The sequence below is a fragment of the Hibiscus syriacus genome, unplaced genomic scaffold (genome assembly GCF_006381635.1).
Source record: "Hibiscus syriacus cultivar Baekdansim isolate YM2019G1 unplaced genomic scaffold, ASM638163v2 tig00002193_pilon, whole genome shotgun sequence".
Lineage (NCBI taxonomy): Eukaryota > Viridiplantae > Streptophyta > Magnoliopsida > Malvales > Malvaceae > Hibiscus > Hibiscus syriacus.
In genome coordinates, this window is record NW_024061914.1 from 3,173,875 (window position 1) to 3,318,053 (window position 144,179).

Genomic DNA, 144,179 nt, shown 5'->3' on the forward strand with positions numbered 1-144,179 from the left:
TGCATTCCCCATTAGATGATTTAAATAAGGAGCTTTCAATGTATGAACAAATATTACTGTGGCCTCTTTTTCTGATAAAGGTGGTTGAACTTGGGCAGCTTTATCACGCCATCTCTGGGCATACTGTCTGAATGTTTCATTATTCATTTTCTCCAAATTTTGGAGAGTCCATCTATCAGGGACCATGTCTGTTACGTGGCGGTACTGCTCTAAAAATGCTTTAGCCAAATCTTTCCAGGATCTAATGTTGGCTTTGGTTAATTGAGTATACCATTTTAAAGCCGGTCCTGTCAAACTATCCTGAAAGCAGTGAATTAACAATTTCTCGTCCTTCACATATCCTGCCATTCTGCGACAAAACATAGTAATGTGGGATGAAGGGCATGTAGTACCGTCATATTTATCAAATTCAGGAGCTTTGAACTTGATGGGGAGGATTAAGTCTGGAACCAAACTCAACTCACTAGCATCAAACCCATAGAATGATTCAGTTATTTCCACGGATTTCATTCGTTCTTCTAAGCTCTTGATCTGTCTTGTCAATTCTTCATTTAATTTTTGTTTCTCATTCAGCTCATTCAAATCTGGAATTAAATGCTCAATATTCAGATCCCCTATTTTCACATCTGATATAAGTGGATTTTTGCTTGAAGATGCAGGATCCACTTGTTGATTTTCATGTGGTTTGGTTTCTTGTAATGCAAATGTACGAGCATTGATTTGTATAGGTGTAGTACCAGAATGATAAATTGGTTCTGGTGGAAAACCTAGAGGATACATAGGTTCTTGATCGAAAGATACATGATTTTCATGCATTTTTCCAATGATTGCCTACCTTTTAAACATGTCCTCTATTTTCTGCATCATACTGTCTTGTGAATTTGCAATATTTGCTTCAATTTTCTCCAGCTTCATTCTCATTTCTGCTTGTTCTTTATTATGCTGTTCCTCAATACGCTGTATTTTATCTTCCATAATTCTCTTAGTAGCTTGTCTAGTACCGTAGTGATGTTGTATTTCTCTTTTGGCCAGAATAACTGTGATTGAAAAATCTTTTAATATTATTTTTTTTCCAAATTTTAATTAATGAATTTTATCTTAATAAATAAAATAAAAACAATAAAGTTGTTCATAAAGAAAATTATGAAATGAATGATGAATGTATGCAAAATGTATGTATGCAAAAAGGTATTGATCCCAAAAAGTTAACTGTCATAGAACAACTTTCATCGGCATACAAAAGTTTCTTTATAATAATTCATAACTACAGATAAGGCGTAGCTTTCCTATTAAGCTCTATAATTTCTTTAATTAACCATGACACCTTCTTTCCGCACTTAGAAACTGGATCAACGTGATGCTCAATTATTTTGGCTTCAACAGCTAGTTCCCCAACATATCTAGCAACTTCGCTCATTTGTACCATGGCCTCGAACACCATATTACTTCTTTCTTCACTTCTTTCAACATAGAAATCAGTTAACTTTTGCCATTGTTCATTCGTTCCTTCAAGAGTTTGCTCTAACTCAGTGATTCTGACTTGACAATTATGTAGAATTTTTTCAAGATCTCTAATGCGTCTTCGCAGTGAAGCATTTTCCTCATTACTTTCTTTGAGATCATTAGGTCCTAGACGAACCTTTTCTTGAAATAACGATTCTTCAAGTTGCAAAATGTAAGCATTAAACTCTGAGTTTTTGTTTCTAGACTGATCCAGATATTCTTCAAGTTTTGTTCGTGCTTCTTGCGTTCTTTGATTAAGCTTCTGGATTTGAACATTCTTATTTCTGCATCTTTGCATCCAATTGCTAGCCACTTCATGCTCTACCTCAAGTCTGGTGTTGAAGTTTTTTCTTTCCAGCTCCCATTTTTCTTTTTCAATATTGTATTCTTCCATCTTTTGTCCTCTGACTTCAAGTTCAGCAATTAGCTGGTTCATTTCAGATTCAAATCCCTTGAACATGATATTTTTCTCACCTTCAAATTTATCAAAGATGTCATTCTTCATCTCTTCTAAATCTTTGGCTCGATCCCTTTCTCTTTGCATTTCATTCATGATCTCGCGGTGTTCAGCCTTGCTTTTTATAATTCGCTCTCTTCTGTCAACCTCAAAATCTTTCATTTTTTGCTTTCCTTTCTCAAGGCTTTTGAGTAGACGGCTATTCTTTCCTTTCAGATCTTCAACTCGTATTTTCTCGATGTTCAATTCTCTGGTCATTTGTATTGTTGCCTGGCTTGGTCCTAATGCTTTTCGGGATTTATATAACTCCTGATAATTTTTCTGCAATGCTCTGAATTCATCATCAACTTTTTCTTTATATTTTCTCAACATTGCACATTGTGATGAATGAAAGTCAATGTCAACACCCAATATAGCTTTATCTTGACTCATTTGCTCTAATTCTTTCGACCAGCCTTCTCTTTCTGCTTCAAACTCAGCTCTAAGGATTTCAATCTCTGATGGAACCACCTTAATGCGATCTTCCATAGAAATGTCCTCATTTTGATCTGGTAGAAGAATATTTTCATTTTTTCTGGATGATCTCCATTCTTCATAATCAGGAGTTAACATTTCTTTTGTTGCTTTAGCTCGGATACAAAAAGCTGTTTTCCAAGCTGTAACGACTTCCATGATATTTCTTTTATAATTTTTGCTGTGGAATGCGAACTCAGACGACTGTAATCCAGCAGTGACAGGTACAAATTGACGACCTTCATATTGTCTTATGACCAGAAGTGGTGCATATCCAATTCCTCCCCATAATCCGAGCAGCATTATCCAATTGTAATCTCCACATTTGTAACAGAATTCTCTTTGGATTTGCCATGGGGCTCGCCAAACAATGCCATTGCTTTGCAGATTTCGAAAGGCATTAATCCACATATCTTTCTTAATTTCTTTCGGCCATTCCTGCTCCAGAAATTCTTTTAATGGTGAGTAATCCGTATTAAAGCGTCGGTATGAAACCTTTTCTGTCATCCAGAAATGACTACGGATCCACACATATAACAACTGGGTACACCCTGAGAATCGTCCACCTCCTAGCTTTCTACAAGCATTTAACGATCTGATGGTCTCTGCTAGGATTGCAGAAGCAGGATTAATCTTTTTCGGTAGCTGTTCAAACAAATCTACCACTGCAGCTTCAACATATCCCAATACTTTTGGGAAGATGACAATACCATACATACCCAGAGCAAATAAATCGAATCGTACTTTAACATCTGGATGACTCTGAATAAGTTCTTTAATGTTGGTCCAAGCAATGCCTTCGCTTTCGCCTTTTTGTTTTGTACGGGATGCCACCCATTCTTCTCGTACCCCGGAAATCTTTGCTAATTTAACTCGAAAGGGTTGAGTTTTAATTGACTTTGAATAGATTCGATTCTCCAAAGCCCCATCTATATGTAGCAAAGTTGTGTACTCTTCAATAGTAGGGACCAAATCCTCTTTATTGAGAGTGAAGCAATTGTACCCTGGATTCCAGAATTGAACTAGGGCTCTGAGTAATTCATCATCAACTTCGACATAGAGCAAATATGGGATGTCTCCGTAAGTCTGATAAAACTGCAATTTTTTGTTTGAATCCCAACTTTCCCAAATACTTCGCAAATCTTGCATATCATTTCTTTTTAGCAAAACTGGAGCATAACTGGCCAAATCAGATACATAATCATCCTGCAGACTGTTTCCTTCTCGTCTTTGTAAATCCTCAGCCCACTGTCTTACTTCTGAGTTTAGAATTACTTGGTTTGAACACTTTTTATCCATGGATGAAGGCTTTCCAATGAGACAATTAACACAAGGATCAATGCCATTTATCCTGTATGATGCTATGCAAACAGAAAAATAAAGAACACACAAAAAGAAAATAAATTAGTTTACATAATAAAGAAATTTAATAATAACATTTACATAAATATTTTTATTTAAACATGCTTTTTCTAAATTTAAATAATTTAAATAAACATGTAATTTAATCAGTAAAGAAAATAAATAAATTAACAGGAAAGTCAGAATTCATTTCTCCTGTGTGTACACCTATTTTGGACAAAATTTCGGCATGACTTCAGATCGGAAGAGTTTCTAGGGTTTTTTTATATGTATGGTTTCAGATCTAAGAATAGAGGTACCCAAATTGTCCTTGTTAGTGCCCCCTTGGGTTGCTAACCCTCAATCCTAGTCCATCACAGACTAAAATGGATCGAGTTCAATTCGAGGGGATACATTTCTCTATGCCTGACACGGAGAATAAATTCTCACGAAAACATAAAGTATATGAACCCCGAAAGTTACTTGCTAGGTCTGACACGGAGAATAAATTCTCACGAAGACGTCGCTTTCACTCCCACTTAAAAGGGACAACTCAATTATAGAGCTTTATGTTATGCAATGCAAGTGTTGTGTGTGAGGAGAAATGTTCAAACCTCTGACAGAAAAGTAAATAATAAAATACTTGCAAATAATGAAATATTAATAAGAAAATATATAAATACTATGAAAAATAATAAGTATATAAAAAATTTGAAAAGAAAGAATTATAAATATATGAATTTTTTAATTTATAATTAATAGAGACAATTTATAATTGATTTTAAAAGTTTGACCTGTCCCCAGCGGAGTCGCCAATCTGTCGTAACCGGTTTTTGTCCGGGCACGAAATATTTATTTTTGGCGGGAAAATTTATGTGAATAAATGGTTTTGAAAATAATTTGGTAGTCGCCATCGGCCTTTTGGGTTAGGTAGGTCGAATACCTAAAAATTATTTTTTAAAAGAGTTTTAAGAAAACACAAATAAAAAAATAAACTGATCTGCGTTTATAACCAAAAATTCGTTCTTTTTAATAATAAAGAGGGATTCGTGGTCGGTTACGTTTAGGGAAGGATTAGCACCCCTACAACGCCCAAAATTGGTACTTTTTAATTATGAATTGTCTCTATTATTAAAAATATTAAAAATTCAAAATATATTTAATTTATAATCCTATTATTTCAAAATTATAAAAAAAATATTTAAAAATATCGGAAAAGAACTTCTAGGTGCCTTAAGACAGCTCTTTTCTTTGATATTGATAAATATTAATTTAAATTAAATAATATTTTTTATAATTTTTTAATTTTAAAATATTAGAATAGGACATCCAGTTGTATTAAGACTGTCCTTTTCTTTGATTTTGAAAAATAAATATTAAAATAATTTATTTAAAATAAATATTTATTTATTATATATATATTTATGACTACATAATAAAAATATTTAAAAATATAAACAAGTAAAATAAAAATACCATTAGAGCTATATATTTAAAAGCAATAAAATACTAAAAATATTTAAAGTAAATGACTAATTTATAGTAAAAGTAAAATTAAAAACCTAATTCATAATTAATCAAAATTATAGGGATTAAACATGCTATTTCTTTATTTTATTTATTTAGTGACTAAAATAAAATTATTTAAAATTCGAATATAAGATTAAAAATATAAACTATGGATTAAAATATTATTTATTAAAATTAAGGGATTAAATTTGTTATTTATCCTAAATATATTATTTTAATATAAAGGACTAAAATAAATGAAATTAAAATTAAAGATCTGAATTAAAAGTATTATAAACTCGATTTAGTGACTAGAATGTAAAAATTACAAGTTGGAATGGCTTCAGATGGGGTTTACCCTTTGTGAAATTACAGAAATACCCTCCCCAAAACGACGTCGTTTGGGGAGGGTATTAATACCCCTAACCGGCTGGCCCTACGGGCCATCTTCTCATTATTTCATTTTTGTTCTCTCTCTAACAGAGAGAACAAAATTTCTCTCTACCTTCTCTCTAGCTTCCCTCACCGGAGGGAAGCCGGTCACCGGACGGCAACCGTCTGCCGCCGTGACCCTCACCGCCGGCCACCGCATCCGGTGGCCGGAAAATTTTATTTTTACATTAATGGGTAGATCGGACCATCATAAGGACGGTTCCGGTGTTATTTTCTCCTAAATAGCCCCCGATCAGAGCAAATCTAAAGAAATACCTTCGGTTTTTTGAAGGTTTTGGTGAAGTTTGAAGCGGTCCGGTGGCTTCCTCGGTAAGCTTCTTTCCTTTCTTTTTGTTTCTGTTTTGATTTGGCTGTTGCTTGTGGTTTGTTTCTCTCTATTTTCTGTCTCTCTCCGTGGTTCTCTTGGTCTCTGTTTCTCTCTGTCCTCTTCTTTTTTTGCTTGCAGATGGGGTGATGGCTTTATAGCCATCACCGGTGTGGTCATCGGACCGGTCCCAAAAGGGCTCTTCGGTGAGTCACCGATCTATGTGGTGACTCACTGCTAGAGTAGCAACGTCGGTGGCCATCTGGGTCTTCTGGAGGCTTCGATGGAGGCGTGGCACTGGCAGCAGAGGCGGCTGGAAGCTGGACCGTTGGCTGAGGCGGCTGGAGGCTGAGGCGGTTGGACATGGTGCTAGGGTTAGAAAACCCTAACTAAAACCCTAAATGTTTTGGGTTTCAGTTTGATTTGGGCCGGAAATTTGGCTTGTAATTTTTTATTATTATTTATAATATTTAATGTATTTAATAATAATAATAATAATATTTATAATAATTATAATAATAATAATAATTATAATAATAATAGTAATAAATCAAAATGGGTAAAAAATTAGTATCTTCAATGATATTATAAAAACTTGTAACCCCTAACTAAGACTGAATAACCAAAATAGATGCGTAATGTCCTAACTTATTACAAAAAGAGAACAATCCTTTGTAACATATTATTGTCTATTTTGAGTTGGACCTTTAACAACTACATTCTCATTTTATTTTTGCCCTTATCTTTACATGTGCTTTTCATGTGAGTATTTTTAAACTTGTTATGATTCAACCTTTATTCGTCTTACACACAATGAAAAATGAGCTCATTTAGAGTTCATTTATCCATTTGAGTTGATTAAATTTTATAGGAAACTATATTGAATTCACAAGAACAAGTGATTCTTTAGAAAAACTCGATCTTAAGTATCTTAAGTCTTGAAGCAATATGAAACATATCAATAATGTACTACCTCACATTTCCTTGACCCTTATATTTTATAGACATCAAAGAAATCAAAAGTTATGTCATTTAAACCTTATTATGTTTTATAAAATATTTCTCAAATTCGTCAAGGAATCCATTAGCCTAAGTAATCTTTTTAGATTATGTGCCCCTAAAGGCTTTTAAAATGTTATCCCCCATGACAGGTGAAAATTGTTCTTTCCTTAGTGCAAAGTCTATGTTCATACAACCAAAACCTTATGTAAATGCATTTTTGTATTCCTTGAGATTCGTTTTCTTAAGCATGAGCAGAAAATGTATAATAACATATATTGTAAATAATTAGCTTAATACATAACAAAACATAAATAAAATTGAAGCTCACATCTTAAGTAAACAAATAAATTCAAAATTATGGCTAATTCTCATATCAAGATACCAAACACTACATCAATATCAAGTCTTTGGACAATCAAATTAATAGTAAACGGGACACTTGTTGTAATAATCAAATATTGACAATAAGGTATGTCGAACAAAAAACTAATCTTTGGACTAATTTAATGCTTACATAAAGTACCTTATAATTGTCACATATTATTTTCACATGTGTCACTTGAAATCTGACCAATATTAACTTTTCTTTGGGTCAATTAATAAACGCATGAATCACAAAAAACGTAATCATCTTGATATTTTAAATAAATCAGTCTACACAAAAGAGGTCACTTTGGTGGCATTTTGTTTCAACAAATCTACTAAAATATCAAACCTAGCAAAAATATGAATTAATTTGTTTCAATATATATATATTCTAATAAACAACAACAAAAACTGAAAAATCAAATTGAATATATACATATATTGCATTAACAATATTATAAATATTATCAACCAATCAATTTCTCTTAATTTATCTTTTAATTAAATTAAAATATAACCAAAATAATAATAAATTTGAATACACTTAAACTTTATCTCAAGATATCAGATCCTTCATTAATATTTCATATTTAAACAAAATATTTACCTTAAGTGATATCTTATGCGGTAACAAAACACTGATAATATGAACATGTCAAACAAAAATCTTCTTTTGGGTCAATTTATTACTTACACATCAAACCCAATAATTGTCACATGTTTATTACCAAAGTTGTACATGTAATTATGTCAACTATCAATATTCCTTTGGGTCGATCAATACTAACATATACTAAGTACATGCACATAATCCTTCATATTTTAAAATAAAATATTTTCCATAACTAGGGTTACTCTAACGACTTATTGTTTTAGTCAAGTCATCTCACAATAAATAATAAAATTCAAATTTAATATTTATATAACAATTAAATGTCAAAACTGGAATTTCTGATTCACTACAATATTCGAAATAACACAAAATAAAGTTACATAAATGATGCTATAAAAAAATCGAAAGCTCATGTCTTTGATTGTTTCTAAAGAATTTCTTAAACATGCATTTACATCATAATTTCATAAATCACCAAAAATAAACTAAATTCAAATCAACGGTTAACCAAAAGTCAAGGTTAAAGTATATACTAGTGAATTGAATAGATCAATGTCAAATATATATATATATATATATATATATATATATATATATATATATATATATATATTATAATTCATACTAGTCAAAAGCTAAAATTGAATTTTCTAATCACGTCATAGTTTTCTAAGTAACTCATAATAAGGTTGTCTAAACGACGTTATTAGAAACCGAAAACAACCTAAATCTTTGACTATTTTTCAAAAAATTATTAACTATAGATTCACCGTATTAAACTAAAACACGATACAACATCATGCACCCTAAATTCAATTGCATTAATAATCATGCGATTATTAACAATTATACTACAAAAATCAATTATGAAATTCAAAAACATTAACAAATGCAATAACTTAACACTCATTAACTTTGCAATTCAATTATCCACCGTTAAAATACAATTTCAATATCCATTAATAAATCCGAACGCTACTTTCATAATAATTCTAAGCAATATTAAGGAGAGAAAAATTAAATACTTAAACTGAAGCAACAAATTGAATTTTAATTTTCAAAGTAATTATACAAATGTATATAGGATTATTGAAATTGATGTACACCAAATAATAATAAAAAATGTCCCTCAGTAATCACGCAAGTAACAATAATGGGAATTAAAAATATCAATCGCGTGAAAAAAATAAACTTTATATTCGATAGTAAACAATACGAGGGTTATCATCATATAAATGAACAATTGAGAATTTTAAAATCACCCCAAAATAAACAAATTATATACCCGAGTTCATATAAAATTTAAAAAGAAGCTATTTTTAATAAAAAAAATCAATTAATTCTCAATGATTCAACATGGTAAGACACTGATGCCACTCGTTAGAATCGAATCATAATAAATATGAAAATTAATCAGGATCTAATCATACCAAATTATCAAGAATTAAATACTATACGCAAAAGCATATCTATTGATAGTTTGAAATCTTTGGATATTTATTTCGTTATGATCTTTCAAGAAGATAGAATTCTTTTTAGTATAAACTCTTTGACGGGATAAGAGGAAATATGAGATTGTTTATTTCTTGAGGACCATAACCCTTTTATATAGTTGATTTACGAATAAATTATTGTTTGTATTTATAACTCTGACATTCATCAAATTATAAATACAACTTTAATAGTATCTACGCTTTTATTTCTATCACACTTCTAATACGTTATGATTTTATAATATAATTGGTCACATAATTTATGTTATATTTAGTATAACAATATATATTATAAATATGTGCTCATGGATTTTAATCCAACATGGAGATGTTGGAGTGATCCATCTCTCTATGTCTTTGTCTCAATTATTTATGTTGTTGCTCATCAAACTCGTGCTTGTCGGTATATTTTAAATAATTAATTATTTAAATGAAAATATATAATAAAAAAAATCAAATGAAGAAAACTCATTACTAATAGTGTTTAATTTGATAAGATTTGACAAACATTATCACCAAATTTTTTGATAAAAAGAACATTATTAGTATTTTTTTTTCTCCCCAAAAAATCACTGCAAATCCAGCATGAAATTAGTGATGCCCCTTCCACATGATTTTTTCCCCGTAAAATGGTCCAGTCTACGTCTACAATGTCATCTCTAAGATTAGAACATTGGTAAAAACCAAAGCTATTATTCAATGAATAATAGAGAACGAAGATCAACCTAAGGCCATGGTGCCCTAATCCTGATTGCCATATCGTAATTTCAACGTGACGCGGCATTCCTCTCGATCATCGAAGAACTCTTTTTCGTCACCTTGAACTAGATATGTTTCGTGGCCTCTATCAGCAATCACCTGACAAGAACAGTTGATTAAATTAGCAGGGTCAGGAACTACAGGCAACCCACTCTTGGTGTCGTCGATCAGTATGCATGTTGTTATCTTCTAACGGTTTATTTTGAAAAAAACATAGAAAACTTACATCATATCGCCTGCTTCACCCATTGCAATGGCATTACGTATAGCCACCCGCCTATTCTGATGCACAAAGAGTTGGTGACCATTTGGTAATGGTGCATGGGGAAGAAGCTTCCATAACAACGGCCTGGGACCCATTATGCACCATCTTTGCCATCAACTTCTGAACCGTATTAGCATAAGGGGTAGTCAGTGGTGAATCAAGCTCCAACTTATTGTCCCCATGAATATAGTAATCAATGGTGCCTAGCATCCTAATCCTCTTGGCCAGTGCCTCATACAAACCTTTTATCAAATAAGTGGAGGTCGTTTTACCATTGGTTCTGGTGATGGCAATAACACACATACTCTTTGACGGGTGCCCATAAAAAGTGGCAGCTACTGCAGCCATAACTGAATTAGTATCCTCAACAACGACCAGTGCCTTGTATCCCAGGGTATCATCAACTCCACTCGATTAACTAGCTATAGCAGCAATCCCTCCTCTCTGATGAGCTTCGGTCAGATAAAGGCTTGCATCAAAACTCGATTCAACACAACAAATTAACAAATCCCCAGTGTCGTAACCGGTTTTCGTCCGGGCACGAATTTTTTACTTGGCGGGAAAAGTGATGTGAATAAATGGTTTTTAAAATAATTTGGGAGTCGCCATCGACCTTTTGAGTCAGGTAGGTTGAATACCTAAAAATCATCTTTTAAAAGAGTTTTTAAGAAAACATCAATTAAAAGATAAATTGATATGCGTTTTAACCAAAAATTTGTTTTTTTAATAATAAAAAGGGATTCGTGGTCGGTTACGTTTAGGGAAGGATTAGCACCCATACAACGCCCAAAATTGGTACTTTTTAATTATAAATTGTCTCTATTATTAGAAATTTAAAAATTCAAAATATATTTAATTTATAATCGTATTATTTCAAAATTATAATTATAAAAAATATTTATATATAAAATATAAATAAAATATTTATTTATTTAGAAATATCAGAAAATGACTTCTAGGTGCCTTAAGACAGCTCTTTTCTTTGATATTAAAAAATAAATAAATAATTAAAATATTTTACTAAAAATAATAATAATATATAATTAAAAAAATAGGATATCTATTTATTTAAAAATATCAGAAAATGGACATCCAGTTATTTTAAGACTGCCCTTTCTTAATATTGAAAAATAAATAAATATCAAAATATGATTATTTTTCTTAAAAGTAATTTATATAAAATTAATTTTATAAATAGGATTTTTATTTAATAAACAAATAAAATAAATAAATAAATATTATATATATAAAATAAGCATGAAAATAATAATTTAAACATATATCAAAAGTAATAATAAAATAAAATAATAATAATTAAAATGAAAGAAATTAAAGGAAATAATATTAAAATGAAAAATATATTAAATAAAAAAACAAACTATTCGGGACTAAAATATAAAATATATAAATTAATGGACCTTGTTCAAAGTATTATAAAAATATAATTACTAATAATATAATTAACCTTAATTATTTAAACAACGATTAAAATGAAATTTATCAAAGTTAAAGGCTCTAACTCGAATAAATAAATAAATCTAGTGCTACTAATGTAATTTAGCATTATTTAATTAATTCGGGTTAAAATATAAATTATAAAAACATAAGGGACTAAATATAATATTTATCCTAAAATATATATATACTGATATGGACTGAAATATAATAAAATAAGATTAGAAGACTAAACTAAAATAATCAGAAATCAATTTCAGTGACTAAATTGCAATGATTACAAACTGGGATGACTGCGGAAAGAATTTTTCACGCGCGAAATTACACAGGTACCCCTCATCAAAACGGTCATGAGGGTATTAATACCCAAACAGCCGGCCCTCCTTGGGCTATTATTTCATTTTTCTGGTGTTGCTTCTCTCTCTATAGAGAGAGAAGCTCTCATTTTCCTTCACCAGAGAAGAAAACCGGTCTCCGTTTCTGGCGACGATCGCCGCCGCCGGCCACCGTGAACGGTGGCCAGAAATTACAAAATCCACCCCAAATCGAAGTCCGATTTTCCCTTGTCCTAAATCCAAGCCCCGTTTTTCCTAATAACCCTTTGATAACCCTAGATCTAAAATAAACCGAGGGTTTTTTTACCTTCGATTAAACGGCGGTTTGACGACATTTGGTTTCCGACGCCGCTTGGTAAGTCTCTTCACTATTCTCTCGGTTATTTTTCGTTGCTTTCTGTCTGTGTGTCTTGCTTGTCTCCTCCTTTCTGGTTTCTGTCTCCTCTTTTCCTCTCTGTCTTCTTTTTTTTTATTTTATAGGTGAGTCGAGGCTTTTATAGCCTCGACGAAACGCTCCTCGGACCGGTCACAGAAGGGTTTCTCGGTGAGTCACCATAGAGCTCGACGTGGGGCGATGACGAGGCGCTTCTGGAGGCTTCGATGGGACGTGGCAGAAGCTGTAACGTCGGCTTGGAAATAACAGAGGTGACCGTAGTTCCTTTGGTCCAAGGCGGCGGCTGGAACTTACTGGAAGCGGCGGCTGGGAGCTAGGGTTTGAAAACCCTAGCTGAAACCCCAAAATGATTTGGGCTTCTTGGGCTTGGTTCAAGTTGGTTGTAAACGGGCCAGAGTTGGGCCTCCTCTTGGGCTTGTAATTATTTTTTATTTTTTTAATAATAATAATATATATATAATACATAATAATAATAAAATGAAAAAAATAGATATTTACAGCAGCCCCTCTTTGCTCATTCTTGTGTTAACAAGAATAGAGCAAAGACGAAAAAAAACAATAATTTTTTCATGTGGCTTCTTTTGAATAGGATGGAAATGTTGAAAACATCATGCACTGAAGGGCTTACAGATGGCCCTAAGGCTTTAAAAAAAAAAAAACCCCGAAGGCTTTTTGAAAACATCATGCACTGTAGGACTTACAGATATGGGAAATAGTTTACTAGGTAAGAAACTATAGAAATCGTTTTATACTATTCAACAATTTCATTTTCAGAAAAGATTGATTGAGAAACTATGGAAAATCGTTTTCTCATTGTTTTTCAAAATAACTTGTTGATTGGGTAACATGTCCCATTTCAAAATAAGTCGAAATAACTGTCTCAAGTGAGACAAATCTTTGTTTTATGAAAAACAGTCTCAAGTGAGATAAATTTTTGTTTCAAGTGAAACTGTCTCAAGCGAGACAAAATTTGTTTTAAGAAAAACAATCTCAAGTGAGATAAAGTTCTGTTTCGAATGAAACTGTCTCAAGCGAGACAAATTTTGTTTTAAGAAAAACAATCTCAAGTGAGATAAAGTTCTGTTTCGAGTGAAACTGTCTCAAGCGAGAGAAATTTTGTTTTAACAAAAACAATCTCAAGTGAGATAAAGTTCTGTTTCGAGTGAAACTGTCTCAAGCGAGACAAATTTTGTTTTAAGAAAAGAATCTCAAGTGAGATAAAGTTCTGTGAAAACATCCTGCACTGTAGGTCTTATGGATGTGGGAAATAGTTTACTAAGTAAGATACTATGGAAATCGTTTTCTTACTTTTCAACAATTTCATTTTCAGAAAAGATTGAATGAGAAACTATGAAAATCGTTTTCTCATTATTTTTCAAAATAACATGTTGATTGGGTAACATGCCCCAATCTCAAGATAATGTTGTTGGAAATAGTTTACTAAGTAAAAAAACTAAGAAAATTGTTTTCTTACTTTTCAACAATTTCATTTTCGAAAATATAAAATGAGAAACTATGGAAATCATTTTCTCATTATTTTTCAGAATATCATGTTGATTGGGTAACATGACCAAATCTCAAGATAATGCTCATTCTTGTGGATTACGTCCATATATTCTTCAGATGTTTGCATGATTCTTGTATTTGCGGTTTTGAATTCTACCTTCTTCTTGTAAGGTATTTTCATCATGAATCTTCTTGTTCTTACGAAGATCTGTAAAACTTTATGTTTGAATGCACTCAGATGTATCAATGTAATGCATTATCTATTGTGCAAATGATGTTCTTATGAATGCATTGTTGATGCAATCTTCATTTGACTTCAAAGTGGTTAACTTGGTCTTCCTTCACTTCATTATTTATTGCCAAGGTTAACTCTGTATATCAGTGTAGCAACTTATGCTATCAAGCTTGCATTTCTGTAGAATCATCTGATCAACTTGTATCTTTGCATCTTCTTTGCTTCATGAAAGTCTTAGAGGAAATGTTTCATTTATGGAACTCTTGCCGTAGTCCAAACTATGATCTTGATGCACCATTCTGTCTTTGATAAAACCAACTTTTTTTGCTTGGACTTGTGTAGAAATCCAATAAAGTTTTCATCTTTGAAAAGAGAATCTATCATCTTTAAAAAGAGAATCTATCATCTTTGAAGAGTGTAGATGTAGATATGTCTGACTCAACGGGGATTAATTAGGAGAGTAGAGTCTGTTCTGATTTGACTCTTGAAACAGATCATAAGGAAGATTTATCCTAATTCCTTTCATGTCTCCACATCTAATTGAATCTCGAACAAGGCAACTTGGACCATATCATGTCGATATGCTTAACAACAACCTATCGTTCAAGCATAATTGGCTCCACTAGTTTCTTGTTGTTAACATTTCCGCTTCCCTTCTGTGGAAAGAAATCTTCGTCATATCTCACTTCAAAGCTTGGTGTTGAAGAAGACAAACTTCATCTTGGATTAATAAATGAAAACGCCATATGATCTGTAGAATTGGCTCAGCACCATAATTATTGGTTCGTAAAACATTTGACAACACATGCATCATCTCATGTGGTTTCTGCTCAGATGTAAAACATTTGACAACACATTCATCCTTTTCTGTGGCTTCTTCCAAGATTTCTCAATCATTGAAGCTCATTGCCTATTGTTTAAAGCTTTTGTATGATGTCACAAGACCATTTGAGAACAAAACTCAATGGGAATACAAATGATATGTTGGTGTGACCAAAAAGTTGGTAAAATTCACAAAATGTGCTAGTGCTGAATTGAATAAGAGATACCAACTGATCTTGATATTATCTCGGGCAAGGGCAAGTGTAATACCGATCACGTTTTCTTCTATAACTGAGCGTTATAGAAAGTAGAAACACTTCAGCTATAGGATCCATGTACAGAACGATATCCGTAGAATTCTTGATGCTGAGGATGAAAAAACGCATGATAAAGACAAAATAGATGAAAACTTAGTTCAGCCTAGCTGGCAATGATAACCCCAGTAACAACGGGAAAGAGCAATATACGTAAGCCAAGCCTCTTTGTTCAATGTCATCAAGTAAACAAAAACTGATATGAAAAACAACTTCATGACCTCAATAGTATGGTTGAAACTAACTGTCAGGAATCTCAAAGAAATATTTCCAATCATCACTGACACACAGAATACAAAATTCAAAGTTGAGATCTTGAGGAACTGAACCCTAGATCGAGTAGTCTGCCTGGGGACCATCTTTATCCATGATGTAGTTTAACAAAGAACACACTGTCATGTGATGTAACATCCGCAATACCGGGTTAGTGACTAAATTGAAAAGTTTCAGAATTTGGTGATCAATTTAGGAAAAATTGAAAAGTTTAGGGATTTAAAGTGTAATATTTTGATAGTGGATTAAATGGTAATTATAGAATAATTGAAAGGGTATTATGGTCTTTTTATGTAAAAGATATTTATCTTTTTTTTAAAGAGAGAAGCTTATGGGTGAGGAAGTATCTGGAAAGCTTCATTCTTCTTCTTTCTTCTTCCCGTTGGTTTACTTCATAAGGATGAGTTTAATTTCAGCTTCTTAATTCTTGAATTTATAAATTAGTTTTGATTCTTTGGGTATTAAATAAGCTTAAGGAAAGCTTATATGGGATTTAAACAATAAGATAAAGGAATTAAGAAGGAATTTGTAATATGAGTTTTAAGATGAAATTTTGATATGGTATGGTTGTTGAAGTTTTATAGATGAATTTGACTTGTCATCAATCTAATTAAGAAGTATGAAGTGTTAGAATTGGAATTAGAACACATTGAAAATTTAGTGTGATTCTTGAATGCCATGTAAATGATGGAATTTTGGGGTTAAAGAAGTGATTATGGAATAGAAATGAGTTTAAATATGTGTATGGAAGTTAGGAATATTAAAGGAAGTAAAATATGAAGATTTAAGCTGAAATGAAGTGAATTTCGAGCTCAAAAATATGATTTCTGGGTAAGGGGAATCGGTACCCATTCAAGAGGAACCGATACCCCTTCAAACGAACAAAAATTTCCCGAATGTCATAAGGGAATCGATACCCCCATAGTAGGGAACCGATTCCCCCTAAAGGAAAATTGTAAATATTGGTTTAATAAGTTCGTTTAAGTTGCTAGTATCAAATTACAAGGTGTAGGCATCTAATAATTGTCTTAAAATGTATAATTATGTAGATTCAGAGCCTAAACGAGTTCCGGAATCATTGACAAGTAAGATCGATAAAAAGGGAAGATAGGAGATTGGAATGGACTAGTGAGGCCAGGTGAGTGCATACAAGTTAGTTTATGATGTTTAATGGAAATAAGACTTGCGACAAGTCTATTTCCTATATTAGAATGCATTAATTTATGATCATAGGCATATGTTTGATGTGGGTGTGTGATATATATTACAATATGTGTTAAATGATTGTGTGAATACATGTATTGTGATAAGTATATGAATTAATATGAATGGTCTATATGATTGCATGGGAATGTGAAATAGGTTATATGATAGGTGACCATACATGTTAATAGTATACGTGATCAAGTATAAGAATTAATATAATAGATTTATATGACTACATAAGAAAGGTGATGAGTTAAATAAGATTAGACTATAGAGTAATATGAGAATAATATATTAGTGAAGGGAATTGAGTCTAAATGATGATACCAAACCATAAGATAAGTATTTACTTATAGGATAATATGATATTATATGAATATAATATATAACTTTATGAGGAAGAATTGGGTGATATATGATTTAGGTATGAAAATGATCTATGCGTAAGTATATTACGTGATTATGTGACTATGTGTGAAATAGAGTAAACTAGGTAAGTATAAGATATGTAAATATATGGCTATGGAACAAAGTATGTAATAATACAATGTTATTTGATTTATGATTTTGATATGTGCATGGATACATGAAATGGATATAGGTTATTATATATGTTACATGATTATATGCATGTGTGATATATGCTATGAGACATGCCCAATGTGAAATGGAATAAGCCAAGTGACTATATGAAACATGTGATAATGAATAGGTAGAAAGGAAACAAATGATGATATAAGAATCTATTATAAGATATATGATATGACATCTATGTTTATATGAAACAATGCAAGGTGATATGAGGTATGTGAGATATGAATATAAAATCATATGAGAAGTGAAAAGAATTACATGAAAATAAACTAAGTGATTACATGTATATGTGAAAGAAGCTATGAGCTTATATGAACATGTGATATGATATGGAATACATGGTTACACATACATATGGTATGTGATAGAAGAGAAATGACAAGTAATGTGAAATGTTAAATGGCAATGCCCATGTTATGTGTCATGAGAGCTAGGGGTATAATTGGCATGCCAAGAGTCGAGGGTCTATGTGGTCCTTCGGGACATATATGTATTCTTTGGAACATGTGTGAAGTCTGGTGAGACACATACTTGATCCCTAGTATATGTATATGATTCTTAAGGAATGATATGTGGTCCTTCGGGACATTGTGGTCCTTCGGGACATATATGTATTCTTTGGAATATGTGTGAAGTCTGGTGAGACGCATACTTGATCCCTAGTATATGTATATGATTCTTAAGGAATGATATGTGGTCCTTCGGGACATTGTGGTCCTTCGGGACATATATGTATTCTTTGGAACATGTGTGAAGTCTGGTGAGACACATACTTGATCCTTGGCATATGTATATGATTCTTAAGGAATGATATGTAGTTCTTCGGGACATTGTGGTCCTTCGGGACATATATGTATTCTTTGGAACATGTGTGAAGTCTGGTGAGACGCATACTTGATCCCTAGTATATGTATATGATTCTTAAGGAATGATATGTGGTCCTTATGGACATTATTATATGGCACTACGGTGCAATTCTATGCGGCACTACGGTGCAATTCTATGAGGCACTTCGGTGTATTTATATGAGCTGTTGTGACAACATTAGTGGATAACCTCCATAAACTCACATATCTATAGTTCTCACATATGTACATGGGCTAATCAAGAGATATAAACAAATATATGTTAGTGATATGATAAATGTTATAGAAATGATATGATGTTGTGTATGTATAGTGTTTGATTGAAAAGGCTAAGCATAAAAGTATGTGATTACATGATTAACTGTTAATGATGAGTTATGTGTATGTATGTATTTACTGTAATTAATCTGATATGATTTTATATGATACGAGGAAATCATGTAATTTGGTATAACATGAAAGAACAGAACATGCATGTATTGATATATGTTATAAAGTGCATTATAAGTTTTTATGCCTCACTAAGTCTTCGACTTAGCGTGTGATTGTTTCACACGTAGGTTTCGAGAAGAGTAAAGAGTAATGCGGAGCAAGACAGGTCAGTTCTCCTTACCAAATGTCAGATCAGAAAATATATGTATTGTATATAGAGTGTAGTTGGCATGTAGTCTAAAGATATAAATTGTATGAACTCTGATATATTTTGTAAACGTTTTGAATAAGTTAAATGTTATCAAAGTTTTTAAATTACTCACTATTTTATACGAATAAAGGTTTGAAAAGTCAATGTGACACTTCGGACTCGTATCCGGGTCAGATACGGGTTGAGGGTGTTACATGTGACACATGGTTTAAGAAGATTGGGTATTTGAAACCATAATTACTGAGTAGATATTTGTTCAACAACAAGATTCTAATGCAACTGCCTGATGAATGAAGCAATTATGTATAGTCAGCTCGACTGTCACTGTTTTATCATTTTCATTCTTCATATCTTTCTGTCTCATTGGAAATATTTTCTCAAATCAATGATCTTTAACACATGATGATATGGGCCTTCAGCATGTCCCAAAAATGCATCAACAGTCCTAATTCTGATTGAAATGGGCTTTCAGCATGCCCCGACATTTACTTCTTGTTAATCTGAGCCTTCAAAATGCCCCACATGGATCTGTCTGAAGGAACCTTTAAAATGCCCCAACATTTTGCTGATACAGATGTTAAAAGTGTACTCAACATTACTTCTTGTTGAGATGAGCCTCCAAGAATGCCCAAATATTCATATTGTTGTGAGCCTTCAAAATGCCCCAATATTCTATTTCTAGTTGAAAATAGACCCTCAAGATGTCCCTCTAGATCTGTCTGAATTGGGCTTTCGAGATGCCTCAATTTTTTATTTCTGGTTTACTCTCGACGTCAGTTTGATTGAAATGTCATGATCCCCACGAGGTCCAATTTTGACAATGAACTGTTTTAGGTACTTGTAGCTTTATTCGTGCCCCAAATCTGTTTATCTTGAATACTCTCATTCTGGTGTCACTAAACAGTAGTATCGTCAAGTAACTGGAGAAATTCTCTTTATGTTGTCACAAACTTAAGAAGTACTCAATCATTCTGACAGAAACGTCTGAGATATGTGTCTTCTGAATGAGGTGACCATTTTCTGTATCTGGAGGGATCTAGTCAGACAGAGCAGTAAAAATAGCTTGGTAATCCATTCCAGGCTGACACAGTGGCTTATCATCTTTCAGTGAAGGCCATCTCTAAAATATACTTTTTCGTAGGAGAGAAACCAATTTATGCAAACAGTAATCTGATGCACTGGCAAGACTACATATACAATGGTACATGCTCTTGAAAAATCCACACCCATGCAACATGTTGATTCTGATAACAACTCATCTGATTATGAAGCGATCTTTCAGGATGATTTCACAGATATTGATAGTTCTCTCTGATACCGAGGAAATCCTGAATTCTGATTATGATGAGGAGAATAAACTGTTATTCTTGACGAAAATGGGGTACTCAGAGGTTGAGGCTTCAATAACCATGGAGAGATGTGGTCCAGATTCATCAATTACAGAATTGACAGATTTTATATGTGCTGATCAAATGGCTAAAGTTGCTGACGCATTTCTTCCAGTAGAAGGTAGGAATTCATTATGCAATGACCCCAATTACAAGCAAAGGTGAAACTTGGGCTATGATTTTTGAAAAGGAAGAAGTAGAGGAAGCTTGAAAAGAAGATTCTTAATGAAGACGATCATGCAGTTCATCTTTCAATTCCAATGATTGGTTCTGGGGTTCCTACCGAACCAGATCAGATAACTCAAAGAACACTTCCAGAAGATGCTATTGTGTCTCCTTATTTCTACTATGAGAATGTGGCGCTTGCTCCAGTTGGTGTTTGGACCAAAATGTCACGGTACTTATACGATGTAGAGCCAGACTTTGTAGATTCAAAGTATTTTTGTACTACTACACGGAAAAGGGCTACATTCGTAGTCTGCCAATTGAGAACAGATTTCCTCTTATTCTTCTTTCTCATTGCACCATACATGATGCTTTTCCATTGACAAAGAAATGGTGCCTTCCTGGGATCCAAGAACAAATTTGAACTGTTTACAAACATGTACAGGAAGTGCCAAATTGACATAAAGGAGTTGTAAGGTTCTTGAAGCGTATGACAATGAGCCACCTTCGAGTGTCTAGAAGTATGTTCTTGATGAGTGCTGAAAATGGAATCTGGTATGGGTTGGAAGGAATAAAGTTGCTTCACTTGAACCTGATGAGGTGGAAATGCATCTAGGTTTCCCTAAAAACCATACACGAGGAGGAGGATCTGCTAGAGCCATGTTCCCCAATGGTATCAATGTCCTGTCTCTTTTCTCTAAAATCAGTGATGCAGAGGTTACCTTCTACTGTCTTGGCATACCTTTGAAAACAGATGTGCAAGAACTGAATGATGATCGGTTAGAGCAATTGATGAGTAGATTTGTCGAATTCGACCTTGTTGTCAGTGACATTCCATGTAACAGCCTTTTTCTTGCAATGGCTGCTAAAGTGAATGTCTTTCAGTATCTCCCTTTAGAACAAGGTAATCATTCTTGATAAGTTGCTGATAATGTCACAGGAGAGCATCATAAGTTCAATTCTCCAAACTTTCTGGCTTCTCATACCACTTGATTTCAAGAGTGCTTCATTATTTTGGTCTAACTTATTCTTTCTCTTCAATAGAGGTAGAATAGGTAACAACTTGCTTCAAGGACCTTCCTCATTTGAGACTGTCATGTTTGAAAATGTTTTTTCTCCTCTCTTTTTTTATTGAAGAATGACATAATTTTGTAAAGTATTGTCCTTTACAGGTTCACAATAGAATGAAATCATAAGACATGAAATTAATAAATATCAAATAAATCAACTACTTTTTTAACTCATTCAAAAATCATAGTCCTATGGCAAGTGTCAAAACTATTGACTGATTTAAGGTGTAGGTGGATTCTGGTAAAGTAGGTTCTTTTAAGTTGGTTCAGTATGTCGCTTCGGGCTTCCACTAACTTTAAGAAATGGTTGTTATGCTCATCTTGTAGAGATACTTCTTGATTCCAGAATCTCAGGAACGTCTTTTGGGATGTGCGGTACTTCATTTAAGAGCTTAAAATCATCTCTTATGTCGTTTGTTGCACCATTACATATTCGAGCTACCTTTTTATGTTTTCAACTCGAATCTTCCTTTGGTTTCAAGATGTTATTTAAAAATTTACATCTTGAACCCCCTTTATCATTTTTTCATATCATGCATTAAAGATTTTAAAAACCAATTTTTGCAAATAATAATCAATCTTGAGAGGCGGAATGAAATCTGAAGATATTCTCTTTAGATGCCTTCAATCTTGCTTTGCTTGACTTGGATCTGCCTTGCTGGGGATTTTCCATCATCTGGATCCCTCTAGACTACCAATTTTTTTTCCATTCATATTTTCTCATATCTTCAATATTTCTTGCTCTTCTTGTTGAATATGAATATCTGAATAAATTGTACTTAATCCATCTTGTAACTTGAGGCTCCCTGGAGTCACCCATCTTGATTCAATTTCTCCCATTTTTCTTTTTCCTTTTTTTTCCTTTTTCATCTTTTTTCTTTTTTTCTTTTTTCTTTCTTTACTGGATTTTTCTTTTTTCTTTCTTTGCTGGATTTTTCTTTCTTCTTTCTTTGCTGGATGAGTATAAGACTTCAATTGCTTTGAACACCTATTTTTCCTTTTTGTCCTTTTTTCTTCTTCAAGTATAATATTTCTTGACAGAATCTGAGTTTATTTGGTTTCTAAGAACTTTTCCATCCATTTTTGCCAAGATCAACGCTTCTCGAGAAAAGGCCCCTTTTTTAGAACATAGGTCCCTTCCCAATTAGGCATTCATTTCCCACAGAAATTTTTATGTAAAGGAAATACTAGATCACACAATTAGAACTCTCTCGGATGTACTTTCTGTTCGTGACCTTTCATCATCCATTTGTTATGCATTTGCTCATGGTAAATAGCTTTCAATTGATTCTCATCAATAAGGTTTAATTAATCAAATCGAGCTTGGATACATTCAGTCTTCTCCAATTTTTCCTCCTTTAGGATACAAAATGATGGGATCTCAACTTCAATTGGTAATACTGCTTCCATCCCATAGACTAAACAATAAGGTGTTGCCCCAGTAGATGTTCGCACAGTAATTCAATATGCATATAAGGCAAAAGGTAGCTTATCGTGCCAATCCTTGTAAGCTTCAGTGGTCTTTGTAATGATCCTCTTAAGGTTCTTATTTGCTCCTGCAAATACCCCATTCATCTTTGGACGATATGACACTGAGTTGGCGTGCTTGATCTGTGCGCGAAGTTTAGTCATCTCATACATAGAAGTCCTTGTAAAGAGAGATATCTCCAGGGGGATGAATATTCAAGATTAACTTTACTTACATGAAAAAATGTAATTAATGCATGATATATTTATTTCAATCAATCACTTTTTCCTTCTTCTTGAATATGTCCCAATCACTCGAAATTATCTTCGATAAGTTGGTCCATGATGCCTCATCTCGTCTCTTCTTGTAGTAAGATTTACGGATAATTGAAAGTTTGGTTCTTTTGAGGTCTTTTAGTTTATGATGGTTTTGTGTTCGGAAAGACAAATGTGTGACTTTTGAAGTCATGTATATGGTGGAATATAGTATCATCAATCCACTCTACCCGAAAAGGTAAACATCTGGAGTAGGTGTCTCAAAAACAGGTGGAGACACTTCTTCAGAGTCTTTGTAGTGTCAGGATTTGGTTTTGGTAAGGGTCGAGTAATTGGCGTTGAATGAGATATGGAAGATATAATTTTACCACTTGCCAAAGATCTATAACTCTTGAAAATTTAAAAGAATATTTAATCTACTTGATACTCAATAATCTCAAGATTAAAACTTGATTCTTTGCTCATAACCATAAAACCAACACAAATTTATTTATTGCATAAAAGGTGGAGAAAGGAACAAAAAACAAATTCAAACAAGATGCTGAAAATGAAAGGTACTACAGTGGTAGGTAACACTTCCACTTATTTATCTATCATGCTTCATCATTCCTTAAAGTTCCATGCCCCTGATTTAATTAAATTCTGAACCTTGCGTTTTAATGCCCCACAATTCTCAGTAGTATGCCCCGTACTTCCCTTGTGGTAGATACATATTGCATTAATTTTATACCCTTCAGGAAATGGGGGCTTTTTTGGTTTAGACTGAACTGGAGTCACAAGATTATGCTGAACTAGTAATGGGAGCAGTTCTTCATATGTCATTGGAATTTCATCAATATGAGCTTTCTCTCGAGTCATTCTATAAGATTTGGTCCCATGATTAGTTCAATAAGACCTCACTGTATTGATCTCGGATTTTCTCTCGACGTCAGTACTATCAAATCCTCTTATCCTTCCATTCTTGATAGCTATTTCGATCATTTCTTCACACATGACAATGTCAGAGAAATTATTAGTGGCAGCCCCTATCATGTGATTAATATAGGGAGATTTTAATGTATTGATGAACAAAGTAGTGAATTCCCTTTCCGTCAATGGTGGATGTACTTGAGAAGCAACATCTCTCCATCATTGTGAATATTGTCGAAAGTTCTCGTTGCACTTCATATTCATTTTTTGTAACGTTGTTCGATCAAGGGCCATATCACTCATGTGCTTGTATTGACCCAAAAAGGCTTGAGCTAAGTCTTTCCAAGAACGTATTTGAGTATGTTTTAGCTGATTATACCATTTGGAAGTAGGTCCAGATAAACTGTCTTGAAAACAGTAAATCAACAACTTTTCATTCTTCACATAGCTAGTGATGCGACGACAATACATGGTGATATGAGATGTGGGGCATGTGGTCCCATTATACTTCTCGAAATATGGAACCTTGAACTTTGGTGGGGAATTAGGTCGGGGACCAAACTTAGTTCTTTGGCTTCAAACCCATAAAACGAATCAGTCATCTCTCTAGATTTTATCACCTCTTCTACATTTTTCAATCGTTGGATAAGTTTTTTCTTTTCAATTAATTCATTTGAGTCAGGGACCTCATTACAAAATTTATCTGGCTTCAACTCAGAAGCAATAGGACAATCAGCGGGGAACGAAGCTCCAGCCTGATATTATAGGCCTTTAACAGTGAAGTGAACTGGTGGTTGGATTTCCTGATGTGCAGAAGTGTGCCCCGGAATGTAAAAAGATGTAACACCAAGAGGATATGTGGGGTTTTCAACAAGACTTTTCCAGTGGTCAAATGTTTCCCAATCATTTCTTCCAACTTGTTCAGTAGATTGATCTGAGAATTTGCGATATTAGCTTCAACTTGTACCAACTTGCTCCTCAATTCTTCTTGCGTCTCTTTCTGCTCTATCTCAAATTTGGCTAGCCTATCCTCAGTTTCTTTATACATTTTCCTTGTGTCGTGCTAAGCGTTTTTGCTACAAGTTAGAACCAAGATCACTTCAGTTGAAATCCTTCTTTTAATGAATGAATGATCTCGATTTTAATTTTATAAAACATTTCATAAATTATTTATATGCATATAACAATATTTAAATAAAACTGAAATGTAAATGTGAAAAATGTAAAGAATGGGAATGTAAATTGTGTAATGTAAAAGTATAATTGCAAAATAAAAAATGCAAAGATGCAAAATGCAAATGTATGTATGAAAAGGTGTTACTCAAGAGTGATCATCTTAGAACAGATTTCATTGAACACAAAAGTTTCGGTACATCAAACAAAACTTTACATGTAGGGGGATAGCCTTCACTCCTAACTTCTCTATTTCCCTTAAAAGCCAAATTAACTTCCACTCATGCTCATGTGTGGAGTTATCAATCTGCTTTAATTCTCTTGTGAAGCCAGCTAAGTCCACCAACTTATGAGCCACATTGTTTGCTTGAACAGCAGCTTCCTTCATCATATTGTCCTTTTCCTTCATCTTCCGTGTCAATTCTCGGAGTTGTGAACAATGTTGCTCATTTTTTCTTGTGAGAGAATCTTTATGTTCAAGAAGTTCTCGTACAAGATTCCCATAATCATCTAAACATTTCTTCAATGTCTTGTTCTTAGCTCTAGTGGCTTTTAATTCAGTATCAATATCAAGCTGATTAATATGATATAATGCTTCCATGTTGGTCATAGCACTATTCAACATTTGATTTTTGGCTTGACATTTTCCCAATTCAATGACAGTTGTATTGCGTCTTTCTTCTGCAACTTGTAAATCATGAGAAAACTTCTTGGCTCGTCCTTCATTTATGTTGGAGTTCTTTTTCAGTTTGGTGACCCCTGTTATCCATTCTTCTGGAGTGTTTCCCATGCCCACATTTTGAAAGGCTTGACTGATCTTTTGGAAATCTTCATGCATGGTTTCCATTTTGGTGCTCAATTTCTTGTTTTGATAATTCAAATGATGTATTTGAGCTTCGAACCTCAGCATATATTCTTCCTTCTGGATGCCCCTACTGATACTCTTACCTTTGAAGACTTTTGGTATTAATCTAGCATGTCCCTTGCATATCTGAAATTGCAGGATTATCTTCATTAAGCTTTCTTTCTTTCTGTGCAGGAATCTCTTCTCTTTTGGCCAAAACAGATATTCTATCCATCATCTTGGACATCTGCTCTCTTATTTCTCGTATCTCCTCTTGCTCCTTAATGGACACATGATCTTTAGGTGCATAGCACTCCTCTATCTTCGAAGTTCCCTCAGGATGCCATTCCATTGTTGCGTCATATTTTGTTCGATCATAAAACTTTTTGTCCATTTATGATTTCTTTCCGATTTGATGAACAGTTTTTCAAGTCAACACCTTTTGGTTATGCTATGATCATGCAATGCAAACGAAAGAAATCAATATAAAAATGTTAGAGCAAAACAAAATGTATGAAAAATAACAATGGGAAGGAAAAAAATAAATTGGTTAGTACCAAGAAAGATTCTATCTATCATGGTATATAATGTATCCTAACCTCATGCTTTTTAGTTCCGTGCTTTGTTTGGAAAAATTAACCTAACCGCATGATTTCTAGTTCGCATGCATTTATTCAGGAAAAAGAAAAGGAAATAAAATAAATTAAAAGCTAGAGCTTGTTTCTCCTTTGTGTATACCTACTGACAAAATTTCGGCATGGTTTCAGATCGGGAGAGTTTCTAGAGTTTATTATATGCAGGTTTTCAGTTCTAGGAGTAAAGGTACTCGAACTGTCCTTGTTGATGCCCCCTTGGGCTGTCAACCCTCAATCCTAGTCCATTACAGACTTAAGCGTATCTAGTTCAATTCGAGGGGACACATTTCTCTATGCCTGACACGGAGAATAAATTCTCACGAAGATATAGAGCATATGAACCCCGAAAATTATTTGCTAGGTCTAACAAGGAGAATAAATTCTCACGAAGACGTCGCTTTCACTCCCACAGCTTATGTTATGCAATGCAAGTGTTGTGTGTGAGGAGAAATATTCAAACCTTTGACAAATAATTAAATGAAAAAGTTAATATTAGAAAATAAAGTAAAAATAAAAAATATAAAAAATATTATGAAAATCATAAAAATTTGAAAGAAAAGAATTAAAAATTAAATAAATGAATTTTTAATTTCTAATTAATAGAGACAATTTATAATTAATTTTAAAGTTTGACAGTCCCCAGCGGAGTCGCCAAGCTGTCGTAACCGGTTTTCGTCCGGGCACGAATTTTTTACTTGGCGGGAAAAGTGATGTGAATAAATGGTTTTTAAAATAATTTGGGAGTCACCATCGGCCTTTTGGGTTAGGTAGGTCGAATACCTAAAAATCATCCTTTAAAAGAGTTTTTAAGAAAACATCGATTAAAAGATAAATTGATATGCGTTTTAACCAAAAATTCATTCTTTTTAATAATAAAAAGGGATTCGTGGTCAGTTACGTTTAGGGAAGGATTAGCACCCCTACAACGCCCAAAATTGGTACTTTTTAATTATAAATTGTCTCTATTATTAGAAATTTAAAAATTCAAAATATATTTAATTTATAATCCTATTATTTCAAAATTATAATTATGAAAAAAATATTTATATATAAAATATAAATAAAATATTTATTTGTTTAGAAATATCAGAAAATGACTTCTAGGTGCCTTAAGACAGCTCTTTTCTTTGATATTAAAAAATAAATAAATAATTAAAACATTTTTCTAAAAATAATAATAATATATAATTAAAAAATAGGATATTTATTTATTTAAAAATATCATAAAATGAACATCCAGTTGTTTTAAGACTGTCCTTTCTTAATATTGAAAATAAAATAAATATCAAAATATGATTATTTTTCTTAAAAGTAATTTATATAAAATTAATTTTATAAATAGGATTTTTATTTAATAAAAAAATAAAATAAATAAATAAATATTATATATATAAAATAATCATGAAAATAATAATTTAAACTTATATCAAAAGTAATAATAAAATAAAATAATAATAATTAAATGAAAGAAATTAAAGGAAATAATATTAAAATGCAAAATATATTAAATAAAAAAACAAACTACTAGGGACTAAAATATAAAATATATAAATTAATGGACCTTGTTCAAAGTATTATAAAAATATAATTACTATTAATATAATTAACCTTAATTATTTAAACAATGATTAAAATGAAATTTATCAAAGTTAAAGGCTCTAACTCGAATATATAAATAAATCTAGTGCTACTAATGTAATTTAGCATTATTTAATTAATTTGGGTTAAAATATAAATTATAAAAACATAAGGGACTAATTATAATATTTATCCTAAAATATATATATACTGATATGGACTGAAATATAATAAAATAAGATTAGAAGACTAAACTAAAATAATCAGAAATAAATTTCAGTGACTAAATTGCAATGATTACAAATTGGGATGACTGCGGAAAGGATTTTTCACGCGCGAAATTACACAAGTACCCATCATCAAAACGGCGTCGTTTTGATGAGGGTATTAATACCCAAACAGCCGGCCCTCCTTGGGCTATTATTTCATTTTTCTGGTTTTGCTTCTCCCTCTATAGAGAGAGTAGCTCTCATTTTCCTTCACCGGAGAAGAAAACCGGTCTCCGTTTCCGGCGACGATCGCCGCCGCCGGTCACCGTGTACGGTGGCCGAAAATTACAAAATCCACCCCAAATCGAAGCCCGATTTTCCCTTGTCCTAAATCCAAGACCCGTTTTTCCTAATAACCCTCTGATAACCCTAGATCTAAAATAAACCGAGAGTTTTTTTACCTTCGATTAAACGGCGGTTTGACGACGTTTGGTTTCCGACGCCGCTTGGTAAGTCTCTTCACTCTTCTCTCGGTTATTTTTCGTTCCTTTCTGTCTGTGTGTCTTGCTTGTCTCCTCCTTTCTAGTTTCTGTCTCCTCTCTTCCTCTCTGTCTTCTTTTTTTTTTATTTTGTAGGTGAGTCGAGGCTTTTATAGCCTCGACGAAACACTCCTCGGACCGGTCACAGAAGGGTTTCTCGGTGAGTCACCATAGAGCTCGACGTGGGGCGATGACAAGGCGCTTCTGGAGGCTTCGATGGGACGTGGCAGAAGCAGTAACATCGGCTTGGAAATAACAGAGGCGGCCGTAGTTCCTTTGGTCCAAGGCGGAGGCTGGAACGTCGTTGGGCGGCTGGAACTTACTGGAAGCGGCGGTTGGGAGCTAGGGTTTGAAAACCCTAGCTGAAACCCTAAAATGATTTGGGCTTCTCTGGCCTGGTTCAAGTTGATTGTAAAATGGGCCAGAGTTGGGCCTCTTGGGCTTGTAATTATTTTTTATTTTTTTAATAATAATAATAATATATATATATAATACATAATAATAATGATAATTTTAATAATAATAATAAAATGAAAAAAAATTGATGTTTACACCCAGATTTTACTTCCTTGGAGTCTTGTTGTGTACCTGTTATTTCAACCTCTAAATCACCATAAACCGAAAGTGGATACTTTCGTCTAGAAGCTTGGCTAAACTCATTTTGAAGTTGGGTTCCAAAATTTTGGCTTCGCTCTCCCCATCATAATTCTCCGTTTCCTCCTCCAAGTCTTGTTGTTGTTGGAGTTTTTCATATAGGATGGCTTGACAATGGATTTGCTGATATCTTTTCATGCCGTGAACGTCAAAAGTGTTGACGTAATACTTTCTGTTGGGATTGATGGAAAGAAGCCAACGGTGGCCGTGGGAATGGTGTATTTTTGGAGAAATGACAGTGAAACTTAAAGCCATTGCTGAAAAACATGCAGTTGCAATGAGCGATAAGCTACCATTATTCATGAATGAGCAAAACTCAAATTAATACAAAAAAAAATCAGATGTAAATTTGATTTAAATTAATTTTAATATATTCAAAAATTAAATTTTTATAAATAAACTCAAGTAAATCAAATAATAATCTAAATAGTTTAAATTTTTTAATAATTAATATATTGGTTTTTAAATTTAAGTCCAACCTCTTAGTTATATATTATATATCTATATCATATATAAAATATTTATATTGCATATGGGCAAAATTTTATCGTTGTGTGATAGAGATGTAGCCGCGGATGAACGAATGTTGCTTTTGTTGAAGAATTCAAATTTAGAAATTTCTAGACTTAATTAAGCAACGAGATGGTAAAGAGGATTGAACCATTCGCCCTACTATTTTATTATTTTACCAACGTCCACTAAATCAACTGATAAAAAAAAAGTTTGATGTTTTTGATGTAAGATTTTATATTCAAATGACTGCTTTCCTCCGAGATCTGCAAAAACAGATCTAAATTAAAATATCGCATGTGTTATCAGTCTCAAGCTCGGAGATCGTCTTCTGATATATTGGGTCTTGGGGTATCTTTTTCCACTCGTCTTAGTGGAGTTTCTCACCATACGAATCCACGAAGGGAGGTATCGTTCACCAGAAAATCTCAAAATTGGTTTGGTCTTTCCGTTCAAATCTGCTTTCTGTTCTTTCTAATTTTTATTGCTAATTTTTCTATCATTTTTTTCTTTTTCAATTTTTTAACATTTAATCAGAATTTTTAATTTAGTCTAAATCATTCTCTATACATTTATAAGTTTTAACGTTCGGCTCTCTTTCTGAGGCACCGTTTATGCTCTCTCTGATTTCATTTTGTAGAAAATAATCATTTTTAGTAGTTTATTTTTAATCCTTGTGGTTGTATTCATTGCTCAATTTCTTCCTCTTTTTTTCCCATTTCATTTTCTCTCCGATTACAAGGGTTATATTCTTCTCCGATCGGTGAAAGATAGAGTCAACATCGAATTTCTTGCTTTTTTAAGTTAATTCCTTTTTGATTTCATTTATGAAAGTCCTGTAATTAGTGTTTTAAATTGTGATTTCGTTGTATATTTGGCACTTAGCACATTGATCCGCGCTCTCTTTTATATTATTATTTTTTATATTATCACAAAGAAAACCTGTTATTCGTTGGTTAAATTTCAACAATCATTGTTTCTTCATCTATTTTTCGATCTTTACTGGTCTGTAATTTCAACAAACATTTGTTGTTGCATGCGCCTTATCTTTGTTGCCGACTACATGCTCTTTCATCCGTTATAGATCCATATCAGATTGAAGTTTCATTCTATATCTGAATAGAGTAAAATCAATATTATTCTATTTCCTTCCCTTTTAACACTAGGCTTTTAGCAATAATATTAAAAATAGTATTATATAAATTAAAATCCTTTTAAGTAACCAACTAGGCTTCTTAGTACCCCTCAATTCTCTAGCATTTTATTGGTGCATCTTCAGTCTTCTTTGGATTCCTTTTTCATAGTTCCTCATTGCTTCGGCTATAGATGTCTACTTGAGGTCATGTCATTCTTTTAGATCTGATGGGGCGTATAGGGGCGGGCTAGACAGAGTGGTGCCAAGGAGACTAGGCTTAGAGTTTGTACGTTGAATGTAGGCACATTAAATGCTAGGCTGCTGGAGCTGACCGACGTACTAAGTAATAGGCAAATAGATTTTGCATGTATTCAGGAGACTAGGTGGAAAGGGGCTCGCGCCAGAGAGTGTAACGGGTACAAGTTGTGGTATTCAGGCGTAGATAACGCTAGAAATGGGGTGGGTATCTTGGTATCCTCTAGGCTCAAGGAAAATGTAGTTGAAGTTTGTAGATACGGTGATATGATCATGATGATTAAGGTTATTATAGAAGAAGAAGTGGTGAATATCCTTTCAGTGTACGCCCCACACTTTGGCCTAGGAGAGGGGAGAAATGTTGCTTCTGGGATTCATTAGATGATGTACTTAGGAGCATTCCAGAGGACCAAAGAGTTTTAATAGGGGGAGACTTCAATGGCCATATAGTTAGTGCAATCGACGGGTATGACGGTGTCCATGGGGGTTTCGGTTTTGGTAATAGGAATGAGGAAGGGCGCACGTTGCTTGAATTTTCTATTGCACACGATACGGTGATCACTAACTCCGCCTTTAACAAGAGATATGTGAACTAGATTACATTCCACAGTGGGGGACATTGTACCCAAATCGACTATATCCTGGTTCAAAATCGGGATCAATGGGCTTGCATTGACTGTAAGGTGTTACCTGAAGAGGCATGTGCATCACAACACAGAATGTTGGTTTTGGTGTTCCACGTACACTACGGGAGGAGCACTCATAAGAGGGCTAAACTAGGTAAACCAATGATCCTTTGGAAGAACTTACATGGAGCGATAGCTGATGACTTTAGAAGTAAGGTTTTGTCTCATACAGGTTTTGGAACTACAAATTCAAATAATGCAGATATGTTATGGAAAAATATGGCAAATTCCATCAGAGAGGTGGGCAAAAACACCCTTGGGTTTTCGACAGGGAGGGTCAAGGAACATAAAGAATCGTGGTGGTGGAACGACGATGTCCAAACTAAGGTGAAGACAAAACAAACTTGCTTCAAGGAGTTCCTACAATGCAATGACAACGAAGAAAGATCGAGAGCTAAACAAAGATACAAGGAGGCTAAGAGGGAAGCCAAGAAAAAAGTGGCTAAAGTAAAGGATAAGGCATACGAGGAAATGTACAAGAGATTATACACCAAGGAAGGACAAAACGATATCTTCAAGCTTGCAAAATCCAGGAGAATAGGAAAAAGGATCTATGTAGCATTAGGTTTATTAAGGACAACAATGATGTTCTTTTAGTGAAAGATCATGATATCAAGAGGGTTTGGGGTAGTTACTTTTTCGGATTATTTAATGACGGTGCCTCTCCCTGTAGAGATAGTATCGTTGATGGATCAGCCGACCATCAACCTACGACTAATGACTGTCCTACTAGTAGGATTGGATTGAGGAAGTCAAAATGGCTCTTAGAAAGATGGGGTGGACAAAGCTGTCGGTACAGATCAAATTTCTATCACTGTGGTTGGCCTAGGAGACGATAGAGTTAAGGGTTGACCAACATCATTAATATTATTTTAAGACTTCCAAGATGCCAGAGGAGTGGAGAGAGTCTACGATGATACCAATCTATAAGAATAAAGAGATCTCAACGTTGTGGTAACTATAGAGGTATTAAACTACTCAGTCATACCATAAAGCTATGGGAAAGGGTGATAGAGACTAGGTTAAGACATATTACTAGGGTTTCGGAAAACCAATTTGGCTTTATGCCATGCAGTTCTACTACGGAGGCGATTCATCTACTCTGATGGCTTATGGAGAAATATAGGGAAAAAAATAGAGCTCTTCACATGGAGTTCATTGACCTTGAGAAGGCGTATGATAGCGTTCCCCACGATACGATCTAGAAGACCTTTGAAACGAGACAGATTCCAACTGCTTATATCCGGGCGATTCGTGATATGTACTATAGATCTACTACTTATGTTAGGACTACAGTTACCGACACCAAGGCTTTCTCGGTGGAAATCGGACTCCACTAGGGGTCGGCTCTTAGCTCTTACATCTTCGCCTTAATTATGGACGACATCTATTGTACGACACCAGACGGTGTTCCATGGTGTATGCTTTTCGCTGACGACATTGTCCTAGTTGCTGAAACAAAAACTGAGCTAAATAGTAGACTGGCTACATTGAAGACTGCATTGGAAGAAAAAGGTTTAAGGATCAATATTGAAAAGACATAGTATTTATGTTAAAATTTCAGTGGGAACCAAAACGATGAAGATGGAGAAGTATGCATCGAAGGACACGTTCTACCCTCAAAGGATTATTTCAAGTACCTGGGGTCTATGATACATAAAGATGGGGGTATAGATGATGACGTTACACACCGTATAAAGGTGGGATGGCTAAAGTGAAGGGCTGTAACTGGAGTTTTGTGTGACAAGAAGGTGCCTCTAAAATTTAAGAGAAAATTTTATAGAATAGCAATAAGACCAGTGCTGCTGTATGGATCAGAATGTTGGGCAATCAAGAAGGATCACGTAAGGAGGATGGAGGCTGCAGAAATGAGAATGCTTCGGTGGACATGTGGTAGGAATTTGTGGGACATGACACCAAACTCTGTAATTAGGAAGTCCTTGGGGGTGGTGCCTGTATCCAAAAAATTGAGGGAGGGAAGACTACGGTGGTTTGGGCATGTCCTTAGGTGACAACCGCCGGATATGGTCATAAGGGTAGAGTCGATTACAATCGACGGTGCCAGAAAGATAGGAAGACCAAGAAGGAAGTGGGTAGACTGCTTAAGATCTGATTTGAAGGAATTAGCTCTTACCGAGGACATGACCTCTGATAGGAAAGTATGGAGACTCAAGACCAGGGTACCCGAGTTGTGTAGCATCTCTGTATTCTTTTTAATGCCTTTATAGTAATCTCCATGACTTCTACTTTTTATATGTTTCTGTCATTGGAATTTATGAAGGCTTAGAACTAGGATAACGGAGTAGTGTTGCCTTAGATTAGGATTTAACCCATTTGACTTTATTCCTTCTTGTAGCTTGTTGTCGCTGACTTCTGTGTATCCTTATCTTCCTGTTTCCTCTTTTTAAATTTAATCGTGACTTACATTTCTGTCTATAAGCAGAGATTTTTATGTATGGATTTATTTGCAGGGATTACTTCCCATTACAGACGCGCATATGAAGACTGCATATGAAGACTGTTCAACTGTGTATTTTTTTGATTTATTTATGCATGGATTGTATTTTATCTTTATTTTTAATTATCTTACTACCGGAGGTCTTCCACGGAAACTGCTCTCAATCTGGCGTTGGGGGCAGCCTACTACCCCACCTCCCTTTTACCCCATTGCATATGGGAATAGGGTTTTGTTGTTGTTGTTGTTGTATGGTAAAGAGAATTGACAGAGAGATGTCAATTAGAGTTTGAAGGAATTTAGGGTTGCTAGAAATTGATCAAATAAAATAAAATTAAGATAATAAATATATAATAAGAAAGTAAAAAAAAGTCAAAGAATATAATAGGATAGAGACATTTAGTCAAAATTAGGGTTTTGGTGGTGATGGGAGATAATGGTAATTTGACGAAGATGATGGGATTGTGTAAGATGAAGATAGATGGATAATTATCCTATCGAACCCTCATAGTCATAATGAAAAGAGAAACTTGATAAATAACTCTAACCAACTCTCCTAATCGCAATGAAGAGAAAAAATGGAGTGTGAAGATCTCTCTCGCAAAGAACTTAATGAAAAGAAGCTTCGAAGGCACAAGTAATCAACACTTGCAAAGATAAACTCTCAATGTATTGTATTCAAGAAAAAATATGATTACAAAGTTGAATGAAACCTCATTTATATAGGACGGAGTTCTAAAATCCTAAATAGCTAAAGAATAAAAATAATAATAAACTAAATATTTTCTAATTTTAGTTCCTAATAAATAATAATAAACTAAGAATAATGTTTTAACTCGATTTTAATTCCTAATAAAATAATAAATTAAATCCTAGAAGATAATGCATCATCCTATATTAAATTATATTACAAATAATGAATAAAAATATTAAAAATTCGTAATATTTATAAAATCTCGTATTAATCACATATAGGAATTTATGCATTCGATGCCTTCGTTAAAATGAGTGTATCTTGAGTTTTCGATATCAAATTGATGTGATTTAAGAACCGTTGGAAAGATAAGAGACAACCAATCATATTTTCAGAAGACATGTTTACCAAATAACGTAGATACCTTTCAAAAAGTCATCATAAGTCTGATGTTAGTTTGATCTTCTTTTCCAAGGTTTGATCGTATGGATCAATTGGAAGCGTCTGTCTATCTTCTTTTGATGTGAGTCTTGTGGTGCATGTATCATTGTAGGCAAAATTTTTGAATAATGTGATGGAAAAATATTATCTAAAGTGAGAGGAATTATTTATTTGTATATAATGATTATTATAATGTTGATTGGAAGATGCATAGTATGACATTTTTAGAAAGACATCAAGAAAATAAGACATTTTTTTGCATTATTACTACACGAGTGATTTTTTCAGATAATGCAATTGAGTTTTTTATTTCATAAAATAATGCACTCTTGGAATTATTTCTTCAAATGGGGTGATCGCTACAGTACACCCCAAAGATACATTGCAGTCCATGTGTCTCTCCCCTACCCCGAAGATGCATTGAACTCCATGCGTCTCTCCTCTACCCCCCGAAGACATATTGCACTCTATGCGTATCTCCCCTGCTCCATGACACTGCCCCTGCTTGGCAGTCTGCATGCAGCAATAACAGCTACAATAGTAGCAACATTCTCCCGTTGCCTGCGCCCGTGACACTGCCCCTGCATGGCAGTGTGTGTGCAGCAATAACAACTGCAATCACAAGTTGGTTGGGTTGGGTAATAATGGAGTTGGGTTGTTATTATATAGGGGAGTGTATGGGAGCGAGGGGGCACCAGGGAGAAGAAAGAAAAATAGGAGAATGAAGAAAGAAAGGAAGAAGAAGAAGAGAAAAGAAGAATAAAAAGAAGAAGGGAAGAAAATAATCAAGTAAATTAATTTTTTTGTTGTTGATGTTTTAATCTCTTACTGAGTTCAGATTAAATTAGTTTCATTTATAATACTATTTCTATTAAATTGTTAATGTTATTAAAATTATTTTTTTCTACAGATTCGTTGAAATGGTAGAACAAAATCAACTACTTCATCTCGACGCTCAGCATATTTCTAGCCATTTGGGAGTTATGGTGTTATTATTATTTAATAAAATATTCTTATTTGAGAAAAATATTATTAGTAAATGGTAGAAGTTTATTTTATGTTTAATCATGAATATTATAATTGTAGGAAGGCGAGCAATGAGTACTCTACCATTTGATCAATATTCCTGCTAAGCCACACCCTTTGATTGAAGATCACCTAGAAGAGGCTGGATTTTTTTATGTTACATTTGTTCGGGAGTATAAGTTGGTCCCAGGTTTGATAAGTGTATTGATTGAACGTTGGAGGCTAGAAACACATATATTTCATTTTTCGTGTGGAGTATGCACGATAACCCTAAAAGATGTGGCCTTCAAACTCGAGGTTCCAACAAATGGGATGACGATGGTGATGACAAATGATTACAATACCATGGAAGCACTTTGCAATAAGTTTTTTGGGCAGACGACAATAAGCCTAGATTTAAAAGGGTGGCGTTTGAGGCTGTCGTGGTTGGAGGATAAATTTCAACTCCAAGAAAAATAGTACCCAAAAAGAAATTGTATATGCAACTCGAGCATATATCGTGCAGTTGATTAGGCGAGTTTTTATGCCGAATAAATCCGGTAATATGGTTCACACGCAATATCTCCTGTTTTTAGAAATTTTGAGGATATGTATCAGTACAATTAGGGATTTACGATATTGGCGTTCCTGTACCATTAGACGTACAAGGCGTCAGTAATCATCAATAATATTAATACAACATAAATCGGTGAATGTCTGATGTTGCTACAATCTTGGGCTTGGCACAGACTTCCATTTTTAACACCGATTAGTTGAACAACAATTGACTTTCCTCTTGCCGGAAGGTAATATTTATTTTCTATTTTAATTTAAATTGTTAATTAGAATTTCTTTATTGTGATTAGAAATAAGTAATGAATTTTTTTTTGATTTACAGATGGAGGCATAAAATAGAAAGGACGGGGCTAGTGCATAATAATGTCAAAGAGTTTCGGTTGAAGATCGATATGGAAATCCACATCTATTTGGTTCACATTTCTCTCTAGCATGGAAATCCATACTAGTATGAATACGACTGGACTCAGGTTGACCCTTTGGACTTCTAAGAAGTATTGGATTTGGAAGCCATTTGTCATGATCCTTTTTCGGCCAATATGATTCATTTGGGATCTGTCTGAATGCATAGCTGTAGACATTTAATATCCTATGTAGGTGAAAGCACTCACCAATATAACTATATGCGCTTACACCATGCAACGACTGCATGAACACATGGATATATCCATGCCTGAAAGCGACCACAATCACACCATTTGTGTTGTAAATAAACTCTAAATGTTTGGCATTCTCCTCATTCATTGCGGTGTATGCATGACACAACAAAAGTATGACCAACTCGATCAAAATTATGAACAAGCATTGAGGTTTCCAATCGCTCGTTTGCTTCCATTGCTTCCACCACTGTTGGAACCCAAGTTTGACCTCTATTTATGAGACAATCTCCTTGCCTTTATCGGACCAAATCTTAGCCAACCTAAAATATATCTCCTTTACCACACTCGCTATTGGGAGATGATGTGTACCTTTTAGTACTGAATTAATGGCCTCGACAAGGTTTGTGTTCATGTGTCTGTATCGTCGACCCTCGTCGTATCCTTACGACCATTTTTCTCATGGTATTTTCGAAGCTCACTTCCAAACACGGTGATCATCATAAAATACCTTCAAATTCTCCAATCTCTTGTCAAAATTTGGTCGGCGTAGTTCGTATCCTATTTCATAATATATATATTGTGTTAAAACTCAACTAAAAAAACCACATAAATCAATACACACATGTTGAAAATAAAAGTTACTCATGCTTACTATCTCACTACGAATGCAGGCGTTATGAAACTTATCGATACTATTCTTACCAATATGACGTATACAAAATGTGGGATATGCATGCGGCGGTATCCAACGACTTCCTGATCGTTCAATTGCTGCCAAAATTCTTGTTCCTCAATCGGATATCAAACAAACTCCATCTTTTCAAACGACATATTGACGTAGATTGGTCAAAAATAAATCCCATGCCTCTTTTGTCTCTCCTTCAACAATGGCGAATGCAATTGGTAAGATATTTCGTTCACCATCTTGCGCAACTTTCATCACCAATACATGCTTCTATTGACCATACAACCACGCACCATCCACTTGGACCATACGTTTGGAAAATTGAAATCCTTCTATGCATGACTTGAATGCCCAAAATAGTTTATGAAATATTTTCTTCCCTCTAACAAATTGACTTTCTTCGTCATATGCAAGCATGGTTTGAGACTTCACTATGGTTATCGGGATGAATCATTTCATTTCTTGTAACAAATGTTGTAACACCCATAACCTGTATAATTATACCTATGCAGATTATAGATGTCACTTGAATTTTCTAAAACCATTTCCAATTTCAAATATTATTTAAAATTTTAAAATGGTAAATGATATTATATAAATATTCATATGAATTGTGTTTCATTATAGAAAATTTAAAACAAAATATTTTTTATGAATAGTGAACAATAACAGTGAACAGTGTACCGATGCACTGTTACAGTACGTGAATAGTGTACCGATGTACAAAAACATCGAATTAAAATTGTGTATCGATGCATTGCTACAGTAACTGCTACAGTATTTTTCGGAAACTACATATAAAACTTATAAACATTTAACCTTTCATCACTATAAAATTTACCATTTGGTTTCCAAATTTATTCAACAAAACAAATTGAATATTATTAATTACATGCCACTATCTAAGTAAAATTCCATCATAGGATGTCTTACTGATATTGAAATATACTCCTCGATGCTTGATGTCCCTTTGAACTCTTTATTCCACTACTGGCTTTTTACCTACGTGTGAAAATCATCACACGCTAAGTATAAATTTAGGGAGGCAATTAAATCAACAAACAGTGCAATACAACTCTTGCATGAATTTCATTGTAAAAATCAAAATGCCTTAAAATCATATTACCAGCATATCCAATATTTTATCATGATCAAAAGAATATAACTGAATATAAAAATTCTTTTCCAATATACTTGTCATTTATTCCGTAAACTTGTAAGCTTATTTTCATACTTACCCTTTATTAACTAATAAACCATAAATCATAGACAATAGCCATAAACAATAGACAATAATCCAATATACAACCCTAAGGACTCTGGTACACAAGTCAAATATATGCACCATAATGCAATCCCGAGTATGACACATAAGGTCGTGTCCACCATCTGTACTAGATATCCTTAAGTACAGTCTCGAATATGACACATAAGGTTGTTCCCACCATATACACTAGGTATCCTTTAGTGTATTCCCGAATATGCAACCTGCTGCTGAACTCCATGGCATGCCAACAATACCCTCTCCCTCAATAACTGACTTGGGCATACAGTCTATTTTATTTGATCCATCCATGGAAAAGTATATTATCATAATTTAACATTGGGCAGTTTATACCCGAAATAATATTCATGGTAAAATATCACAATTTCCATAATCAATGTATTATATTTTAAACCTTTGACATATTTAGAATATATCAAATATATGATAAATGATATAATATCATGCTGATATAAACAAGGTCGACTTATCGCAAGTCTTCCCGATGATGTATAAAACATCTATGTATAATGTCATGCATGTATTGCACTCACCTTGACACTTTATAATTTTTTTCCAAATATATGTGCCTCACTATTGTCCACAATAAGTCTTTTTATATTTGATTTACTTCGATTACAAATCAATCACAATCTATATAAATCACAATTCATAACGAGTACATATGTTAGTATTGTACTAACATAAAAACATCCCAAAATAACTCCATAATCGTACTTGAACTATTCACCACCAAATACTTTAACACTTACAGAACAACCCATCAATTTTCCATATTCAGACAACTTGCACTACCTTTAAAGAATCATTATTCTGTATTGATATACACACTGGAATTCAATTTCGTATCTTCCTTTGAAAACTACACTTGAATAAGAATCTATCCATATAAATAACTCCTAATTCATTATGTACAATTTATGGCGAATTTTCAAAGTTGACCAACATAATCTGTTTTGCGGAATCTGCTGTCCGATTTTTTTTTACCTTTCCTTGGTTACAAATTCATATATTTTTGTATACACCTTGAAATTGATGCCCGTTTATTTTAAACAAAACTAGATCGATATACAAACACAATATATAAAAATAACATCCAAATTATTTTTATATAATTTCTGGTGAATTTTCAAACTCATTGCTAATTTCAAAATATAAAATGTTTTCTTTAACCTCATCTTTAAGTTCTTCATCAATTCTTAAAACCAATTCTTTAAAATCACTTAACTCTTCATAACCCATAAAATACAAGAATCAACATCTCCTTCATCATTTCTAGCCCATATATAATTTTTCCATAATTTTTCTCACTCAACAATCAATGGCCGAAATTGAAAGAACAAGTTCTAGAAAGATTAAACATGTTCTAATCATCATACATGCTTGAATATGAATCTACTACCTCTCAAACATCCATATTCATCATCAATTTCGTGATCCCTTATATGAACACCAACCCTTATATTTGAGATCATTGAACACCAACAAGATTATCATGAAATATTGGTACCAAATGATAGCGTTTTTTACATATATCAATTTTCTATTTACAACATACTCAAAATCCTAAGTAAATTGCTTGAAAATTGAGTTGAAGTTTTCTCTCACCTTTGAAGAACACGCACAACATCTTGGAGAAGAAGAAGCTGAAATGTTCCCCCATTATTGTTATTCTAATGTTAATTAGATCTAGTACATGCTTAATATAATATTATAATGGAATTTGTTTATTCCATTCAATAAGAAATTCCATTTTTGCCCTTAATGAATCTTCATATTCACCATAAAACCAAGCCACCTGATACATATCATATTACAAAGTCAAATATGAATTAATTTTGTTGATCAAATATCATCTTGAGATTCATCTTGAAATTCAATTTCTTTTCACTTCAAGTCTACAAAAGACTTTTGTCGATCAAATATCATCTTGAGATTAATTTTACTTTATTCTCAACCTCTTTCAATAAATCTGGGCCAACAAGATTTCGATCTTTTAACTCGAACTCATTCAATGGTTTTCGACATTTTCTCTCATATAAAGCTTCATATTGAGCCATCTTGTTACTCAATTAATAACTGTTATTGTAGGAAAATTCTGCTAAAATCAAATACTTTCTTTTCCCTTGATTCCTTGGAATCAATCACACATACTCTCAGTATGTCTTCTAATATCGAAATAGTACTTTTTGACTTACCATCCGTCTGTGGATGAAAGATCGTACTGAAATTTAATAAAGTACCCAAAACTTTATACAAAGATTTCCAAAATCTTAAAGTGAACTTTGGATCCCTGTCAGATATAATAGATACTGACATTCCATGTAGTCGAACTATCTCCTTAATATACAACTCTATATATTTATCCAATGCATAGTCCATTCACATCGGAATGAAATGTGCCGATTTAGTTAACCGGTCACTATCACCCAAATGAAATTCTTTTTATTTGATATCAAAGGTAATCCATTAACAAAATCCATAGTGATTTTTTTCTACTTCCACTCTGGAATAGAAATCAGTTGCAACAATTATGAAAGCACTTTATGCTCAGCTTTTACTTGTTGACATGTCAAACATATAGCAACAAACTCATTAATATTTCTTTTTATACCATGCCACCAAAATGACTCTTTACATCATGATACATTTTTTCCCACTTGTACGCATACTCAGTAGACTATAATGTTCCTCAGAAAGAATATCTTTCTTCAACTCATCATTATGATAATACAAATTCTTTCTCGATAAAATAAACACCATCAGAATTGACTTCAAAGTCTTTAGTCTCGTATTTTTTTCACAAATGAATATTTTTTTAAGCATCTCTAGATTTTTTCTTTTTCTATTTCCTTTTCTTTTCTTTTTCTGCTTTTTTCTTTTCTTTTTCTCTTTTTTTTATTACATATTTTTTTAGCTCTTATGCCATATGTCGAGACAACATGACTAAGAAAATCAACTTCTGATAGCCAAAACTCACACTTTGACAGTTTAGAATATAACTTTTTATCCTTAAGTATCTCAAGCACAATACAAAGATAAGCATCATGCTCTATCTTTGTATTCGAGTATGCCAGAATATCATCAATATAGACTCCTCAATTTAATCCAAGTAAAATTGAAATACCCAATTCATCAAGTTTATGAATGTTGTTGAAGCATTTTTTTTCAAATCAAACGGCATTACTACGAACTCGTAGTGTTCATACCATATTCTGAAAACTAACTTTGGAACGTCTTCCTCTTTAATATTTAACTGATGATATCCCATTCGAATATCAATTTTAGAGAAAATTGATTCTCCCTTTAAGCTGACCAACAAGTCTTCAATCCTCAAAATAGGATATTTGTTCTTGATAGTTACTCCATTGAACTATCGATAATTTATGTATAATCGCACATATCCATTTTTTTAAACAACACCAGTTCACCCCAATGTGAACTACTCGGTCTAATAAATCCTCAATCTATCAATTCTTGTAATTAGTTCTTTATTCTCTTAGCTCAATCATAACCATTCGATATGAACCCATAGATAAATGATTAATGCCTTGATAACCATTAATATTGAATTCCACCTCTCAATCTGGAGATAACACAAATAATAAATCTAAAAAAGCATATATAAATTCCTGAGTCATGGAAATATCATATGATCTTACTTCAGATACTTAAGTATCTATCACCTTAGCTACAAAAGCTATGCTTCCTTTTTACATCATCTTAATCATAACCATTGTTGGTATCACTTATTGATGATTTCACCTTTTTCATCAATCAATAATTTTGTTTTTTAATTTTTCCACATTTTTCTAAATCAATCGCTTCTTGCGACCATTAACCCAACCTTAATGCAGAGATAACAAACTCATGATCAAAATGATCTTAAACTCGTTAATGATAATCCCATCGGATTCATCAGGAACATAAGCTCCTGAATCTTTATCGAACATTTACTATTTGTCCGACTAACAATTGTATCATGACCCTGACCTATGGGTCTTCCGCTATAATATCACTCGATATCAAGTAGAATTGAATATTTCTACTTTGGAATTCCTTATTTTCATCTTAAGGAAATCTGTATAATTTTTTCCATATCCAAAGATAATATTTTCAAACAGTTGAAACATTTTCCATCTCAACTGAAAGTCTCAATGTTCACATCATTCAATAAGAAAACACGATAATTTTGTAGCAATAACTTCTTAACAGTTAATGCTAAAATAACACTAGTGAACAAATTTACTCCTTTTTCTTATCATTACGAACTTGACACTTTTCAAGTTCTTGAGAATCCATCTCAATCTAAACAATAATTCATTGTAGCATTGTAGGTTAGACAATCCATTCTCGCAAGGTAACTCTATCAAGTTTTATGGACTTGATATCTATTCTCAATCCAACTTAAAACCATTTGATTCACTAATAACTCAATTTTCTTTAAACTTTTAGCGGACAACTTAATACCGCTTATTTATTTCTTCTTACTCAAATCAACAATGATTTAAACAATTTAGTGCTTAGCTTAAATATTTCTCACATATTTAAGCTTACCTGGAGAAACCTCAGAATCATCACTAGATTCAGAAATCTCCTTTGGATCCTCATATGATTCGACTTTTTTTCAACATTTTCAACTTTCTTACCTTTGTCTTTAATTCCATCATCTGAACAGTCAGAATCATCATACATTATTAAAGAGTAACTTTACTCTCAATATGAATCAACACATTATATATACAATTATCAGTAACTTTTACAGTTAGTGGCATGTATACACTTTTTAACTCAAAACAAAATCGGTTTAGTCCTAGAATCAGCTAAACCTGTAGCTCTGATGCTAATAAATGTAACACTCATAACCCGTATAATTATACCTATACATATTATAGATGTCACCCGAATTTTCTAAAACCATTTCCAATTTTAAATATGATTTAAAATTTCTTTCCTTTAAAATGATAAATGATATTATATAAATATCATATCATATGAATTGTGTTTCATTATAGAAAATTTAAAACAAAAGTTTTTTTATGAATAATGAACAGTAGCATTGAACAGTGAACAGTGTGCCGATGCACTGCTACAATAACGTGAATAGTGTACCGATGTACAAAAACATTGAATTAAAATTGTGTATCGATGCAATGCTACAGTAATTTCTGAAAAATGCATATAAAACTCATAAACATTTAACCTTTCATCACTATAAAATTTACCATTTAGTTTCCAAATTTATTCAACAAAACAAATTGAATATTATTAATTACATGCCACTATCTAAGATAAATTTCATCATAGGATGTCTTACTGATATTGAAATATACTCCTCGATGCTTGATGTCCCTTTGAACTCTTTATTTCACTACTGGCTTTTTACCTAAGCGTGAAAATCATCACACGCTAAGTATAAACTTAGTGAGGCAATTAAATCAATAAACAGTGCAATACAACTCTTGTATGAATTTCATTGTAAAAATCAATATGCCTTAAAATCATATTACCAACATATCCAATATTTTACCATGATCAAAAGAATATAACTGAATATAAAAAATCTTTTCCAATATACTTGCCATTTATTCCATAAGCTTGTAAGCTTGTTTGCATACTTACCCTTTATTAACTAATAAACCATAAACCATAGACAATAGCCATAAATAATAGACAATAGCCCAATATACAACCCTAAGGACCCTGGTACACAAGTCAAATATATGCACCATAATGCAATCTCGAGTACGACACATAAGGTCGTGTCCAACAACTGTACAAGGTATCCTTAAGTACAGTCTCGAATATGACACATAAGGTTATGCCCACCATATACACTAGGTATCCTTTAGTGTATTCCCGAATATGCAGCCTGCTGCTGAACTCTATCGCATGCCAACAATACCCTCTCCCTCAATAACTAACTTGGGCGTATAGTCCATTTTATTTGATCCATTCATGGCAATGTATATTATCATAATTTAACATTGGGCAGTTCATACCCGAAATAATATTCATGGTAAAATATCACAATTTCCATAATCAATGTATTATATTTTAAACCTTTGACATATTTAGAATATATCAAATACATGATAAATGATATAATATCATGCTGATATAAACAAGGTCGACTTATCACAAGTATATGTGCCTCACTATTGTCCACAATAAGCCCCTTTATATTTGATTTGCTTCGATTACAAATCAATCACAATCTGTATAAATCATAATTCATAACGATTACATATATTAGTATTTTACTAACATAAACACATCCCAAAATAACTCCATATCATACTTGAACTATTCACCACCAAATACTTTAACACTTACAGAACAACCCATCAATTTTCCATATTTAGAAAACTTGCACTACCTTTAAAGAATCATTATTCTGTATTGATATACACACTGGAATTCAATTTCGTATCTTCCTTTGAAAACTAGATTCGAATAAAAATCTATCCATATAAAGAACTTCTTCTAATTCATTATGTACAATTTATGGCGAATTTTCAAAATTGACCAATATAATCTGTTTTGCAGGATCTGCTGTCCAAATTTTTTCTGACCTTTCATTGGTTACAAATTTATATCTTTTTGTATACACCTTGAAATTGATCTCCGTTTGTTTTAAAAAAAACTATATCGATATATGAACACAAATATACAAAAATAACCTCCAAATTATTTTTATATAATTTATGGTGAATTTTCAAAACCACTGCTAATTTCAAAATATAAATTGTTTTCTTTTACCTCATCTTTAGGTTCTTCATCAATTCTTAAAACCAATTCTTTAAAATCACTTAAATCTTCATAACCCATAAAATACAAGAATCAACATCTCCTTCATCATTTCCAGCCCATATATAATTTTTCTCACTCAACAATCCATGGCCGAAATTCAAAGAACAAGTTCAAGTAAGATTAAACATGTTCTAATCATCATACATGCTTGAATATGAATCTAATAGCTCTCAAACATCCATATTCATCATCAATTTCGTGATCCCTTATATGAACACAAACCGTTAGATTTGGGATCATTGAACACCAACAAGATTACCATGCAATATTGGTACCAAATGATAGCGTTTTTTGCATATATCAATTTTCTATTTACAACATACTCAAAATCCTAAGTAAATTGCTTGAAAATTGAGTTGAAGTTTTCTCTCGTCTTTGAAGAACACCCACGACAGCTTGGAGAAGAAGAAGCTGAAATGTTCCCCCATTATTGTTATTCTAATGTTAATTAGATCTAGTACATGCTTAATATAAATTATAATGGAATTTTTTTATTCCATTCAATAAGAAATTCCATTTTTCCCTTAATGAATCGTCATATTCACCATAAAACCAAGCCACCTGATCCATATCATATTACAAAGTCAAATATAAATTAATTTGACTTTTATTTCCGAAATTCCCCTTGAATTTTCAAAAATTGCGTTTTAGTCACTAAATTCCACTGTTTCGATTAAATATGAAAAATTGCACATTTCCAAACCAAATTTCTCTGATCCAAAATATTAAAATAATATTCCAACCATTTTATAACATCCTTCAAATTTTTGTAAAGTTCCAATTTGATATGAAATTCTCGATTCCTTATCGGCTTTAACCCTTTCTAATTTTTCTTTACTAAAATTTCAAATCCAAACATATGATTTCTATAAAACCCCACTCTCAATAGTAAACTATCTATTTATGGAATAAAATTCCTTTTAGGAAATTATCACTTAATTCCTAAACTTTTTCCCAATTTTCTACTTTTACCATCAAACTTTCCAAATTTTCATTTTGGTCATTGTCTAAATTTTTGGGGTATAACAAATGTGGTAGCTCATTGTACGATGTATCTCAATCTCCATATGTTAGCTTCACTGCCTTCATTTTTGCATTTCAAACCTTATCGTATTTTACTTATTATCCAAATTGGATTCGAATATATGTAACTAACACTGAAAAAGGGATCCTTGGATTCTTCTCAACCAACACCTTCACATATTCGCATATTACATCGGAGTCCAATAGTCAGTTGTCTAGTTCGATTGAGTTTTTCAAACATGTGTGAGGACCATTGTACCTTGTGATGACCTAAGCATTGTGCCTTTGAATTTTGGACACTCTGATCTTCCACTTGTATTCTGGGCCATATTCAACACACTTCGCATAAATGGTTTTTTGGTTGGACTCTGCAACATGGACATCAACATGGCCTTTGATGCAATACTCTTTAATTGCCAACGTAACTTCATCTTTTCCTCTAAATTGCATCCCAACAGAAAATTCACCAGAATTTTGAATAATTGAACCATGTGGTATGGAGGTATGTGTGGCATGTCTGGGAATTCTGGTGCCCTCATCGCATCATAGTCTATCTCGTACATGTGAGGGGTAGGTTGATACGGTGTTGGAACTTCATCAGTGGCCAGGTTAGGTGCACCACCACAGCCAAAATTATCATTATCGACCAAAATGGTTCCTCAGTTTCTTCATCTTCGCTAGAATCATCATGGATTTCTCCCCATCGATTTTCAACATCAACATCAATAGTCAATTATGAGTTATATATGTTTCTCTCCTCGTATTCTACTGCTGCAGATTTTCCATCGACTTTATTTCCACTTTTCAAGAGCGCCAAAAATTGTTTATCGATCTGTATGCCGAGTTCTCAAACTCACTTCTGAAATACATCTGAGATGAATCTCCAGGCACATTTATTGATGACCCAGGAACACCAGATATCTTATGTACATCAACAAATAACTCAATAACTGAAATATTTGTTGACTCATATAATCTAATCATGGTTCCAATATAATCATATTCTTCAAATGGTATTACAACATATCTAACTGGATTGAGACATATCATGAACCTGTACCTTAAACCATCAACTGTAGCTTGGATTTTCCTTTCTATCCTCTGCTTCGTTTCTAAAAATGTGATGTCCTTTTTGAACATCATATTTATAGGTCTTTCAGACTGAAAAACAACTCCGACCTCATTTTTCATAACATGTCTGTTATAAAAGACAATCGTGAAAAACTTGTTGCTCACTTTCTCGACAAATTCAAAATTTGTATTTAGAATATAAAAATTGTGGTACACTATGATCATAAATCGTAAAATTAAAATTATACAATATAAAAATAATATTAACATAACAATAATCGTAAAAATGAAAATATTTTAAAAAATAATATGAACATAATAATCAATGGTCAAATAACTCAATTAAAATTTTGGAATAAAACTAACCAGGTTAAATTTGTCGAATAATATAGCACAAACCGACTTTAACTTTCTTCTCTTATTCTTCTTTCTTTCTCTTTTCTCTTCTTCCTTCCTTCATTTTTTTTCTTCTTCTTCATTTCTTTCTTCTCACCGATGCCCCTTCCCTCCCATACACTCCCCTATATAATAACAACCTAACCCCTTTATTAACCTACCAACATGTCATAACCGTCTTTCGGTTGGGCCCCAAAATTGGGCGTCGACTTGAAAAATGTGGATTGGAGTCGCCATCGACCATTTTAAAACAAATTTAGGTGGGTCGGACATCATCTTACCTGATATGCGTTTTTACCAAAAATGTGTCGGGTTCGGGAGTCGGTTACGGTAAAGGAAGGATTAGCACCCTTGAACCACCCTTTCGGTACCAATTACTTTGTCGGTTGTCTTAGTTGCGAAAATTCAAAATTAAATTAAAATTTAACATACCCGATTCAAATTACTTACAATTGATTGATTTGAATACCCTTAAAAGATAAAAACATTTGACTCGTAGCGGAGTATAAAATCGAATTAGGATAGCAAGTGAGCAAACGTGAGAATAATTAATTAAACAAGAAAAAATGGAAAATAACAAAACACCTAAAAAATAATAAAAAAATAAAAATAAAACAAATGAATAAAATGTTAAAAAAACAAAGACATAGATAAAGGGAAAATATTAATGGAGTAAAAAAATAAAAAAGGTAAAGAAATTAAAAAGGAATAAAAATAATGTGTACATATAAAGTAGTATTTACTAAAACAAATAAAAATAATAAATATATAATACTAAGTAAAACAAATAAAAAATAAAGATATAAATGATATTAAGAAAAATTAATAGAAAAAAATAAAATAAAGTAAAAATATAATATATATATAAATAAATAAATAAAAACAAAAATAGAATATTAAGAAAATATATATATATAACCGTATAAAATATAATATTAAGAAAAAATATATATACAGAGTAAATGGAGAAAAATTAATACATCTATACATATATACATATATATATATATATAATTATATAAGATATATATAATATAATATAAATAATATAATATAAATAAAAAAGGAATATAGTAAATAAATAAAAAATATAATTAAAAATATATATATAGGGGACGAAATTAATATAAAAGTAAAATTAAAGGGTAAATTTCATGGTAAATTAAAGATTAAGATTGACTTAGGGGGAATATTAAATACTTTAAAAAAATGAACTTGCCTCGTGAGTAGATCTATGTTCGAAACTTCGAAACCCCACCCCTTTTTGGTCATCGGCGCAACCCACACTTTGGGTTATTCAAACCAAATCTCAAGAAAAATAACATGCACATGCGAGAAATTAACGAATCAATGTAAAAAAATGTTACCTTTTATTTCCTTTGCGAATCGTTTACTATAGCTTTGCCTTTGTATTTTTTCGTGCTTTCCTCTGTATCTTGTATGTAAATCGGTGTGTTACAAATGGGGAGGATTACATGTATTTATAGTGAAAAAAACTAACTATTTTTAGAATCCTAATGCAACTAGACTCCTTGCTCGGTTGTTGCACGTTTGTTGGTGTGGTTGTTGCTTTAAAAGATATGGTGGTGGAAGAGTCCTCTTAGGAGATGAACTCTTTCTAGTTCTATCTTTTAAAAAAAATGGGAGTCTACAGCTGCCCCTCTTTATCCTTTTTCGTGGAACGAAAAATAAGACAAAGATAAAAAGACATAAATTTTCGTTCAGTGGAGTTGAAGAATAACTCCCTATCGAATTGAGTTGTGGATGGTTCCTCCGTCGCGTAGTCGAGTCCATCTTGAAATGATTTGAATCAGAATGTGGCTTCTCGTTGTAGTCCACTTTGGTATTCTTCTCGGTTTAAAGACGTTGGCTAAAAATTCGACTGAAAAGTAATCCCTTGACTCCACAATGTGGTTGATATGCTCTCGAGCTGAATGAAACTGAACTCTAAAAGTCTTCGTTGATAGATAGCTTTTCTCGACTTAAGCTATGCTGACGGAAAAAAGGCTTCTTGCTACTAAGGTACGGCTAACCCAGATCTTATCTCGGCTTGAAAACCTTGATTGCAGCCAGACAATAGTGTGATTGAGGTGTCATCGAGCTGAATGGAATTGAACTCGATAATTTTCGTTGACAGATAACCCTTCTTGCCTTGAGCTATGCTGTAAATTTGATTTACCTCTGAGTTGAATGTAATCGAACTCGAAGGTCTTTGGTGATAGATAACCCTTCTTTGAGTTGGATATCCTTCGTTATGAAGTTGAAATCCAATCTAGAGATGGATGATGCTTGTGTGCACGATTCCCCTTTGTCGTGAAGTTGAAACTGCGGGTGGCCCCTTTGTGGTGAAGTTGAGCCTGGTAATTGGATATCCTTCATCGTGAAGTTGAAATCCAAGTGGGTAGTATTGTTCCAAGTCCAATATCCTCCGTTGTGAAGTTGGAATTGGCTCTGGAACTGGGAAATTGTTTGTTGATAGCCAGTCGCCCCTTCGCTGTGAAGTTGAGCTTGTATTGTCTCGAGTTCAATATCCTTCGTTTTGAAGTTGAAATTGACTCTGAATGAGACTGAAAAGTTGTTTGTTGACAATCAGTCGCCCCTTCGTTGTGAAGTTAAGCTTGTGTTGTCTTGAGTCCAATATCCCTCGCTGTGAAGTTGAAATTGGCTGTGAAATGGGAAGCCCCTTTGGCGTGAAGTTGAGCCTCAAATGGAACGATATCCTCTATCATGGAGTTGAAATCGTGGATGTGCAGGTACGATATCCTCCGTCGTGAAGTTGAAATCGTCGATGGCTCCTTCGTCGTGAAGTAGAGCCTTGACTTGAATATCCTTCGTCGTGAAGTTGAAATCCAAGTATTGTATGTTGCGGGTGGACACGATTCCCTTCGCCGTGAAGTTGAAACCGTGGATGATCCCTTTATTGTGAAGTTTGACTTCGAGTTAGATATTCTCCATCGTGAAGTTGAAATATACTCTCGAGCAAATTGTGTCGCTTTGAGTTCAATATCCTTTGCCGCGAAGTTGAAATTGACTCTAGCTAAAACCTGAAAAAATTATGCATATATGTGATGCTATGGATGCAAAGCTCTTAGGTGTGCCCAAAATGCATATGCAACATATGTTATCTTGGGGTTCTGGAGAGAAATCTCGATCTCTGGTTGCCTGTCTGGAATCTTGATTCTTGAATCTTCAAGTTCTGATCCATGATCTTGAATTCTTCAAATGTTCAAATCTGATGTGCACATTCTATTTTTGATTTGAGAAATGCTTCTCGACCATCTCAAGTATGTGTCTGAGCTGAGTGTAACGGTTCAGATGATGCTTCAAAAGAAGTTGTCTCGAAAGAGATAGAATTCGTTTCAAGGGAAACGATCTCAAATATATGTTGTTTCATGAAAACAATCTCAAAGGAAACAAAATTTGTTTTAAGGGAAATAAATTTGAAGATTTTGTGTTTCAAGAGAAACTGTCTCAAGGGAGACAAAATTTGTTTTAGGGGAAATAAATTCAAAGATTTTTTCAAGGGAAACTGTCTCGAGAGAGACGGAATTTGTTTCAAGAGAAACTGTCCCAAGAGAGACAAAACTTAGTTCCAAGAGAAACTGTCTCAAGGGAGATGAAATTTGTTTCAAATAAAACATATTCAAATAATTTGTTTCAAGGGAAACTGTCTCAAGAGAGACAAAATTTGTTTCAAGGGAAACTATCTCAAGAGAGATGAAATTTATTTCAAGGCAAATGTTTTCAATGTTTATGTTTCAAGAGAAACTGTCTCAAGGGAGACAAAATTTTGTTTTAAGGGAAACTATCTCAAGAGAGACAAAATTTGTTTCAAGGGAAATGTTTTCAATGTTTATGTTTTAAGAGAAACTGTCTCAAGGGAGATAAAATTTTGTTTCAAGGGAAACTATCTCAAGAGAGACAAAATTCATTTCAAGGGAAATGTTTTCAATGTTTATGTTTCAAGAGAAACTATCTCAAGGGAGACAAAATTTTGTTTCAAGGGAAACTATCTCAAGCGAGATAAAATCTTCTTTTTAAAAACAGTCTTGAGTGAAATGAAATGCCTTCTTTCGAGTGAAACAATCTAAAGTGAGATAAAGTATGTTTTAAGAAAAACAATCTCAAGTGAGATAATCATCTGCATTAAATGAGACTGTCTCAAGCGAGACAAAATTTATATTGGAAATGTTGAATCTGAATATGAATGTAGATCTTTCAATCTGTCGAGTTGGTTGAAGTGTGACTTCTTGCTGCTGAGTTAAGCAACCACCATCGATTTTTACAAACTCTTTTGAATCAAGTATCTTTCGCCTTGAAGTTGAAACTTGACTCTAAAGCTACAAAACTTATGTATGTGAAAAAATGATAAATATGATGCTCTAAAATATATGCATAATGAATGAGTTTTTGTTTTATTCCTTGTACAAAATCTCATTTTTTGTGCTGGTTCCTACATGTGGAGGAAAAGCCTTCGGAAGATCTGATCGTTTGCATCAGGATTTTGAATCCCTGGAGATGCCCCAATATTCAATGTTGAATCTCCAAAAATGCCCTAACATTAAAAGTGCCTCTATTGTTCCTCATTTCTTGCTTCAACATTAATTCTAAGAATGAGATTACTGTCTGAGAGACACATGTCATTTACCAAGATCCACTCTAGAGAGATTGTCTTGTTTGAAAAAATGTTTCTCTTTTATTTTCAAAGTTCTGAAAATATCAATTAAAAAAGTTTTGAAAATATTTCCCCTTTCACGGTTTTACAATTGAAACAAATCATAAAACTAGAGTTCATTGGATATCAAAGAATTAATTAAATTGTTAATCCTTCAATAAATTCTAGTTATTCGACAAGTGTCAAGATCAAATTTATCCTTGGGAAATGGTTAAGTAAGGAAAGGATAAAAAAAGGTCTTAGGTTATTGTATTTGGTCTAAGGTTTGGCATTTTTGTTTATTTGATGCTCAAAGGTTTGATGGGGTAGCTTGTATGCTCGTCTACTGGAAGTGTTCTCTGACTCCCAACTTTCATGGTCATGCTCAGATTGTGCGATGCCTTATCAAGGAATTTGTGCGATCGCCTCAGTTGCCCAATTTTTGTATTCGAGTCGCCTTTTCAGGTTTTCAACTCGAATCCTCCTTTGGTTTCAAGACATCATTCGAAATTTACGTCTTGAACCCCTCTTTGTTATTTTTCTCTATCATGCGTTAATTACACTATTTTTTGCAAATAAAGATTAATCCTGATGGGTGGGATGAAATCTGAAGATAGTCTCTTCTGTTCAGAACTTCATGTATGATTAGAAGGGACTTTTAAGGCACGTAACGTAGGTCATGGTTCATGGTTATGAAAGAAAGGGATAAAAGGCCCAAAAAGTGTTTAAGGGTGATTGAACCAATGATCAATTCATTCTGATGTCTTTAATCATATCTTTCTCAATTTGAATCTGTTTGTATGTGTCTCTCTCTTGATGATCTATGATCTTTGAGTGGAGTGATTCAGAAATGATTGTGCTTGATCAATCTCATTTGATGCTCTATGATCTTCGAGTGAAGTGGTTCAGTGATTCGGCAATGATTGTGCTTGATCAATCTCATAGTTTGAATCTCGATGCGTCATTTGAATCGAGAGAACCTTTGCATATGCATCTTGTTTTCTTTTTTCTTTAATTTTCCTTTTTTTTCTTTTTATTTTTTCTTTTTTTCTCTTTTTATTCTGATTTAATCTTTGCACTTGGAATTTGGTTCACCTTTCGGCATCTCATCTAAATCAATGTCTTCACTCATGCGAGTAGATTTTCTCCACCTTGCCCCCCAATGTGGAGGATGATCCTTGGTTAGGGTTGAATCAGAAGAAAAATACTATAGGCTCAAAAGGGGACACAAGGGATATATATTTTCTCCTGTTATGAAGGGGTAAAGAAAGAAAGCCGTTCATCATTTCATACATAGAAGCTTTCACAGAAGAGGTATCCCCAGGGGGGTAGATTTTCAGGATTAATTTTATTCACATGAAAACAGTGTAATTAATGCATGATAGAATTATTTCGAGTGAATTTTTCTTTCTGCTTTTTGCCCCCAACATGTCTCAATGTTCAGGCTCCTATGAGATGCCCCAAGTTGTGTCTTAGAAGAATGCTCATGTTCAAATGAACAACTCAATGCCTTGGGTTTTGATGGCATAAAAATGTCAATTTTGAGTCTAAAAAGACAATGGTGTGACTTTATCGACTCAAAGAAAGGTATGGTATGAAAAAGTTTTAAAGGGGTGGTAATGTCAAAACTTGGTCTTTTTGGTAATGACCATGAGTTATTTTGGGTAAAGAATCAAGGTATTTTATTTTGGGGTTTGAGATAGGATAAGAAAGGTCTAATCTTGCCATATGTAAAAAATCTATAATTCTTGAAGAATTAAAAGAATCCTTAATTCATTTAATATTCGAAGAATTAAAGATTAAAATTTGTTCAATTGCTCCGCCTTAGAAAGTAGCATAAATTGAATCGTTTAAAAGATTAAGCAAAAGATCAAAGACGTGTTCAAACAAACAACCCTCTAGGTGCAAATGGTATGTGCAATTCCCCCTTTTTCGGCTGTCCATGCCCCTGAATCCATTAGGTTTTGGATCTTGCGCATCAGTTCCTTATAGTTCTCAGAGGAATATTTGGAGCATCCTATGTGGCAACTGCAAACAGCTTCAACATCGTAGCCCTCAGGATATGTGGACTCTTTTCTCATATCATCCTGGAAAGCTTAGTCATATAACCAACTGATCGGACTCCCACTGTATTGATTTCAATTTTTTCTTTTGATGTTACAATCTTGCTTCCATGTGGTGTCATGTGGTTAAAACCACTTCATCGAATCCTCCATGAAGAAATTTCATGTTTATAAAAATGCTTAAAAATGAAATGTAGATGCAAAATGCAAAATGCAAAAATGCATGAAATGTTCGAGGCATTGATTCAAAAACATGTCTGTTATTATAAATAATCTTTATTGGGACAAAAGTGTTCTATGTTTTAAGAGACAATAAACATATTTAAAGGTACATTCGGAATAAATCCCCTAGACCCCGAAACAAGTTGACTAGTCTTCTGCCTTCGTGTGTCACCGGTCGAATACCCTGCCGAACCGCTTGGGCTTCTCTCGCTAAACCGTGCAAGTGACGAGCTGTTTTTTGTACTTGTTCCCAAAAGTATTGAATGACTGCATCTCTGGCTTTCATCCTTTGCTGAATCGGAAACTCCATTGAAATCCTCCATCAAAGGGATTATCCAAAGTTCATTTGCTTGTTTCTTGAAATTGTCGACAATGACTTCCAATTCAGCTATCGTTTTACCATCATGTTTTTGTCGTCTTTGAATAGAATCTCGAGGTTAGTAACCTTTTTTCTCGTCTTTCCCCTGCCACCTTTGTCAACCCATTTTTGAAAAGTTAACTTTTGATGTACTTGATTGTGGGCAACATGTCTTCTTGATCGAATGTGACACATAGTTGTCTTGCAAATTGTCCTCATTTTCTTTCTGAGTCTTTTCTGACCATAGCCGGACCCCTGCGTTTTTCATCTCTTGTATTACAACCCCTTTGTCCATTAATGCAAATTATTTATGGTTAACGAACACGTTTTCTTTGTGGATCAACACCTCTTTTGAATGATGCAGATGATGGAAATAAAATAAAAGAGAGAAAAATTGAAAAGAGTTAGTAAGGTAAAGATAATAATAATGAAAATAAAAGGTCCTACCTCACATGATATCTACCCCACATTCTTTAATTCCTACCCGGACATGATCTCTATCCCGCATGCTAATTCCACACAAATCCTAACCGCATATTTGTCTAGTTTGTATGCTTTGAACAGAAAGTAAAGAATGAAACAAAGCATCCTAGGGTTTGGAATGAGGTTTTGGGGTGGGCTCTAATTCTCCATAGCCTCCCGGTTTAGGTTTTAAAAAACGAGACCTGAGTTCTCCTTGCCGGTGCCCCCTTGGGCTTACCAGACCCTTAGTCCTAAGCCCATTACAAGCTTATGTGGACTAAGTTAAACTTGAGAGGAAACATTCCCTTATGCCCGCACGGTGAATAAATTTACACGAAGACATAAGGTATATGAATCCCGAAGGCTACTTGCTAGGCCCGCACGGTGAATAAATTCACACGAAGGCGTCGCTTTCACCCCCACTTAAAAGGGTTCGGAGCTCGGGTATAGAGCTAGAGATGGAAACTTTTTCAAAAATCTGAAATCATTGAAAAACGTCAGTACAACTATTTACTTGAAAAAATAATCAAAGATAAATAATTGGAATCCAATAAATAAATTAAAATTTAAACTTGTAATTTTCGCTAAAAAAAGACAACCGAAAATTAATTTCGGTCTAACTCACTTACCTGTCCCCAGCGTAGTCGCCAAGCTGTCGTAACCGTCTTTCGGTTGGGCCCCGGAATTGGGTGTGGACTTGAAAAATGTGGATTGGAGTCGCCACCGACCATTTTAAAATGAATTTAGGTGGGTCAGACACCATCTTACCTAATCTGCGTTTTTACTAGAAATGTGTCGGGTTCGGGAGTCGGTTACGGTCAAGGAAGGATTAGCACCCTTGAACCGCCCTTTCGGTACCAATTAATTTGCCGGTTGTCTTAGTTGCAAAAATTCAAAATTTAAATTAGAATTTAACAGACCCGATTCAAATTACTTACAATTGATTGATTTGAATACCCTTAAAAGATAAAAACGTTTGACTCGTAGCGGAGTATAAAATCAAATTAGGATAGCAAGTGTGCAAACGTGAGAATAATAAATAAAACAAGAAAAAATGGAAAATAACAAAACACGTAAAAAATAATAAAAAAATAAAAATAAACAAAATGAATAAAATGTTAAAAAACAAAGATATAGATAAAGGGAAAATATTAATGAAGTAAAAAAATAAAAAAGGTAAAAGAAATTAAAAAGGAATAAAAATAATGTGTACTTATAAAGTAGTATTTACTAAAACAAATAAAAATAATAAATATATAATACTAAGTAAAACAAATAAAAAATAAAGATATACATGATATTAAGAAAAAAAAATAATAGAAAAAAATAAAATAAAGTAAAAATATAATATATATAAATAAATAAAAACAAAAATAGAATATTAAGAAAATATATATAAAAACGTATAAAATATAACATTAAGAAAATATATATATACATAGTAAATGGAGAAATATTAATACATATATATATATATATATATAATGATATAAGATATATATAATAAAAATAATATAATATAAATAAAAAACGAATATAGTAAATAAATAAAAAATATAATTAAAAATATATATATAGTGGACGAAATTAATATAAAAGTAAAATTAAAGGGTAAATTTCAAGGTAAATTAAAGATTAAGATTGACTTAGGGGGAATATTATATACTTTAAAAAATGAACATGCCTCGGGAGTTGATCTAGGTTCGAAACTTCGAAACCCCACCCCTTTTTGGTCATCGTCGCAACCCACGCTTTGGGTTATTCAAACCAAATCTCAAGAAAAACAACATGCACATGCGAGAAATGAACGAATCAATATAAAAAAATGCTACCTTTTATTTCATTTTCGAATCGTTTACAATAGCTTTGCCTTTGTATTTTTTCGTGCTTTCCTCTGTATCTTATATGTAAATCGGTGTGTTACAAATGGGGAGGATTACATGTATTTATAGTGAAAAAAATTAACTATTTTTAGAATCCTATTAACAATAGAATCCTAATGCAACTAAACTCCTTTCTCGGTTGTTGCACGTTTGTTGGTGTGGTTGTTGCTTTAAAAGATATGGTGGTGGAAGAGTCCTCTTAGGAGATGAACTCTTGCTAGTTCTATCTTTTAAGAAAATGGGTGTCTACACAACCCAACCAACTCGTGATTGCAACATTATTGCTGCTATTATTGTAGTTGTTATTGCTGCATGCATGTTGTATGCAGACTGCCATGCAGGCAGGGGCAGTGTCACGGAGGGGTAGAGATGCATGAAGTGCAATGTGTCTTCGGGGTAAGGGAGAGACGTATGGAGTGCAATGTGACTTTGGGAGTACGGAGAGAGACACATGTACTGCAATGCATCTTTGACGTGTACTGTAGCAATCATCTCATTTGAAGAAATAATTCTGAGAGAAAACTCAACTACATTATCTGAAAAAATCACCCATTACTATACTATACTTGGTATTCTGACGGTATGTAACTTAAAAAAAGGGTCTTCTGGAACACTATAACAAATATCTTATTATAAAATAATTTCCTTACCACTCAAAAAGAATTAATCTTTACAATTGGTTATATATATATATATATATATATATCATTTGTTAATTACTAGTGACTAACCTGACGCTTGAACTTCCAAGAAATAAATGTTGGGGTGGGTGCCAGCTCTGATTTCACTCTACTGACCGTTGCAGTGAAAATATTTTTAATATTCAAACACGTTTAAAATACCAAAATTATATAGACAATATGATAAAAAAATATTTGTATCTAATGTAAATGTTACGGTACAAGTAAAAAGAGGTTCGAACGATACGATAACTCTAAAAAGACACACATGTGACTCGGTAATTTTGACAAGACTATAATTATAGGTTTTTATCGTTAAACATTTCTTTACTCTTATTTTAGTTATTAAAATTTAAATAAATTTAATTTATTCATTATTTTTTTATTTAATCTTGTTTTGATCATTCAAGTGTTAAATCATAAATAGAATAATGATATGAATGTTACACATGTTGTAGATTATTTTTTGTTGACATTAAATTTATGAGTTATCCACGTTATTTCTCTTTTTTTCATTTTGTCTTCTTGCTCTAAAGATAAAAATTTTACAATTTCATCCATGTGTCATGTGAACATTACAATTATCATTGTCATACATCTTCGACGATCACCCAAGATATCAAAGTACTCGTCTTATTATCTCCTACTGATATATCATTTTAGCTCTTATATAAATCATTTTAAAACCCATAAAAATCAATCATAAATTCAAAACTCATAAAACGCTAAACCATTTTAATCATAATCTCTATCTTTGATCAGCGTAGAATCAAGATATATAGTTTGCTTCCTCCTTTATCTTCTTACAATTGAGATTTGAAAGAATAAACCTTATTATCGAAAAATCAAATGGAATCCAAAATAAGGGGATTTCAAAAACATAAATAAAAATTTTGGGGACATTTCATAATTTTTAAAGAAAAATGTTCAGTCATTAAGTAACTAGGTATTTAATGACAGAGTTATCCAAGCCGAAAAAATTGAAAGTTTAGTGAGTGGACTAAACTTTTTAAATTTTAATAACCTAAATGATAAAAATTTTTGAATAAAATATTATTTTAATAAAATAATAATTTAAGAGTTTAATATTATTTTAATAAAATGTTATTTTTAATAAAATATTAATTATTAAAATATTTAAAATATATTTATTAATAATATAATATATTTATTTTAATATTATAATTTCAATACGATAACATATGTTCATTTATAATATAATATTATTACTATTATTTTATTATTTTAAGAATAAAATCTTTGTACATCGATCAACTTAGATAAAAAAAAGTGCTAAATAAATTCTACATGCATGATGCATATCCATCGGGCAGCCTGATGGTTGTAACGCCGTTTAATGTATAAAAAGATATTTTTCGTCTTCTAAATAAAGATGAAAACTTTTTTGTCCGAAAAATTATTATTAAGTGTAATTGATGTATTTTTCTAGCTATACATGACTTGATATATCATTTGTTGTCAGTTTGTTAACAAGATTTAACTCATGTGTAACCCGAAAACATTGGAATGAGGTCAAACATATATTTTGTTATTTCAAGGTACAATAAATGTGAGATTTTTTTCCCTAATATATCGGAAGAAAAATTGGTTGGTTTTGCAAATGTATGATACTTATATGATTCTCTTAATGGTCGATTACAAAATGATTATATATTTATATATGATGGTACTATAAGTTCTTGGCGCTATATGAAAAAATATTTACTATCACTTCCTCTAATCATGTTGAGATTTTAATTATCCAAGAGGTTAGACATGAATACATATGGCTAAAATTTGTAACTCATCATATATCAGAAGATTATGGTTTATCCTTTGGAATAATAGATTCGATAGTCTTATATGAAGATAATGTAACATACATTTTACAACATAGGGAAAGATATATAAAAGATGATAGAACAAAACATTTGATCTATAATATATGGACATTAATATTCAAAAAATTTGATCAAGTAAAAATTTGGCATGTTATTTACTATGTTGCTTCTTATTGCTGCATTTGAGAGACTAGTTTTTAACATGGGATTACGTCGCTTCAAAGATCTTGTAACACCATAATTTAAGGGATTCGAGTGTCACACGGAATCATAAAAGTGACTAATTAGTTTTTTCCAAAATCATACTCACTTTGAAAATATTTACATAGAGTATGAAATCATCATAATTTACAAAGCAAGGTTCTAATTTAAAACCCAATAAATAAAATAAATAATTAAAATATTACAAGTTGACCCAATTTCAAATCATAATCTTTAGATGTCCATCAAGTCTTCATTATTGTACTCAGGTACTCTGTCGAGACTCCTCCAATGATATCATTATTCCTTTGTACTCCACGAAACTTGTAACCTATGAACAGGAGCACATTATGAACGTTGAGCTGGCAAGTTCCACGTCACATAATACCTTTACTATACTACATGCATGCATAAGATAAGTATTCCAACGAGTATAGTCAAAGAAATAATACTAGCAATGTCATCAAAGTTATCTAGCCATCTATCCAAAGCTATCAAAATTTTTAGAAATTATTCAAAGTCCATGATACTCCCATGTTAGTACTGATACTACCTGTTGTTTTTCAAAATGTTCAAAGTCCAGTATTCAAAATTGGTACCGATACTCAAGGAGTATTGATACTACTTTACACAGTAGTATCGATGCTATGAAACCTTAGTATTGATATTGGTCAAGCCCAATGGTCAATAACGGCTAGTTTATTTAAATATTAGAAAGGGAGTACTGATGCTTCTAGCCCAAGTACCGATACTCCCTATTTTAGACTATTTTATTTTACATAAAATTAATCCACAACGGCTCCAAAACATCCTCAATGGCTAAAAATGGCTACAAACTCATTCTTACATATAAAACAAGTCTAGGACAATTGAAGAAGGTTACAACATCTATTCAAGCAATCAAGATCAAGAAAAAAGTTTTTTTGTTCTTTACCCTTTCTTTTCTCTTGTATATAGTGTGTTTTGTGAGCTTAAATTTTATAAACATCTACCTTTGTGAGATATTTTTGTTTACTGTTTTTTATCATTTTGTAAAAGGGGAGTGGTCCTAGTTTAGCCATTGAAAAACTAAGAAATTTGTAAATGTTACTCCTTAGACTAGAAAAAGAAAGAAAAAATTAGTGAATTTGTTAGAAAATCCTTAATGTGGAGCTAAGGTAGTGGATGTAGACTTGGTTTAGAAGTTGAACCACTATAAATCATTGTGACATATTTTTCTTTCATTTCTCCTCAATTCCTAAAATTTGAAAAGGTAGATTAATCCCTCTTGAAACCATTTTTTTATTGTTAATAGAGCCTCAAAAATCCCAACAGAACTCCATGCTTTAAGGGATAATTATAGTGAAAAATGGGTGATTATTACGACTTATTGATTCCAGCTAGGGATGATGAGCGATTCAAGAAATGATTTGTCTCATCGTGCGTTGGAATCTAGTTAGAAGAATTGGCTGACGGCAAAAGGTGACAACCAAGACAATATCAGCAGTAGCAGGCGTGGGTAAAGAGTTTTGAAATTAGGGTCGTTAGAGTTTTGATGTTTTTTTAGATTTAATAAAATTTTAAGTTTTTTTATATATTATTTTTTATTTAGCATAACTTTTTAAACTTTTTTAGAAGATTAACATGTATAACTTAAAGGAAAAAGTTAACGGTAAACACCTAGAAGTGAAACGTTAGACACATGTTTTTAACGGAAAAATTCTTTAAAACTTAAAGTTAACTTGGAGTATACTTAGGGCATTTATTTTTACATTAATCCAACATAAAAATAAACTTTCAAAAAACATTATTACATATCAAATGCATTCAAGGTATAACCCCAATGTATTTTAACATATTTCCTCCCTCCCCGGTAAAATGGAAATAATTTAATGGCCCTTACTCTTTTCTATCTTTAACTCTTGAAAGGTACATCTCATCCTCTTTTATTTATTTCAAAGTTAAAGTCTACAGAAACACACATATTGTCCGGTCTACACCTACAATGTCATCCCTATAAGATTGGAGCATTGTTTAGGACAAGTTACATTGCTGAAAACCATAGTATCTTTCAATGGTTAGTAGAGAATGAAGATAAGCCTAATTTCATGGTGTCTAATCCTGCTTGGTATATCAATTTCAATGCAACTTGGCATTCCTCTTGATCATCGAAGAACTCCATTCTGTCACCTTGAATTAGATATGTTTCATGTCCTTCACCAGCAATCACCTACAACGACCATTTAAGTTATATTTCTCTAACAATTGATATCAATTGTTTGTAGTGCTTTATGCATGTGAGTTTTAGTAACTTATTTTTAATTATTGCATAAAGTATGATAGACTTGGATTTATTAAATTTCATGTGTTACTAACATTTTTATTGATTTTCGTTGAAACTTAATATTCTTTAAGTGTTAAAGTTTGTTTTTGTGTGTCAAAACCTTTTCATGAAATACTTTTGTTGAGGGAGAATTTTAAATTTTTTAAATGATTTTATATTAAAATTTTACTTACTCTCCATTATTATTTTGAACCTAAAAGTTCGAATTATTTTTTGTATAACAAAAAGGGAGAGAAGTATAAATTTGAAAAATTCAATTTTAAAAATGAAAAAGGGGAACTTAAATATTTTTCAAAATATTTCTCTTTTTCATTAAATATTTTATTAATGGAGAGTTTTGCCTAAAATCATTTTTCAAATGTTTTGTTATATCAAAAAAAAGGAGAATATTGAACATATTTTGATATAACAATTTAACGACAAACTGTTTTTGGAATTAATTGAATTTGTTAAAAGTTTTCATAAATAATTCAAAGTCCATAAAAATTTGAACACAAAACAGTTTTTATGGATAAGTAGTACTGATATTGTTCTTACAATACCGATATTGCATGAACAATATTGATATTATTCTTGAAGTACTGATGCCAACGGTAAGAGAAGTATCAATACTCTCATGTTAGTTCCGATACTACTTGTTGTTTTCAAAGTGTTGAAAGTCCAGTATGAAAAATTGGTACCATACTCAAGGAGTATCAATACTACTTTACACGGGAGTATCGATACTACTTTACACGGTAGTATCGATACTGTTGAACTCTAGTATTGTTACTGGTCAAGCCCAACGGTCAATAACGTTTAGTTTGTTTAAATATTAAAAGTAAGTATTGATACTTCTAGCCCGAGTACCTATACTCCCTTTTCTATATTGTTTTGTTTTGAATAAAATTAATCCCCAACGACTCCAAAACATTCTCAATGGCTAGAAACAACTACAAACTCATTCCAACATATAAAAACAAGTCTATGACACTTGAAGAAGATTACAACACCTATTCAAGGAATCAAGATCAAGAGAAAATCTTTTTCACTCTTTACTATTTCTTTTCCCTTGTAAATAGTGTGTTTTGTGAGCTTAAATTTTGTAAATATGTACCTTTGTGAGGTATTCATGTTTGCTTCTTTTATCATTTTGTAAAAGAGAATTGATTCTAGTTTATCCATTGAAAAGCTAAAGAATTTATAAAGGTTACTCTTTAGCCAAGAAAAAGAAAGAATAAATTAGTGAATTTGTTAGAAAATCCTTAATGTGGAGCTAAGGTAGTGGATGTAGACTCGGTTTAGAAGTCAAACCACTAAAAATCATTGTGTCGTATTTTTCTTTCCTTTCTCCTAAATTCCCAAAATTTTAAAAGTCCAATTCACCCCCTCTTGAAAACATTTTTGATTGTCAATAGAGCCTAAAAAATCCCAACAGAACCCCATGCTTCAAGTGACAATTGCATTGAAAAATGGGTGATTGCTACGATTTATTTCCGGCTAAGGACGATAATTCCATTGATTTAAGAAATGATTCCTCATGTCGGGCGTTGGAGTCTAGTTAGATGAACTGGTTGACAAGAAAAGGTGAGAACCAAGACAACATCAGCGGCGGCCAGCTTGGGTAAAGAGGTTTGGAACTAGTGTTTTTTTGAGTTTTTGGTTTTTTTAGATTTAAGTTAAAATTAGTTTTTTATAAATAAATTATATTTTTTATTTTAAAATATATATTTAAAAAATTTTAGAAGGTTGACACGTATCACCTAATAGAAAAAGTTGACGACAAACACCTAAAATTCAAACGTTAGACACCAATTTTTAACGAAAATTTATTTGAACACCTAAAGTTAACTTTGAGTATACTTTGGACATTTATTTTTACATTAATCTAACATAAAAAAAAATTTTAAGAACATTATTACATAACAAACGCTTTCAAGGTATAACCCCAATGTATTTTAACCTAGTTACCCCACAAAACTCCATGCTTCAAGTGACAATTGCAACAAAAAATGGGTGATTGCTACGATTTATTGATTCTAGCTAAGGATGATGATTCCAGAGATTCAAGAAATGATTCCTCCCATCGTGCCTTGGAATCCTATTAGATGAACTGGATGATGACAAAAGGTGACAACCAGAACAACATCAAAGACAACCGACGTGGGTAAAGAGGTGGAATTAGGGTTTTTTGAGTTTTAGTGGTTTTTTATATTTAAGAAAAATTTACGTTTTTATAAATAATTTTTTTTAAAATTTTAGAAGGTTGACATGTGTCACTTAACAACAAAAGTTAAAAACAAACACCTAAAAGTGAAACATTACACACCTATTTTTAACAAAAAAAAAAATTAACACCTAAAGTTAACTTTGTGTATATTTGGAACATTTAATTTTACATTAATCCAACGTAAAAATTAAATTTCAAAAAACATTATTACATACCAAACGCATTCAAGGTATAACCCCAATGTATTTTAACATAGTTCCAACACCCCACCACCACCAGTAAAATGGAAATAATTGAATGGCCCTTACTCTGTTCTATCTTTAACTTGAAATGTACATCTCATCCTCTTTTATTTATTTCGAAGTTAAAGTCTAGAGAAACACACAGATTGTCCGGTCTACATCTACAATGTCATCTCTCTAAGATTGGAACATTGTTTAGGACAAGTAAGTTTGCTGAAAACCAAAGTATTTTTCAATGGTTAGTAGAGAATGAAGATGAGCCTAATTTCATGGTGCCTAGTCCTGCTTGGTATATCGTAATTTCAATGCAACTCGGCATTCCTCTCGATCATCGAAGAACTCCTTTTTGTCATCTTGAATTAGATATATTTCATGTCCTTTACCAGTAATCACCTACAATGATAATTATGCATGTTGTTATCTTCTGACGATTTATATTTTAAAAAACATAGAGGCAAGCAAGCCAATTCCAACAAAAAGAAGATCCAAAATTCAGAAAACTTACAGTCATATCGCCTTCTTCACTAATTGCAATGGCATTACGTATAGCCACTCGCCTATTCTGATGCACAAAGAGTTGATGACCATCTGGTAATGGTGGATGGAACTGATGGAAATTAGCCAAAGGTGGCCGTGGGAATGGTGTGATTTTGGAGAAATGACATTGAAAGGAGGAGGAAGAAAGGTACGCAGAGAAGAAGAAAGAAAGCTAAAAGTGAAAGCCATTGATTTTTATAGATCTGTAAATATCAAATCGGTTCCAAAAATTAATTTTTTATTCGATTCTTTAATTAATTTTTTTTGAATTAGTTTAAATTGATTTAAAAAATAAATTTTTAAAACTCGAATAATAACTTGAATAATTTAAAATTCTTAATAATTAATATATTTGTTTTGAAGTTTAAATCTAATCTTTTAAATTTACATTATATATCTATATCATATATGAAAATATATATTGTATATAGGCAATTGACGATAATTTTTTATAGATATTGTGATAAAATAATATCATCTTAGACGAGAAGGGAATTATTTTTTGGTATAAAGTGATTATTCTAATGTCAATTGAAAGACGCATGGACTGTATGGTATTTTTGAAAAATCGTAAAAAAATGTGGTTTGCATTGTTATTTTATTATATTTAAACTGCATGTAGTTTGGGAGAAAATGATGTGTCTTCCGGATGTTTTCCAAAACAATATATCAGACATCTCATTTTAGAAAATAATTACCTCACCACTTCAAACGAACTAATCTTTTTATTCACAATATTATTAAGGAATTTATTCATTGTACATGAGAAAACTGTTTAAATTGGAACCAATAATATGATAATATTATAAATATTTATTATTAAATTTAAACATAAACTTAAAAATTCAACTTTATTTATAATTTAATTATTATTTTTAATTTGATTTAACTCGACAAAATAGAAGACTTACTCTCATGATTATTAATGCCCAACGAAGTTTGGATAAATGAATCTTGGGGATGCGGTAATATTAAAATTACATTATCTAAAAATCAAAGCATCTTTGTTTGTTATTTACTATTCTCCAACTAAATCTTGTGTTGGCCGGTAGATCTGATTTAACTCGACAGAATAGAAAACTTACTCTTTAGTGACCATTGCAGTGAAGATATTTTTAATATTCTAACACGTTTGAAATGCCAAAATTAGTTAGACAATATGATAGAAAAAAATATTTTTATCTAATGTAAATGATATAGTACATGTCGAAAGACGTACGAATGATACAATGAATTTAAGAAGATAGATGAGTCATTCGATGATTTTACCAAGATCGTAAATTATAAATTTTTACAATTCAATATATTTTTACTCTTATCTTAGTTATTAAAGTTAAAAAAAATTAATTCATTTGACAATTTTTTATTTAATCATGTTTTGATCACTCAAATGTTAAATCATAGAACGATGACATGAAAGCCACATGAATTGATGTAGATTACTTTTTGTTGACATAAAATTTATGAGTTATCCACATCATTTCTCTTATTTTATTTTATTTTATTCTAAAGATAAAATTTTTACAGTTTCATTCATGTATCATGTGATTATTACAAGTACCATTGTCAGATGTCTTTAATTATAACTCAATATAACAAAGAACTCGTCTTATTATTCCCTACCGCTCTATCATTTTAGATTTTATATCACTTTAAAACTCATAAAACTCATAAAACTCAATCATAAACTCACTTCCTCTTCGATCTCCCCATAGTTGTTATTTGAAAGAATATACCTCATTGACAAGGAATCAAAGAATTTTTTTAGTCACAAATTTTAATTTTTAAAACTTTAATGTCATAAAAATAATATTATTAAATTGTTAATAATGAATAATATTATTTTATACATATAATATTAATTTAATAGTCTAATATTATTTTAATAAAATATTAAAAATATGTTTATTAGTAATATAATATAATCCTTTTGTTTTAATAATATAATTTTAAGTACCATAACATGCTCAACTATATTATAATATTATTACTATTATTTTTTATTTTAATAATACAAAATAAATCATTAATATAATTAATATTTTTATTATTTTAAGAATAACATCTTTGTACATCAATCAACCTAGAAAAAGTGCTAAAGAAATTCATGCATAATAACATTCGTTGAGCACTTGATGGTTGTTAGGTCGTTGGGTGTAAATAAAGATATTTTTCATCTTCCAAATAAAGATAAAAATCTTTTTTATATGAAACTACCATACTTAAGTGTAGTTGGTGCAATTGATGTAATTTTCAAGCCATACATGACACGATATACATCATTTTATGTCAATTTGTTGACAAGATTTAACTCATATCAAACCCGAAGACATTGGAATGAGATCAAACATATATTTCGTATCTTTAAGGTACGAAAAATATGGGATTGTTTTTTTCCTAATCTATTGAAAACAAAATCGGTTGGTTTTACAGATGTATGGTACTTATATAATTCTCATAATGTTCGTTCATAAAATGATTATGAATTTATATATGACGGTAATACAATTTCTTGGCTCTATATGAAAAAAATAATTATTGTTACTTCCTCTAATTATGTTGAGATTTTGGTTACCCATGAGGCTAGTCATGAATGTGTATGGTTAAAGCCTGTAATACATCATATTCGAGAAGATTATGATTTATGCTTTGGAAGAATATATATGATAGTCTTCTATGAAGATAATATAACATACATTTTACCACTTAGAAAAGGATACATAAAGGATGATAAAAAAAAACATCTTACCAAAATTCTTTTTCACTCTTAATCTACAAAAAATATGGATATTAATATCCAACAGATTTGATCAAGTAAAAATTTGGAAGATTTATTTACTAAGTCGCTTCCTACTACTGCATTTGAGAAGTTAATTTTTAAAATTAGATTGCGTCATTTTAGAGATCTTGTAACACCATAATCCAAGGGATTCAAGTATCACATGAAATCACTAAAGTGACTAACCATTCCCCCCCCAAATCATACTTTAAAAACATTTACACAAAGTATGAAACCATCATAATTTACAAATAACTCCAATTTAAAACCCCAATAAATAAAATAAATAATTAAAATATCACAAATTAACCCAATTTCAAATCATAACCTTTACATGCCTACCAAGTCGTCATTACTATACCCAAGTATTCCACTGAGACTCCTCCGATGATATTATTATCCCATCGTACTCCATGGAATTTGTAACCTGTGAATGGAAACACAATTTGAATGTTGAGCTCCCAAGTTTCACATCACACAATACCTCTACTATACTACATGCTTTCATAACACAAGCATGCCAATGAGTATAGTTAGAGAAGCAATACTAGCAATGTTAGCAAAGCTATCTAGCCATATATCCAAAGTACTTCCACAATCACAGTAATAAAAGTCTCATGATTCCCTTAGTTCGCAACTAAGGGTCTAACTAAATATATCGAGTCTCTAACCATAATATCCTACAACTATACATATCGTATGTAATACACAAACACCATGCAACACAATGATAGCACACAGTGTCACCATAACCGTCAAATACCAATCACACAAAAACAAGTAAGTATCATGGTTTAGTCACATCAGTATCACATTACTCATACCCATTTAGTTTACGATAAAGGTACTCTTAATATGATGTAGTTCATGAAACATCAACATCTTTCTTTCACTTGGCACTCATTGACAAGTACCTAATGTGAGATCTATGTAACACCCTAATCCAGTTCGACCCAAAAATTATTTAGTGGTGTAGATGCTCATTTTTTCCGGGACGTCTTATGTGTATCCTTATGATTAATTTCTGGTTATTACTAAGTTCGTAGGACACGTTAGTTAGGGTTATCATTAATGATATGTTGGATTTCATAGTGGTTACGTGTTCTATATTAGTGATGCATACGAGTATATACATTGGGTACTTATAAATATTATAGTATTTATATATATAAATAAGTAAGTAACTAAATACTGATTAATGTTTTATTTTGGTCTTTTACAGATTCTAATTAAACTAAGATTACAACAGGCTGGACCAAACGAGCCCAGTTCCTAACAACCCAGTTCTTCAGCCCAACTGAAGAAACCCTAACCCATTAGGGTTTCCTTGTCACCAGCCTCTAGCGCCGCAGCAGGAAGGCCGTTGGATCTGGCTCCACGATCCAACGGTTCCCAGCCCTCTGTGATTCCCGAGCCAACTGCAGACTCATGTGAAGCCACCACCGCGTTTCCAGATTGCGCACGACCTACCGAGCAATGGCTCAGCTACCCACTGCTGCCGCCCGTGACCTGCTCCCTCCATGTGACCCTGCAAACACACCAAACGAGAGCAGAAACAGACGAAAACAAAACTAGAGAGGAGGAGATCAACTAGAAATAATGGAAGAAAACGGGAGTCTAGGGGTCATGAGCTAGGGAGAAAGAACAAAAAAAAAGAGAAACACAAATCTCAGTGATAAAAAAAACAGAGAACAAAATTCAAAAAAAAAACACCCAGAAGATCATTCATCAACAGAAAGAACAAAAACCAAAAGCATGAAACTTACCCTCCCGATCGAGTAGCCCTCGTCACTAGGAATCCCTACCCCGTTGGTGAGAAGGTAAAACCTTTCGCATCCCGTTGATTTCGAGCCATGCATGTCTGTTTAGGTCTAGGATTTCAGGGTTTTGGGGGGGGCTCGGTACAGGTTAGTCATAGGTCGGTCAAGTGGTTGGGGTGGTGACTCTTAGGCTTCTCATCGGAGTCTCTGTGGAAGGGAAAGGGTCGCGTTGGCCGTAGGTTTGGTTTTGGGGAGATTTGAAGGTTCTGTTAACTCCGGGTTTTGGTATTACGGTCTAGTTTTGTGAGGTCTCCCTGAGAGAGAAGAGGGGTTCTTGTCGGGGTCGTGAGGAGGTAGCAGCCACGGCGGCTGCTACGTCGGAGACGGGGAACCAGGTTCTGTTGAGAGAGAGGGAGAGAAAACCAGAGAGAAACGGGGGGTTCTCTGGCTTAGGGTAAAGAGAAATGAATTAGGTTAAACAATTTAACCCTGATATGGCATATATATTAACTCGTCAAAACGACGTAGTATTAGGCGATGGTGAAACGGCGACGTTTTGAGGGTTAGAACATTATCCGCGTTTTAGGTCGTTAGGGTGAATCATGTGAGAAGCCATCCTGGGTTTGTTTTGTCTCATTTTGGTCCTTGAATTAAGCTTTGTTAGAATTTTAATTTTGTCTCTCAACTTGCAGCGTGTTGTATTTTAGTCCCGATTCTTGTTATGGCTATTTTCGCATTGTTTGTACATTGGATATGTAATTTTACAAACTTTCAGTTTGGTCCTGGAGTCAGCGTCTTATTTTCTCTTAATTTGGTTCCTTAAGTTTACGTATATTTTATTTTAGTCCTCAAATCGTAGCTTTTTTAATTTAATTTTGACTATGTATGTTACGCATGTTACTTTTCAGTCCTATTTTGATAGTTATGTTTTATTTTCGAATGTGGCTTGTAATTTCGATTATTTGACAATTCCATCCTCTAGTATGCTTGCTTAATTTCCTGTTGGTAACTTTCTAGTTAATACGAGTTTAAATTTTAAACATTAGACTTATCTTTATATATATAGTTTATTTTTAATGAATGCGTATGTTATAGTATGTATCAATGTACCCTATGAGCACTTTATTTTAGGCAATATTTTAGCGAAGTAAATATCATTCTAGTAATTAAGTGATAAAAAACCCTTGTAAGGTGTTAATGTGAACATGATAGGTTTAAAGTGTCAAGAATAAATAATTCCTTTTTAAAAAAAAAAATCATCAATGCATGTGAATATTTTTATAGACTTAGAAATTTGTTTGATTGCATGACATATTTTAGTTAGTCTTCGTATGATATCCTCATGAGCATAACCCGACATTATTACATAATTTGATTAAGGGTAATATCCTTTTAATTTAAAATTGTCTTAAGTGGGTTGTCTTAACTGATTAGATATCCGCTTTTGACTATTTTAAATTAAAAGTATATCCCATTAGTAACACATAAAAATTGATTGATCACTTTTAAAATTTGGAACGGAAGAAAAAGAAATGTTCGGTTATTTAAGTTTATCAAGAAAAGGTTGTTATAACTATTTAAGATCTGGTCTCGATATTTTTAAATAATCGAATATTCTTTATCTTTCTAATGGTTGGGTAATTTTAACTTAATCAATATTGGTGCTTTCGAGTATGATAAAATTCGCATGTTGTTTTGTTTGGGATTATAAATCAAATTAAACTCGAATTTGTAAATTTTCATTGCAAAGACGTTAATTAATCGACGAGGTACCGATTTAGGGCGCTGTGGGGGTGCTAATCCTTCCCCACGCGTAACCGACTCCCGAACTCAAATTTTTGGTAACGCAGACCTAAACTTGTTATTTTAATTAAAATTAATTTTTTATTTAAAATGGCAAAACATTTTTGGGTGTCCGATCACACCCTAATCAAAGATCGGTGGCGACTCTTCGAACCATTTCTTTACTCGTGATAAAAATCCCAAATTTTCGAAATGAGAGGTTTCCTAAAATCGTATTGTTTTTAATTAAAAAAATCAATCAAAAAGAAAATAATTAAAAATGACGCGGTTTTCAAAATCCCGCTTTTTCACAGTTTTTTTAAAAAAATCGTTTCGACAGCTTGGCGACTCCGCTGTGGATATTGTTAGAGAGTCAGGCCTATAGTCGATTAATTAATTGTCTTTGCAAATGAAAGTTATAAATCCGTTTTAATTTGGTTTTTGATCCCGTGTTTGGTTTCAGTACCTTTCTGTTCATATTTTGTCTAACGAATAAATAGTTGTACTGATCTGTTTGTTGTTGGTTTCAGATTATTTATGTGTTTAAAGAGGATTGATTTTGGAATGTTTTGTGATTCTGTGTTGTTTTTGCTTTTCCTCACATACGGCACAGTTGCATTTGCATAACATGAGCTAAAACCCCGCTCTGTCCTATTTAAGTAGGAGTGAGAGACTACTCCCTCGTGTGGTTTTCACCTCCGCATGGGATAGTTGATCACTTCTGGAGCTCACGCCTTATGGTCCTCGTGATGGTATTCACCTCCGCATGGACATAAGGAGGTGTGTTCCCTCGAAATTGAACTCGATCCACTAAAGCCTGTGATGGGCCAGGATTGAGGGTTCGGCAGCCCAAGGGGGCACCGACAAGGACAATTCGAGAACCTATTACTTTAGAACCTAACCCGACATGTAGTGAATATAGAGCCTGAACTTAGGTCGAGCCTAACCCGAACCTTAAGAATCCCGTGAGGAGTGTACACAAGGAAAAGCTTTTTGGGTCATTTATTTTCTTTCTGTGAATAAATGCATGCGAACTAGAGATCATGTGGTTAGGTTGAATTAGACATCATGCGGCTAGGGTTGTAATGTTCAGGTAAAGCATGGGGGTAGATATCATGTTGGGTAGGAAATGATAAAGAATGATTGGGTAGCCAGCATGTGAGGGTAGGATTCTTTAACAAATTATTATCCCTGATTAATTGACTAATGTTTACTAACTGATTTTCTTTTGTCTTTGTTTTATTCCTTTTGCTTTGCATTGCATTATCCATTTCATGGTGTTGATTTGGGGATTTGATGTCCATTAGAAGGCCAGAATATGGAACGAAAGGTTCACAAAGAGGTTGAAGACAATGCAGAGGTTTTGAGATGGTCGGAGCAATCCCAGTTGACTAACGGAGATAGTTTGAAGCCTGGTTACGTGTCGGAGTTGTTTAGCTACACTCACGTCAATGTGCGTCAGAATGATTTGAATGAGCTCAAGGAGATTTGGGAGAGATGTGAAGCAGCCGATCAAGAGATGTTCTATCAGTTGTATGGCGACATATCTTACCTTCTGGATGTTCCAATCGATCGAAATCTGTTTAGGGCCCTGGCGCAGTTCTGGAATCCCGGTTACAGCTGTTTTACGTTTGGAAGAGTGGATGTGACGCCAACAATAGAATAGTATCAAGCTTTGCTCCGGTGTCCGAGAGCTCAAGCGGATAGGGTCTATACCAAGCCCCCGGTCACTCCTTCGTTCAAGAAGAAATTGCTATCGATAACTGGAATGAGTGAGGATTGGGTTGTAAAAAAATATTAAGAAGAAAGGGGACAGTGAATGCTTTCCTTGGTCCGCTCTGAAGGAAATAATCAATCGTCATCCTGATCAGAGAAAGAAGCTTGACCTACTTGCTTTAGGGATTTATGGGCTTGTTATCTTCCCAAAGGTGTTAGGATACATAGACGTATCAGTGGTCGACCTGTTCAAAAGATTGGACAAGCATGTGGATCTTGTTCCCGCTATCCTAGCAGAGACGTTTCGTTCTTTGAGTTCTTGCAGATGAGAGGGAGAAGGACGCTTTATAGGATGTGCACCCCTACTGCTAGTATGGATCCTCAATCATTTCAAGCACGTCGAGAGGGCGCCAGGTCGAGTGTTTCTAGACGGGTTTTCACCTTTGAAAGATTTCCTTTCAAAAGATTGGCCTGGAGGTTTTACCGAAGAAAAATGGATGGTAATTTTCAAAGATATCAGAGACGGTGATGTTCTATGGCGAGCTTCTTGGAATGTTACTTCGGACATACTTTATCGGTGTGGAGAGCGGGATTGGGTCCCTTTTCCAGGTATATGGGGTTCTGTTGGATATGCACCTCTGTTGGTTTCCAGACAATATGGGTCAAGGCAGTTCATTCAAGCTACGAGGGACTTGTTAGGGTCAGATTTTGCATTCAAGGGAGATCAATACAAGAACAAAGTCAGAGGGGTTGCTGAAGCTTGGAAGCAGACTCGTCGTGTGAATTTGTTCACCTACGATCTCGAGCCATCACAAGATTACGAGCAGTGGAGAAGCAATCGAGTAAACGACAATATCCCCGTGGTGAATCCTGAAAACATTCAACCTGTGGAAGAACATTTGAGGATAGTACCATCTCCATTAGAGCTAGCTAAGCGCGATTTTGAGGCAGAGAGAAGGCAGTGGAGAATTACTATGCAAAAACTAGAAGATGAGGTGTATCAAAAAGGGTTGGAGATCGATATTCAAAAAAGTAGAGCGGATCGAGTTGAAAAAGTAGAGAAGCAACTTCGGTTAGATTTTGACGATCTTCAATCAACTTACCAGCGAATGATGAAAGATCAGACAGCTTCCAGTTCAAGCAAATCATCTGTTGAGTGGAGACGGGAAGTGGCAAGCTTGAAGAGGGCAGCCGGGGAGAGTCAGGAAGAGCTCAAGCAAAGCAGACATCAGGTAAGGATTTTGTCGAAGGAAAAAAGTTGTTTAGAGCAGCGATTGCAAGAAAGTCAAGCCCAGAGTGAGAATTTGAAAGGGAAGATCTCGAGTTTAGAGTTGTATTACAACGATACCGGAACCAGGAGGGTAGCTCGAGTCGTGGAGAAGTCAAAAGTTTGACGAAGCAAGTAAGTGAGCTCGAAGTCATGGTTCAGGAGTTCCAGAGGCAATCAAGTGAGCTATCGATAGTTCCTTATGAGGGGGATACTCAGTGGCGTTTTCGATGGGAGCGAGCGCAGGCGAGAGCCAAGCGAGGAGAAGACCTTATCGCTTGATACCTGGGGCATGCTAGGGGAATCGCACAATATTTGGTTGACCTATCTCAAGAAGCTGCCGCTATAGGCGAAGAGCTGGATCCTAAGGCTGAAGAGAACCAGAAGATCTTGGAACTGCTAGCACATATACTACAAATAGGCGAAACAGTGCAGATTTATCTGTGATATGTTTCAACTTTGTAATTGAACATCGTTTCTAATATAAAGAGTTGTTCTAGGGAATCACCCCGGGATCAACACCCTGCATTTTGCATATGCATCATTTTTCGCAATGCATCTTCATTTTTCCTACATCGCACTTTGTTCATTCATAATCATATACTTCATATTCATTAAATAAGATACAAACATTAACAAAAGGAATTGTGTGACAGAGAAATACTGGGAAATTCCAAGCATCACTATAACACAAGGAAGGCCATGGATGATAAGATTGCTCAAATTGAAAGAACACAACTGCAGTTACAAGATGATATAAGGAAAATGCAAGAAGATATGTTTAAGGCTCAAGAGGATATGCTGTCTAAGTTGGCAAGTATGCTGGGAGGGAGAAATCCAGAGCACGGAAAGGCCCATGAGCAAACAAGTGAAGAACCACTTTACCCTCCAGGGTTTACCCCGGCGCAGTCTCCGAATACCCAAGGAACATCTGTCCATACCAAAGTACACATAAATCCTGACGGCATTGCTGTTAATTCACAACCTGGATTTTGTTCGCACCCCGAAGAAAGCCCATATCACCATGTCCCGGACCTTGATGAAGAGGCAAAGAAGAGTGAAAACAAGTTGTTGCAGGAGCAATATAAGCAGCTAGCAAACGAAGTACAAGCTATGAAAGAAGACACCAGCTTGTATGGTCTCGACGCTAAGGAACTAAGTTTAGTTCCTGATCTGGTCCTACCTCCCAAGTTCAAAACTCCTGACTTCGAGAAATACGACGATACCCAATGCCCTTCTGCCCATATCACAATGTTCTGCAGAAAAATGAATGGTTACGTGGGGGATGACCAGCTATTGATCCACTGTTTCCAGGAAAGCTTAGTAGGTTCAACACTGCGGTGGTATAATCAACTAAGAAGGGCTGATGTTAAGTCCTGGAAAGATTTGGCCAAATTATTCCTTGACTAGTATAAGCATGTGAAGGACATCAGGCCTAATAGAATGGTGCTGCAAGCAATGGAGAAGAAGCATAATGAAAGTTTCAGACAATATGCTCAGAGGTGGAGGGAGGTAGCAGTACAAGTCCACCCACCATTGGTAGAGGAGGAAACGAACCTACTTTTTGTTAATACCTTGAAGGCTCCATTTTTCTCACATTTTATTGGTAATCCTTCTCGAAGTTTTGCTGATATAGTTACGGCTAGAGAAATGATTGAAATGGCGATTAAAAGCGGGAAGCTTGAGGGAGGAGAGTCCAGCAAGAAACTGCCAATGAGGAAGAAGGAAAACGAAGTCAGCAACGTAAGGCAGTATGATTCCCATAATATCACAGTGTCCCGACCTCAGGGAACGATAGCATCACCCCAAATTGACAATAAACAAGGGGCAAGGAATCCAAGGAGAGAGAGGCCTCAATTTGATCCGATTCCTATGACTTATAAGGAGTTATTCCACGAATTATATGATTGACATGTAGTCTCACATTATCATGTAGACCCTATACAACCCCCGTATCCCAAATGGTATGATGCTAGTGCTAAGTGTGAATACCATGCAGGGGTTTCTGGACATTCCATTGAAAATTGTCCCACGTTCAAAAAGGTCATCCAAGCTCTGAGAAGAAGAAACATCATCAATTTTGGTGACAGTGAACAGCCAAACATAGCCCAGAATCCATTGCCAAACCATGCAGGAGCCGGGATTAATGCAGTCGCTGAAGAGAAAGGAAGAATGACTATAAAAATGTTAGTGAGGTGATGTCACCCATGTCTTGGGTGTGGTCCCAAATGGTCAAGGTAGGACTATTAAAGACTAGTCTGCCATGTGAACAGTTCAACAATGAAGAGATGTGCCACTACCATAACTGCACAAGACACCATATACAACAGTGTTCTGATTTCTTAGGGCTGGTGCAAGAGATGATGGATAGTAAGGCAATCGAGTTCTTCAAAAAAGTGGCTGAGAAAGAAGAAGCGGAAGTTTACGCCTCTGAGGGATCATCCAAAGGGGTCTATAGTGCTAGTTGTCCCCTTGTCATTACTCCCAAGAATCGAGTGGCTGAGAAGGTAGCTCCAAAGGTGATTATTACACCTCCCTCTCCGTTCCCGTACAAAGATAATAAACAGGTACCCTGGAGATATACTTGTCAAATAGGAGAGGTGGCAAAGCAACAGGAAGAAGTAGATGAAGTGGGACACATGACCAGGAGTGGTAGATGTTATCACAAAGAGCCTGAGAAGAAGATTGTTGTCGAGAAAGGAAAAATTATTGACGTGCAGATAAAAGAAGATGAGCCCATCGTCAATGAGCCAGTAACGGAGAATGAAGCGGTGGAATTTTTAAAATTTTTGAAACATAGTGAATACAGTATTGTTGAGCAACTGCACAAGCTGCCTGCCCGTATTTCTGTCCTATAACTTCTTCTAAGTTCAGAGGCTCATCGCAATGCCCTGTTAAAAGTTTTAAACCAAACCTTTGTCCCGAAGGAGATACCCACAGAAAAGCTGGACCGACTAGTTGCCAACATCCAGGCCGATAATTTTTTATCTTTTTCTGAGGACGAGATCCCTTCTGGGATGATTGGCAATCATAAGGCTCTGCACATCACAGTTAGGTGCAAAGGGCATGTTTTATCCAGAGTACTAATAGATAACGGTTCGGCGTTAAATGTGATGCCCTTGGTGACCCTGAAAAAACTGCCAGTAGACAGTACCTTGATGAGAAGCTGTCAAAGTGTGGTTCGAGCTTTTGATGGAACGAAGAGAGAAGTTCTAGGCAAGATTGATATCCCTCTGACTATTGGCCCGGCGATATACGAAGTGGAGTTTCTTGTGATGGACATCATGCCTACATACAACTGTTTATTGGGAAGGCCCTGGATTTATCAGGCCGGTGCGGTTCCGTCAACTTTGCACCAAAGGATAAAATTTGCAATTGATGGGAGGCTTATATGCATTCATGCTGAAGAAGACATTATCGCTTTGGTTTCTACTACGGCTCCATACGTTGAAGTGGAAGAACAAGCTGTTGAATGTTCTTTCAGATCGTTGGAATATGTCAATGCCACATTTGTGGCAGAAGGAAAGAAGGTCCCGAAGCCTAGATTGTCAAATTGCACTAAAATGGGGCTTAAATTAACTCTTGGAAAAGGAGCGAAAACTGGCAAAGGGCTTGGACGTCGATTGCAAGGACTGGTGGGCCCAATCTACCCTATAACTAAAAGAGACAGGTTCGGTTTAGGGTATCAGCCGACTTTAAAAGAAAAACTGAGAAGCATCAAGAAGATTCAGGAATTGAGGAAGGCAAGATTGACTGGTGGGGACCCAAGCTGGGAGCCCATGACATTCCCGCCATTGAGCAGCATTTTCGTATCAGGAAGATATATGTTTCAAGGGACTTTGGAAAGCAGTAAAGTGATAGTTGAGGATGCCTTGAAAGACTTGGGCATTAATGTCATAACCGATGAGGAGTTCAAATTACCCTGCGCCACCGGGCTTTATGTTGAACAACTGGACTGCGGAGGAACTGCCTGTAGTTTACAAGTCTTTTGCAGAGTAATACACTAGAACTCTTCCCTATTGTTCATACCCTGGGACAGTAGGTGATTTGATGTAAAGGGTTAAGTTGTGTGTTTTTACTTGCTTTCAATAAAAGATGTGTTTTGTTAATTCCCAAACGGCAAACATTTTCTCATGCATTTTTGTTTGAATGTATGCATGTATTATTCCTTTATATTTGTTTATATGGGAAAAGATTCTCCCATATGTATATATGTATATATATCTTCTTTTTCATTATCCTTTCAGGAACTCAGATATCAATAATACGAATGCTAATGACTCTGACCCGGAGATTGATTTCGAGATGCCCATATGTCAAGGGGAAATCGAAGGTTGTGATGATGACGAGGGATGTGAACTACCTTCAGAATTGCTAAAGATGGTGGAACAGGAAGATGAGCAGATTCTGCCTCACGAAGACCTTACAGAGACCTTGAATTTGGGTACGAATGGGGATAGAAAAGAAGTTAATATTGGTACCACCCTGTCCGCTGAAGGAAGGCAGAGCTTGATAGAATTACTTCAAGAATTCAAGGATGTATTTGCTTGGTCGTACGAAGATATGCCAGGTCTGGATACAGAATTGGTTGTCCATAAACTACCGATAAAGCCTGATTGTAAGCCTGTACAATAGAAACTGAGAAGAATGAGACCCGAGATGCTGCTCAAGATTAAAGAAGAAGTGAAGAAACAATTTGATGTTGGGTTTCTCACAGTGGCCAAATATCCTGAGTGGGTAGCAAATATTGTCCCAGTACCAAAGAATGATGGGAAAGTACGAATGTGTGTCGACTATAGAGATCTTAATAGAGCTAGTCCAAAGGATAACTTTCCTTTACCGCACATAGACACGTTAGTGGACAATACTGCTGGAAATTCCTTATTCTCATTTATGGATGGTTTCTCCGGCTATAATCAAATTAAAATGTACCCTAAAGATATGGAGAAAACAACATTTGTCACTATGTGGGGGACGTTCTGTTATAAAGTCATGCCGTTTGGATTAAAGAATGCAGGGGCAACCTATCAGAGGGCCATGGTGACGTTGTTTCATGACATGATGCATAAGGAAATTGAAGTCTATGTCGATGATATGATTGTCAAAGCCAAGACAGAGGAGGAACATATCGAGAATTTGAGGAAGCTCTTTCAAAGGTTAAAGAAGTGCCAACTAAAACTTAACCCAAATAAGTGTACTTTTGGGGTGACATCTAGAAAATTGTTGGGATTCGTAGTGAGCCGAAAGGGAATTGAAATAGACCCCGATAAAGTAAAAGCCATTCAGGATTTGCCGGCCCCAAGAACACAGAAAGAGGTTCGAGGATTTTTAGGGAGATTAAATTACATCGCTCGGTTTATCTCGCAGCTGACCGAAAAATGTGATCCCATATTCCGCCTTCTTCGTAAGAATGATTCAGGAGAATGTAGCGAGGATTGTCAAGAGGCTTTTGAGGCGGTAAAGAGATATCTTTCGAATACTCCGATCCTAGCGCCACCTATCCCAGGCAAACCTTTAATTCTTTACTTGTCCGTTTATGACAATTCAATGGGATGTGTGTTGGGGCAACATGATCAAACCGAGAAGAGGGAGAGAGCTATTTATTATCTCAGTAAGAAGTTCACTGAGTGCGAGGCCAGATACTCACCAATTGAAAAATTGTGTTGCGCTTTAGTGTGGGCTACCAGAAGACTTAGACAGTATATGTTGTATCATACTACCTGGATCATATCCAAGATAGACCCTTTAAAGTATCTAATGGGTGTACCTGCATTGTCTGGAAGATTAGCCTGTTGGCAAATCCTGTTGTCCGAATTTGATATCCAGTATGTAAGCCAGAAGGCAGTTAAAGGGAGCAGAATTCATTGCGAGTAGGGCTTCAGAAGAATATGAACCGTTGAACTTCGATTTTCCAGATGAGGATTTAATGGCTATCTCGGAGGAAGAAACAATTGCGCTCACTGGTAAATACTGGAAGATGAACTTTGATGGTGCTTCAAACGCCTTGGGGCATGGGATTGGGGCAATCTTGGTCTCACCAAGTGAAGAGCATTATCCTTTTACCAGTCGGCTCAATTTTGATTATACAAACAATATGGCTGAATATGAGGCTTGTGTCATGGGTCTTAGAGCAGCTATTGAACTCAAAGCAAAAATGCTAAGGGTATATGGGGATTCAGCTTTGGTAATTTACCAGCTCAGAGGAGAATGGGAAACGAAAGATCCCAAACTTGTGGAATATCGTAAATTAGTTCTGGGACTTATTGAAGAATTTGAAGAAGTGACTTTCAATTACCTCCCCAGAGAAGAAAATCAAATGGCGGACGCCTTGGCTACTTTGGCAGCAGCCTTTAAGATGAACGAGCATTCAAATATGATGCCTATTGAGATGAAGGCTTATGAGTATCCAGCCCACTGCTTTAACATTGAAGAAGAAGATGATGGAAGACCTTGGTACTATGATATCTTCCAATATATAAGATATCAAAGTTACCCCAACAGGCAACTGAGAATGACAAAAGGACCATTAGAAGAGTGGCAGCAGGGTATGTGCTTAATGGTGAGACCTTATATAAGAAAAGCATGGATCAGGTCTTATTGAGGTGTGTGGACATTAAAGAAGCGAAAATGATTCTTGAAGAAGTACATGAAGGAATATGTGGCACCCATGCTAATGGGCATGTAATGGCCAGACAGATTATGAAATTTTGGTATTATTGGTCAACTATGGAAACTGATTGCATCAATTATGCCCGAGAGTGTCACAAGTGTCAGATTTATGGAGATAGAATGCACACCCCTCCTCATCCGTTGCATGTGATGACAGCCCCGTGGCCGTTTTCTATGTGGGGCATGGATGTTATTGGACAAATTTTACCAAAAGCGTCAAATGACCATCGCTTCATTCTGGTAGTAATAGATTACTTCACCAAGTGGGTAGAAGCAGCTTCCTATGCAAGTGTTGCCCAGTCAACAGTATGTAGGTTCTTGAAGAAGGAAATCATCTGTAGATATGGCTTATCGGAGAGAATTATCTCTGACAATGCATTGAACTTAAACAACAAGATGATGAAATCTGTATGTGAGCAATTCAAAATAAAGCATCATAATTCCACGGTTTATCACCCAAAGATGAATGGGGCAGTGGAGGCGGCTAATAAGAACATTAAGAGACTTATAGAGAAGATGACTGAAACTTATAAAGATTGGCATGAGAAGTTTCCATTTGCTCTGTTTGCCTATCGGACTTCTGTACGGACGTCAACTGGGGCAACTCCGTTTTCTCTAGTTTATGGGATGGAAGCTGTCCTCCCTATTGAAGTGGAAATTCCCTCGCTCCGGGTTTTATCGGAGGTGAAGCTAAATGAGGCAGAATGGGTACAGGCCAGATATGACCAATTGAATTTGATTAAAGAAAAGAGATTGAAGGCCATTTGTCACGGTCAGATGTTTGGTGCTCAGGAGGATATTGCCCATTCAAAAAGATTTCCGAGGGAAATGGATGCCCAAGTGGGAAGGACCCTATGTTGTCAAGAAAGCCTTCTCTGGGGGAGCTCTAGTCTTAACTGAGATGGATGGGTCTGAATTACCTTATCCATTAAATTCTGACGCAGTTAAGAGGTATTTTGCTTGAAGAAAAGAGAAAAAGGAAAAATGAATGGAAAAAAATGAAAAGAATAATAATAAAAAAAAAGAAACAAAAAAGGAGGGTTCAGGATGAAAACTCGAAAAAGGCGTCTTGAAACCAAAGGAGGTCTCGAGTCGAAAACCCGCAAAGGGTGACTTGAGTTTTAAATTCAGATTTCGTGCATGGTGGAGGATCTGAATTGTTCTTGGAAGTAGGAAGGGCTCCTGACATGGGTAACGACAATGGCAGTTGGGGTTGAGACCAAAGATTAATGAGTCTCGGTGGAGACAACCAGAGGAGAAATTGAATGCACATGAGATTCAATACTGGTTTACGGCATCCAATAATGGGAGATTTTGAGGTTCAAAAAGAGCTTCGCACTCTTAGGTGTCATCATAATTTTGGAGATCCTTTTGACAGAAGCTACACTCGAGTCATTCTGACGGCGTGCCAGTTCAAAGGCATTTGTGTTATTGATATTTGAAGACGCCTATCCTTTTGTTCTTTTTTTCCAATTAAAAGTTTTCCATGTAGTTGCCTAAAAATTCTCTGCATTTATATAAATAAAGAGACATTTTCCCTTTTCAATTTCCCTTTTACAAGCATCTAATTTTGAAAGAGTTAAAACGCATAGCTTAACTCGTGGTACATGAGATCATTTTGTATTATTATGCAAAATGTTTTGGAAATACAGGTATTTTGAAGCTAAAATTGGTTTTAGCATGTATGTTTGTATGGTTATGGGAAGCAGAAACCTTGGGATTCATAGAAAGTTCCAGTCATTAATTGATGACCCAAAGAGGCTGTTATTCATCAAGAAGTTGGTCATGGGTACTGGCGGGTTTGAAGAAAGAAAGAAGTCAAAGTCCTGTAAAACCAAGATATATGGTATTGGGATTGTTAACTGGGGTGAACTGGTCAAATGTTCAGTGCCCAAGACAAAACCAAGATCCATCGAGAGATAGTGTTCCTTTGAAGAAGAAAGTGCATTAAATTGCATAATTGCATACATCGTAGGCATGAATAGGAGCATAACATTGCATGATGATTTAAAACATCTACAGGTTCCCCACGTTTGATGGAGATTGTTCGAGTCTTATACTCTCTGAAGAAATAGGGGGCATACGCGATTTATGAAGATTGTGGGTCTTATACTCTCTGAAGAAATAGGGGGCAGACGCGATCGTTGAAGATTGTTCGAGTCTTATACTCTCTGAAGAAATAGGGGACAGACGCGATTGTTGAAGATTGTTCGAGTCTTATACTCTCTGAAGAAATAAGGGGCAGACACGATTGTTGAAGATTGCTCGAGTCTTATACTCTCTGAAGAAATAGGGGGCAGACGCGATTGATGAAGATTGTGGGTCTTATACTCCCTGAAGAAATAGGGGGCAGACACGATTGTTGAAGATTGCTCGAGTCTTATACTCTCTGAAGAAATAGGGGGCAGACGCGATTGATGAAGATTGTGGGTCTTATACTCTCTGAAGAAATAGGGAGCAGACACGATTATTGAAGATTGTCCGAGTTCTATACTCTCTAAAGAAAGAGGGAGCGAACCAGTGGGCAGAAGATTTTCCAAGTCTCACTCTACTCTGAAGGAAAAGTGGAGTGGATTAATGTGTCAAAGTTATTATGACCGGACAAATTTGACCATCTTTTGATCTTTGCTCTACTCTCGTTGCACGATATTGAACAAAGAGGGGCAGCTGTAGATGCTCATTTTGTCCGGGACGTCTTATATGTATCCTTATGATTAATTTCTGGTTATTACTAAGTTCGTAGGACACGTTAGTTAGGGTTATCATTAATGATATGTTGGATTTCATAGTGGTTACGTGTTCTATATTAGTGATGCATACGAGTATATACATTGGGTACTTATAAATATTATAGTATTTATATATATAAATAAGTAAGTAACTAAATACTGATTAATGTTTTATTTTGGTCTTTTATAGATTCTAATTAAACTAAGATTACAACAGGCTGGACCAAACGAGCCCAGTTCCCAACAACCCAGTTCTTCAGCCCAACTGAAGAAACCCTAACCCATTAGGGTTTCCTTGTCACCAGCCTCTAGCGCCGCAGCAGGAAGGCCGTTGGATCTGGCTCCACGATCCAACGGTTCCCAGCCCTCTGTGATTCCCGAGCCAACTGCAGACTCACGTGAAGCCACCACCGCGTTTCCAGATCGCGCACGACCAACCGAGCAATGGCTCAGCTACCCACTGCTACCGCCCGTGACCTGCTCCCTCCATGTGACCCTGCAAACACACCAAACGAGAGCAGAAACAGACGAAAACAAAACTAGAGAGGAAGAGATCAACTAGAAATAAGGGAAGAAAACGGGAGTCTAGGGGTCATGAGCCAGGGAGAAAGAACAAAAAAAAAGAGAAACACAAATCTCAGTGATAAAAAAAACAGAGAACAAAATTCAAAAAAAAAAACACCCAGAAGATCATTCATCAACAGAGAGAACAAAAACCAAAAGCAGGAAACTTACCCTCCCGATCGAGTAGCCCTCGTCACTAGGAATCCCTACCCCGTTGGTGAGAAGGTAAAACCTTTCGCATCCCATTGATTTCGAGCCATGCATGTCTGTTTAGGTCTAGGATTTCAGGGTTTTGGGGGGGGGGGGCTCGGTACAGGTTAGTCATAGGTCAGTCAAGTGGTTGGGGTGGTGACTCTTAGGCTTCTCATCGGAGTCTCTGTGGAAGGGAAAGGGTCGCGGTGGCCGTAGGTTTGGTTTTGGGGAGATTTGAAGGTTCTGTTAACTCCGGGTTTTGGTATTACGGTCTAGTTTGTGAGGTCTCCGTGAGAGAGAAGAGGGGTTCATGTGGGGGTTCTTGTCGGGGTCGTGAGGAGGTAGCAGCCACGGCGGCTGCTACGGCGGAGACGGGGAACCAGGTTCTGTTGAGAGAGAGGGAGAGAAAACCAGAGAGAAACGGGGAGTTCTCTGGCTTAGGGTAAAGAGAAATGAATTAGGTTAAACAACTTAACCCTGATATGGCATATATATTAACTCGTCAAAACGATGTAGTATTAGGCGATGGTGAAACGGCGACGTTTTGAGGGTTAGAACATTATCCGCGTTTTAGGTCGTTAGGGTGAATCGTGTGAGAAGCCATCCTGGGTTTGTTTTGTCTCATTTTGGTCCTTGAATTGAGCTTTGTTAGAATTTTAATTTTGTCTCTCAACTTGCAGCTTGTTGTATTTTAGTCCCGATTCTTGTTATGGCTATTTTTGCATTGTTTGTACATTGGATATGTAATTTTACAAACTTTCAGTTTGGTCCTGGAGTCAACGTCTTATTTTCTCTTAATTTGGTTCCTTAAGTTTACGTATATTTTATTTTAGTCCTCAAATCGTAGCTTTTTTAATTTAATTTTGACTATGTATGTTACGCATGTTACTTTTCAGTCCTATTTTGATAGTTATGTTTTATTTTCGATTGTGGCTTGTAATTTCGATTATTTGACAATTCCATCCTCTAGTATGCTTGCTTAATTTCCTGTTGGTAACTTTCTAGTTAATACGAGTTTAAATTTTAAACATTAGACTTAACTTTATATAGTTTATTTTTAATGAATGCGTATGTTATAGTATATATCAATGTACCCTATGAGTACTTTATTTTAGGCAATATTTTAGCGAAGTAAATATCATTCTAGTAATTAAGTGATAAAAAACCCTTGTAAGGTGTTAATGTGAACATGATAGGTTTAAAGTGTCAAGAATAAATAATTCCTTTGTAAAAAAAAATCATCAATGCATGTGAATATTTTTATAGACTTAGAAATTTGTTTGATTGCATGACATATTTTAGTTAGTCTTCGTATGATATCCTCATGAGCATAACCCGACATTATTATATAATTTGATTAAGGGTAATATCCTTTTAATTTAAAATTGTCTTAAGTGGGTTGTCTTAACTGATTAGATATCCGCTTTTGACTATTTTAAATTAAAAGTATATCCCATTAGTAACACATAAAAATTGATTGATCACTTTTAAAATTTGGAACGGAAGAAAAAGAAATGTTCGGTTATTTAAGTTTATCGAGAAAAGGTTGTTATAACTATTTAAGATCTGGTCTCGATATTTTTAGATAATCGAATATTCTTTATCTTTCTAATGGTTGGGTAATTTTAACTTAATCAATATTGGTGCTTTCGAGTATGATAAAATTCGCATGTTGTTTTGTTTGGGATTATAAATCAAATTAAACTCGAATTTGTAAATTTTCATTGCAAAGACGTTAATTAATCGACGAGGTACCGATTGAGGGCGTTGTGGGGGTGCTAATCCTTCCCCACGCGTAACCGACTCCCGAACTCAAATTTTGGTAACGCAGACCTAAACTTGTTATTTTAATTAAAATTAATTTTTTATTTAAAATGGCAAAACATTTTTGGGTGTCCGATCACACCCTAATCAAATATTGGTGGCGACTCTTCGAACCATTTCTTTACTCGTGATAAAAATCCCAAATTTTCGAAACGAGAGGTTTCCTAAAATCGTATTGTTTTTAATTAAAAAAATCAATCAAAAAGAAAATAATTAAAAATGACGCGGTTTTCAAAATCCCGCTTTTTCATAGTTTTTTAAAAAAATCGTTTCGACAAGTGGCTAACCCCAAAAATTTTCTTTTAAAACCACTACGAATCATTATATAGAAGTCATCAATACCAATATAAAATAAAAAGTAATATATATATATATATGACCATAACACTCAAGTACGGTCTCCTAAGAACCTACACATGGAAACACATTCTGAACTCTTTGTACTATGCTATATACATTCTGAATGTTCTTCTAGTATCGATATTCGTGCCTAGAAAAGCCCTGGTTTAGGCACGAAACTGACCCTCTAACTCACCCAAAATTCCTAATGAGGTCTCCAAATGTCATTAAAGTGTTATGTCTAATAATACGAGTCATAATAGGTCCATAAACATGCCAAAAAAACTAAATGTTGAATCTACCATGAACATACTTCATAACTCATGCAAGCTAACGAAACACACCTAGTGCCTATATATGGTATAGTTGAGTTAGAAATGAGTTACCTTGATGTTCTAATCTATTGAAAACACCCAAAGCTCACACAAGATACACCTTCTCCTTTCCTTTGTTCATAGAGATTTCTCCAACTTCTCTCACTAAGAAAGAAATCAAACACCACGGTTACTAACATTGTTAGGAAGTTTAGAACAATTTTTTAGTATTGAATCCCTAAAAAATGAGCTGGTTTAACCTAGGTTTCTAAACCCTCACAGAAACCCATGTTTTGTTACCAAAGCCAAAACTTGTGCTTGAGGGCTTGAATCGAAACTCTAAGGATGAAGATTATAGTTCTTACCTTTGTAAACCTGGATTAGAACTAGTGAACAATAAAAATTGCACCTTTACTTAAGAAACAATGGAGGATAAGAAGGTTTAAAAGAGAGAATAAGATAAAGTTTTGAAAAATAGGTATGTGGGGAGAATAAGACGTATCACCAAACCTTATTGGTCTTTCAGCCTTTAAACTGAATATGGTGAAATTGTTCTCTTGGACCTCCTAACTTTGATTACAACCTAGAAACACCCTTTTTTACCAACTATTAGGCTCAAACCAAGCCCAATCCAAAGCTAACTTGGTCTATGACTTCCTACAATGCTAATAGATTTATTTAAGCCCATTCCGGTTAACATGAAACCAGTAACTCGAGATTTGCGCATTACAACTCTCCTCTCCTAATTAGAAATTTCGTCCTCAAAATTTACCTGGATAGAAGAGGTGAGGGTATTGAAGCTGCATATCTAGGTTTCCCAAGTTATCTTCTCAACGACATGGTTCCTCTACAACACGTTTACTAAAGGAATCCTTTTGTTCTTTAGCTCCTTCACGTCTCTGGCCAAGATTCTAATTGGCTCCACCTCATCGATCATGTCTGGGCTTAACTCGATCTACTCTAGGGGTATGACGTGAGCTAGATTGGAATGATATCTACTAAGAATGGTTACATGGAACACAATGTGGATGCATTCCAGCTCTGGTGGTAAGGCTAACTGATAAGCCACTTGTCCAACTCTCTCTAGTACCTCGTAATGTCCTATGAAGCGCAGAGTCAACTTTCCCTTGTACCCGAAAGGAAACACTTTCTTTCATGGGGAAGTCTTGAGGAACACCTTAGCCCCCACTACAAACACAATATCTTTACACTTCATATATGGATAAGATCTTTACCTGTATGAGGCTTTACTCAACTAGTTTTAAATTAATAGAACCTTATCTTCAGTTTCTCTGATCAAGTTAGGACCTACTATTTTACCATCGATGATCTCTTTCCAATAAAGTGGAGTTATAAACTTGTGCCCATATAAGGCCTCATATGGAGTCATATGAATGCTCGACAGGAAATTATTATTGTATTCAAACTCCACTAATGATAGGTGGTCCTTCAAACTACTCTCGATATCTATGATGGTGCACCTAAGCTTGTCCTCTAAGATATAAATGACACGTTATGACTAGTTGTCTGTTTGAGGATGGAAAGTGCTACTAAGATTTAGTTTGGTGCTTAGGGATTCATTAAGGGCTTTCCAAAATCGGAAGTGAATCTAGGATCTCTATCAGATATGATGGAATTCGGTACTCTGTGCAACCTCATTATCTCAAAATGTATAATTAAGGTAACCTCTCTAATATAGAATCCATTCTACTTGGGAGAAAATGGGATGATTTGGTAAAACGATCTACTATGACCCAAATTGTATCGTGTCTCTGTCTGGTCATGAGTAACTCGATCACGAAGTCCATGGTCACTCTATCCCATTTCTATTGAGGAATATGGATATGCTGAAGGAACCATGAAGGATTCTAGCAACAAACTCTAACACTTCCTATTTCATTCCTAGCCACAAATACAACTATCAAAGCTCCTGATTCATCTTTTTGTTGCTTGGGTGAACTGAGAGTGGACTGCAATGTGCCTCATGAAGGATATTACTACACAAATAACTGTATGTGGGTACATACAATCGACCCTTAAAGTACAATACACCTCTATCACACAACTCAAAACTCGGGGCCTCGTTTGGGTAAACCTGCTCAATATGAATCCTTAACTGGTCATTTAAACTCTGTAATCTCTTAGTCTCACCTACTAACTCTGGCTCGACTTGTAACTCAACTAACAACCCATCGCTATTGGTTATACTAAAACGTGCTAGAATAACTCGCAACTCTGACATAGACTTCATACTCAAGACGTTTACCACAACATTAGCCTACCCGGATGATAGTTTATCACATATTTGTAGTCCTTAAGTAACTTCACCTATCTACACTGCATCAAGTTCAACTCTTTCTGAGTGAGCAGATACTTGAGACTCTTGTAATCAGTGAAGATGCAACATTTCTCACCAAATAGGTTGTGCCACTAAATCTTCAAGGATAACACCACTACAGCTAGCTCAAGGTTGTGAATGGGTTAATTGCACTCGTGTGGTTTAAGATGATATGATGTGTAATCTATAATTTTTCTTTCTACATCAAGACACATCCTAGACCATTCAACAAAGCATTACAGAAAACTATGAAGTCTTTACCTGACTCCGGTTGAGTCAACACTAGGGCATGAGTTTAGATGGTCTTCAACTACTGAAGCTCGTCTATCACTTTTCATCCCACACAAAAGGGACTCCCTTTTGAAGTAATTTAGTTAGCGAGGACTGTTATCATCGAGAAGCCCTGAACAAACCAACGATAGTACCCAACTATACCTAAGAAAATGAACATCTCTAACACATTTTTAGGTAGTTCCTACTCAATAATGGCCCTAAATCTTCTGAGAATCTACTTAGATGTCGTTTATTGACACGACAAGACCAAAAACTGAAACCTTTAGTAACCAAAACTCGTATTTCCCAAACTTATAACTGGTGGTCTCAAAGTGTTTGAAGAACGATATAGAGGTTCTGGTCATGCTCTCCCTTTGATAGAGAGTACATAAGAATGTCATCTATAAACACCACTACGAACTGATATAGGTAGGGGTGAAAGACTGGGTTCATCAAGTCTATAAATGTTGTTGAGGTGTTGGTGAGTCCAAACGATATTACTAAGAACTCATAATGACCTTGTCTCATCTTGAAAGTTATTTTCACCACATCAGCATCCTTCACTTTTAACTGATAATAAGCTGACACAAATCAATCTTAGAGAACATACACACTCCTCTTAGCTAGTTGAAAAGATAGTCTATCTTAGGAAGTGAGTAACGGTTCTTAATGGTTAACTTATTCAACTGCTTGTAGTTGACATACAACCTCATTGACCCATCATTCTTCTTACTAAAAAAGTTTGACGCTATCTTAGAAAGTGGGTAACGATTCTTGATGGTTAACTTATGCAACTGCCTGTAGTTGATATACAACCTCATTGACCCATCATTCTTCTTAATAAAAAAGATTGATGCTCCCTACGGAGATATGCTCTATCAAATGAAGCCCTTCTCTAGTAACTCATGAATCTGGGCCTTTGACTCTTTTAGCTTTTTCTGTGTCATATGATAGGGAGAAATGGACACTGGAGTTGAACCCGATATTACTTTGATGCCAAACTCTAATTCACGATCAAACTCTCGAAAGGATAACTCTATCAAGTCTACTAGGAAGGTTTGACCCTGAATTTCTACTAGGCATTTCCAGTAAATATTCTCTACTAGGACATCTAGACCTAGAGAGCTTGATGCTTGAATTCCTACCTCTAAGTCTTCAATTGGGATTTCTGTCTCTTAAACTATGTTGGAGCAAATGTAGGAGTAGGTGGAACCAGGATCTATCAATGTTGTAACTAGAATGAAAAATAATGTAAATGTACTTGATTTCACATCTGATGCCTCACACTCCTCCAAACAATCACCGCATACTGTCTGAAGGCTACCCTCGGCTATACACCGACCACTGATTTGGTTGCACATCTACTTTGTTATCCAGATGCAATACTACCACCTCTCATTGGCCCTTGACCTCTCTGTACGGATAGTGTTGATCTCTGGGTCAACACTGGAGTCACTCCCTGAACCCTCGAACAATCTCTGACAAAGTAGTCTAAGGAGCTGCAACTGAAGCAATCCCTATATCATTGCTAACATGTCCCCGAGTGTCTTATCTAGCATTGAGTACAGATGAGTGAAGAATCTCGTTGAATCACTAGCACTCGACCTAGAGACTAACGTCAAAAGTATCCTCCTAGACTCAGACCTATCTCCAAAGTCCAAACTCTGACCAACTATCCTCTGCAACACTACTGGGAATCTCCATGAACCTTGACTATCTTTGGCCCTTTTGGAAAGAGTTTGTGGTGGCCTCGCTAGCTCAGTAGCTCTCATGGATTATTCCACTGCCTCACTTGAGTATCGGGCCCTCCTACTCAGGACACTCTTGACCGCCTTTGCCTGGAGAGATAACTCAATAAAGACCCTAGGATGGTTGAACACAAGGTGTGACATGATTTCAAGGTATAGACCCTCTCTGAATCTATGATAGCGGCGCTCCTCTATCAAAACCAATTCTGGAACATACCTACTCAGTATGAGGAACTCCCTCTCATACTCTGTCATGGTACGATCCCCTAAGTTATTTGTAGGAACTACTCCCTCATATCATCAGTGTGAGCCTCTCAGATGTATTTCTGGTAGAACTCATATAAAAACTACTCCCATGAAGGTATCTCTGGCTCCAAATCCAACTCTAACTTCTTCCACTAGTAAATGGCTTTACTCTTGAGCAAGGCGGTTACATACTCGAGCTTACCCTTGGGGTGAGGTACAGTTTATTGAGGGAAAGTAAAGTCTTCTTGAGCCACTGTTCTACTGTTATGGGGTAATCGTTCCCAAAACCATAGTACTCTATCCTCTTATATCTACGGAGATGGTCTATAAGGGACTGTTGGGGTGCTACCATCGTCTGTGCTAGAGTAACAAGTAAGGGAGGTTGTATAGATTAGGTAATAGATATGGCTATAACTATCTTCCTAATGCTGAGGTAAGATCCCTAATAAAGGTCACCTTCTTGACCTCGCATCTGCTGGTACCTCATATTGATATGTGTCTGGGACAAACTAGTCGCTGGTGTCAACTGCTAGCATGGCATGACTCTCCTCCATATCGTCCTGACTGTATGTTGCATCGTCTTCCATGGGTTTTTCTTTGCAATTAGCAAGAAACAAAGGTTATTATCGTAATTCTAGTCATTATAATACTCTTGATTATCTAAAGGCATGTACATGTATAGATGCTAACTAACTCAAGCCCGTGAGTCCTAGGAACGACTAAACCTAATCTCCTATTTATGCTAAATGTAACACCCTAATCCAGTCCAACCCGAAGATCAATGGATTACGATGTAACACTGGATAACTGAAGTGGTTAACGTGAAATTTTTCTTTTAAAAACCATAGTAAACCATTATATAAAAAGTCATCCATAGCAATATAAGATAAGAAGTAATATATATATAAGTTTACAACATGGGGGAACTCCCAAATCATCTAAAGTAAATGTAGTGAGTTTAAATTAAAATAGAGTACGACTGAATACAAAAGAGTCTACAATAGTACATGCCCTCTAATACAAATCAAGATGTACACTGTAGTCTCTACTAAGATGGAATATCTTATAATGATAACACTCCACAGATGGTCCCTTAAGAACCTATGCATAGAAATATATTTCGAACACCGACGTTACGAGCTTAGTGCCACACTAATAATTGTACTATACTTCATGCATTCACTAAATGAAAATGTTAGTGGCATATGTATGAAGATATAGATGATGATATGACAAGATGAGGTAAGCATCATGGTGTGGGTGAGGGTTCTGCATCTCGGAGCCCATTCTCCCATAGCATTCTTAAAATACCTTCAGGTATCTAGGGTGAGATCAAAAATTACATTAGAAACGTATTTCAACAGTCGTTTTCATCCAAACTTATGTTTTTATATAATTTTTATTATATTATTATTATTATTACTATTATTATTATATACTTAATAATTAAAATTATTACAGGCCCAAATACAAATAAGAAAATATGACACGAGGCTCATTTACAGCCAAAACCCAATACACCCTGACCAGTTCAAAGAGGTCCAGACCCGAGATGGCCAACACGATATAGGCCAGACCCGATCCAGAAGCATAGAACCCATCAAGCTAGGGTTTCCAAATTTTCTCCAGCCGCCACAGCTCACAACCATTGGATCTGGAAAGATCCAACAGTCTAGATTTGACCAGCAGAAACCCTAGGGTATCATTACCACCCTAGGGCTATTCCGGTCGCCACCTCCAGATGGTCCACTCTGATGCTGCCACGCCACCACCAGCTCACCAAAAGAATCCAGAAGAAGCAAGATCGCCGCACAACTCACAACTCTATGGTGAGTCACCACAGTAGCTCTAGTGACTCATCGTAGCTTTATCATTACGAGCAGCATCACGAGGCCTACAAAAAGTGACCAAACTTACAAGAGAAAGGATATAGCAACACAGAGAGAGACAGCCATGCTGACAACAAAAGAGAAGAGAGCCATTCGAAAAAATCATATAGCAACGACCATTCGAACTAGAAACGAGCAACCAACAAACCGAAAGGAAAAACAACACGAAGACAACCACCAACAACAAGAAGAAAATAATAAAAGGAAGAGAGAATGAAGGAACTTACCTTGAAGAAGCCAATTGTCGTCCACCACCGAATTTCGAAGGTAAAAATACAGATCTAGGTCGATTGGGAAGCTTTTAGAACGAGGAGAGGTCGTATTCGGCTTAGGATCGAAAGAGGATTGTTCGGAGGTGTTTTCACGAATTTTGGCCACCGTGAACGGTGGTCAGCGATGGCTGTCGATGACAGAGTATGGCTGCCGGCCAATAGATGACATCCCTCTAGTGAGGGAAAGCTAGAGAGAAGAGAGAGATTTTCTCTCTTTAGAGAGAGAAACAAATTTAAGGGGTATAATACCCTCCCCGAAACTACATCGTTTTGTGGAGGGACTTCTGCATAATTTTAGGAATGGGTAAACTATGATCGTGGTCCCTGTAATTTGTAAGCCTTGTAATTTAGTCACTGGAATTGATTTTTTATGCATTTCAATTTAATATTCGCATTTTTATTTTTTTTTTTAATCATTAGCCTTGTTTATATATATTAGGTAAAATTGCATATTTAGTCCCTTATATTTTAATAATTTTTATTTTAGTCTCGAATAATTTATTATGGTTAAATCACACTTCCAGTACCTGTATTTTATAATATTTCAAATTAGGGCCATTAATTTAGATATTTTACAATTTAATCCATGAGCTTTAATATTTTTAAATAATTATAGGATTATTTATGCTTTTAGTACCTAAAGTATGAACTATTTGCAATAGTAACCTAGAATTTTGATATTTTCATGTTTAGTCATTAAATTTATTATATGTATTCAGGTTATATTATTTTGTACAATAAATCTTAAAAATACTTGCTTAACTTATTAGGAATATATTTTAAATGATTTATCGATATAAAATAATATCCTTAATGTATTTTTATGGGATCATAAATTAAAATTAAGTTAAAATTTATAAATTTATTGCAAAGACAAATAATTAATAAACAAGGTACCAATTTTGAACGTTGTGGGGGTGCTAATCCTTCCCCATACGTAACTGGCTCCCGAACTCATTTTCTAGTAAGTAGACCCTTTTTGTGTTGTTTTAATAATATTTTTATAAATTTTATTAAAATAACATAGCATTTCACACCCCGATAAATGATTGGTGAAGACTCTTCAAAATTGTGTTTTATCTTATGTAAGAAGATAAGCACCTACTTTTTCGAGACGATATTTTGAAAATAACGACACTTGTTTTCGCCGGGCAAATATCGTCTCAATAACTTGGCGACTCTGCTGGGGACACTTTTAGATAGATAAACCACTAGTTTACTAATAAATTGTCTTTGTAATAAAATTATAAATTTGTTTTAATTTAGTTTTTCCCTTGATTATTTTGATAACAATTCTTTGTATAAATTGTTGTACTAACATGTTTGTTAATGTTTTCATATTTAATTATGTGTCTTTAGATTTAAAGAATAAATTTGTGTGTTATACATTGTTCTTTTTTCTTTTTTCTGCTTTTCCTCACACACTGTGCACTGCATTATCATGACAAGAGCTAAAACCCCGCTCTATACTGTTTAGTTTGAATGAGAAACTACTCACTCGTGTGGTTTTCTTCTCTGTATGGGATAGGGGACCATTCCTTGAGCTCACACCTTATGTTCCTCCTGTGGTTTTCAACTCTGTATGGACATAAGGAAGTGTGTTCCTTCGAATTGAACTCAATCTGAAAGTCTGTAATGGACCAGGATTGAGGGCTTGGAAGCCCAAGGGGGCACCAACAAAGGACAGTTCGCTGACCCTTCTTACCTTAGAGCCAGAACTCAGCATATAGTAAACCTAGAACTTGTGTCTAGGCATAGCCTAACCCAAAAGAGTCTTGTAAAGTTAGCACACAAGGAAAAGCTTGTTGAGTTTTTTAATTTACGTATTATTATTTTATTTTCTGAATAAATGCATGCAAACTATAAATCATGCGGTTAGGTTTATCTCTCCAAACAAGTAAATGAACTAGAAAGCATAAGGTTAGAATTTATAAATAGATACCATGTAGTTAACCTGTGAGGGTAGGTTTTATTCAATAATTATGATACTTGTTATCTTATGTGTATTAACCAATTTTTTTTGTTGTATATATTTTTTATTGCATTTGTATCTTCATGTCATCCATAGGTGTTAATTTGTAGGTGATTGACTAAATAAGAAGGTTGTTTAAATGAAGGTTGTTCTATGGTGGTCACTTATGAATGTCACCTTTTTTGCATACATGCATTTGCATTGCACAGTTTGCATTTTCATTTCTGCATTTTTGTATTTATATATTTTTCATCTTTATATTCGTATTTATATGTCATACATTGCATAGTATGTTGTCATGCATAACACCATGAAAAACGTGAGAGTAATCTATGAATGATTTTATGGCAGAAGTTTGAAAGCAAATTCAAGTCATTCGGGGCAGGTATCTAAAAGATTGAAAGCAATGAATGAGATATTATCCCATGTTAAAAGGATTGAAAGCATCAAAGTACAACTTGTAAAGAATCAACAAGAAATGTTTGATGAAACAAAAAAGTTCCAAGTTGAGTCCAAAGAAAAGATGTCCAAGCTGACGAGTATGATGGTCACTGTAATGTATGGAGAGAAAACGTCAGAAGATTCTATTGAGCAAGAAAAGATGAAAACTTCGAGTGAGAATCTAAGTGTTAGTGGTACAGTCAAAGACATGATAACAAATGACCAAGAACCTATTAGGGAATGTGGAAATCCAATTTAACTCCAAAAATCAGGTATTCTTCTAAAGAATATGACATATATTAAGTTGGAGAAGGCATAAATCATTGAGGGTGAAGCTTTTAACACAAACGTTGAGCTTGCTTTAAAGAAGAGAAGCATGGAACAAGTTCAAGTGGCATTAAAGAAGGCTAAACATCTTGGTGTTCAGCCACAAAATCTTCAAGGTGATCTTAATAATGGCAACGAGAATACGAGCTCAAAAGAGTTTCTACCCAATTTTCCTTCATTTTCATGTAGCAAATTATATCCCAAGTTACTCCAAGCCCAGCTTATTGCTCCATGTCTCTCTAAACCTCTGATACCCCCTTACCCGAGTTGGTATAATGAGAAAGTTTCTTGTGAATATCATGCTAGATCCCGAGGATACCCCATTAAGAATTGCGGTAACTTCAAACGACGAGTCCAAGATCTTTTGACTCATGGATTTATAGAAGTAGATGTTAATAATCAATTCATTTTGGTCAAACAATTGGAATCAACCCCCAAAAATGAAGTTAATAGGGTCAAAGCAAGTGAAGTTCATATAGCATAAAATGTTAAAAAGAAAAATGTTAAAATAAAGTAAAGTGAGGTATGTATGGCAAAATCAACTCTCGATACCTCTATGATGATAAAGAATGAGAAAGAGATGAGAAATAAAGAAGTGAAATGGGAGGTAATCCAAGACTGGTCCATAGGTTTAAGAATTTATGGGGGAGATGCAAATCTGAAAACACATCAAACATGTATATCAGATTTCCTGAAGACAAGTGGAGAATTAATTGGAAATGCAATTAGCAAAAGACCAATCGGTTAAGAAGTGAAAGCTGATGATGTGAATGAATGTCACATCCAGAATCCCTACTATCGTAAAAGAGCAATTAGTTGTTTAGACTGACCAAATAAATTCATACGATCAAGAAATACTTTGGAGGTGTTCCAAACTTCTATCTTAGATTTGTACCCTCATTTGATTAAAGGTCAATATATCAACCTAGGCCAACAAAAGTACCACTAAACCCTTATGCTCATAGCTATGATCAGGATAATGTTTGTGATTTCCACTTGGGGGTATATGGGCATTCTACAGGGAATCGCAGACCACTGTTAAAAGAAATAAAGATGCTTGTTGACAATGGGACATTGACACGAGAATTAGTGGAACACTGGATGATAAACTCAAGTAAGGCATCAAAGCATGATTAAATCAATTGTCATCACATTGGATAAGTAATGGAGCATCCTAATTATGAAGAGGTCATTTCATCAGTCATGAAGCTTTATCTTATTTTGCAGAATCTTGTTTGAACATGTTTTTGCTCCTTTCTTTGCCTTTTTTGTAATAAATAAATTTGTGTTTCTTTTAAGGTTATGAGCATTGAATCAATTTTGCAATCATGTAGTTCTTTGAATATCAACTGGATTAAAAACTCTTTATGATTAGATTTATACATCTTTGACAAAATATCAAGATTGAAAACTAGTAAAATAAGGACCCTTGACCTTACCTTAGAAAAAACACACTCAAATACCATACCATCCTCTTATAAATATGCGATAGCCTTCTCCTATTGCAAGGAATTAGACAAAAGGCTTGGTATTTATATATAGGAGCGTACAACATGGGGCATCTTATGTGTATAATATTGCGAAACTAACTAGATTACTCTTCTATTGATGATGTTAGGTGATGAATGTAATCTTCACAAATATGTAAATCTAGTTTAAGTCAGTTGCTTGGAAATTGAACTCTAATGATGAGATTTTCTGACTTTCAACGAACACCTAGACTATAACATGTTCTTCTTAACAAGCTTAAGAAGTTGGAGTTGTATACCCATGTTATATTATTATATATACAATAAAGCTTGAGTTGTCCCTCTAGAGCAATTGGTTAATAGCCTTAGCTTTATGTATAAGTTTCAACTAGCCTGATAGAGGCAAATTACAATAAAGTTGAATTCAGCTAGCCAAAATGGCGAAAGGTTACTAAATAAAAAAGTTGTTGTAAAGATTGACTAAGGGAGTTAAGGAACACATGTTATAGTCAACTTCTCACGAGCACTCAGAAATTTCATTTTTAGACCGAAATTTTTCACTGCCTTGGTTAGAGGAGTCTAAATGGAAGATTTTAAAGAACCAAAATAGTGGTATTCTAGAATGTCTAGTAATTGGCTATGCTAGTTGCATCATTTTATCCGCCTCCGGTAAAAATACCAAGATAAAAAGTGAGGCATGTGGCAATGTTCACAAAGAGTGAGAGATGAGTGACATCTTTAATAGAAGAAATCATAGAAAATAGGAAAGCCAACCTAAAATCAACACATCAATTTTGATTCTTATCAAAGAGCTATAACTCTAAAACATTAAAGAGATGTTGATTATTTTGATATTCTTTGAACTCATGTTTATGATTTGATTTTATTGTGAACCTGAATTAAGTAATATTTTACAAAATTCTTTCATTTCTTTTGAAAGGAGAAAAACATTTTCAAACAGGACAATCATGAATCATAAAGGTCCTTGAAGCAGGTAAAGCCTATTATGCCTCTATTAGATAAAAAGAATGAGCGATGCCAGAATGATGAAACACTTCACATTCTTAAAAGCAAGTAGTCTGGGAGATCTAAAAGGTTGAAGAATTAAACTTATAAGAACTTACAACACTCCCTTGTGGCTTTTTCGACAACTTGTCAAGAATAAGATGATCTCTTCATTCAAAAAAAAGGGAACATATCTTATTGCATAGGAAAAAGGCAAGAATGTGACCAATCAATAAGAAAAGATCACCTCATTCGAAAGAGGCACACATTTCAGACATTTCTGTCAGAAAGATTGATCACTTTTTAAGTTTGTGACAACATAAAGATAATCCCTCAAGTTACTTAACAACACTATTGTTTAGTAACACTGGAATTAGAGTATTCAAGATAAACAAATTTGGGCACGAATAGAGCCATGAGTACCCACAATGGGGCATTATCAAAGTTGGACCTCGTGGGGATCATGAGATTCAAATCAAATAGACATTGAGAGTAAGTATTATGATTTAGAATATTGGGACATCTTGAAGATTCACATCAGTATGAAAAATGTTAGGGCATTTTGAAGGCCCATTTCAGACAAAAATTATCCATGTGGGGGCATATTGAGCGTTCACATCAGTATGAAAATGTTGGGGAATTTTAGAGACATGTTTCAACAAGAAACAAATGCTGAGGCATGCTAAAGGCCCATATCATCCTTAATAAAGATCATTGATTTGAGAAAATATTTCCAATGACATAGAAAGATGTGAAGAATGAAAATGGAGAAATAGTGACAGTGGAACTAACTATACATAATTGTTTTGTTCATCATACAGTTGCATTATTCTGGTGATTCGATGCTGGCAAGACAAAGTATTCCACTTGTATTTCCAATGAGCTTGGTCCTTTGGTATCCTTATAATACTATACCATATTTTGAACATCATGCAAAAAGTTACCGCAAAAGCCACAAGAAAGGATGAATGTGTTATCAAATGTTCTATGAACCAGTGATTATGGTGCTAAACCAATGTTGCGATCATATGGTGTTTTCTTTGACCCAAGATAAAGGTTGTATTCCAAAACCCCAAGGTTAGAAGTGAGGAATGATGAAAATTTCCTTCCACAAAAGGGGGTCTGAAATTTTAACAACAAGAAACTAATTGAGCCTACTAAGGTTGAATGATAGGTTGTTGTTAAATATCTCGACATGATATAGTTTAAATGGCATTGTTTGAGATCTAATTAGATATGGAGACATGAAAGGAATTAGGATAGACCTTGCTTTTAATTGGGTTTCAAGAGTCAAATCAGAACAGACGCTGCTTTCCCTAAGGGGGTAAATATTCATTTCAAAGATAAGAGATTTATTGGATTTCAACACAAGTTCAGGTAATGAAATCAAATCTTATCAGGGACAAGAATTTGTTGGGGCAAGAAGGAATTGACGTAGTTCAATACTGACAAGAGTTCACATTAATGCAAATAAGGAAAAGAATGAAGATCACTTTTGGCAGCCATCCCTTCACATATCAAGAAAACATGCATTTATATATAATATATGTCATTGCATCATACATCATTTCATACATACATTTTGACTTCTTCATTAAAAAAAGTCAACCTTTGTTATTTACTGACTCCTCAGTAAAGTCAATCCTTGACTTCTTCATGAAGAGAAATCAACTTTTGTTATTCCCTAACTCCTCAATAGAGTCAATCTTTGACTTTCTCGTGAAGAAAAGTCATATTTTGTTATTTCCTGACTCCTCAGTAGAGTCAACTTTTGACTTCCTTGTAAAGAGAAGTCAATCTTTGTTATTTTTCGACTCCTCAGTAGAGTCAACCTTTGACTTCCTTGTGAAGAGAAGTCAACATATATTATTTTTGACTCCTCAGTAGAGTCAATATTCAACTTCCTTATTAAGAGATCTTTTTATTTTGATATTCATGAATAACAGTGAAGCAAATTAGGTCATATTTGGTCTTCTTGGCAAAGCAACGAATCAAATCAAATCAACTTTGAGTCTGATCTTCACGGAAGAGTATTGGAAGAGATTTTTTTTATTTCAGTCTGATCTCCCTTGAATGAATAGTGGAGTAGATACATCTTCAAAAATTGATCTGAATACTCGAAAAAGAGGCACATATCCAGTCTGATCTCCCCTGAATGAAAAGTGGAGCATATACGTCTTCAAAAATTGATCTGGATACCCGAAAAAGTGGCACAGATCCAGTCTGATCTTCTCTGAATAAATAGTGGAACAAATTCTTCTTATTTCATATCCAGCCTTCACAAAAGAGTAGTGAAGCAATGCAATACAACCTTCAAAAAAGAGTAGTGAAGTAATGCAATCCAACCTTCACAAAAGAGTAGTGAAGCAATGCAATCCAGCCTTCACAAAAGAGTAGTGAAGAATTCAGATCCAGCCTTCACAAAAGAGTAGTGAAGCAATGCAATCTAGCCTTCATAAAAAGAGTAGTGAAGAAAATCAAAATCAAGCCTTCACAAAAAAGTAGTGAAGCAATATAATATCAAATATGAAGTCAACTGGACGAAAATTTATTGTCTTTTTGTCTTTGTTCTATTCTTGTTAACATAAAAATGAGCAAAGAGGGGCAACTGTCGAGAATCAATTTCGTCTGAGCTTACGTTTTATATAGTTATTATTGTATTATTATTATTACCATTATTATTATTATATACTTAATAATTAAAATTATTACAAGCACAAATACAAATAAGCAAATCTGACCCGGGGCCCAATTACAACCAAAACCTAATACACCCAGACTGGTTCAAAGAGGTCCAAACCCGAGAAGCTAGACCCGATCCAGAAGCCCAAAACCCAATAATCTAGGGTTTCCTCATTTTCTCCAGCTACCACAACTCACAACTATTGGATTTGGAGAGATCCAACGGTCCAGATTTGACCAGTAGAAACCCTAGGGTATCATTACCACCCTAGGGTTATTCTAGCCGCCGCCTCCAGATGGTCCACTCTGATGCTTCCACGCCACTACCGCCTCACTAGAAGAATCCAGAAGAAGCGAGATCACCGCACACCTCACAACTCTAGGGTGAGTCACCACAGTAGCTCCGGTGACTCACCGTAGCTTTATCATTATGAGCAGCATCACAAGGCCTATAAAAGGTGATCGAACCTACAAGAGATAGGAGATAGAAACACAGAGAGATATAGCTAGATGAACAACAAAAGAGAAGAGAACCATTCGAAAAAAATAGATAACAACGACCATTCGATCCAGAAACGATCAACCAGCAAACCAAAAGGAAAAACAACAGAAGACAACCACTAACATAAGGAGAAAATAATAAAAGTAAGAGAGAACTGAGGAACTTACCCTCGAAGAAGTCAATTGTCGTCAACCGCCTGATTTCGAAGGTAAAAATACAGATCTAGGTCGATTGGGAGGCTTTTAGAACAAGGGGAGGTCGGATTCGACTTTAGGATCGAAAGAGGATTTTTCGAAGGTATTTTCATGAATTCTGGCCACCGTAAATGGTGGAAGGCGGTGGCTTTCGATGACGGAGTACAACTGTAGGCCGGAGGATGGTATCTCTCTGGTAAGGGAAAGCTAGAGAGAAGGGAGAGCTTCTATCTCTTTAGAGAGAAATAGATTTGAGAAATGGGGAAGAATGGCCTTTTTGGTTGGTTTAAGGGTATAAATACCCTCCCCGAAACTATGTCGTTTTGGGGAGGGACTTCTGCATAATTTCGGGAATGGGTAAACTATGACTATGGTCCCTGTAATTTATAAGCCTTGTAATTTAGTCACTGGAATTGATTTTTTGTGCATTTCAATTTGGTATCCGCATTTTATTTTATTTCTTTTTAATCATTAGCCTTTATATATATATATATATATATATATATATATATATATATATATATATATATTAGTATATTTTAATAAATTTTTATTTTAGTCCCGAATAATTTATTATGGTTAAATCACACTTCCAGTACCTATACTTTATAATATTTCAAATTAGGGCCATTAATTTAAATATTTTACAATTTAATCCATGAGCTTTAATATTTTTAAATAATTATAGGATTATTTATGCTTTTAGTACCTAAAGTACGAAATATTTGCAATAGTAACCTAGAATTTTGATATTTTCATGTTTTAATCATTAAATTTATTATATGTATTCAGGTTATATTATTTTGTACAATAAATCTTAAAAATATTTCCTTAACTTATTAGGAATATATTTTAAATGATTTGTTAGTATAAAATAATATCCTTAATGTATTTTTATGGGATCATAAATTAAAATTAAGTTAAAATTTATAAATTTATTGCAAAGACAAATAATTAATAAACATGGTACCAATTTTGGGCATTGTGGGGTGTTAATCCTTCCCCACACGTAACCGACTCCCGAACTCATTTTAGTAAGTAGACCCTTTTTGTGTTATTTTAATAATATTTTTATAAATTTTATTAAAATAACATAGCATTTTTTTGACCAATCACACCTCGATAAATGATTGGTGGAGACTCTTCAAAATTGTGTTTTATCTTGTGTAAGAATATAAACACCTACTTTTTCGAGATGAGATTTAGAAAACAACGACATTTCTTTTCATTGGGCAAATACCGTCTCTACAACGTATACCTGACCAACTTACTCCGTCAAGTCTTGGGGTATCTAAGCCCAGCTGGAAATTGAATTGCTTTGGCATTGACTTGGATATATCTAAAATGTTCAGTCTTCATCTAAAAAGTAACTCGGGTGTCCTGAATATGTTTTGAGCATCAAACAAGGCTAGTTTTATGTCATCCTAATTGTTATTGTTTTTAACTGTTCAACGGTTATTGTTTTTAACTATTCAACGGTTATTACTGTTCTTTCTTATATTTTTATTTTGTGGTATTATGGTATTATTGGGTCCCTCAAATAAATCCTTTAAAATCGTTGGGTTCCTTACCCAAAATTGTTTGTGGGTATCGATTCTAAGCCACTTCAATATCGCTAATGACCCCTGAGTATCGATACTAATCTCTAGGTATCAATACCAACTGGCTATTGGGGGTTGAAAGAAAAAAGGAAGTATCGATAGTCTAACTTTTTAGTACTGATACTTTTAGTTGGTGGCATCGATACTATCCTAAGTATCTATACCAATTTTGGCTTTGATGTTTTAGAAAATGCCTCAGTATCAATAAAACTATTAGGAGTATCGATACTCCCATGAGTACCTTACAAAAAATGGCTACTAGAATATGTTAAGTGAACTTGATATCGATACTTCTAGCCCAAACCCCCTTATTTTTAGCATATAAAGAATAATATCGGTATTGTTCTTCCAATACTGATACTCGCACCCAAAATGCCTTATTTTGGTCATGAAAATAACCTCTAACTCACCCAAAAGTTACACCCAGGTCCCAAAACATTATTAAGTGTTATATCTTATAATAGGGGTCATAATAGGTCTATAAACATGCTAAAAAACACAAAACGTGGAATCTACCATGAACATACTTATAACTCATGCAAGCTAGCCAAACACACCTAGTGTCTTACATGTGTTATAGTTTAGTTAGAAGTGAGTTACCTTGATGTTCTAAGTTATTGTAAACACCAAAAGCTCACCCTAAAGCCAACTTATCATTTTCTTTATTCTTGTAGCTTTCTCCAACTTTTCTCACTAAGCAAGAAATCAAACATAAGGGTTACTAACAATGTTGGGAAGTTTAGAACAATTTTTAAGGCTCGAATCTCTAAAAAAATAAGTTGGTTGAACCTAGGTTTGTAAACCCCCACTAAAACCAATATTTGGTTACCAAAGCCAAAACTTGTGCTTAAGGGCTTGAATAGAAGCTCTAAGGAGGGAGATTATAGTTCTAACCTTTGTAAACTCGATTAGAACTGGTGGACAATAAACCTTCCACCTTTACTTAAGAAAAATGGATGATGAGAAGGTTTAAAATAAAGAAGAAGACAAAACTATGAAAAGAGGTACGAAAGGAGAATCAGACGTGATATCACCAAACCTTAATGGTTTTTTAGCCTTTAAACTAAAAATGGTGAAATTATTCCCTTAGTCCTCCTAGCTTTGATTACAACCTAAAAACACTTTTTTAACAACTATTGGGCTCAAACCAAGCCTAATCCAAAGCTCACCTAGTCTATGACTTCCTACTATGCTAATAGATTTATTTAAGCCCACTCGGGTTAAAGCAAAACTACTAACCCAGGATTCGACGCGTTACAATCTAGCTTACATAGCATCAGTACCTAATACCCAACTTGCTTACTCCTCTTAATTACACGAGACATGTATGGGTCATGAAGAACTAGAACGACATCTAACTAGAATTATTTCAAGGCCTCGACACGACTCTTATGATATTCGGATAACCCATCATACATGTTCATCAAACATAATAGATGATCGTCAATCACAAGTAACTTTGGTGTCATCGTCGTTTCTCGAGTACGAAACAAAGGCACGAGTCTTATGAAATCTTACCTCATAAGGTTCTTATTAGTCATTTTTATTATTATTTAAATACCATTAATAATTACATTATTCATCAATTACAACATTCCAAAACTCCTCTCTTGAGTATCATATCATTTTTTAATCATTTTGTAACTCAACCTCTAACTAGAATAAGTTATTTCATTCACTTAGGCCCATAAGGGTAATTTAGTAATTTTAAACCTCTAAGGGCATTTTCATAATTTCCTACATCCAAGCTAAATGCTCGAACTCAATCGCTCTAAAACTTGTCACTCTTGAGTCTATTTGACATATTAAAGTCCACTAAACAATCGTCACCAATGGTATTGATACCTTTATATGGGCATCAATACCAATCCTAGGGTATCAATACTCTTCCTGAGTATTGGGACCAAAAATAGCCCCAAAATTCCCCTAAAATACCCTTACTATCGATACCATACATGTAGTATCGATACTCTCTTGATTATAGATACCAAAATTAGCTTTGAAATGACCCAAAAATCACAATTTGCTTCAAAGAAATAGTATTAATACTACCCTATGCAATATCGATATTACCCTTATAAAATAGCCTAATTTTTTCCTTTGTTCATCTGAGATTGATATTGTTCACCCAATATCGATACTACAATCTAGAAATTTATTATTTCAGACGAGAAACACCCCAAACTCACCCCAAACACTTATTTTAAGGCCTAAGTTGATTATTAAAGCTTGTGAAAGTCATTAGGGATCATCATACATAATTTTTACACTAAGGTAATGTCCAAAATACCCATAACAAATAATTGAGCACTCAAGCTACCATATAATTTTCTACCTCATACAAGCTAGAAATGCTAAATGTTAAGCACTACAAGTAGTAGGGAAGAGATAAAAAATTTGAGGATTTTTCTCTTTTCTAATAGAATTGAAAATTCATAAGAGAATTAGAGATGTTGGTTGAAATTTATCAAATTGATACAAACAAGATCTTTAATTTATGAACATTCCTTCAACATCTTCTACGATACATCATCTCGATCAAAACATCATCCAGATCAAAGACATCATCCAAGTAATAAAGTTGACAAATTGAATGTCAAAACAAATGTAGTCTGAACGATATTTTAAAATCGATGCAGACACCAACACGAAGTTTACATATATTTTCTTCCGATGGAACTCAAAGTGACATTCATAGGAACTTGTTGGAAACTATAGTTGACTGAATCATCTGAACGTAACATATTTTCTAAGAGTCAAACTAAAAGGAAATCAACAAAGCGTTTGAAGCATTTGAGGCATTCACAGATTATCAAGTACAAAATTCAAATTAAAAAAAACGAGTTTTCAAAATCAGAACTATCATCATTTCAAATCGAATGATTCATCATCCAATGTATAGACAAGTTATATATCATTGGCTCTTATGAGAATCCGTGCTTTGAGGTCAAGCTCAATCATTAAATGTTGAACTATATTTTGATATAACAAATTAAGGAAAAATTTTTGGACTTTAATTGAATTTATTCAAAGTTTTCAAAAATAATTCAAAGTCCATTAAAAGTGAATTTGAGCACAAAACAAATTTTCATGTACGTAGTACCGATACTGTTCTCATAGTATCGATACTATATAAACAGTACATATATGTTCATGTGGTACCGATATTGTTCATGTGGTACAGATACCCTAGGTAAGATAAGTATCGATACTCTCAAGGTAGTATCGATACTACTAGCATTGCTCAAATTCTAGAATGCAAAAATGGTACCGATACCCAAAGGGGCACCGATACTACTTCATAGAGTAACGACTAGTTTTATTTAAAAATAACAAAGGTAGTACCGATACTCCGTATTGGAGTACTGATACCCTCTGCGCGCAGTTTTATTTTTGCAGAGAAAAATCCCAAAACGGCTAGAAATCATCCCCAACGGCTAGAAACGGCCACAAAAACATTCCAACATATAAATACAAGCGCAAAACACTTGAAGAAGGGTTAGAACACCTATCCAAGCAATTAAACACAAGATAAGAGTTTTTTTAAACACCATACCTTTAAGAGGTTTTATTGTTTACTTCTTTTTTTCCTTGTAAAAGGGGTTTTGGTTCTAGCCGAGCCTTTGAAAAGCTAGGGAGTTGTGTTAAGGTTATCTCTTTGTCCTTGAAAAAGAAAGAACAAATTAGTGGATTTGTTGGAAAATCCTTAGTGAGGAGCTAAGGTAGTGGAGGTATACTTAGTTGAGAAGTCGAACCACTATAAATCGTTGTGCAAAATTGTCTATCTTTTCTTTCTCCTTGTTCCCTAAAAAATTTTGCTATTTCACCCCTTATACATTTTTCGGTTGTCAATTTGAGCTTCAACAATCTAACACCAAACTTTATTGAAAATCAATTAAGAATTATCATTTTAGAAATCATAATAAGGAATTCATCAATATTATAGAAACTCAAATTTGAGTGGATCCAACGAATATCGGGAGAATCCATGGAATATAATTTGTAGAATTCAAATTCAAAACTTTAAACTATCAAAAAAATTAACATTAAAAAAATTGAACCAACACAATCTCAGACTATGAGTTTCTTGTTAATAAATATATGAATCACCACAATAACAACTCTTATTATAGTCTAATACGATTGTTTAGAATTAACACGATCACTTGCCTCATAGGACATTCGACTAAAGAACATTATTAGGAACATAAAAGTATTCATTTACAAATGTTGGAAAGGTATTCACTTATCAAAATAAGGAAACTAGCTATTGGATTTCATATAAACATCATTTAAAGATCTATTTGAAGCATACCAGTAACAATCCTTTTCGGTGCAAGCTCCCTTACAAAATCAAGCAGACTAGAAACTGCATCAGGAGTGTGAGCATAGTCAGCAATTACTCCAAATGGTTTCCCTTCATCTATTACCTCGCATCTCTCGGGAGCAACATCGACATTTTCGATCCCTCGACCGATATCGTCCAAGGGTGCCCCTACTGCGATCAACAGCCATGATTCCAAGAATATAAGATAAGTTAAAATATCTAACAAATTATACTATCTGATTAAATATTAAAATAAAAAACATTTATGTGAAACTAATATTTAAATATCTTATCTTATAATTAAAGTCAAATAAAATATTTATTTTTTATCCGAATCAAATTAAAATTTAATTTATTAAATTTTATTCGAGACAAATGGATAATTAAATATTTAAACAAATTTAGAACAAAAACGGCCAATTTGGTAGGGCTTTTGAAAAGTGGTTTCTAAAAGTGCGGTATAAAAGAACTTTTAAAAGTATTGTTTAAAAGTGCAGTTTAAAATTTAACTGTTTGATATTATGGTTAATAAGTGAGTTTGAAAAGATAAAATGTCCATTATAGATATTATGTTGTAAATTAAAAATTTAGAATTTAAATTATATTTACACTTATTAATACTATGATATATAAAATATATCAATTTAAACTAATATAAAATATAAAAAATAGAAATAGAAATATAATTATAATAAAAATATATTTTATAATAACTCACTATTAATATTTTAATATATAAACCATGAATTTTATTTAATTTTAAGTAATTAAAATAAATAATTAAGTAATAATTTTTTAAGGAAGTTAATATTAAATTATTAAAAATAAAATGTAAATATATAATTGGGTGGAGCCAATGCATTAGTAATAGTAAAATTATAATTTGTTTCCAAACGCAAAGTAGAAAATGAAAAAACAAAAAATCCTAGCTTTTGCGATTTTGAAACTACCGTTTTCACCGTATTTTTTCATTTTGCGATTAAAATGGATTTTTAAGCTAAAATTTCTAAGAAAGTAACGCCAAACGAGGCAACAATATATATATATATATTGTTCTAATTGGATATTAGAATCTAGAGCTAATTGAAAGTTATATTGACTAGATATGTATTGTTAAGGAAAAATACGAATAGATGAATTTTCTTTTCTTTTTTGATCTTTCTAATGTTGCAAATAATTTATCCCTAGGGTTATAGTTTTCTTTCGTTTGTGTGTGTTTTCCGTACCTTTTTCTTTTCTTTTTCTTTTGGCTTAATACAAAAATAAATGCTTAAATTATACTCAAAATTAACTTTTAGTGCTTAAAGAACTTTTTGTTAAAAATAGATTCTCAATGTTTTCTATTTTACACATTCAGGTGTCTAATGTTAAAAAAACCGCTATGTGACTGTAACACCTAATCCAATCCGATCCAAAAATCGATGGATTACGATGTCACAAGGAACCACCGATGTGGCTAACCAAATTTTTTCTTTTTAAAACAAATGTAAACATTATAAAATAACCATTCAAAGTGATATAAAATAAAGACATAATAATTCTTGAGTTTATAATACTGGGAGCTCCCAAATATCCAAAATGAACCATAATGCATACAAAATAGAGTTACGACTGAATATAAAAAAGGATCTAGAATAGTGCATTCCCTCTAATACAAATCAATACGTATTTTGAAGTGTCTGCTGAGCTGGAATATCTGACGACGATAAAGTTCCATGAAAAATTTCCTAAGAACCTACGCACGAAAACACATTCCATAAAAAAAATGAAACGTAAAAGTATAATTTAAATCTAATGTCATAATCTAGGACAAAACTAATCAAACAAATTACAAAGAATAAACCGAATAGGAAGTACATATTCTAAGGTAACACACATAATAATTAAAAAAGGAAAATAAATAAATAAACCAACAAATATAAATGCTAAGAAACTAATTACACATAAGAGGTAAACAACGTTAAAAACAACAAAACATAGAAAAACGAATAACGCACGTTAGAAGAAAATTAAGGAAGAATATAGAATCAACGAGACAATCGGTCAAATGTGAGAAAATTAATGAAAATAAATTAACATTCAGATTAACTAGAGTAAGAAAAGAATTAAGTTAAAATAAAAAACATACCTTAATTAGAATATACCTCAAAATAAATAAATGAAATAATAATTAGAATAACATACAAATTACGTATTTTGAAATAAAATAAAAATAAATAACTAAATAAAAATAAATTCAAATATTATAAAAGAATCAAATTAAAGAAATACAAATTAAAAGGTCTCGAAAAAAACCTAAAAAACAAATAAGAAGAATGCTTAGACTAAAATAAAGTACAAATTAGAAATTACAGATAATATACAATTAGAAAAAGTAAACTAACAAATAACATAAAAAATTGTGAAAAGGACTAAAATTAAATAAAGTAAAAATATGAATCAGAATCAAAATAAAATATAGATAAAATGTGACCAAAATAAAATGATAGAAAAATGAGGACGTAGACAATAGTTATACCGAAAACCAAAACATCAACGTATTGGAGAGAGTATAAAAGGGTTTTTTTTCTTTCAATTTCTTATTTCCTTTCTATTGTTTCTGCTTGCTTCTAGAGAGAGAAGCTCTTACTTAAGGTATGTCGTTGGATCATCGTGTAATTAAGGTATGTCGTTCATGGGGTTGAGCTACGTCTCTTCACCATTCAAATTTTTTAAAAGAGGTCTCATTCGTCAGAAAAAACTAAAGTCGAGAGGTAAGATTCTATCTTGCTTTTCTGTTTTGTTTCAACTCTCACTCTTTTCTCTCTCTTTTTGCAGATCAATCGTTTGAAATAAAAACAAAAAACATGGGTGCCTAGTAGAAAAAAATGTCCTCTCTATTTCTTGAGTTTTATTTTATATTACAAACTGGTTTGTTCATCTAATTCCCCATTTTCCCTTTGTATTACATGAAATTTATATATGAAAAATCCCCTCGTTTATATTCAAATGAAGAGATGTGTATATCTTTTTTGTAATACCGGTGTTCCTTTGGGATATGTTGTTGATGGTTGAGAAAGAAAATGGAGAAAGCCACGTCGACGCGTGGGAAAGCTTGCACGCTGGTGTGTGGGTTACACACATTGGTTTCCTACTGGCTGTTAACTATCTCGACGATGTTAGAGAACCCTTCTTCCGCTAGGAATCTTGATGGCTTAAAGTTAATGGTCTTATTGGGTCAACTTATTCTTGGGTTTCTTAACCAAGCTTCCTCAAATTGAGTCTGCTAGGGTTCTAAAATTGGATACGAAACGACAGTAGAAGCTAGTGAGTCCATAGAAAATCCTAACTTGACTAATGCTTGTGGGTCGTGGCCATTCCTCAATTACCTTGACCTTCTCTTGATCCACTTCTAATCCTTCAGTACTCATGACAAAACCTAAGAAAACAACTTTGTTAGTGCGAAATATACAATTTTGTAAATTGGCATAAAGTTTTTATTTCCTTAAAACATCCAAGACTGACCAAAGATGCTGAACATGTTCATCCACAGATTTTCTATATGAGAATATAATCAAAATATACCACACAAAACTTACCCAAGAATGTTCTAAGGACATGATTCATTAACCTCATGAATGTGCTTGGTGCATTAGTTAAGACAAAAGGCATAACCAGCCACTCATAAAGTCCTTTCTTTGTCTTGAATGTTGTTTTCCACTCATAATATTCTTGCATTCTTATTTGATGGTAACCACGCTTAAGATCAATCTTCTAGAAAATGTTAGATCCACTAAGTTCATCCAACATATCATCTAATTGTGGAATATGATGATGATACTTTACTTTGTTCACTACACGACAATCTACACACATGTACCATGTTCTCTCTTTCTTTGGCACAAGTAGAACTGGCACGACACATGGACTAAGACTTTCTCTCACATAACCCTTTTCCATTAATTTGACTACTTACCTTTCTAGCTCCTTAGTTTTTTTGGGATTACTTGATATGTTGGTTGATTAAGAATAATAGCTCCGGAAAAAAATCAATTTGATACTCAATATCTCTAATAGGTGGCAACCCAATTGGAATATATTCCGAAAATAAATCTTTAAATTCCTGCAATAGTGAAACAATAGAAGAAGGAAAATCTAGGTTAAGTTCATTATTTTTAAATAACTTTTCTTGTACAGGAGCACAAGTACTACTTTTTCGATAAAAACACTTTCTTATTTCTTTTTCCCTCGTAAAGATGTTGATTTTCTTTCCCTTTCCCTTTTCATTCTCTTTTATTTTCTCTCTTTCTCTTTGGCTTTTTCAAAACTCTTTCTCAAATGGATTTGATCTTTGTGGACTTGCTTTTGTGAAAGTGAGGCTAAAGTGATCCTCTTTGCATCATGAGTGAACATATATCGGTTGGTATAACCATCATGTATCACACATCTATCAAATTTCATGGCCTTCCAAGTAGAAGATGACTAGCATGCACTAGAATGATGTCCTATAGCACCTCATCATTTTATCTTCCAATGGAGAAAGAAATGAGACCTTGCTTGGTGACTATAAGTTTCTCTCCATCGTTGAGCCATTGTAGTTTGTAAGGATGTGGATAATTTATTGTTTCTAACTCAACCTTATTGATAAGTTTATTTGGTTAATATTTTGATTTTAAATTGCTCCTTAATCATTGTTTTTTGTGGCTTATTTGTTCGTTTTGATTCATTTTTTGTGCAGGACACTAGATTCTGGAAATTGCACTAAAAGAATAGAATTATGTAGTTATTTTATTTTATTTTCGGAAACAAAGGTGGATTAGTGGGCATGACTTCAAGCATGATGCATCTTACGAGGCGATGACGTCTGAACTTTCTAGAAGGTTAAGTCAACGCTTCTAGAAGAACAAATGGATCAGCCACACGTTTTCAATTCGGATTTGAATTAAACCCTTGTTTTAGGATATTATTTTAAATATTATATTATATTTTATCTTATCTTTGTTTTAGGTATTTTAGTTTAAATAGTTTTAAGTATTTTAATTAGAATTTATTTCTTTATTTTAGGATTATCTTTACCTTGTTTTTAGGATTTTAAAGGTATAAATATCCTTTTAGGGTAAGCCTAGAAACATATCTCTCAACAACTAAGAATTTACTCTTCTTATTCATTCTAGTTTTCAATAAAAGTTTTTCTTTTCTTTTTCAAAGTTCTTCTTTGTTTTATTTTTATTTTTATTTTCAAATATGCTAAGTATGACTTTTGTCATGCTTAGCTAATTTCTTTAAAACCGAAAGCTAAAGCAATGGCTCAATTCCAAACGTGAGAATTGTAGGGCACTTAAATCACTTCGGATATATCTCTGCTTATTTTGAAATAAAAAACTTTCATAACCAAAAGTCGACGTTGGTCTGGATGTTGTTATGGTTAACGTGGGATGAAGGATCGACACTTATTGAAGCACATTCGACTTCCTAGGAACACACTTAGCAAAATTGTTTGCTAAGAGGAAACTGAGATAGGAATCAATTATTGTTAAAACAACATAATACGAGTTGGCATCTTTTCGAGCCTCAACGTTTTTAGATCTACAACATTGTTGTTCCTTAGATCAATTCAAACCCGATATTAATTCAGTATACAAAGCATAGTCACAAGGATTTGTCCTTGTAGACAAGTAACCGACGTGAATCCTGAAGTAAAGATCTATTTCGATGATCCGAGGAAACTGAGTCAAAGCTGAAAGTCTGCGGCTACTTTTCACAATAAGTCTTCTTTTCAAACTCAAATTACTATTTTATTCTATTTATTATTATTATTATTTATTTGCCTTTATCTTATTTTCAAAAAGTCTATTCAAAATCCCCCTATTCTATCTTATTCTTATCTCATCTTTATTTTTATATTTTATTATTTTTAATCTTGAATTTATCCCTATCCAAACTCTATTATTCAAAAACAAAAAGATAATTAAATCAGGAACTGCATAGTCTTTGTGGGATCGACCTTTACTAACCAATTGCAACGTTTTCTTCATATTGATTTTGGTATTAAGGAATTATTTTGACGCGAAAACGACGTTTCAAATTGGCGTTGTTGCACAATGATTAAAGACCCCTTGTTTATTACATTATGTTCAATTTTAGTAGTGGATACTTGATTGGATTCCAAGCCTATGGTAATATTTTGGTTTGTTTCAGTTTGAGCGATTTCCATGAAAAAGTTTAAAAAAAAACTATTCACTATTCGAACAACAAAAAAAGTAAAAAGAAAAAAATGTTCACTGTTTTGAACAACAAAAAAGAAAAAAAAAAGACAGAAACTTTGTTCAAATGAAAAAAAGGAAAATCGATCGTTTCAATTTCCTTTCATATATTCTTTTTCCTTGTGCTTCATGTTAGCTCGTAAATTATTCCTAATTGATTTAATCTCTTGTCTTGGTACTTAAACCGATCATCATGGCATTTTCCATACTATAACTTAATCCCCATTACACTTTGATTAGACCCCTTGATTATTACATTATGTTCACTTTTAGTAGTGGATACTTGATTGGATTCCAGCCTATGGTAATATTTTGGTTAGTTTCGGTTTGAGCGATTTCATTTACCCCAAACACTTTGAGCGGATATGCGTGAATCTTTGTGAGGTATTGAGTCATGTTTCATTGAAGTTGGCAATTAATTGGGATATCTTGCTTGCTTTAAATTTTTTTAGTTGTGTTTAACTTGATTGTACATTGAATTCGGCAATTGTCATGGACTTAGTTCGATTGGAAGTTTGAGGAATAAATTTAAAATGAAGATGGCAAATTATGATTTTGATGTGTTAATTGAGGAATGCTTGAGGACAAGCATTGGATAAGTGAGGGAGAATTCGATAAGTGCTTTATTTGGTTAATATTTTACTTTTAAATTGCTCCTTAATCATTAGTTTTTGTGGCTTATTTGTTCATTTTGATTCATTTTTGTGCAAGACACTAGATATGGAAATTGCACTAAAGGGACAGAATTTTGCAGTTTTTTTTTATTTTCAGAATCAAAGTTTGATTAGTGGACATGATATCGGGCATGATGCATCTTACGAGGCAATAACGTCAGCACCTTCTAGAAGGTTTAGTCAACGCTTTAAGAAGAACGAATCGATCAGTCGCACGTTTCTATAATTCAGATTTGAATAAAACTCATGTTTTAGGATATTATTATAAATATTATATTATATTTTATCTTACCTTTGTTTTAGGTATTTTAGTTTAAATAGTTTTAAGTATTTTATCAGGATTTATTTCTTTATTTTAGATTATCTTTCCTTGTTTTTAGGATTTTGAAGGCTATAAATACCCTCTCAGGGTAAGCCTAGAAACATATCTCTCAACAACTGAGAATTTACTCTTCTTTTTCATTCTAGTTTTCAATAAAAGTTTTTCTTTGTTTTATTTATTTTCAAATATGCTAAGTATGACTTTTGTCATGCTTAGCTAATTTTCCTAAAAGCCAAAGGCTAAAGTGATGACTCAATTCCAAATGTAAGAATTCTAAGACACTTAAATCGCTTCGGATATCTCTCTATGTTTTCTGGGCTTATTTTCAAATTAAAACAATTTTCAAAACCGAAAGTCGACATTGGTCTGGATGTTATTATGGTTAACGTGGGACGAAGGATCGGCTTATTGAAGCACATTCGACTTCTGGGAACACACTTAGCAAAATTGTTTGCTAAGAGAAAAGTGAGATCGGAATCAGTTATTGTTGGAACAACATAATCCGAGTTGGCAACTTTTGGATCCTCAACGTTTTTTGATTACAACATTGTTGTTGCTTAGATCAATTCACAAACCGATATTAAAGATTACACTTGGGTATTCACAAAGCATAATCACTAGGATTTTTCCTTGTAGACAAGTATCCGGTTTGAATCTTGAAGTAGAGATATATTTCGATGATATGAGGAAACTGAGTTAAAGCTGAAAGCCTGAGGCTACTTTTCACAATAAGTCTTATTTTCAAACTCAAATTACTATTTTATTCTATTTATTATTTTTATTTTATTTGTATTTTTCTTATTTTCAAATAGTCTTCAAAATCCCCCTATTTTATCTAATTCTTATCTACTCTTTATTTATTATTATTTTTTTAATCTTGAATTTCATCCCTATCCAAACTCTACTGTTCAAAAACAAAAAGACAATTATATCAGAAATTGCATAGTCTCTGTGGGATCGAACCTTACTTTTCACTTGCTATATTTTCTTTATATTTCTTTTGGGATTAAGGAATTATTTGACGTGAAAATGACGCGTGTCACTTATCTACCATCAAAGTAATAGAAACATTAGTACAACTACCTCAATCAATAATGACAAAACATACCTTCCCATTAATATGGAAGCGAGTATGAAATATATTCGCTCATTGTTCATTTCCTTCAATGGCTTACACACTTAGGCTCCTTTTGACTATAAGGGCCTCTCCTTTAACAACATGATACAACTCTTACTCTTCTTCTTAGATGGAAATGTCATCTTTTTCATCCTCCTCGTGGTCCGATTGAATCTCCCCCATCATCTCAAAGGAGCATAGTGTTACAATTTGTTTATTGGCTAGAAATGTGTCCTCGCCCCAAGAACTCGAAGCATTGTACATCAAAGGAACGAACAAGATTGGTCTAACTATTTACTTTGATTGTTTCGGCAATAGGCTTGTTTCTCTTGGGTGATATGCCTCTTTATTTTGAAGGAAATGGAGAACATTTTTATAAGATATTTGTCTCTATTTTGATGTAGAACTCCCATAGGTGCGTGAAGTCCCCTTTCTCTTAAGTTATTTTTCCACCTTCATAGACATATGCACCATATTATCAATCTCCACATAATGTTGCAACTCCACAACATTGGAAATGTTATGATCAAGACTCACTAGGAATCTTGTCATTGTGGCTTCTCAGTTCTCATATATGTTGGCAGAAATCATGGCCATCTCCATCTCTTTATAATAGTCTTCCATGCTCTGATTTCCTTTTGAGAGATTATGAAGACAATTGAACAACTCATCATGGTATTGGGTTAGAATGAATCACCTCCGCATCACCGCTTTTATCTCATTCCAAGTAAGATAGGATGCTCTCCATATCTCCTTCTGCTAGTAGTCATTTGATCCCACCAAATTAGTGCATAATTTGTAAACTCAATAGCAACAAGTTTTACCTTCTTAAGTTAAGAATAGTTATGGCACTCAAAGATGTGCTCAACCTTCTTTGCTCATGTTAGGTAACCCTCGAGATTCGACTTTCCTTGAAAAGGTGGAAGGGAAATCTTTATATTACTAAGATTGCCATCCATTCATGGATGGAACCTTTGAGGTCTCACACCTTGATTTCCTTTCTATGAGACATGCTATACTTCTGGCCCTTCAACTTCTTCTTCGTCAAATTCCTCTTGTAGGCATCATCCCTTTGATCTTGCCTTTTCCTTCTTGTAATTCATTCATCTTCAATGTGATCTATCAATTCATAATTGACTCCAATTGTTCCATTAACAATCAAACCAACTCATTAATCATGGATTGCATTTCTAGATTATGTGTACCACCATCAATTTGGTTATCACCTTCTCCTAAAATATGAGAAGTGTCTCCAGAATGAAAAGACAAGATTAGTAATAAAAATGAATAATAACCTCACCAATCCACTTCAAAAGAAAAGTCACTCCCACTCGTGTTTTACTCGGGATGGCTTTTACCCTTGATGTGCTCTCTTGTCTTTTACCACTTCTTCTTGCTTTTCAAGTCCTATTCAAACTTCCATAAGGTTTGACAAGATTTCTTGTGGAATCCAGCTAAAACAAATTTGCTTAAGAAATGTGGATGTGTAGGAAATAATATGGCTACAAAGAAAACAAGATAAAGTGTGAATATGCAATGAATATAAATATGACTAAAGATTGGATTGAATAGAGATTAAACCTTCTTATTTTTTAAAAAGACGAAAAAATGATTCCCTCATCTTTAAAACTTTACTTTTTTATATTTTTTCAAAAATCTTTTTTTATTCCTTATTAACCCAGGAGAGAGAAATCTGATCTTACTGAATCGTCGTAGCTCTGATACCAAATCATATGATCCTACTTGTGATATCACTAAATTATACTTGATGTTTGCCTGATCGTGATTCTAGTAAGCGACTGAGCTTTCATTCCTTGAATTTTTTAATGAAACTTGTAAGAATTATAAAGAAAATGTATACATGTAATGGTTAATATATGAATAAGAATAAGATGGTTGTTGTATTCATGAAGTAGTAAAGAAAGTGGTGGAATTGTGCTTTTATGGAAAAAGAAAGATGATGGACTGAATGATACTGGAGTGGGAATTGTTGAAGTAAGTATGGATTGTGACCCACAAGTTATATAAAACTAGGAACCAAAAATATAACAATATGGAATAGTAGAAATGGTAAAGGATGGAACGTGTAACACCCGTAACCCGTATTCGTACCCGAATACAAGTTAAGGATGTCACACTATTTTTGTATAACAGTTACTGTTTGAAAGCAATAAAATTTAGTTTCTTATAAAATTACAAATTTATCAATTTCTATAAAACCATTTTATCGCATAATGTCTTCATGTAATACTTAAACTTACAATTCATATCCAGTTTCAGGAAATAACTACGCTATTTAATATTGTTTCACAACACAATTAAAACTGCTTAATTTTAGTATCACCCAATTAATCTTTATAGCATAATTTATTATTATATCCATATATAACTATTTAACAACTTATCATACTTTCATCTCTCTTTATTACATTTTCTCATACTATGTTATTGCATATTTTATTACAACTCTTATAATCTCTTTTTTATAATATCATGTAAACAACATTTGTAGAATATATAATTAAATTTATTTAAAACATATTCGTTGCAGTCATTGTCTACCACCACATGACCACTGCTAACAACAACTATTATTATAATTTTCACATTATTTACAATTGATTTGCCCTCAATTTAATCCACAATTTAGATTAATCAATCATTGTATAATTTTGAAAAATATCATTTAAAATTTAATCTTACTATGACGGTTATCAGTTATCAATCTCACCATTTTGATCTCATGATTCATTTATTAGATCTTCATTCCAATCAAACATATTTAAAGAAAAATGGATATCACAAAACCTAATTTCCTATTTAACCTATTTAACTCATACCTTTCAAATCGCATAATAATATTGTGTAACACGTACGTTTTAGTATCAAAATCATATAATATAAACCTTTAAGATTTATACAAATTATTTCACATTCAAATAATTTATAATTCAACTTTTCATTTTTAATTTTTCAGTGTTTAATCAAACTTTATCTTAAAATTTTACTATAAATATAATAATTAAATTAATATTGTTCTTTCTTTCCGTACAATTTTTTTCTTGTACAATTTTATTTTCTATGTTGTTCTTTTCACTATACTATTTTCCTTTACCTTACTATTTCTTATACTATTTCTTTTATTGTACTATTTCTCTTACTAATTCTTTTATTGTTCTATATCTTTTAGTATATTGTTAGATTTGCACTGTACTATTTCTTTTAGTTTCAATTTTACAACCCAATGTATAATCATGAGAGTACAAAGTATGTGAGTCAGAAATGAGTGCTCTATTCGATATGCAGTATAACTGCAGTAACTATACGACACATTAGTGCCTTGTATGCAATATAATAACTACTTGTTTCTGTATGGAACATTAGTGTCTTGTATGCAGCATAACTGCCTGTAATATGTAAATATATGACACATTTAGTGCCCTGTGATTGCACGATAGGTGCAGCTCAGTGTCCTGTGATTGCACCCTAAATGCAGCATATTTAGTGACCTATGATTGCATCGTAGATGCAACACATTTAGTGCCATGTGATTGCACCATAGGTGTGACACATTCAATGCCTGTGAATGTACATGTACTGTAGAATGCAACAATACTATACCTATGATCCAAATACATAAATGTATCCATAACTATATTGTACACGAATTTACGAGATCATAATCAAAATCACTCCATCTCATGTACCGCTAACAATCAAGTCTTATATAGTGGGGTTTTATTTAAATCTTATATCATTTTTCATATAAAACATTTATAGGAAGATTATCAAAATCATGTACTATTTAACCATGTATTAATACTTTTACTAATATAATAAATTCATATTCGTATAAATAATCTAAAAATATCATTTACGTATATTCAATACTGAATTCTTTTCAAATCAAAAACTAACTTGATTCTACCAAATTAACCTTTCAAGTCCTGAAATTTATTTATTTAAACTTCACATATCATCTCATACTAAACTTCTACTTTAATCCATAATTTCTCCATACTTACCATTTAGTCCTTTAACTTCCACATTCTACCAAATCTATCCAATTAATTTATATTCAACTTCAATATAGTACTTAAACAATTTAAAATTTTCCATTTAAGTTCTACACTTTTTCTTTTTTTATTTAGCTCTACACTGTTACAACCTTCCAAATTTGATTCTAAATCCATGATACCATGATTTTAACCATAGGATAAATTCTTTTGAATTTCATCTCAACTTCTCTATTTTATTCAATAAAGTCTCTTTGCCATTTAATCCTAAATTCAAGAATAATAAAACAATTTCAAACATTCCAACAACATATTCAATTTCTACTTATTAACTTATACAAATTTATGCTTAAGACCCATAATTTATACAATTTGTAATTTAGTGCTTAATCTTAACAATTTTACAAATTTAACTTCAAATCAAGCTTCAATTAACATCGCCAAAATTACCAGCATTTAATTAAAACATAATACCTCTAGACTTGAACAATTTTCACTTAAGTCCCTTCTTTTTCCATGATTTATGATTTAGTCCCCAAACTTTACCAAATTTCCAATTTCACATTCTAACATCAAATTCAACATTCTAACTTTTAAACTCCAGCATAGTATATCATCTATTTAGTAATTGTACTCCAATCCCTAAAATTTTCCATAAATTTTTGAATAATCATTATAATTTCACACGTTCTCAATTTGATCATTTAGCACTCAAACTTTCATTTTCAACATAATATATCAATTATTAAACAATTGCACATTAATATCCATATTTCTCAATTTATACTATTAAGTCCATATACTTTCATAATTATCCAAATTGGTGTATATCATAATTTAAGTATGTAGAATCACCCATACATCATTTCTAAACCTTGTTTAATTTTTCCACAATTAGTCTAAATCGCATTCAAAGCATGAATTCATCCTCTAAACCACGTTTCCATAAAATTCTCATAATTTCATCATATGCTAAATGCCATAATTACCATACTAAGATAATAGAGTTGGCTCATTTCAAACAATTAAGATAGTATATAAAATAAATGTATCGTAGAATGCATAATACCTCAACTTCATATTTGACAGTTTGCACTCCCTCAAAGAAATATTATTATGTATTAATATAGGCACTTAAAAATTTATTTTGTTTTACCCTTAGAAACTAGACTCGAATGCAAATCTAACCATATAAGGCACTTCTTCTAGTCCAACGTGTAAATTTATGGTGAATTTTCTTATCCCACTTACAGAATCTTTTTTAAGCATAATCCACTGTCCAAAAATTCTGAACTATCATTGGTTAAAAATTCATATCTTTTTATATACACTTCTAAATCAGTAGCCGTATTTTTAAACAAAACTAGACTGATTTATAAATCCAACGATATAAAAATCATTTCTAATCATTTTTTTAGAATTTATAGTGATTTTAAACCTTACTTTTCAGATTATCAATTTAGATAGATTTCACTAATTTGCATCCTTAGCTTATTCACTAATTCTATTTGATTATCAAATGAACACATATGCATGAATTCAAGTTCCTATCATCCTTTCCATGCAATCTCAATCAATTCCATATAAGAAAATTAACATTCAATCTTTTCCATAAACCCTAACCTTAACCAAATCCATCTTTAAACATTTTCAATTGATTTTAATCATTATTCAAGGTTATAAACAACTCTATAATATCAAAAACACAAAAATCTCTCCTTAAATCATTAGAATCAAAATTACTCAACATCCACTCTAACAATCAAACCAATGATTCAAGCATGGAAACAATGAAATATTATCACCAAATGATAGAGAATTTGAGATGGATCATTTTCTATTTCATAATTTAATCCAAAAATCAAAGGAAAATGGGACTAAAATAAAGCAAAATGAAAAATAATATAAATTGTCTTTATTTCATGGGTTAATATATAGAGAAAACGGGTTATAATTTTTAATGAGAAATATCACATGTACATATGGCTTAAATTCTAATAAAATGAATTTAAAATTTATTTTTGATCTACCTTTATGAATCTTGATATTTACCTCTATTACATTCTTTCATCACCATTTTCATAACATTAAAAAATATAAAAATCATATTTATTGATCTTCATCTTTACCCTATTAATTGTCCAAATTTCAATTTAGTTACTTAAATTTCACTATTCTATTTTAACATGGAAAATCCACTTAAATATATTGATCCATGTTAAATTCTATTGATTAAAAATATAAATATAAAATTTTAACCTCGTACTCTCATTCATCAAATTTTTGTAAACTTTCGATTTGATCGAATTATCTGAATATTTTACCAAACTTTATCACTTAATAGATTTTACAAAAACTTCAAATCAAAATCTGAATTCCATCTAAACTCCATTCTTAAAGATGAACTATTCATTTATGGAATAAAATTTCTTTTTCGGTAAAATTACCACTTTGGTATCTAAAGTTTTCATAAGTTTCTACTTTGGCCACCAAACTTTCAAAATTTACATTTTGCTCACTTACCAAATTTTTTGGGTATTATAGAACGTGACCCTCTAGCTATAAGAGCTAGGAACCAAAGTTATAAAATGATGAAATGGATTGAAGGACACAAAAACAAACTTGAAGACGATAAGTTCTTCAAAAGAATTATAAAAAAATAGCTCTCAAAAGAATTTTTATATATCAAAAGTGTCTTTTAGAATAAAGAAACGGTGTCTATTTATAGTGTTCAAGGCTGAATAGGAAGAGTCTTTACAAAGGAATATGGATGCATCATCTTAATGGTGATGAATTCACTTAACTTGCTTGTCTCTTCTCTTCTTCCTTGATAGTAGAATATTCTAGAGAAAAATGATGAATTTGGACATATTTTAGGTTGAATGTAGCCACATTTTTGTCCAAAGTGAGGAAGACTCTTGATCTTCCATGGATTACTTTCTTATGAAAGAAAGGAAGGATGAATATAGACACTTGAAAGAATGTAGACAACCTTAGGTCCAAGGGGGAATATTTATCACCCATTTCTGTATACATCCCCATACATGAGTAATAGATGTCACATCAAATAATCAAAACATTCCTTAACCCAAAATAGGTAAAATATGGTTTCTTTCACAAATTCCATAGTTGTACATCAATTATAAAATAAATAATCAGAGGAATTCAAAATATAATATTTCAACATCTAATTCAAATCCAATCTCAGGTAGTAACAAGCAGTTCTACTTTGTTCATATAATAAATAAAACTTCTAATTTAAAATCCCATTTAAAGTATCTTTTAAAGCATGGTATAGTATCATAATATATGGTTATACTAAATTATATTTAATACTAACCATACTTCTAGTTTATAAACACTTCTTACTCGTATACATGCCAGCTAGAAAATTTCGAAACGTAGTCGGATGTCATTAATGTTATTTGTAAATATTCCTAAGTGATTGATGCTAAGCTCAAGTCCCTACTCCTTAAACTTTAATTTACCTATGCGTGAAAATCATCACACGCTAAGTATACAATTAGTGAGGCAATCAATAGAAATATATTCAAGGCAATGCAACACATAAATGTAAACAATAATTGTATTCAATGCAATATGATCACTTTACTTGTATTTCTAATCATGCTACTAAGATGAACATGATATGAATAACATATAAATTTCTTACCAATATACTTTTCATGTATTTTATAAGCTCATAAGCTTATTCACCTGTTTATCATTTATTAACCAATAAACCATAGCCCAAAATATAAACCTATGAGGACCTTGGTATTCGAGTCAAATATGCATCGAAGTACTAAACCGATATGACATAGGAGGTCATGTCTACCACAAGCACTAGGTATCCTTTATACTGATCCACACTAGGTATGCTTTAGTTCGGTCCTGAATATGACACATAAGCTCATGCCCACCATCAGCACTAGGTATCCTTTAGTACTAACCTGCACTAAGTATCCTTTAGTACGACTCGACATGCAGCTGCTAGACTCTATGGCATGTCAACAATACCATCGACCCTCAATGATATACTTGGACATATAGTCTATATTTATTTAATCCATCAATGGAAAAGTATATTAATACAATCTTACATTGAGTATGAACTACCCACAATAACACTCATGATAAATATCATATATATTCTTGATAAACATCATATATAATAACCAGTGATGAATGATTTTAGATTCAACCTTTGACGTATTTAGAATATGTCAAATGTATGATAAATGACATAAATATCATGTCAATATAAACAAGGTAGACTTATCGCAAGTCCTACGCGATGATGTATAAAACATCCATGTATAATGTTATGTATGCATTTCACTTACTTGACATTATATGCAAGTCAAAATATAAGCCTCAATGAGCTTTAGCTTGATCCTTTGCTTTTGATTTGATTTTATTCCCATTTTTTCACAATTTAATTTTCTGACTATTGCATTACCTTCAAAGAAATATTATTCTGTATTAATTTATAATTTCAAATTATTTCGTTTATACCTATGAAAACTAGACTCAAATACTAATCTAACCATATAAGGCCTTCTTCTAGTTCAATTTGTACACTTTATAGCGAATTTCCAAAAAGTTGACTTACAGAAGTTGTTTTGAGCAGAATTTGCTGCCTATTTTCTGACCTATCCTCGATTAAAATTTCATATCATTTTATATACACCTCAAAATCAGTATCCATTAGTTTTACACAAAACTAGACTGATATAAAAAATCTAACGGTATAAATTCATTCTCTAATCATTTCTTTAGAATTTAAGGTGATTTTCTAAACTTATTGTTCTGATCACAAATCCAGGCAAATTTTCCAATTTAAATTTTTGGATTATTCACTAATTCTATTAGCTCACCAAAGGAACAAATGTGCATGAACCATAAAATACATAACAATTAGGAGTCACTTCTTACTATAGTAACTCTGTCACTGGCTCATCGCAAGCCAACATTTGTTCAATAACATAAGTACAAATTAAATTTGCACTCATATGGTGCCCTTAGCTTGCAAACCTTCCTTGGAGATTAACATTTCATCCTTAAGCTTATCCTCATCTTTAATAATGTTTAATCTTGATTTCAATCATTGAGAATTATTACAAAACATATACAAATTCAAACCACATGTTAGAATCTTACTAACATAGTCACATATTAGAAAATAAATTCCGAAAAATCTTTCGATGCTCATTCGATACTAATTCATGTCACAACATAAATGTTGACCTTAAAACTTCTAATTGAACATTAAAATTCCATTTTATCCAAATTTCACATAACATTTTCACTTAAGCTCTCAATTTTTCCAAATTTGTGATTTGAACCTCAACTTTGACCAACTTTCCAAAATAATACAATTTCACCTTCTAACATCAATCTCAACACTTAAACATTAATTTCAAGTGTAGTACATAAACTATTACACATTTAAACATTAACCCATAACTTTTCCATAAATACTAAATAGGTCCCCTAAACTTTTATAAAATTACAATTTGGCCCAAATGATTTTATAAAGCTTGTAGAACTTTCCATAAAACCCCTAATCAAATTTCATCAAAAAAAACTAACTTCCTTAAATTAGGGTTTATGCCGAAACATCATGGAAGCATTTCTAGGAAGTTTTGATCATCATACATGCTTGGAAACGATTTTACAACCTCAAAACCCATCATTAATTCTATAAACCCTAATAAGAAAATGAACCCTATAATTTGGGATCTTTGAACACAAGTAATATTAGCATGCAATAATGGTATCAAATGATAGCGTTTTTCGAATAGAACAATTTTCTATTTCATTTCTTAATCCAAAAACCGAAGAAAATTGCTCAAAATGAAAAAGAAAGTTTCTCTCACCTAAGTTTGGATTCCACAGTTTGGCTTGGAGAATATGAGAAAATCTTACATGGAATTTTAGTTTAATTTCATGTTATTTTATCCTTTATTTAAGCTTAAATGAATTTAAAATTCATTTAATTGAGAAATGAAAATTTTACCATTAATGAAACCTTATATTTACATCCATACCAAGACACATAACCCTAATCATCTTTCAAAATTCAAAGATGAACAAAATATTTCACCCTTTACCATTTTATCCATGCAACTTTTCAAAAGTTGCAATCTTGCCACTTTAATCCAACTGTCCAAAATGAACATGGAAATTAATCTCAAATCCAATGATCCATATAATTTTCCATCATTTAAAAATGTGGAAATCATATTTCTAAACTTAATTTAATAACCTTCAAATTTTCCTAAAATTTCTATTTGATCCTATTTGCCCAATTTTTATCGGACATTAACATTTTCTATTTATTTCAACACCAATTACAGATCAATAATCTAATTTCAATAAAACTCCAATCTCAAGAGTAAAATATTCATTTATGGAATAAAAATTATTTTGGGGAAAATTACCACTTAGGTTCCTAAACTTTTTCTAATTTTATACTTTGGCCATTAAACTTTGAAAAAGGTACATTTTGGTCACTAACAAAAATTTTGGGGTATTACAATTCTTCCCCTTTAAGAAAATTCTTCCTCGAATTTTGAATTTGTACCTGATATAATTAGATGAGGATGTTGTTTTTCACTCCTTATTCTCTTTTCCAATTAGTTTTTTTCAACCTTTAATTTCTCTATCTATCTTTACTATGTACCGATTCATAGGTCAATTTTTTACTGAAACTTAATATCCTCTGATGTGACAGAATGAGAAGCATATGATCGGTACTTTAAGAAACACCTATCATTACTTTAATAGAATATATCTTCTTTTTTAAATCAGAATAAGACTTTTATTGATCGACAACTATCTTGAGATTATTTTCAATAATCTTTACCTATGACAAAGTCCATTGTAACTCGTTCCTATTCCCACTGAGGGATGGCAATCAGTTACCATAATTCAGAAGGCACTTGATGTTATGTTTTAATTTGTTGTCAAATTTGACATTTAGAAACAAACTCATAATAGCTCTTTTCATATGTTCTAATATCGACTCTGTCCTTGATTATAAGTATTCATCATACGTAACTTCTAAGTCTTTGCTTTTACCTTTTTTCACTTGTCTATCTTTGACAACCACAACAATTTTCATATTTTCTTTGAATATCCTTTACGTGATCTAGCCACACAAGTTTTAACTTTCATTCTATAGTCAGAACACCTTCTTTTCTTAGAGATAATCACGTATTCAAGGTTTCCATAATAGAAATGTCTTTCGACTTATTTGTATCAGCCATCACATTGGCCTTTCTTGATTGTAATCAATAAACATATCATCATTCTTCAAGAAATTCAATCCATTTCCTTTATTTTCACTTTTTCAAGTTAACACATACTTTTTACTTTTGAGATCCGTATAGATATAGTGTCACTCACCATGTAGATAGTGGTGTTATACAACTATTGCAAACTTGAAATCATGAGACAAATAATTTATTTGATGATTCTCTAGTTGCTTTGAAGCATAAACCTTAACTATTCCTCTTGTAGAAGCACGCATCCCATACCATTATGAGACGCATTACTATAAATCACATAATCTTTTCCAGATTATGATTACACTGATGTTAGAGCTTATGTCAGTTTTCTTTTTAACATCTCGATGTTTTGTTGACACTTATCAGTCTAAACAAATTGTGTCTTTTCTCAATAGCTTTTTCAAAGGGAAGATAATCATCAAAATGTTCTTTATGAATCTTCGATGGTAACCAGCAAATTCCCAAGAAACATAGAATTTTTAAAACACTCTTTGGACTTTATCATTCGACTATGGCTTGTACTTTCTTGAGGTATATTTTTATCCCCTCAGTTGTGAAGCAATTTTTTTCCCGAATAGTTGGAAAAGCTATACAAAGACATGCATCATGTTCTTCCCTGGTCTTACAACAGATCACAAAATATCAACGAACACTACCACTAATTAATCCAAGTATAACTGAAATACTCAGTTTATCCATTCTATAAGTGTCGCAAGAAATTTTGTTAAACCAAATAACATTATCGCAAACTCGTAGTGTCCATATCGAATTCTAAAAAGTATCTTAGGAAGATATTCTTCCTGTCTTTAACTAATAATATCCTGATAGGAGATTTAACTTGGGATACACCAATGCACCCTTTTAACTAATCAAAAGATTATCAATCCTAAGAAGATGATACATTTTCTTCTTTGTTACCTTATTTAACAGAAGATGATCTATGCATAATTGCATAGACTCGTATTTATTTTTCAAAATAACACTAGTGCATCATAGATGACATTACTTAGTCTTGTAAATCTCCATTCTTAACAATTCTACTAACTATGCCTTTAATTCTCTAGCTCAGTCGGAGCCATTCGATATGGGGCTATAGAGATAAATTCAACACCTGATAGCATCTTTATTTCAATTTCTACATCTCAATCTAGTGGTAATCCAGGTAAATTTTGTAGATACACATTTGGATACTCTTGAGCAGTTAGAATATCTTCCAACTTAATTAAGAAAGTTCGAGTATCCACCTTCTTTACTAAGAAGATTTGACAACCTAGTAGCAATAACTTTGTAGCAGTTGATGCTAAAATCACATTAGAAAACAAAATTACTCTTTTTCCCTACCACAAATATCTCAAAACTTTTCGAGTTCTATAAATTTCAATCGCTCTAAACGGTAATTCATTGGAATATGGTAGGGGGTAATGAATCCATTCCAAAAATTACCTTCGAAAGGTAATTTTATCAAGTCTATTATAAATCAACATGTTGAATACTTACCATACAATTACTATATGCAAATATGACTCACCCTCGTATTCTGGCCTAAAGGGTTAGTCGCACACATCACTTAGGATCAATTCTATCAGGATGTTCCATTTTCAATAAATATTGTTCTTATGAATGAACGAAGGTTTTCTTAAACTTACATTAGCACTTCCTATTGTGTTGATAAATCATCATTAATAGAATAAATAGGAGAATTATAGCTAGTGTTTCACTATCACTATTAGCTTATTTTTGAACCTCCTACTCGGTCACGTTCTTCGAACCCGCGATTTTATACATCTTATACATATACTATATTTATTTACCTTTATGAGTAATGAGTGACATCAGTCGAACCTTACAAACACCGTATCAATAAAAATGACATCATACTAACATGTATACACTTTTTGACTCAAATCAAGCTAGGTTTAGTCCTAAAATCAGCTAAACCTACAACTACGATACCAATAAATGTAACACCAAAAGGAAGGATGAATATGGACACTTGAATGAATGTAGACAACCTCACATCCAAGGAGGAGTGTGTAACACCCATTTCGCGTATATGTCCTCGTACACGTCATGGATGTCTCATCAAATAATCAAAACATTTCTTAACCCAAATAGGTAAAATCTAGTTTCTTTCACAAATTACATATTTGTATATTTATTATAAAATAAATAATTAGAGGAATTCAAAATATAATATTTCAACTTCTAATTCAAATCTGATCTAAGGTAGTAACAAACAGTTATGCTTTATTCATATAATAAATAAAATTGTCTAATTTAAAATCCCATTTAAAATAACTTTTAAAGCATGGTTTAGTATCATAATATATGTTTATACTAGATTATATTTAATACTAACCATAATTCCAGTTTATAAACACTTCTTACTTGTATATGTGCCAGCTAGAAAATTTTGAAACACAGTTGGATGTCATTACGATTACCTGTAAAAATTCCTTAGTGATTGATGCCAAGCTCAACTCCCTACTACTTCAACTTTAATTTACCTACGCGTGAAAATAATCACACGCTGAGTATACAATTAGTGAGGCAGTCAATAGAAATATATTCAAGGAAATGCAACACATAAATGTTAACAATAATAATATTCAATGCATTATGATCACTTTACTTATATTTCCAATCATGCTATTAAGATGAACATGATATGAATTACATATAAATTTCTTACCAATATACTTGTTATGTATTTCATAATCTCATAAGCTTATTCACTTGTTTATCATTTATTAACTAATAAACGATAGCCCAAAATATAAACCTATGACCCCAATATTCGAGTCAAATATGCACTGAAGTGCTAAACCGATATGACACGGGTGGTCATGTCCGCCATTAGCACTAGGTATCCTTTAGTACTCAACCACACTAGGTATAATTTAGTTCGGTCCTGAATAAGACACATAAGGTCGTGCCCACCATCAGCACTAGGTATCTTTTAGTACTGACACACTAGGTATCCTTTAGTACAACCCGATATGCAGCTACTAGATTTTATGGCATGCCATCAATACCACCAACCCTCAATGACATAATTTGGCATATAATCTATATTTATTTAATCCATCCATGGCAAAGTATATTAATACAATCTTACATTGGGCACTTCATACTCGAATAACATTCATGATAATTATCATATATATTCATTATAAACATCATATATAATAACCAGTGATCAATGCATTTTATATTCAACCTTTGACGTATTTAGAATATGTCAAATGTATCATAATAATATAAATATCAAGCCAATATAAACAAGGTTATCATACTCGATTATGTATAAAACATCAACGGACACTACCACCAATTAATCCAATTAAACCTTAAATACTCAGTTTATCCAATCTATAAGTGTTGTAGGAACTTTCATTAAACCAGACGACATTATCACAAACTCGTAGTGTCCAATATAAATGTAACACCCAAGGTAGACTAACCAAATTTTTTGGGTATTACAGAGTGTCTCTTGAAATTCTATGACCATCATCATACTAATTACCCTTCTTCAATGTCATAATAGTATGGATTAAGAAGCTCTTCTGATACAAGTGTGCCCTATTCCACTTGGTGAGGTGAGACTTGCACTTTGATTATAGGAACTAGGATGGAAATAAGTGTACCTAAAATAAAAATGCTTAAAGAGAATGGTTAAGTATGAATGAACTATATGGGAAAGATAGAAATGGCAGCGGGATAAATAAGATGATGATATGTTTGAAAGTAGTTCTCAAAGAAGAATCAAAGAAGAACCAATGTTAAAGAACAAAAACTAATACTTTATATGCTTCTTTAAGGGGTAGTATGAACGGATTTTGACCCACTATCTATAAAATAGATAGGAACAAAAGTATTAGGGTGTATAGAATGATAGGTGACACCAGAAGCAGAAATGCACTTGATAAGTCAATAAAGTTCTAAAAAGAACTATGAAAGAGAAAATAGTCTCACAAATATTTTCATTGATAAAACGTTGATTCAATTCTATGTTTACAAATGAAATATCAAACTATTTATATGCCTATGGATGCTTAGGATGAAGCTTTAATGAGTGAACATTCATAGATGAATGTTCATCCTTCAAGTAGATACAATGCACGTCTAATGTGAACAAGACAAAGCCTTGAATGAGTGCATGTTCATCCTTAAATGAAATGAATCTTCTTTAGGACGAATTCATCCTCCCTTGGAGTGAAAATGTTGGCTCATTCCCTTGGATGAATGTTAATGGATGTATCTTGGCTGAAATTTATCTCTCTTTGTGTGAACAAGACCATCCGTCTTCTTGCATTAATATGCATAAATGGATGAACATAAAAGCCTTTGAGTGAAACCTTGAACCTTCCCATAAACATGATGATTCATTTTCAAAGTCTTTTCTGGTCCATGCATGTCTCCATCAATGCCTCCATGAAAAAGTTCTTTGAAGAAGATGAATGGTTGTAAATCTCGTATTAATTTCCAGCCTGCACTGTCTTTAGTAATATGGGCATATCTCGAGCTCCCGAAGTCGGATTGAAAAGATTCAAAGTGCATTAGAAATCTAAGAAACATGGTATTAAAATTAAAGAAGGCTTAATAATAAAATATAATTGGAACAATCTCAAAATGGCTCGTTCAACTAATCTTTGAGCTCCATTAAGCTCCCTTGAGCTAAGTGAGCTGGCATGACCCTTTCAGGAGCTAATATGAGCTTCCAAAACTTGTATTATCAATCCATGAGCTGCCAAAAGTTGTCCTGGCATCCAATTTACCTATACAAAACATGTAAACAAGAAATTAGAAAGGATTTGAGCTAGGACAATTATGAATACAAGCTTCTGACCGACTAATATATGTAAATGAGCCAACTATGAATGCATAAATTATCATAAGCATAAAATTAGCTAAGTATAGAATGTGTATCCATGAATTGAGTTAAGAAAGAATGTATAAGCTAACATATCCATGACATATGCTTAAGTAAAGATGTAATATGCATGAATATCATAAAGTATGAAATTATGGATAACATATGAATATTCATCATAGTATAATGTATCTAAAGCATACTTATGTCACATATAATGCATAAATGAGTATGTATGTAGTTGAATAAGGAATAATTCCCTTAGAATCATCTTGGAAGAACTTCAACGTTGTGAGCATGTTTTGTTTGAACTTGGTGCTCGGCATGATCACATCACCTTCATTGCATGTCCCTTGTAGAATTTGAAAAGTCTCTAAAGCGATAATAAAAAAAAGGCTAAAATGATATACTTGAATGCATGTATCCGATGTAGAATTTGAAAGGTCTTTTCCTTGGTTGAAGCTCATCCCAAAACATTCATGCACCTAAACATAAGGGTAGTGCACATTCAAGCTTGAAAAATAAAGTAAAATAACCATGCCATGCAAACAATAAAGGAGCTAGTTTGATTAATGAACTAGTTTAATGAATGAATGAGTTAAATTAGTGAATAACTTTATTGAATGAAAAAAATACTTGAATGAAGTAGATTTCATAAAGAAACTACATGATTAAATGAACCTAATGTTACATGATTTGAATAAAGTATCATGTTATTTATTCATGTGAATTTATTTCATGCAAACTTAAATACTCATGAAAATCCATGCATACATAAAGCATGGTAATAGGTCTACTAGGTAACTCATCCGGATCTTTACATTTGGTGATCGTATCAACCTCTTTTTGTAATGGATTTGAGCAAAAAAGTTCAAACTAGTTCTTCTCATTATGAACTTCTCTTCCATTCGTGGATTAGTTGTTCTTGTTATAAACTTCTCTTTTCTTCATGGATGAAGTTCTTCTCATTATGAACTCTAATTGAAAATATCATTCCATCTCCTTTTATGATGGATTTGAACAAAAGGTCAGACAAGTTCTTCTTATTATGAACTTCTCATTGAAATGTTGATCCACCCTATTTTATGATGGATTTGAGAAAAATGTTGAATAAGTTCTTCTCATCATGAACTTCTCTCTTATGAATGAGTTTTTCTCATTATGAATTCCTCATTGAAAAAATTGATCCACATCCTTCTGTGATGGATTTGAGCAAAAGCTTGAACAAGTTCTTCTCATTATGAACTTCCCATCCCTTTATAGATGAGTTCTCATTATGAACCCTCATTGAAAAGATCAATTTGCCTTTTCCTCCATAACAAATTGGACATGCAAAAATTTATAATGTTTCATTATCCAATGCATTTAATATACCTAAAGATAATGACCTGAAGGTCTCAAATTCTTTGTCGAAATCTACTCTTTTAATATATGGCTAAAAATTTGATGATCTTTAAAATTAAGCCTAGTAATAATTTATCTTTTCTTCCGATAAAATGATTGAATATCATGCCCCTTTGTCAAGACCATGATTCATCTATTGATTGGGCTCTTACATTTTGAAGTTTCACCAATCTAAATATGAGTTTTCCATGTTTGACGTTTGTACTTCTTCTTGAGATCTTGTCATCACAAAACTTTTTTTTGTTAAAGATCTGTAAAAGGTATGCATATATGTAAAAACATGAATATAGTTAAAACTAACACATTCATTTTATGCAAATGATGTTCTCATGTATAAAAAATGTGAATCAGAAATCTTCTTCCATCTTCAATCACAAGACATATGATTCAGAACCATGCCCCAATATTAGCAATATAACCTATCAATTTAATCTTGTACTTTTCAAAGAATAATTTATCATCTTATATGTGATCATGTCTTTTCTTCCCTCTGGTCTCAAAAATTGCTTTTCTTTACCTCATTTGATGATTCTGAGCTTTTAGATCGAATAGATAATTGCCGAATTACAAGACATATTTTTATTCTCAAGAGAGATTTTTCGTGTTTGGAAATGTTTCTCTTCCTCTTTCATTTTTCAAAATTAAAAAACTCGATTAAGGAATTTTAGAAAAATGAAATGGTCTCCCAACCCATAAAAATATGAGTTCATTGATTATCAAACAAATCAAGTACCATTTTAATCCTTCAAAAACTATAGCTCTTTGACAAGTGTCAGACTAATATGATTTTTAGATTTAGGTTAATTTGGGAATAAAAGGTGTTTTGGATTGACTTTATTGGTCAAGATTTAACACTTCTTATTCTCTGATGTTCCTCGATCTGATATGTTATCATGTTCATCTGTTGGAAATTTCCACCATTTTCAAGTCCTATACAATGGTTCTGGTTTGTGTGGCACTTTATCAAGAGATTTATAAGACCACCTCTTTACAATAATTGCACAATTTTTACATCCTATGTGCTTTTTCAGGTTTCTAACTCAACCCTTTTGGTTTCAAGACTCCCTTTGCGGATTTTTATTTTGAACTTCCCTTTTATTTTTTATTTTTCCTTATCATGCATTAAAGTATTAGAAAAATATTTTTTTACAAATAAAAGAGTAACCCTGATAGGAAGAATGAAATCTAAAGATACACTTTTCCACTTAAACAATCAAATATTATTAGAATGGGCCTTTCAAGTATGTAATGTAGTCTATGGCTCACAATTATGAAATAAATTGATAAATAGGCCCAAATAATTTTTTAAGGGTGATTAAACCATGGATCAGTACATTAATTCTTATTTTTCTCATTTGAATATACTTCTGTATTTTCTTTTCTCTTTTGGATCCTTCTAGATTACCCGTTTGAAATTTTTCACCCTAGAGGTAATTTCCTTTATCAACTCTTTTGACATTTCATAGTCTTCTTATAGGTATAACCTGGATCTTTGATCCAATTGAAGTCGATCAAACTTGTAATTTGAGGAGTTATTTTTATGAGAGTCTCATCACATGTGCTTCTTGTCTTTTCTATTTGATGAAAGGATAATGTTGATTATATGTCTATGAAGATGATGGTCTAACATTGAAGTCGTGTCTATGGGGAAAGGTAATGTTACGAAAAAAATTAACTGTCCCTGAGAAGGTGACGGTATGACTTTAATGCCTCAAAAAAAGGGGTAATATCATGTTAAGGATGTCTTATCATAAAAAGGTAAGGGAAATATTTTAATGTCTTAACAAAGGATTTTTCAAAAAAAAATCAAAAGATTGTGCTTTGGGCTATGGACGAGACACAAAAGGTTTAATCTTGTTACTTGTTAAAGGTCTATAATGTCGATCCTGAAAAGAACATTTCATTACTTGACTTCCAATGATCCTTAAAGTTTTGAAAACTATCTCATTATTCATAGCCTAAGAAGGTAGCATTTATTCATCGAATGCAATCATAAACCCCTTTAAAATATTTAAGCAAATGAAAAAAGAAACAAAAAAAAATTCAAACAAGATAGAATACAAGTGTAATAAACTTTAAGACAAACGAATATCAACTTCTTTTGAGATCTTCCCTCATCACTCATTAAATGCATAGGCACATGTTTCAATAAAATTTTAATCTTTATACTTCCATGCCCCTAAATTCTCATTAGTATGTCTTGTGTAACACCCTCGATCTAGCCCAGGAACTATACTTGAATCGAAGATATCACATCGGATCAAAAAAGTGTTTCTTCATTTCCCGTTTAAATAGAACTACTATAAACTTATATATATATATATATATATTTCTTATCTTTTGTAGTTGGGTTTTTATCTTGTGCGATACATCACCTTCCTCTCGGTGCTCCTATGCGAGCCACCAAATATAATAATAAATGATTAGGTGCTCCCGTGTGTGTCACTCTAATCCTTCGGGGATCTTGTGTGAGACACCCAGAATAACCATGATTAGGCGTTCTCGTGCGAGTCACTCTAATCCTTTGGGGCTCTCGCACGAGACACCCAGGATAGCCACGATTAGGTGCTCCCATGTGAGTCACTCTAATCCTTTGGAGCTACCATGCGAGACACCCAAAATAGCCATAAATAGGTGCTCCCGTGTGAGACACCAAAAATAATTATCCATACGATAATATATGTAGACACTCATTTCGTCCGGGATTTAATTATGTATATACTTTTATATAATATATTATTATGGTTTTTATATATTTATATATATATATATATATATATATATATATATATTTTTTGAAAATATAGAGTTTTGGAATATAATATATATATATATAATCATGTATAGTTTTGAAGTATATATTATATATATTATATTTTATATATTATTATTATTATTATTATTATTATTATTACTCTCATATTAGTATTGTTTTGTTTTTAATTTTTTGGTTTGGTTTAAGTCCAATCCAATTTCGGGATCAATCCAAAATCAAATGGGTCCAAGAACAAGTTCAGGAAAGGTGCAAAAGAAGATCGATTGTCCAAGGTTGAGAAAGGGTAATCGAGAGTGGGCCTGCTAGGCCCAAATGTAAGACTTATTCTCCAACCTAGTGAAATTAGGGTTTCCAAATTAGGAGAGCTCCACTCAATGAGAATCACACGATCAAGCAATGATCCAAATGCCCATATCACTCATCAGCTAGGGTTTTCAACCCTAGTGTCGGGACCATCTTTCGGGTGGGCCCAAATTTGGGCTTGGACTTGAATTGATTGGGTTAGAGTCGTCACCGACCATTTTAAAATGAATTTAGGTGGGTCGAACACCATCTTACCTGATCTACGTTGTACCAGAAACATGTAGGGTTCAGGAGTCGGTTACGATCAAGGAAGGATAGCACCCTTGAACCGCCCTTTCGGTACTAATTAATTTATCGGTTGTCTTTATTCGCAAAAATTTAAATTTAAATTGAAATTTAAAAATTCAATTCAAATTACTCACCTTTGGTTAGTTGTAATTCTTCTAAAAAAGACTGAAAAATGTTAGAGAAAAATAATAATAGTAATAATAAACAAATATTAAATGAAAAAAATAACAAATAAAAAAAAGAATAAAAAATTAATTAAGGAATTAAATAAAGGAATAAAAATGATAAAGAAAAATAGAATAAAGGAAAAAAATTAATATATATATATATATAAAAAAACGATAATTTAAAAAGAAAATAGTGAAGGAATAAAAAAGAATTAAAATTTGAAATCAATAAAATAAAAATTAGAGGATCGAATTGAAACGAATCAGAATTAACGGGCTAAATTGGTATTAGGAAAATTATCTGCAAAATAGAAAATAAAAAAGTGAGGGGCCACTTCACAAAAATAAAAAAATATAAACAAGGATCAATTGATTAGATTGAAAATTCTGATGCCAAATTACAACCGGTGACTGAATTGTAAATCGATTCAAAGCTTCAGGGACGGCGGAAATAATTTAAGAAACCTCTAATTGCAAGGAGGCACCTGGTATATAAATAGCCAAACACCCAAAAAATGCCGCTACCGGCGTAGATCTAAACCAAAAGTCTCGACCTTTTACCTTTTCGGTGACCTTTCCACTTCTGTTCTCATCGTTTGATCTTTGTTCTTCATTGTTTTGATTGATCTCTCGGTTTTACTGTGTTTCGATGTTCGATAATGTAGTGGTCATTTGGTTTTTGATATTTTTGGTTTACTTGTGTATTGCTGATGGCTTTCGGTTTCTATGTGTCCTTTGTGTGGCTCTCTCATTGATGTTTTTGTGTGTACTGTCTCTCTCTTTCTTGTGGTTCGATCTCTCGATAATGATGTTTTTACTTGTTTGGTTTACTGTTGATAATCGGTTTGCTCTATTGATCGATGGTACTTGGTTGATGGTTCTCTGTGGTTCACTCTTTTCTGTTCGTTCACTCTGTTCCCGTTTAGTCTATGGGTGGTGGGATATTTATACCCCCTACCGGCCGTTTGTGACTTCTGAAATATGGGGCTCATTGGCTGTTGTGGCAGGTCATCCCGGGATGGGTCAGTCCTAGGATTTCCTGCGGTTGTTTCGCACCGGACCTTTGGACCCTCTGACTACGCGGCGCTGACCGTTTGGAATCCCAAACCCTAAACATCATCTGGTTGGATTGTTACTGGACCGTTTCATTAGACTTTTGGGCTGGTTCAGGCTCAGTTCTTTGATTATTTGACCCTATTTTGACCTGAAACAAATAATAATAATAAAATAAATAAATAATAAATGAAATAAAATAAATAAATAAATACATAGATAAATAAATTAAAAACATTTTTTAAAACTATACAATATATGTTTTAAAAAATAATTTTCAAAACCATATAATATATATTTTAAAAAAATAATTTTCAATACTATATAATATATATATTTTTAAAAACTAATTTTCAAAACTATATAATATATATATTTTAAAAACTAATTTTCAAAACTATATAATATATATATTTTAAAAACTAATTTTCAAAACTATATAATATATATTTTTAAAAAGTAATTTTCAAAACTATATAATATATATGTTTTTAAAAACTATGTATTATATATATTTAAAAAAAAGTTTTCAAAACAATATAATATATATTTTCAAAAATGTTTTCAGAAACTATATATTATATATTTTCAAAATATTTAAAAAACCCCATATATTATATAATTTTCAAAATGATTTCAAACTATAATATATATATATATATAATGGACGAAAATTGGTGTCTACAGTTGCCCCTCTTTGTCTTTTTTCGTGGAATGAAAAATAGGGCAAAGACAGAAGGACACAAATTTTCGTTCGATGGAGTTGAGAATTGATTTGAATTAGGAATAACTCCCTGTCGAATTTGAGTTGCGGATGGCTCCCCCATCGCGAAGTCGAGTCCATCTTGAAATGATATGGAATTGAAATCGTAGTTTGAAATTTGAAATCGAAATGTGGCTTCTCGTTGCCAAACTGTAGTCAACCTCGATCTTCTTTTCGGCTCAAATACCTTAGTTGGAAATTTGAGTGGAAAGTAGTTCTTTGACTCCACCATGAGGTTGATAAGCCTTCGAGCTAAATGAAATTGAACCCGAAAGGTCTTCTTTGACAGATAGCTTTTCTCAACTTAAGCTATGTTGCCAGAAAAAAGGTTTATTTTCACTAAGGCGTGGCTAACCCATATCTTCTTCTCGACTTGAAAACCACGGCTACAATCGGACAATAGTGTCATTGATGTGTCATCGAGCTGAATGGAACCTAACTCGATAATTTTATTGACAGATAACCCCCTCTTTCTTTAAGTTATGCTGCAAATGATAGTGCCTAAGAGCTGAGCGTTGTTGAACTCGAAGGTCTTTGAAGACAAATAACCCTTCTTGACTGAAGCTATGCTGTAAATGATGGTGCCTTTGAGCTGAGTATAATCGAAATCGAAGATCTTTGGCAGATAGCCTTCTCGACTTAAGCTATGCTGTAAATAATGTGCCTTGGAGCTAAGCGTAATCGAACTCGAAGGTCTTTGGTTGGCAAATAACCCTTCTCGACTTAAGTTATGCTGCAAATGTTGGTTCCTTTGAGCTGAGTGTAATCGAACTCGAAGGTCTTTCGAAGATAACCCTTCTCGACTTAAGCTATGCTGCAATCTTTGGTGACAGATAACCCTTCTAGCCTTGAGTTATGCTATAAATGATGTGCCCTCAAAGCTGAGTGTAATTAAACTCGAGGGTCTTTGGCAGATAGCCCTTCTCGACTTAAGCTATGCTACAAATGATATGCCTTGGAGCTGAGCGTAGTCGAACTCGAAGGTATTTTGATGATAGATAACCCTTCTAGCCTTGAGTTATGTTGTAAATGATGTGCCCTCGAAGCTGACTGTAATCAAACTCGAGAGTCATTGGCAGATACCCTTCTCAACTTAAGCTATGCTACAAATGATGTGCCTTGGAGCTGAGCGTAGTCGAACTCAAAGGTCTTTGGTTAGAAGATAACCCTTCTCGACTTAAGTTATGCTGCAAATGACATGACTTAGAGCTGAGCATAGTCAAACTCGAAGGTCTTTGTTGGCAAATAACCCTTATAGCCTTGAGTTATAATGCAAATGATGTGCCCTCGAAGCTGAGTGTAATCAAACTCGGAGGTTTTTTTGCAGATAGCCCTTCTCGACTTAAGATATGTTGCAAATGATGTGCCTTGGAGCTGAGCGTAGTCAAACTCGAAGGTCTTGGTGGCAGATAGCCCTTCTGGCCTTGAGCTAAGCTGCAAATAGTTTGTTTAAAAAAATGGCTTCCCTTCACGGGTCGAAGCCGGTCATGATTCTTCAGGTGGTTCCTTTGAGCGAGTCTGAACCAAATGGGACGATCTTTGAATGACTCCCCTTTTACGAAAAATCCCATTGATAAATCTGACAGCCGGATATCTTCCGTTGTGAATTAAAATTTGGCTTGAAGACATTCACTGGAAACATGATGCTCATTGTAGAGTTGAGATGAACTGGATTTGTTCTGAATTGGTTCTTGAACCTATCTAAAATTGATTCTGAGATCTGTAGATATGTCAAGTCGGTTGAGGTGTAGCTTCTCACTGCTGAGTTAAGCAACCACCATCGTTCTTTAAAGGCGCTTACGAATCGAGCATCCTTCATCCTGAAGTCAAAACTTGACTCTAAAAGCTGCAAAAAATATGTATGCTAAAATGATGAATGTGATGCACCTAATTATGTCTAAGATACATGCAAGATGAATGGATTATGTGTTATCTCTTGGACTAGAGTCCCGAGTTTGTCTCTCAATCTGGTCCATGGAATCAATCGTGCGCCAACCTCTTTTCAAGCTTGGGCTTTACAGACATTTCATATCTGAGACTGTTATGTTTGAAAATATTTTTCTCCTTTTACTTGTTTTAGGAGGGAAAATGATAAAAAGTTGTAAAATATTGTTCGCAATTGAATCAAATTGTAAACGTGAGTTCAAAGAATATCAAAGGAATCAAGAGCTCTTTTAATACTTTCAGAGTTATATCTCTTTGACAAATGTTCAAATGGATGAGTTGGCTTTAG